General features: G+C 61.9%; 5 protein-coding genes across 10 annotated transcripts; 3 read left to right on the forward strand and 2 right to left on the reverse strand.

Annotated features, from left to right (window-relative positions):
- The first annotated feature begins 1,453 nt into the window (after window positions 1-1,453).
- TFDP1 (transcription factor Dp-1) lies at window positions 1,454-19,463 on the forward strand. 2 transcript variants are annotated; one of them, XM_018044961.1, is made up of 12 exons: window positions 1,454-1,500; window positions 2,370-2,444; window positions 9,592-9,658; window positions 10,439-10,545; window positions 12,835-12,956; window positions 13,824-13,989; window positions 14,586-14,729; window positions 15,071-15,139; window positions 15,326-15,477; window positions 15,994-16,160; window positions 16,755-16,833; window positions 18,385-19,463. In XM_018044961.1, the coding sequence occupies exons 2-12, from the start codon at window positions 2,433-2,435 to the stop codon at window positions 18,530-18,532; spliced, it is 1,233 nt and encodes a 410-aa protein (XP_017900450.1). In that variant the 5' UTR covers window positions 1,454-1,500; window positions 2,370-2,432; the 3' UTR covers window positions 18,533-19,463. The 2 variants fall into 2 exon arrangements, with proteins under 2 accessions (XP_017900450.1, XP_017900451.1); XM_018044962.1 differs by lacking the exon at window positions 1,454-1,500 and adding an exon at window positions 1,995-2,018 and having other exon boundaries at window positions 18,385-19,037.
- Window positions 19,464-22,710: 3,247 nt separating this feature from the next.
- Window positions 22,711-28,066, reverse strand: ATP4B (ATPase H+/K+ transporting beta subunit). Of its 3 annotated transcripts, none has more exons than XM_018044991.1 (7): window positions 27,910-28,066; window positions 27,003-27,131; window positions 26,009-26,122; window positions 25,657-25,856; window positions 24,914-24,970; window positions 23,662-23,760; window positions 22,711-23,257 (listed from the first exon to the last, which is right to left on the reverse strand). In XM_018044991.1, exons 1-7 carry the CDS (start codon window positions 28,019-28,021, stop codon window positions 23,096-23,098), a joined length of 873 nt encoding a protein of 290 aa, XP_017900480.1. In that variant the 5' UTR covers window positions 28,022-28,066; the 3' UTR covers window positions 22,711-23,095. The 3 variants fall into 3 exon arrangements, with proteins under 3 accessions (XP_017900480.1, XP_017900482.1, XP_017900481.1); XM_018044993.1 differs by lacking the exon at window positions 27,910-28,066 and adding an exon at window positions 27,506-27,566; XM_018044992.1 differs by lacking the exon at window positions 24,914-24,970.
- A 4,923-nt stretch (window positions 28,067-32,989) lies between these two features.
- GRK1 (G protein-coupled receptor kinase 1) lies at window positions 32,990-46,576 on the forward strand. The gene is made up of 7 exons (XM_018044994.1): window positions 32,990-33,918; window positions 37,808-37,935; window positions 39,212-39,369; window positions 40,068-40,151; window positions 42,451-42,575; window positions 43,994-44,195; window positions 45,267-46,576. The coding sequence occupies exons 1-7, from the start codon at window positions 33,229-33,231 to the stop codon at window positions 45,563-45,565; spliced, it is 1,686 nt and encodes a 561-aa protein (XP_017900483.1). The 5' UTR covers window positions 32,990-33,228; the 3' UTR covers window positions 45,566-46,576.
- Window positions 46,577-54,014: 7,438 nt separating this feature from the next.
- On the forward strand, window positions 54,015-76,535 carry TMEM255B (transmembrane protein 255B). Of its 3 annotated transcripts, XR_001917689.1 has the most exons (10): window positions 54,015-54,182; window positions 60,702-60,841; window positions 63,767-63,829; window positions 69,653-69,742; window positions 70,113-70,193; window positions 71,270-71,355; window positions 71,785-71,944; window positions 73,404-73,547; window positions 74,252-74,630; window positions 76,123-76,163. XR_001917689.1 is itself a non-coding variant. In XM_018044983.1 (9 exons), the coding sequence occupies exons 1-9, from the start codon at window positions 54,128-54,130 to the stop codon at window positions 76,267-76,269; spliced, it is 966 nt and encodes a 321-aa protein (XP_017900472.1). In that variant the 5' UTR covers window positions 54,015-54,127; the 3' UTR covers window positions 76,270-76,535. The 3 variants fall into 3 exon arrangements, 2 of the variants coding, with proteins under 2 accessions (XP_017900472.1, XP_017900473.1); XM_018044983.1 differs by lacking the exon at window positions 74,252-74,630 and having other exon boundaries at window positions 76,123-76,535; XM_018044984.1 differs by lacking the exons at window positions 54,015-54,182; window positions 60,702-60,841; window positions 74,252-74,630 and adding an exon at window positions 63,431-63,522 and having other exon boundaries at window positions 76,123-76,535.
- An 8,420-nt stretch (window positions 76,536-84,955) lies between these two features.
- On the reverse strand, window positions 84,956-116,578 carry GAS6 (growth arrest specific 6). Its single transcript, XM_018044974.1, has 15 exons — window positions 116,303-116,578; window positions 115,976-116,142; window positions 102,799-102,823; window positions 101,510-101,572; window positions 99,361-99,483; window positions 98,534-98,656; window positions 94,889-95,011; window positions 93,244-93,365; window positions 93,043-93,161; window positions 92,610-92,799; window positions 90,738-90,902; window positions 89,537-89,705; window positions 87,239-87,411; window positions 86,096-86,324; window positions 84,956-85,383 (listed from the first exon to the last, which is right to left on the reverse strand). The coding sequence occupies exons 1-15, from the start codon at window positions 116,373-116,375 to the stop codon at window positions 85,232-85,234; spliced, it is 2,016 nt and encodes a 671-aa protein (XP_017900463.1). The 5' UTR covers window positions 116,376-116,578; the 3' UTR covers window positions 84,956-85,231.
- Window positions 116,579-117,173: the final 595 nt, after the last annotated feature.

Genomic DNA, 117,173 nt, shown 5'->3' on the forward strand with positions numbered 1-117,173 from the left:
GGGGTGAAGACTCCAACACAGTGAGAAAGACGGAATTTCTGGGAAAGAGCAGCGGGGTGAGGAACACAGACTTTCTGAGAAACGGAACGGGGTGGGAGGTGCAGGCACCACAGCCCTCCCAGTGGGGAGCTATGCATGTTTCTCCACAGGGAGGCGGAGGTGTCCAGCCTGCAGGGACAGAGGACGGTCCCTCCGAAGCCTTTTACTCCCCACTCCTCCTGCCGGGTCTTCATCACCCCTGTTGCTGTAAGTGTAGAAAACATACTGATCAGCAGGAAGAATGGGAAGATTCCTGCTTTTCAAGAAACCAACGCTAATTAACGGTAAGAGTTCAAGACTGGAGTGGCTTGCTAGAGAAGCAGGTTGAAAGTGGTTAAACTGTGAAACCGTCCCAGGCAGCGTGTAAGGCGATAGCTCAAGTCCTCTGTGCCCCATGAACTCTGGACTCGGCCCCCACGCCCCGCCTGCCCTGGCCCTGCTGATGGTGAACTGCCGGGGGCAGGTCTCCAGAGCTCAGACTCCACTCAGCCCAGGCCACCTGGTGATAAGGAGCAGGCCGGCACCCTTCCGTCCAGAAGACTCAGAGCCTGGGCAGAGGCCGGGCGTGGGCATGGAGACCTCGGGCTGGGCAGGAACAGGGGAGCACCCGGCGGACAGGGCGCTGCGCGCGCACACACTGTCACCTCCAAGCATCCGCATGAGCACACACCCGACCTCCTCTTCCTGTGCACACACATGCACCCGCTCAAGCACGCCTGCGGGCACAACTCCAGCCTGCCTTTCTCCTCCGAGAGCACACACACTGTGTGCTACTCGAGCCCGCTCCCCCAAGTGCGCACATCTGCACACGCGTGCGCACACACACACACACACACTTCTGGCCTCTGTGTGCACTCCTGCATCCATCCCCTACTACTGGCTGTGCACACATGCAAGTGCACCCCCATCCCTGGCCCCCGTGTGTTTACACACTCATCTCCACACCTTCCACTGTTTCCCAAGTGCCTACGAAGTGCGTACACACCCCCACCCCGTGACGCCCAGGAGCATGCACGTCCACACACACCAGGCCTCTGTCCCCGTGTGCGCACAGGTGCACACGTCCCAGTTCCTATCCCCAGGGTGCACACACACGCACGCGCACCCCCATCCCTGTCCCCCGTGTGCGCACATGTGCACACATCCCTGACTCAGCTCCCCCGCACGCGCACCGCGGAGTCCCGGGCCAGGCCCTCCTCTCCATCCGCAGCCGGCGCGCGCGCACACGCGGGCACGCGCGCACACACGCGGGCACGCGCCGGAGCTGCTCCTCTTCGCCAAGCGCGGGCCGCCCGGCGGGAGGAGAGTGGGGGGCAGGGGGAGGAGGAGGAGGAGGAGGAGGAGGAGGAGGAGGAGGAGGAGGGAGCCGAAGGCGCGAAAAGGCGCGCAGGCGCGCTGCGGGAGCCGGGCCGCCGCCCACGTCACCGCGCCGCGCACGTCACGCCGCCCGACGCTCGCAGGGTGAGCCCCGCGCCCGGCGCCGCGGCAGGGCAGGGACCCCGGCCGAGCGCCGCCGGGCCCGCCGCCCCCCGCCCGCCGCCCGCGCGCCCGCGCCCGCCGCCCGCGCCGCGCGCCCGCCAGGTGCGGCGGGCCGGGGTCCCCAGGGGCGCGCGCCCGCGCCCGGCCCCCGCCGCCCCCGCCCCGCGCCGCGTGCGCCGCCGGGCCCCCCGCGCGCCGGGGCCGCCGCCTGGGCGCCCAGGTGACCCCCGCCGGGCGCGGGCCGGGGCCCGGGCGGGGCCTGCGCGCAGCCTCCGGGCGGAGCGGCGCGCGCGCCCGCGCCCGGCGGGGGTCGGGGCGGGGCGGGCGCGGGCGCGCGGGGCCGGGGGCCGGGGGCCGGGGCGCGGGCCCCACCTGCCCGCCGACTGCCGGCCGCGGCGCGCGGGGGGCGCTCGCGGGAGGCGGCCCGGCCTAGTGACAGGCCGGAGGCCGCGGCCCCGGACGCCCACCTGTCAGAGTTACCGGTCGGCCGGTGGTCGCGGGTGGGCCCCGGGGGCGTCCGCGGGTAGCGCGTGCGCGCGGGGCCGCTCCGGGTCGGGGGCGGGCGGCTCGGGCCGCGGTGCCAGGCTGGTCCACGCCGGGTCTTTGTGCGCCTCGGGGAGGCCGGCGGGCAGCCGGGTTGTGGACGCTTCCCTGCCTGAGATGGCTTTAAAGTCCCCGGGCGGGGGGCGTTTCTGGGCCGCGCCCCCCCCCCCCCACCCCGGGACGGAGTGAGGGCTTGGAGAGGAAGGGACTCCTGCCGCTTAGATGGGCGGTGATGCTGAGGGCACGGTGGTGGTGTCAACTTCTCATTTCAGCCTGGCTCATGACTCCCCTCTCCTTCTTTTTACCAGGAAAACCATTTTTCTTTTCTGGAGGGTGACCGTTACTAGCATCGATTTCACGGAACTGGTAACATGGCAAAAGATGTGAGTACGTGTGTCTGCTTTGTGCTGGACCGATGTTTGCCCAGCACTGCGTTCTCGGTCACTCCCCACCTTGTTTCAGAATGACCACACATAAACTGCGGGCCTGTCGGTGTTCAGACCTTTCCAGCAAAGAGACAAAGTAAAGGTGAGGAGGCGGGGACAGCCAGTGGCTGCGCGCGGCCTGAGCCATGCTGGCCTCTGCCTGGGCCACGCAGGCCTGAGCGGTGGAGGCTGCGTCTCGAGGCTGGCCGCCGCCGGCCCCTGGGTCTCTTGGAGGCTGGTTGGAGGCTGGCCACCGCCACGCTCCTGGGTCTCTTGGAGGCTGGCCGCCGCCACGCTCCTGGGTCTCTTGGAGGCTGGCTGACTTGTGAATCAGCCGGGGCTCTGTGAGAGGACCCCCTGCCTGTGGAGGCGCGGGGCTGGCGAGCCTCCCTGAGCACCTGCTTTGTGTGCCCCCTGGGAGTTAGTTCAGCTTCCACCCATGAAAACGCTCAGCACTGGACTTGGCAACTGTTTTTCTCAGAAGAAATGAAATGTGATAAACAGAATGTGAACAATTCTGCTTTGCTTACATTTGTCGTGAACCCATAGAACATCGTGAGTAAACTTTTTCGCATTTTGCAAGAAATAGGCTTTTAGGCCTCCACGCAGAGCTGACTTCATGGGCCGTGGCGCTCCATCCTAACCTTGGTAGCGTCAGTGAAGGTCCCTGAAACCCCAGCTCTGTCTGCCGGTGTTTCTCGGAACATGCTGTTCTGTGAATGTCGGGAAGAGAGGCTGTTTACTTATTTACTCATCAGTTGCATGGAGTTGGAAATAAAGCCTGAGGCACAGCGTGTCCGTGTCTGTGGGGCCGGAATGGCACACTTGGAGCCCTTTTGTGGGGGTGAGCTCGGCCTCCCGGGTGGCGTGTCTGTGGTGAAAGTCGTAGGCTGCGTGTGCCGTGGGGGTGACTTACTATCTCTGAGAGTCCACGGTCCCACTGGGTCCTCCGCTCTGTTTGCCCCAGGATGAAGGCCGGGCGGGGGCCTGGCTTGCCTGCTTTGCCGTGTGAACCCCCGAGGGTTCTGACTCCTCTGAGGCACCTGGGGGGTATTAGGGCGGATGGTTGTTGCCCCGCCCGGCTGCAGGAAAAGCGCTGCCCGGCGACCTTGTCCTCGGTCCCTCCTGGAGATGCAGCCTCCTGGAGTGCAGGTGGTCCGGTGGTGGGTGGGGTGACACGGCCTGTCCGCCGTGGGGCAGGGAGGTGCCTCTGGAGTAGGTGATACCGGCCCGAGAGTGGGGCGCAGGTGAGGTGGCCGCGCCTGTGCTGAGCTGAGCTGTCGGTGTGCTGGAGCCAGGTCTCAGCTGGGCTGGTGGTCGCAGCCGGCTCTCTCTCCTGCCGTCTGTGTCTAAGGCGCATGTGACGTTTGAGTCTGGGAAGATGACTCTGCAGCCAGTGTTGACTTAGGTCATAGGGCCTAACTGTGGTCTCAGATGTAAGTCGAAGCCCCTTGAGGTGAAGTGGGTGGGCTGGGATGCCAGGGCATGGGGGCAGAGCTCTGGGGGCTCCGTGGGGACTGTTGGGGCCTGGGGGGCTGGAGTTGATGCTGGGGGTCCCAGTGGAGGAGGTTGAGGGGCCGGGGAGGGGTGGCGTTGGGCATCCCCGTGGGGCAGGCAGGTCTCCCCAGCGAGCTGGAGATGCTCCTGCCTTGTTCCAGGCATCGGGCTCAGAACCCTGCTCCGTCTGCCCCGCTGGGGGTGTGGGGTCTGCAGGAGTGGTGGTGGGCAGGGTGGGCCCGAGTCAAGGGAGCAGCGTGCTCTTCCCCTGAACTGGGAGGGTGAGGTGGGGCCGTGCTTGAGCTCTGAGCCGCCACCTGTCCTGGAGCTGCTGTTTCTAGCGCTCAGAGAGGCGTGAGTCTGTTTACAGAGACACGCGGACGGGACACTGCCATTCCTGTGTCTAACCGTTTCCCGTGATGGGGACAGAGCCTGATGCCTCAGCGTTCGCTGCCACATTCCCTTTGAAAAGTGGGTCTCAGCGGGTCCTTCACTCCCTGGCCCGTCACTGCCCCAAGGCCCTCGGCCCTGGTTTGTGGGACTCACCTTGGAGCCTGGGGACTGTATTTCGTGCGCATGTGGGGTAGTTCCTGGAATCTTGCAGTGAGACCCCCAGGTCAGCGAGGCCTGTGGGTGGGCGACTGTGGCACTGGGCACGCCGTCCGGGGGTGCCTGTTCCCTCCCCCACGGGAACCTGTTGCCCTGGTGAGTGAACACGTGGTTACGGAAGTGGATGTCTGCGGGTTTTATTTTGTACCTTGGGTCTGGTGAGAAGATCGTGATCGGGGGGTTTTCAGTGTGCAGGACGCTCCTGGGGTGGAAATGCAGGCATGGATTTCCATCTGACAGGGGTACCCCTCACCATCAGATACATCCTGCACTGAACGCTGCAGTTGTGTGACGCACAGGGGGACGGCGTCTGATGTGCACTGAGCATGTGCGTGTGTGTGTGTGTGTGTGTGTGCACGTGTCTGCTGAGCATGTGTACAGTATGTGTACGTGCTGAGCATGTGTGTACAATGTGTGCACATGCTGGGTGTGTGCACGTGTGCTGAGCATGTGTGTAAATATGTGTACCAAGCATGTGTGTCACGTGTGTATGCTGGGTGCATGCTGTGTACACGTGTATGTTGGGTGTGTATACATGTGTGCTGAGTGTACACGTGTGTGCACTGGGTTTGTGTGCATGCGCACACGTGTGCTGAGCACGTGTGTACGTGTGCATGTGGGTGGTTACTGTGTATGCACGTGACTGGGCATATATGTGTGCCGAGCATGTGTGTTCACGTGTGTGCTGGGTGTGTGCACGGGCGTGTGTGCTGAGCGTGTGGTGCTCACGTGCCCCTGCCTGGGCTGTCCCCACCTCCAGTCTGGCCCCATGAGCGACTGGGAGTCCTTGGCCTCTGGAAGACTGTGGTTATAAAGAGCCGGCGTTGTGGCTCTGGTTGTCTGGAATTGGCCGGAGGGCCATCGGGGAGCCTGTGACAGCCCTCAGCTCCCAGGGGAGGAGGTGCAGGGCCGCCGTGCCCCCGGGAGGACCCGTCCTCGTCCTCATCCAGTGTCGCACTGGTCTGTAGTGAGCAGGGTTGGTTGCTGTGTGGAGTCACAGGCCTGCTTTTGCACAGATGCTCCAGGACTCTCCCGTGCCTCCCTCTCCCTCGGCTGTGGGAGCCGGGCTGGCCTCGTGCTGGCGGGAGAGCCTGGCTCAGTCCCGAGCTGGCCAGTGGGTCGCGGTTGTAGCTGCTCTGTGGCTGCCCATGGTGTTCCGAGTTCATGGTAACGTCCCTGGATCACGCTGTCGAGGGCAGGAAACCCAAAGAAACCGTGCCGAGCCTGAGCTCCCGAGGTCTGGTTTAGCAAGCTTGTCTAAAACACACGTCCTGCGTGTCGCTTTCCAGGGGCCGGGGCAGCGGGCACGTGCTTGGTATCCAGGCCTCGCTGGGCTGAGCCAGCCGGGTGCTGAGCGGCCCTTTCCTTCCCGCCTGAGGCCCGAGTGAGAACACCCAGCCAGCGCCGCTGAGCACCGAGGCAGCACCCCTGTGCTTGTTCTTGTGACAGGTTTTCGTGTTTGAGCTTTTTTTTCTGCTGTGTGAACAGCAGGAAGTCACGGCTTAGTGGTGAGCGCGGTCCTGGAGCGCCTGGCGTGTCGCACCTGGTGCTGCCCGTGTCCTGACTGTCAGGCGCCGCCTGGCCCCGTCCCTGGGCTGAGGGTGCTCCCAGGGCTCGGGGGGCCCAGCCTGGCGCAGTGTGACCCCGGGGCTGTTCTCCACACACAGTCACCTTGTTAAAGCTGTTCTCTCTGCTGCTGAATGAGTCTCGCTTTTCTCCAGCATAGAACGAGCAGACGGCTCTTGCTCAGACACCAGGCCTGGCTCCTCTCTCTGCGGTTTCGTGCTGTTTGTTAGATGGGGCTGGGCTGGGGCCACAGCCCTGGGGTCACTCCCTGCGTGAGGGCCAGGCCTCTGGGGCTGGTGCTGCCTCGGCCCAGGCAGAGGTGGAACATCCCTGGGCCCCTCCGTCAGACGGCCGCCTGCCGCCAGCGTCTGTCAGCACCGAGGGCCTGGCGGGAGCGGACTGCTGGGGCGCCCTGGCCGTGGCCCATCCAGGCTTTGAGCTGAGGCGCTGTGTGTGGCTCTGAGGGTCCAGTGTGAAGCTAGTCTCTCTCAGCCCCTGTTGTTGCCTCAGGACGTTGGCTGTCGGGCTCCTGTTTCCCGGGATCCAGTTATAAAGGGGATTCTGGTCTGAAACAGCAAACCCTGGCCATCTGCTGGGCTCGCAAACACAGCGCCTCTGATACCCATGTCCCGGGTCCTGCCCGCCAGGCGCGTGCTGCTGGGGACCTGGGCTGGGGCCGGGGAGCAGCGCTGGACAGACCTCGGGGGGCCTCTGCCTGCAGACCAGGGGCGACAGGAGGCAGGAGAGCCAACCCCTCGGGCCGAGCTCCTGGGCCTCCCCAACCCGGAGACAGGTGAGGGCGTGCTGGCCCCTCGGGCCGACCTCCTGGGGCTCTGCACCCCGGAGACAGGAGAGCCAGCCCCTCAGGCCGACCTCCTGGGCCTCCCTGCCCCAGAGACAGGAGAGGGCGTGCTAGCCCCTCAGGCTACCCTCTTGGGCCTCCCCGCCCCCGAGACAGGAGAGCCAACCCCTTGAGCCTGGCCTCCTGGGCCTCCCTGCCCCAGAGACAGGTGAGGGTGTGCTGGCCCCTCAGGCCAACCTCCTGGGCCTCCCCAGCCCGCTGATAGGTGCGGGTGTCCTGGCCCCTCGGGAGTGTCCTGGCGTCGCGTGCCTGCCTCAGCAGGGAGTCTCCTGTGTTGGTTGACGGTGTCACCCCGAAGCTTTCCATCTCCGACCTCGGATTTTCCATTCAGCAAAGCTTCCACGAGGAGCGAATGTGAGCTGCTTAAACAGTTTGAGAAGCGTTTCTTGCGGCTGTAAATGTGGCGTGAGTTGTACCTGAATAGAAAACGCAGGCGAATGGGAGAGCAGAGTGTTCTGCCGGCCCGTCTGAGAGCAGTTGCTGGGAGCCTGTGTCGCCCCTCTTGGGGTGGCCTCGGTCGTCCGTGGTGCAGGCATGTTCCCTGCGGGTGGCGCCCCGAGCTGTCCGCCCCTGCGCTGTTGCTGTCCCGGATTCACTCACTTTTTCCTTCTGCCTCGTGTTCAGCAGCTGCGTGTTTATTTGGTCTGTTGGGAAATCATAGGTGATCAGTTACAAAAAGCGAGCTAAGACGGGAAATAATGAAAAACGAGACCTTCTCCCTAAGCTCGTCTTGCAAAACTGGAGCATGTGTGTGGGCCCCGGGCCCCTGGCGTGGAGCACGAGCCCTTGGTGAGAGGCCCGCCCGCGTGCGGGTGCTGCATGAGCTGTGGCCCACCATGCCGGCTTTGACCTCTGTAGGGTGGAGGACATCTGGAGACCCCGAATGTGGCCTTGCAGATTGTTTGCAGTCTTCCCCACGGTTTCAGTAACGGATACAAGCGGCACTAGTGGGTGTTTAGAAGGGAAACCGCTGAGTGGTGGCCTGAGGCGCCCGTCTGGAGAGAGTCCTGGAGGGGGGTTAGCGCGCCACATCCCCCCTGCTGGTCCCTCGCGGCCAGGCCAGAGGCGAGGGGTGTCTCACGCTGGCACAAGGGCACAATGATAACCCACTCTGGGTCCTCAGTGGAGCAGCTGCCCCGGCTGCGCGTGGACACCCGCAGAGGCGTGCACAGCGTCTGAGACGTGCCCAGATGGCTTCCCCAGACGGGCGTGCCAGTCACACCTGCTTCCACCCATCTTAACGCCCCTATCTCAGCACCAAATTTGATGATAACTTAAGAACCCACGAAGCCGCGCCGCCTGACGGGCGAAGTTTCAAGCTGGTTTCGGTTTCAGTCAGTCTTCGGTTTGGAGGCTGGATGTGTCTCTTTGTGAGCTGAATGTCCCCATCGGGCAGTGGCTTCCTCTAGACTCGCACCCCAGGAATTAAGGACGTTCACGTGGCCTTCGTCACCCTTCAGCACGAGGGGCAAGTGCACCATCATTTCGGGCTAAGCTCTGGAGAGCACGCCCGAGCTCACAGCTGGCGTTCGGCCTTGGGAGCAGGCGACCTCCAGGTGTCTGCGCGCCCCCGGCCCCTCCGTCCTGATGCAGCATGGCCAAAGCCCGGGCGGGTCTGTGCTGCCCCACGCCACCTGGCCTTGTGCTTCCTGGGATTAGGCTTGAGGGCCTGGCAGGGGTCATCTCTCTCTCTTGTCTCCTTTGCTTTTCAGAAAGATCAGGGTTTGAGTGAAAATGTCTTGTGCTAAACCAACCATCTAAGTCAGCCCAGAGCTTTGGGGGTGAAGCAGGGAGCCTGCCCCGTCTCCCTCCGTGCCCCCCACCCCAGTCCTGGCTGCCGCGTAGGCGCGCCTGTGGGTGGTGGGGCGGGGCCTAGAGGGCCCGAGGCCTGCTGCGCTGGGGGGCGTGGTCCGTCCCGGGGTCCGGGGCGCCTGCGTGTCCAGCGCTCTGATCAAGCCGGGGCTCCCGGAGGGGCGGGGCCGGGAACGGCTAGGGGCGTGGTCCGTCCCGGGGTCAGGGCGCCTGCGTGTCCAGCGCTCTGATTGAGCCGGGGCTCCTCGAGGGGCGGTGGCTGGGCACGGCCTGGGGGCGTGGTCCGTCCCGGGGTCAGGGCGCCCGTGTGTCCAGCGCTCTGATCGAGCCGGGGCTCCCTGAGGGGCGGCGGCTGGGCATGGCCGGGGGGCGTGGTCCGTCCCGGGGTCAGGGCGCCTGCGTGTCCAGCGCTCTGATTGAGCCGGGGCTCCCCGAGGGGCGGCGGCTGGGCACAGCCGGGAGGCGTGATCTGTCCCGGGGACCGGGGCGCCTGCATGTCCGGCTGTGAGCTAGCTGGAGCCCTGTGCTCAGGCCAGAGCACCAGTCTGCTGCCCCAGCGGTCCCCCCGCGGTCCCCCTCGCCGACCTCAGACGTGACTGGTGAAAGGGCGTGCAGTTCGGTGGCGAGAGCACTGTCGCATTGTCCTAAGGGCGGAGCTTAAAGGCAGAAGCAGCTGTTGTTCCACAGGTGGCACAGCCAATCGCGGTGGGTGCCCGCGTGCTCGGCGGACGCCGTCTCACTGGGTTGTTGTCCCCGCAGGCCGGTCTAATTGAAGCCAACGGGGAACTCAAGGTCTTCATCGACCAGAACCTCAGTCCTGGGAAAGGTAAGGGCGCCTGGCTGGGCCCACCCCTGCCGTGTGTCTCTGGGTCCGCGATGTCCCGGGGGCCTGGGCTCAGCGGCTGCGTCTACCTGGCTTGTAGTGCTTGCTGTGTGTGGAGAGCCAGGGCAAGTGGAAGCGTGCGAGGCCGTGAGCATGGCACTGGGCACGCTTTCCCCCCGTCCCAGGGCCACCCCGTGCACCCTGCCGGGACCCCCGGCGCCCGAGAGCGGCAGGGGCCCGTGTGCACGGCTGTGTCTACAGTGAGTGCGGGAAGGCGTCTGTCCCTCGGCTGTGCGTCCAGGTGTCCAAGTGTGGGGGCCAGTGTCCTCGCGGTCGCTCCTCCTGGGCAGGAACGTGCTGCAGGAGGAGAAGCCTGTGAGCCTGCGCCTGTCTGCAGACACGCAGGGAGGTGTCCAGGCTCACTCAGTTCCAGCTGAAGTTGTCTGAGAATCAGAGCTGTGAGCGCCGGGTCCTGTGGTCCCACCAGAACATTCTGTCGGGGGGCAGGCAGCCCACGGGGTTTGGGCAGGCTGGGGGCAGCCGGGGTGCAGTGGAGCCCTGAGGCCTGCATGCGAGGGCCTGGTGTGCGCCAGGGCCTGTGATCGGGAGAGGGCGGTGTGGGCGCAGCTGCCAGGTTTGGGAGTCAGGCTCGGCCGAGGTGCCTGCAGCCGCCTGTGGGTCTGATGGGGCCCAGGGCAGGAGGGTGGCCCGAGCGGCGCTCGGCTGCTGCAGATGCCTTGAGCCGGCCTCAGGGCCACTGTGACGGCACCTCTCGCGTTGCAGGTGTGGTGTCCTTGGTTGCCGTCCACCCCTCCACAGTGAACTCTCTCGGGAAGCAGCTCCTGCCAAAGACCTTTGGACAGTCCAACGTCAACATCTCGCAGCAAGTGGTAAGGCTGGGAGGCTTGCCGTCCGAGGCCACGGTCTCAGGTGCGGGGCCAGTGCCGGGCGTCCCCGGCGTGGGGCTGCCTGCCCGCGGCTTCCCGGCCGCTCCTGCCTCTGCCCTCGTGCGGCCTGTGGGCGGTGCATGCCCTCGGGTGGGCCGGCTGCTCCTGGCCGGGGCTTGTTGCCTGCCCGGGACGTGGGGCTGGCACTGGACCAGCCTCTCGTGGGTTCAGGGCTCGCAGACGCAGGGCTGGCACCGGGCCAGCCTTTCGTGATTTGGGGCTTGCGGACGCGGGGCTGGCACCTGGCCAGCCTCTCGTGGGATCGGGGCTCTGCGGATGCGGGCCGTGGCTGCTCTGGCCTTCCTGGTTGGCGGGAGGGGTCAGACTCCCGGGGCCTCGCCCGGTGCCCCCCAGGAGCCCCACCAGCTCCTGCCTGCAGGCTCAATGGCCTCTTCCTGATGCCACCCGTGGCCATGAGGGGCGGGGCGTTCGTGTCCCACCCGCGCCTGCGGCCTGGCCCCCCGGCAGGTGTGTGATGGCCCGTCGCTCAGCCCCACTGTGACGGTGACCGCGTTGGCTCAGCAGCTTTGCTGCAACACTCCAAGTCCATAGTGCGTGGAGGCTGGGGCCTTCCTGGAACATCACAGTCAGTAAACGTCTTTCTGATGGAAGCTATAGTTCACATCGTCTTATTTTGTAGGTACTGTGTGTTGTTTCGTAGCAGAGTCACAGCTGAGAGTGGCTCGGGGAGCGTAGGGACAGCTCTCGTGCTGTTTCCAGTTTAAATAGCGGGAGCAGGAGTGACACGGAGGTTCCTGTCGGTGTCCCGACCTTCAGCCCCTTAGCGGACGCTCCCCCACGGCTTCCCAGAGCCGGCTCAGGCCGAGCTCATCAGCCGGCACGATCTTCCCCACACCCCGGTGCCTCTCCGGCTGGGCACAGAGAGCTGGGGGTTCTCACAGGAGGTCGGTGGAGAGCAGGTTGTGAGGGTGGAATGAGCACCCACAGGGCACTCTGTGAGGCTGAGGTACTGCCCACGGGCATGGGGTGCCCTGCCCGCCCCCGTGTCCCTTGTGGTCCAGGAAGGCCGCCTTGGGAATGCACAGCCAGTGGGCACCTGCTCTCCCTGCAGGGCAGCTGTGGCTGAGGGGGGTGTTCTCCGGGTGGGCGGGGAGCAGGCGCTAGCTGGGGGCCAGGGACCGAGGCAGGGGGTCGGCAGCAGCCTGGCCGCGGGCGGCGCACCGTCCCAAGCCCGTTCTCCTGAGCGCTGGAGGGACGGCTCTCGAGGAGATGAGCCGTGACCCGGGGCCTCCTCAGCACTCACTCTCAAGGCCTCGGCTCTGGGGATTCTTGCCGTCCACCCTGGTCCAGTCTGGGACACACGTGCCGTTTGATCACTTTCTAGAACACACGCTGTTTGATTTCATATCTCTTGAATGAGAGTGAAACGCTGGTGGTGCTTTGATCATTGGGAACGTGGATTAAGAAACTGGGACTCAGCTGAGCTGTTTTCCCTTCCATGGTTTGTGGATCGCTGATATTCATAGGTGACCTGGGCTTAGGGGTGATTTGCAAAGTGCCAGGTCAGCTGTATCAGTGCTGCGGCAGGTAGCCCTTATCCTGCTAAGCAGCGGACCAGGGGGAGCATCCAGCTTAAAATAGCACAGCCGTGGCCCGCCCTCCACCGCCAGCGCGGGGGGCCTGGGCCTCCCACGCCGGTCACCAGGAAGCACTGCTTCAGAGTGGTTTCTGGGCTCAGGCACGAGTCCCTGGGGAGCCGAGCTCCTGCTTGGCTGGATGAGGCGGTGTGTGCATGCCCCGTGAACGTGGGGCCACGGGGCAGGGCTTCTGGGCTGCGTGTCTGTGCCCGAGCAGTGGGCGCCTGCCTCTGCCCCGGTGGCGCTGCCCCCCGCCCCCGCCCTGCGCTGGCCAGGGTGCCCAGGGCTCCCTGCGTGGGTGAGCGGGCGCTGGGGTCGCTGCAGTGAGCCCCACTGGCCCTGGGTTCTTTTCCTCTTTGTCTCTGGGGCTCGTTGCTGCCCCAGTGAAGCAGAGTCTCATCTCTGTCTGGGTTGCGGGGGAAGGAGGTGAAAGTGGGGCATGTGGGTCTCAGAGCTGTCTCCAGCCGCCCGTGTGCAGCAGGCGGAAGGCAGCCAGGGCTCTGGGGGCTCTCGGGACCCTCCTCCAGCCTCTGGTTAACGACACTCAGCGGCGGCTGTAGGTAACAGGAACTGATGAGGCGGCAGTGTCGTGTGGGAGATTCTGACTGTTCTGAATTGTCTCTTTTGACTGTAGGTGATTGGTACACCTCAGAGGCCTGCAGCGCCAAACACTATCGTGGTAGGCAGCCCACACACCCCGAACACTCACTTCGTCTCCCAGAACCAGCCTTCAGAGCCCTCTCCTTGGTCTGCCGGGTGAGCACTTGCCTGGAACACCCCCCACCCAGCCTCTGCGCGCGCGTGGGCACCAGCGTGCCGGAGGAGTGGGCAGTGGCCCCGCGGGCCCTTGAGAGGCCAGGCCCTGGGCAGCCGCCCTGGCTCCACTGAGGGCTGGGCTCCGGCCTCTAAGTGCACTGCCCATGCTGGAAAGTACCGTCTGTGGAGCCCCAGGAAACGGGCGGGTCTCCAGCCTCTCCCCTGCTGCTAAACAAGGCTGTGGGCAGCCCCATGCCGCAGTCACACTGTTGCCTGGATCCTTTCCTCCAAAAGCAAAGTAACGTGAAACAGTTTTACTCAGAGGTCAGCTGTGCGACTGTCCTTAAAGACAAAAAGCTACTCGTTCTAAAGCAACAACCATCAGTCCCCGAAACCCCCCAGTGGGGAACCTGGGTGGCCCTTCCCCTGATGTGGCGACTTAGAAGGTCAGGTGTTGGGTCTCCCTCCCAGCTGCCATGTGGCCTCGTCTCAGCAGAGCTGCGTTCGCCCCAAATTCCGAAATTTGCAGCTAAATTTCCGTAGCTCCTCACAGCCAAGGACGTTTATTACGAAGCACCGTGTAGCATCTGGACACCAGTCCCGCGTGTCCCGGGTCCTGCCCTGCTCTTCCCTAGACTTGAAGGGACGTGTGGGGCGCAGCCCCGTGGAAGTCTGTGCTGCAGCCTTTCAAGGAGGGGGGTCCCTGGAGGGGGGTCCCTGGTCGGGGGCCGGAGCCAGGCTCCCACCCCTCCTCTGTTGGGCATGGCCCATGGGGGGCCCCCTGGCGGCGCGAGCCGGCCCCCAGACGCGGGTGTGGCCGGCCCGCGCTGCGAGCTGAGGCCGCGGCCGCTCCGTGCTGCCCCGCAGGAAGCGCAACCGGAAAGGAGAGAAGAACGGGAAGGGGCTGCGGCACTTCTCCATGAAGGTGTGCGAGAAGGTGCAGCGCAAGGGGACGACGTCCTACAACGAGGTGGCCGACGAGCTGGTGGCCGAGTTCAGCGCGGCCGACAGCCACATCCTGCCCAGCGAGTCGGTGAGTGCGCCGGGCGGGCGGCCCCCCCGCCTCACGCGGGGGGTGGGGTGGGGGGGGCCTGGAGAGGCCGCCCGGGCCCTGGAGAGGCCGCCCCGGGGCCCTGGAGAGGCCGCCCCGGGGCCCTGGAGAGGCCGCCCTGCCGCCTCCCGCGGGTGCGGAGGCCGCCCCGGGGCCCTGGAGAGGCCGCCCCGGAGCCCTGGAGAGGCCGCCCCGGAGCCCTGGAGAGGCCGCCCCGGAGCCCTGGAGAGGCCGCCCCGGAGCCCTGGAGAGGCCGCCCCGGAGCCCTGGAGAGGCCGCCCCGGAGCCCTGGAGAGGCCGCCCCGGAGCCCTGGAGAGGCCGCCCTGCCGCCTCCCGCGGGTGCGGAGGCGGCCCCGGAGCCCTTGGGAAGGATGTTTCTTGACCCGCTGGTGCCGGGAAGCTGTCGCATCCCTGTGGCATCTGCTCGCTCCTGTGGGCCGTGTGGGGGCGGCCGTGTGGGGGCCGCCCTGGGCGGGCGGGGGGCAGCGTGTGGCCTCGGGTGTGTCCGGGGTCCGGTGCTCATGTGCTGCTCTGCACGTGATCCTGGGCCGTCGGGAACCCCCCGCGTCTCTTCCAGGCCTACGATCAGAAGAACATCCGGAGGCGCGTGTACGACGCGCTGAACGTGCTCATGGCCATGAACATCATCTCCAAGGAGAAGAAGGAGATCAAGTGGATCGGCCTGCCCACCAACTCCGCCCAGGAGTGCCAGAGTCTAGAGGTGCCCGGCTGCCTCCCTGCGGTGCTGGGCGGGCCTGGGAGTGCCGGGCACATCTGTGCTGCCCCTGGCGGTGACCCGGGGCTGGAGGCTGATGGCCCGCTTGGCCTGTGGGGGTTTTAAAGAAAGTCGTATCCACGCCCAGAGGAGTGGAAGTCGGGTGGAGGCGGCACAGTCCTGAGACGGAGGAGCCGCCCGCACGCCTGGCAGCAGCTGCCTCCTCTGGACCCCTGGCCCCCATCAGGCTCAGGGCTCGTGTCTTTGGTGACCGTGTTGCCTTGGATTTTAAAATATGCTTCAGAAACGAACCGCTACGGTTCTGATGTGGTGTTTGGTCTGTGAAGGTGGAGAGACAGAGGAGGCTGGAAAGGATAAAGCAGAAGCAGTCGCAGCTTCAGGAGCTCATCCTGCAGGTTAGGGCGCCTGCGCGGGGCCGCCCTCCAGGCGCTCGGCTCTGGGCGCGCTTCCCCTGGCCTCTCGGGGGACCAGCCTTCTCGGTGTTGGCTGGGGCTGGGCAGGGCCGTGGCAGATGCCCAGGGGGAGGCTAGCTGTTCAGTGGCCGCGGGCATCAGCGCGGGCCCATTGTGCGTCTTTTTTAGCAAATCGCCTTCAAGAACCTGGTGCAGAGGAACCGCCAGGTGGAGCAGCAGGCCAGCCGGCCGCCCCCGCCCAACTCGGTCATCCACCTGCCGTTCATCATCGTGAACACCAGCAAGAAGACGGTCATTGACTGCAGTATCTCCAACGACAAGTAAGCCGTGAGGGAGGGCTCCGCCCGCGAGCGTGGGCGGGGCCTGCTCCCCCTCCCCCCGCTGTGTGGGCGGGGCCTGCTCTGCCCCTGCGTGGGAGGGGCCTGCTCTGCCCCCTGCTGTGTGGGCGGGGCCTGCTCTGTCCTCCCCCCCCCCCCGCTGTGTGGGAGGGGCCTGCTCTGCCCTCCCCCCCCCCCCCCCGCTGTGTGGGAGGGGCCTGCTCTGCCCGCGCTGGGCTGCGTGTCTGACAGGCCCGCTGTGTGTCTGACAGGCCGCGGGGCGCGGCTCCCAGGGAGTTCACTGGCGGGTTTCCTTACCCGGGCTGTGCAGCCCCTTGGAAAGGAGGGCGGCGGGGCCCATCAGGACGGCAGGCGGCACCTGGGGCCTGTCCCGGGGGCATCGCTGCCTCCGATGGGTGGGTTGTGTGCCGGGGGAAGGTTTGGGGGCTCGGGGCCCCAAGCCAGGCGTCGGATCTGTCCTGGAGATGGTGCTTTTCTGACGGTGACCGTCGCCTCCAGGTTTGAGTACCTGTTCAATTTCGACAACACGTTTGAGATTCATGATGACATCGAGGTGCTGAAGCGCATGGGCATGGCCTGCGGGCTGGAGTCCGGCAGCTGCTCCCCCGAGGACCTGAGGGTGGCCAGGAGCTTGGTGCCGAAGGCGCTGGAGCCTTATGTGACAGGTCAGTGGCATGGGGGGGTCACCCGCCCGCGGGAGGAGCAGAAGCAAGGGGGGCGGGGGCTGAGGGGGCTCGCGGTTCCGGGGGGCGGTGGTGGTGCCTGTAGGATTGTCAGCTGAGCAGGTGTCTGGAGTTTGTCCTGCTGCCCCCACCCCCACCTCGGCCAAGCTGGGGATCCTGGCAGCGGCGGGGGGCGCTCTGGTGAGAGGAGAGGCCTCCCTGTGCCCCCCTGGTTGTGGGTCCCCTCACGAGCCCCGCGTTGGGTGGCCTGGGGGCTCCCAAGCCCTGCAGGACGTCCGTGAAGCAGCTCCTGCTCTCCGACCCCCAATGCCAGCGGCTGCCCCGCTGACCCCTGCTGCCCACCTGTCCTTGGCGTGGTGGTCCGGCCGGGCGGAGGGGAGGGTTGCGTCCAGGAGGCGGGGTGGGGTCGCCGTCCCCCCTTGGCCCGTCCATGTCTGGAGGCCGTGTCCCTTCCCAGCCCTGCAGTGCCGACTTCACCCTGCTCTGGAGGGTGCCCGGCCCGGAGCCATCGGCCCTGTCTCAGAGCCCTGTGGGCTCTGCTTCGTGATGTTTGCCTCGTTTTCTTCCTCTTTGCAGAAATGGCTCAGGGTTCGTTCGGCGGTGTGTTTGTCACGTCGGCAGTGTCGACGTCTAACGGCACGCGGCTGTCTGCCAGGTAACTGCGCCCCCGGAGCCGCGCGGCCACCCTCCCCGGCGGGAAGCCCGGGTCTCATGTGAGCGGCCTCCGTCCTGCTTGGAGCCGGGCTCCCTGCGCAGCGGACACCAGGGCCCCAGGGTCGTCCGGAGCTCGTGCTCTGGGCAGAGAAGCTGTTTGTCCTGATGAGACTTTCCCCGTAAAGACCAGGAGGGGTACATGGATTTTATTTTCTATTGAAGTAATTCAGTGCCGCGGCGGCAAAACCGCCTGAACTGCGTGGCCGGCAGCCTGAGTCAGGCTGTTTCTCCGTCTGTTTTTCCCTTTTCTTTCAACGCTTGAAGTCACAGTGCACACGTGGTGCCCGTTGCTCCTCCTTATTTTTCCGTTTACTGCGTGCATTGCTCTACGTGTTGAAGGAACTTTCATCATTTCAGTCAAAGTGTGTTTGAGCCGTGACCTCACAGGCCCCCGGAGCAGGGCTGGGTCAGGCCTCGGAGTTCCTCCTGGTTTTTAAAGATAAGCATAAGGTGATTTCCGTGTGAGTATGGACAGAACAGTGGTCTTGTGTAGTCTCATGTTGGGCCTCATACATGTTTATATCAATTCTGAACATTAAAGGATGTCTTGTTTCTCATACACATGAAATCAGCAGCATGTAGGTCCAACAAAACCGGATTGGCTAGTAAACCCTGTGTGCACCTGTCTCGAAGGCTCGGCAGCCACCGTGCTGTGTGGCCTCCACGTGACCCCAGCTCGGCCTCTGTGCGCCCGAGGGAGGGGCAGGCTCCCTGTGAGGGTCCCAGCGCCCAGCCCCTCGCGGGGTGCCTGCACCTGGTTGCGTTTTGACAGAGGTTGGTTTGGTTTTAAATTCTGAATCTGCCACTGTGCGTGGCCCAGTCTGTAAAATCTGAACACTGGTTATTCCGGGAGGTGGAATTTGGGTATTTTCTAAAGTTTCATCTTTAAGAAATTCTCTCTATTAATGAACTTTCGGGCTCTCGTCAGTGTTTTTAACAAGATGAAAGCCAGTACCGTTTCGGAAGGAAAGCTGACACTGGGGCCCCGGTTCTGAGCCGCCCTCTCTGGTCGTGCGCTCGGGGGGTTCCTGGCTGCAGGCAGCCGCAGCTTCAGCCTGTCTTCCACTCTTTCAGATGTGGTCGCTAGATGGGGGTTTCCCAGATATGGGGTTACTTTGTCAGAGAGCATGATACCTCCTAGGTTTTGTTGGGCAGCATCAGTAAACACCAGTAAAAGGTATTAAGACACACGCGTGTGGTTTTCTCCTAAAAGGAAAATACGCAGAGTGTTGGAAAACCGTGTGCACATGTGTGAATGCACACACGTGCCTCACACGCCCCACTCCTTTCCTCCCCGGAGTGCGTGGCGGGCAGAGTTTGGAGGAGGGTCTGGGGTCTCGGTTGGTGTGCCGGGGCTCCTGTTCCTGGCGCGGTGAGAAACAGGAGCCCGCCCGAGCCGCTCGTGCTGGGCCAGGGTGACGGTGAGCTCAGCCTGGGAGAGGCGGGTTCCGTGCCGCCCGGTGTGTGGCCCCTGACGTCCCTGTCCTTGCAGCGACCTGGCCAACGGCGCGGACGGGGCGCTGGCCACGAGCTCCAGTGGGTCGCAGTACAGCGGGTCCCGGGTGGAGACGCCGGTGTCATGCGTCGGCGAGGACGACGAGGATGACGAGGACTTCAACGAGAACGAGGAGGAAGACTGAGCCGCCGCCCGCGGCCAGGAGCGCTCGGGGAAAGGCCTGCGTTCCGTGCCCTCCTCCCAGAAGAGCTCGCCGACCCCCGGGCTCAGGGCGCTTCTGACGAGCCGCCCACCGTGCTCCGGGGGTCCCGACGAGCCGCCTGAGTTTGACACCGACGCACGACCTCTACTCTTGCGGATTTTGTGTTTTCGTGTGCTGTCTTTAAGTTCAGAGTCCATCTCGCCCCCTCAGAGCTTGCCGAGTTTGCCGGAGAAGCTGTGCTGCCTTCCCGCCGCCCGTGGGCCCAGCGCAGCGCCTGGGGGCACCGTGGGCCCGGCCGCGCCCGGCTCTGCGTCTCGCCGTGTCACTATGGCTTCGTCCCCTTAAATTATACTGACTGCGCGGCCCCATCGGCTCACACTGTGGGTTTGCCCTGGGTTGCAGCAGATGGACTGCAAGGCCCCTGTCTGTTTTCTGTTTGTTTTGTTTGGTGAATGTTTTCTGCCACGCTGGCGCAGCTGTGGAAGCTGAGGCTTGGAGGGTTTGTTGCTTATGGTGAGATTCGCCTGATTTCTTACAGGCAGCGTTTGGAGACTTTTTATTATATAGTTGTTTACATACTTATAAGTCTATCACTTAAGACATGTACTGAAACAAATGTTGTATTTGTTTCGTAAGCATCTTCCTGTAATCTATTATAAAGTTGAAATTAAATATAGAGAATGTTTTAACAGTTTTTTAACTCAAAATTTGTCAATCATTTTTAATAGTTCTTTTTTTATAAAAAGAAAAAAGGAATTTCAGGACAGGCAGTAGTCTCTTTTAAAATGTATTCACCAAGAACCATTAACGGCACAGTTGCTGTTAGCTGCCTGTTCTAAAATAATAGTCTTTTTATTGGAACACAAATAAACTTTTCTGTAATATTTTGTGGAATAAAGAGACTTTAATTGTTTGACTTGTTTAACTTGGCACTGTTAGTTTTTATTAATAAAGTGCGCATGGGCATTTTAAACAAGCTGCGTGTCCCTGTGACTCGGGATGCTCTCTGGAGCTCGTTTACCCCCACCAGGCCCTTCTCTGCAGGGAAGAGTGGGTGCAGGCCCTGCGGTGGATACAGGACCCACCACGGCCCCAGCCTCTCCTGCACTGCCCCGGGGGGCGGGTGAGGAACGTGGTCCCTCAGACATGGCCGAAGTGGCGCCTCCTCTCTGTGGCTGGTGGTGGGGAGAGCGTCTGTTCCTTGTCTTATTTTTGGAAGAACTGTACTCATCACCTTGGGGCCTCCCAGGTGGCCCAGTGGTAAAGAATCCGCCTTCAATGCAGGAGACATGGGTTCTGTCTATGGGTCAGGAAGATCCCCTGGAGGATAAAATGGCAACCCACTCCAGTGTTTTTGCCTGGAGAATTCCATGGACAGAGGAGCCTGGTGGGCTGCAGTCCATGTGGTCGTAAAAAAGATGTGACCTAAATGTAATCAGTCCTGAACATTGACTGGAATGGCTGATGCTGAAGCTGAAGCTCCAATACTCTGGCCGCCTGATGTGAAGAACAGACTCATTTGAAAAGACCCCGATGCTGGGAGGGATTGGGGGCAGGAAGAGAAGGGGACGACAGAGGATGAGATGGCTGGATGGCATCACCGACTCAATGGACATGGGTTTGAGTAAGCTCTAGGAGTTGGTGATGGAAAGAGGCCTGGTGTGCTGCAGTCCATGGGGTCGCAGAGAGTCGGACACGACTGAGCGTCTGGACTGAACTGAACTGAGACACAACCTAGGATATATGAATATTACCACTACCTTTAACGTTTGAATCCTCATGAAACATGACCTTTGCAGACACATCCCCAAAAGGTCAAAAGCATGGGGAAGCTGGGGCGGAAGGACGGGGGTGATGCCCTCACAGGTGATGGGTATGCAGTAAGATGACCAGCCCAGCCATTCCTCACCTTCCTCCTTGATCACAGGAGCTGAGACAGAGTTTAAGGCTTTGACTTTCAGAAAGAGAGTGAGATGGTAAGATGGGCAAGGCCAGCGCTCTGTTCAGGCTGCCTGAAGTCACGAGCGAAGGTTCAGTACAAGGTGTGGACTCGAGCGGTCCTGTCCCCCAGACACGAGCGGTCCTGTCCCCCAAACACGAGCGGTCCTGTCCCCCAGACACGAGCGGGCGAGGGCGGGCACGAGCGGGCGAGGGCGGGTCACGAGCGGGCGAGGGCGGGTCACGAGTGGGTGAAGACGGGTCACGAGTGGGTGAAGATGGGCCACGAGTGGGTGGAGACGGGCCACATGTGGGTGAGGACAGGTCACATGGGTGAGGGACAGTCACGTGTGGGTGAGGCGGGTCACGTGTGGGTGAGGCGGGTCACGTGTGGGTGAGTGAAGGTCGTGTGCAGGGAAGGCGGGCTGTGTGTGGGTGAGGCGTGTCACGTGTGGGTGAGGCGGGTTGCGTGTGGGTGAGGCGGGCCGCGTGTGGGTGAGGTGGGTCGCGTGTGGGTGAGGACGGGCCATGAGTGGGTGAGGCAGGCCATGTGTGGGTGAGGACGGGCCATGAGTGGGTGAGGATGGGTCATGAGTGGATGAGGGACAGTCACGAGTGGGCAAGGACGGGCCACGAGTGGGCGAGGACAGGTCACATGGGTGAGGGACAGTCACGAGTGGACAAGGACAGGCCGCGTGTGGGTGAGGCAGGCCGCGTGCAGGGGAGGCAGGCCGCGTGTGGGTGAGTGGAGGCCGTGTGCAGGGGAGGCGGGCCGCGTGCAGGGGAGGCGGGCCGCGTGCAGGGGAGGCGGGCCGCGTGCAGGGGAGGCGGGCCGCGTGCAGGGGAGGCGGGCCGCGTGTGGCTGAGGGTGGACCCCGCGGGTGAAGACAGGCCCAGCACAGCTGCAGCTGTGGCCCGGTGTGACCCTCCTGCTCGTCCCGGCACTGCGGAGCTGACACACGGGGGCAGGGGCTGAGGGTCTGTGCCCTCAGGTGGGGAGCGTGGGCAAGGGTGAGGCGCTGGCATCCTCACCTCAGCGCTCTTCCTAGCTGGCACTCGGCCTCAGCCCGGTCATCCTGGAGTGCCACACCTCAGGGCTGCTTCCACATCGGCCTCCTGCTGCCCCGTGTCCCCGCGGTGGTGGCCTGTGACCTCTTGGGGTGGTCACAGTTATAAGCTAGTGACTCCTGAGTTCTGCAGCCAGGACGGCCTGGGGCAGCTCGGGCCAAGCCCTGACTCTGGGGTTACTGCAGCGGCGGTCCCTGGGGTGTGTCCACAAGCTCCTGCGAGGCCCCAGTGGCCACCTGAGGCCTCGATGATGTTGGTGCGAGGCCTGGCGGGAGAAGCAGCCAGACTTGAACCCAGGCCTCTGACCTCTGACCCCGGAGCCCGGCCTCCCCTACCCTAGGGGCTGGTCAGCCTGTGTATTCAGCAGCAACTTGACAGGCAGGTCCAGCCCTCCTGTCCACGGGCGCCTTGTGGCCGGCTGGAGCTAGTCCTGAGGCCGTGTACTCCCCTCCATGCCCCTGGCAGGGACATCCCCTCAGCAGCCGGACCGATCCCCCCCACTGAACTGGGTCAGCAGCCCCGCCTTCCGGGGTCTGTAGGGGGAACCTGGGCAGGCTGCCTACTGTGTGTGGACCCCACGGGCCCCATCAAGACCTTGGAGTCATTTCTGGGGTGACTATACCCCTGACTTCTGACCTCCCGTGTGTCATGGCATCCCCAAGATGGCCTGGTCCCTGACCTGACATTTCCCAGGTGGCTCAGAGTTGCCACCGTGGGGTCAGCAGGGAGGACGTCCGCAGCCCAGGGCCCCTGTCCCCTGGCTCCTTGGGGCTTCCTCTGGGGGCTCTGGGTGACAGATAATAATAGCAGATATGTCGTTGGGACAGAATGTTCTGTTTCTGGGGGCTTCTGAATGGGCTGGGGCTGGAGACCCCCGCCCTGGAGGTTGGAGGGGAGACTGTGCTGGGAGGAAGGCCACCTCTGGGGTCCAGGCTCCACCGCGTGGCCACACCCTGCATCCTGGCCGCGTCGCTGGGGCAGCCCCTCCCATGCTGAAACATAACTTACCCGACTTGCCGTTGAAAGCGTTTATAGAAAGAGGATTTTTTAGTTAATTTTAGTTAATTCTTTTTAAGTTAACTAAATAAATTTTAGTTCATTCCATTTTTTCAGTTAACTCTCCCCATCATCAGGAAAGACGTGACTCTCTTACGTAGGTTAAGAGTGAAATTTAATAAACTTGACTTTTACAATTTAGGAGTTGTATTTTTTAAAGCCGGAGTCCAGAATGCCTGAAATCCTAAGGCAGCTTCCTGGTGTTCATAGCCACGTATAGGAACAGTAAGTTACAGCGAGAGTGGTCGGGCCACGCGGCTGAGGTGCGTCCTCCCACGTCTTAGCTGTGCAGCCGCCGCCTTATGGTCCCCGTGTGGGCCTGTTTCTTGAAGTTACAAATCTGCCTGAAAGGTAAGAGGTCTGATGGGACCTTGATGGTGCAAGCCTGGCACGGGGCTGTCTGGTGCTGAGCTGCCCTGGTGCCGGCTTCCGTTGGAGGAGGCGTTGGGGTCACCCTGTTCCTGGGGGCCAGCCCGGGCCCCGCTACTTCTGGATCTTCAGCTTGAACTCCACCTTCCCCTCGTAGGGGTCATGGGGGTTGTCGAAGGTCACATGCTCCGCCAGGATCTTGCACACGACAACCACCTCCTTGTTCTTGGGGACGTTGAGGAGCTTCGCGGCCACCAGCGGGTTGCTGTAGTGGGGCTGAAGAGACGCCGGTTAGGGTCCTCGTGAGAGGGTGGCTGGGTGCCCAGCACAGAGGCGGGGCTCTCACTGAGTTACAGACGTCTCCTGCTTAGAAATGAGGAGACCCGGCCCAGAGGGACGGACCCGTGACAAATGCGACGTCGAGCTACACCTGATAAAAATTAGGCAGCACAGAGCTTTGGGGGAAATGGTTTTACGTGGATATGCAGTTGTCTAAGGAGGCCCTTGGAAGGTAAAAATGAGATTTGATGTCAATTTTGGGTGAGGACGTGGGCTTGGGAGACCCCCGGAGGTTGAGCGGTTAGGGTGGGCCGAGTACAGCCTGGCTGCCTTGCACAGGCAAACGTCTCCAGCCGCCCCTTCGTGAGCAGCGGCTGCTGTCGGGCCCGGGGCCCACGTACCTGGGCCTTCTTCCCGTAGTAGGGGAAGTAGTGGAGGCTGTAGGAGCCGCTGGGCGGGAAGTACGCCACCTGCAGAGCCGGGGCGCCCCGGGGCCGGTCCTGCGGACGAGAAGCTGCTGCGAGAACGGCCGGACTGGGCGTGTGCACGCGCGCGTCTCCGTGCATGCTCTGCGTGTGTGTCTCACGTGTGCATGGGTGTTCGTGTGTGTGCACGTGTGCAGAGCAGCTGACTGCACGAGCAGGTGGCATGAACCAGGTCTAGTCTGTGTCGCCGACCGGGAAGCCTTTCCTGGTGTAACTGGTTAGTTCATAAGACGCCGGTGACTTACCGAAGTCGCACCTTCCAGATTAAACCCGCTTAGGATAAAAGGGGTGACGGGGCCGAGTGTGTGGGGCTGGCAGCCCCCGAGGCGCACGGCCCGCCTGCTGCTGGGGCTGCCCTCGCCCACCGTCAGTGTCCGCGGACGGCCCGTCCGAGGGCAGGAAGGGGCACTTTGGTGTCTGTTAAAACGTCAAGTCAGCCTACACGTGTGCCGCCAGGGAAGCTGGGAACGGGAAGCTGGGGCAGGATGCACCCTGCGGCCGGGGGGCGGCACCAGAGAGTGTGGTCGCCCTGGTGGGGCAGCCAGGGGGTGGCACCAGAGTGTGCGGTCACCCTGGGGTGTGGCCGGGGGGCGGCACAGAGTGTGTGGTCGCCCTGGGGCACGGCCTGGGGGTGGCACCAGAGTGTGTGATCGCCCTGGGGCCCCTGCAGACAGCAAAGAGCCCGGGCCCAGGCGCGACAGAGTGAACTGCAGAAAGCACTCAGTGAAGACAAACTGAGTTTTATCCATGTGGTACTTAAAAACACATTTTGAGAAAAGCTGGACTAAATTAATGGCAATTCTTGGCAGCAGGTAAACTCACACTGTTCATCAATGGCGCTGGTGTTAATCAGCATCGTTTCGTAAATAAGCAAACAAAAGGACAAAAGAGGGTGGTGGAAGTGAGTTGGGTTTTCCAAATTGCCACAGACATCCCGAAGCGTGTTGGGGATACGCTGTCTCAGACGCTTTTTTGAAGCAAAACAAAGTGCTGTTTTTTCTTACTGGGTTTTCATCCCTGTGATAAAAACCACTTAGCGTGAAAGTTCCTGCCACCCGCGCACCTGGTTTATTAGGCGACCCCTGAGATGTTTTTAGGGGAAACCTGATCAGGGTTTCCCGAGGGGTTCCCAGCCCAAACAGGATGGCCGTGCCTGTGGGTCACTCACCAGGAAGGCACAGTCCACCCTGGGGGCCGTGCTGTTGCCGGGGAGAAACTTGACGATCTGCAAGGGAGCGGCTGTGAGTGCAGGGGGCTGGGGGGGTGGTGCCTGGGGGTCCTGCTCTGAGGACTCAGCAGGTGTGCCCCCTCCTGCTTCAAGCTTGTGGCCTTGGCTGCCGAGCAGCAGAGCTGGACGGTCAGCAGAGCCCAAGCCGTGGCATCTGCCCCCCTGCGCCTCCCCACCCCGCCTGGCTCCGCCTCTGAAAGCCCCGGCCCCTAGGCCCCTCTGGGCCCAGGGTAGCACCTGCCTCACTCACGGGGATCCCAGCCTTCCTGCTCTGCGTGCCCACCAGGGAACAGACCCTGGCTGGACTGGGCTGAGCACAGGGCACAGGTCTATGCCCTCCGCCGCCTCTCAGAGAGGAAAGTGAACAGCATCACCCCTGCCGGATCCCGTGCCCCCTGGGTCCCCGTCCATTGTGGGCAGCCTCCAGAGCTTTGCTGGGTCCTCTCGGTCCGTCCCTCGGCGCCTGGCCCCGGTGGGTTCCCAGGCGCCCTCCCCGCGCTGACCGCCTGGCTTTTCCCAGCTGCCCTGTGCACAGGACTGCCCTGGGCCCCGCGGCTCACCAGTCAAGCAGGTGGGGAGTCCGGATGGGTGCTTCCAGGTGAGGGGCTGCAGGCTCCCCAGCCAGCCTGGGGCCTGGAGGGGCGGAGGGCAGGGGCCCTTCTGCCTTCTGCCCCCACACTCACCCTGTTCATCTTGATAATGAAGCACGGCTTTCCCTCTGCGAAACCGAAGGTGGGGTCGGGCTGGCCGGAGCAGTTCTGCAGCATGTCCGCCGTGAACTTGCAGGAAAACTTGGTGTGGTTCGGGGCCAGGAAGCGCTCCTGGAAGAAGTACCTCTCGGACGTGCAGTTGATGTTGTCCTCCTGGGCTGCAGGCGAGTAGCCTGGGGGGGACGCACCTGTGGTCCTGCCCGAGCAGCAGCCCGCCCCCCACCCAGCTCCTCAGGAAAGGAGAGTGGAGACCGGGGCCCGGGGCCGCAAGGCCTGTGTGAGCCCTTACCCACCAGGAAGTGCCGCAAGGCCTGTGTGACCTTACCTGCCAGGAAGTGCCGCAAGGCCTGTGTGAGCCCTGTCCAGGTCCTGTTGTCAGACACGTTGTAGGAGATGTCCAGGCCTTTGTCCCCGTAGGTGTCCGGCCTCAAGGTCACCCCTGGAGAGAGGACACAATGCCTGGGGTCTGGCTGCACGTTCAGGCCGTGTGAGGTGCTGCTGGCCTGCCCTAGCGGGCGCAGCACCCAGTACGCTGGGGCCAGGGCTTCGAAGGCCCCCGCCCTCCCCCAGTGCACCCAGGAAGGCCCAGGACACTGCACAGTAGCCAGGGGGCTGCTCAGGTGCATGAGGCCTGGTTAGGCCCCGGGGCTCCCTCTGCAAGAGGCCTGCCCCTCACCCTGCCTGCCAGCCTGCGGGTTTGGGTGTGGTTTCAAGCGCCAGTCTACTACATCCTGTTCTGAGATCGCACTGAGATCCTCCACGTTTGATCCGTTTGTTGGCTGTAAAGCAGCCACGGGGATTTGTGGACGATGCTCAGGGTGGCGGGCCCGCCGCCTCCAGGCACAGCCCAGCACTGCTCTTGGGCGGTCTTGGATTATTCTCCTTGGAAGGCACTAGGGACGCAGGGTCGACAAACACCAAGTCGCTGGTCTGGAAAAGCTGAGCTTCCTTCCGCACCCTTCCCACCTCTCTCTGCTTTGCTACCTGCCCTCAGCCCGGGTCAGCGGGCTGCGCGCGGAGGTCTTGGTCCAGACGCCGTCCCCAGGCTTCAGAGGGGCTGCCCGCCTGTCCCCGGCCCGCGCGTCTCCCCAGCGCTTCCCCTTGTTTGGGCAGTGACACAGGTCTGTCACACGGCGAGCGGCCGCCCCCCTTAGACACCCCAGCCCTGGGTCTGCTGGCCTCCTGCCGGCGAGGAGGCGAGGGTGCCCCGGGAGAGCGGCCTCGGTGCTGGACGCCCGCCCCCTGCCTCCTGGTCCCCTGGTGCCTGTGTCTCCACAGCTTCCCCAGGGGTGGGCGGAGCCGGGCCCGCCGCAGGTTACCTGGCGACTTGAGCTGGTCCTGGTAGTCGGGCGTGTAGGGGTCGACGGTGCACATGAGCACATAGATGCAGAGGGCGAAGACGCCCGTCATGACCACGTAGAAGGCCACGTAGTACAGGCTGATCCACACTGCAGGCAGAGGCGGGTCAGGAGCTCGGGCACCGGGCGCACGCCCACCACCTCTCGGGCGGGCACTCACCTGCTCCCGGAACATGCTCACCCCAATAACCCCGCCCCTTCACTTAAAATTCTTCTTAAAGATTGCAGTCTTGGGAACCTAGCTTTAAACCCGCCGCTCTGAAACCCAGGGCTGAGCCTCTGGGGCCCGTCCTCAGCTGCCCTCTACTCTCTGGTACCCGGGGTCAGGGGTGTCAGGGCCTGGGCAGACCTTTGGGGTCTGCCAGTGGGGACAGGAGGCTGGGGGGGCTTGGTCTGGACCCTGGACCCACCAGCCCCTGGCAGCCGCGGGGCGGCTCCTGCCCTCTCCTGGGCCCTGCACACACCCCAGCGGGACGGCGTGCGGCCCAGCATCTGCCCTCTCCCGGGCCCTGCCCCTGCCCTCTCCCGGGCCCTGCCCCTGCCCTCTCCCGGGCCCTGCCCCTGCCCTCTCCCGGGCCCCGCGCGCACCCCAGCGGGACGGCGTGCGGCCCAGCATCTGCCCTCGCCCGGGCCCTGCCCCTGCCCTCTCCCGGGCCCTGCCCCTGCCCTCTCCCGGGCCCCACGCGCACCCCAGCGGGACGGCGTGCGGCCCAGCCCCTGCCCTCTCCCGGGTCCTGCCCCTGCCCTCTCCCGGGTCCTGCCCCTGCCCTCTCCCGGGCCCTGCCCCTGCCCTCTCCCGGGCCCCGCCCGCACCCCAGCGGGACGGCGTGCGGCCCAGCATCTGCCCTCTCCCGGGCCCCGCGCGCACCCCAGCGGGACAGCGTGCGGCCCAGCATCTGCCCGGTGTCCGGGTTCCAGCAGTACCGCTGGAACTCCTCCATCCGCTGCCCACATGACTTTTTCTCCTGCAGCGCCGCCATCGCTGACCGCGGCTGCTGGGGCTGCAGGGAGGCTGCACACCCGGCTTTTAAGGTCTCCTCCTCGGAGCCCAAGGGCACCGCGGTGCCCAGCTGAGGGAGGCCCCGGCAGGTGTTATCGGCCCTGCCATTAAGGTGCCCTCCACCGCCTCCCTGGGCATGTCGGGGCAGCGCCCTCACCACCAGCCCCTCCTCACGCGTGCCCTTGGCGGGAACTTTATCTGCTCTGATAACAAGCAAGCAAGGAGACCAGCAGGCGCTCGGGAGGGGCTGGCAGGAAAGCAGGTCGGTGAGGCCGGGCCTGTACCCGGCGCCCAGCCGTGGCCGAGAGGCTCGAGCTGAAGGGGCAGGAGCCTGAGGTTGACGGCGGGGGTCCCGGAGGGGCGGGAGCTGGGGGCTCCTGTCCCTGTCACTGCTGCTGCTGCTGGAGAGCCAAGCTCACCTGCACCCCGGGAGGTGGCCTGGGGGCTCGGGGGTCCCGACACTCGAGCGCAGCTTGGGTGAAAGCTCACGTGCTGCCCTGATAGCCACACAGGGGCCCACCGGCCTACAGCGAGACGAGCTCTTCACTCAGCGACGCCGGGCCCCGGGCATGCTGTTCAAAGGCAGGTTCTGACCTGGATGGGCCCAGTGGGCCGGGGGCTCCCGGGGGCCTCGACTGCGGCTGCAGGACCACAGCCATATCTGGGCAGTGGACATGCCGCCCGGAGCCACATCCGAGTGGCCTGGGGAGCCTTGGCGGCCTCTGACACTGGTCCCAGCCCTGAGTTTCTGAGCGGGCTGACCTGCAGGTGGCCTGAGTGTCTGGACCAACCCCCAGACCCCTGTTTAAGTTTTCAATCCCTTCAGTCCAGTTCAGTTCAGCTCAGTTGCTCAGTCGTGTCTGACTCTTTGCAACCCCATGAATCGCAGCACGCCAGGCCTCCCTGTCCATTACCATCTCCCGGAGTTCACTCAGACTCACGTCCATCGAGTCCGTGATGCCATCCAGCCATCTCATCCTCGGTCGTCCTCTTCTCCTCCTGCCCCCAATCCCTCCCAGCATCAGCGTCTTTTCCAATGAGTCAACTCTTTGCATGAGGTGGCCAAAGTACTGGAGTTTCAGCTTCAGCATCAGTCCTTCCAGAGAAATGCCAGGGCTCATCAGGTGTTAGTTAATCTAGCAGAACGTGTACAGGGCTTTTGTACTGAAGACCACAAAGTGACTGCGAGACAGAAATCTCCATAGATGCAGACACACAGTGTGCTCACAGGTTGCAAGACTCTACACAGATGTCCGTACTCCCCAAACTGATATACTGTCTTACACAGTTTCTATCAACATCCAGGCAAGACCTTTTTTTTGTATCTAGGGTAGGGCTACTCTAAAATTTATTTAGAAAGGCCAAGGAACTAGAAAAGTTAAATATTTTATTCTTTATTTGAAATACTTACTTTTTTAGAAAATATTTTAGAAATGAAAAATAAGGTAGGAAGACTTGGTCTGCACAACTTCAAGGCTGCAAGGACAGATAGAAACACATCGTCAAGACAGTGAGGGGCAGAGATCGATAAACACAATAGAAAACTCAGAAGCAGATTCACGCCCACGCGCCCATGGACTTTGACAGCAGTGCCAAAGATGTTCACTGAAGCAAAGATGACCTTTTTAACACATGGAGCTTGAGCAACTGAACGTCCAATAACCCCGACCTAGCTCACAGCTTGCAAAAAAATTAACTCAAAATGGTCATGGATTTACACGTGAAAGCATAAAACTTTTAGAGAAAAAAATGTGAGAAAATCTTTAAGAACCAGGGTTAAGACAGAGAGTTTTAAGACTTGACACCAAAATGAGAAAAAAACTGAAAAATTGGACTTCAAATACAACATCAGAAAAGCAAGCAGTCCAGTTAGAATGTGGTCAAAAGACGTGAAGAGATATTTCACCAAAGAGGATTCGCAGATGGGAAATAAACACTTGCATAAATGTCCAACGTAACTGGCCAGTGAGGAAATGCAAATTAAAACCACAGTGGGGTACCACCTATCACAAGAGCTGAAATAAAAAATAGCGACAGCTTCAAATGCTGGAGAGGATGCTGAGAAACTGGGTTGCTCATATGTTGCTGGCGGGAATGGAAAACAGTAGTTGGGGTTCAGTCGCTAAGTCGTATCCGACTCTCTGTGACCCTCTGGACTTCAGCACACCAGGCTTCCCTGTCCTTCACTGTCTCTCAGAGTTTACTCAAACTTATGTCCATTGTGTTGGTGATGTTATCCAACCATCTCATCCTGCACCATCTGGGGAAAAGTTTGCCAGTTTCTTAAAAAATCAAACATGCAAGTATCGCAAGTGCCGCATGACCCAGCAATGCTCTCGGGCATTAATCCCAGAGACACTAAATTTTATGTCTGTATGGATATCTGTATGTTTATGGCAGCTTTATTTACGATAGCCCAAACTGGAATCAGCCTAGATGTCCTTCAACAAGTGAATGATTAAACCAGCCATGGTCCCCCCGCACCGTGGAATACTACTCAGGTGTGGGTAGGCAAGCCACCTGCTTGCCTCCAGGGAGTCACGCTGAGTGAAGAGCCAGTCCCCGAAGTTATATAATGTGCGACTCCCCAATGGGCGTGAGTCTGAGTGAACTCCGGGAGTTGGTGATGGACAGGGAGGCCTGGCGTGCTGCGATTCATGGGGTCGCAAAGAGTCGGACACGACTGAGCGACTGAACTGAACTGAACTGAACTTATGTGGAGTTGCTTTTCAGCTGCTGAGTTGTGTCTGACCCTTTGTGACCCCATGGACTGCAACATATAACATTCTTGAAATGACAGCTTTATGGAAATGGAGAACAGCCGAGTGGCTATCAAGGCTCAGGACAGTGTCAGGGTGGGAAGGGGTGGCTGTCTATCAGAGGGGACCACGTGGTGCCGGGGGTCCTGAGTGCTGGCTGTGTCCACGTCGGTGTGCGCGCTTCGATCCTGGGCTGAGTGGGGGAGATGCTGTCACTGGGGGACGGGGCCAGGGCGCGGGGGTCTCTGCATTACTTCTTATTATTGCACGTGAGTCTACAGTTACTCTCAGTAAAACTTCAATTTTGGAAAAGGACCTGATGAGTTTAGGGAGCTCTGTGTACTTGACTCCTCTCCCCGGGCTTGCTCTTCAGCCTGTAAGCCCCGTGATAAACACGTCTAAGGTTGCTTACCCTGTGCTTCCCCCGGAGGGAGCTCAGAGTTCATCCAGCGGGCTTCGCTGTCCTCAGACCCTGCCTCTCGGGCTGCGTCCTGACCTCAGTCCCAGCCCCGTGCCAGGCCCACCGAAGCAGACCTTTATTTCTCCAGGTGACTCGACTGCCTGGTGCCACTGGGAGGCACTGGCTCAGGACACAGAGTCAGGAGCACTAAGGAGGGGACTCCAGCCCAGGCCTGTGCTGGGGCTGCTGTCCCATCTGATCCCTGGCGGGTAAAGAAAAGGCAGGAAGGGGTTGCAGCGACCCGCCCAATGTCACCTGCTAGGAAGTGCCGCTGGACGCGCCAACCCGCCCTCTCAGTGGCGAGCCCTCTCCTCTGCCTCCCCAGCTGCTGCAGAGTCCGCCGTCCTCCCACCCCGGCAGAGCCTCCCTGCCCTCTGGAGCCCTCCCCTCCCGCCGTGGAGGCCGGCTCCCTGGCCCCTTCTGGCCGGGGCGTTCTGCATTTCCGTGGCCCTTCACCCCTCCCTTCTTCAACTGTCACCAACCCCCACCACTTCCTCATCATTTTTTCCCTTACGGTAGGTACCGAGCACCTGCTGCCCACTAGAGCAAGACCAGCAAGGCTGTGCTGAGGTGAGCCCAGGTGCCCCGTGAGTGCGCCCCAGCTGTGTCCAAGTGTGTCCCAGGCGTGTTCTAGGCGTGTCCCAGTGTGTCCCAGGTGTGTCTCAGGGGAGCCTGGAGTGCGTCTCAGGTGAGCCCCGGGCGTGTCTCGGGGACCCCCAGGCCTGTCTCGGGAGAGCCCCGGGCCTGTCTCGGGGGAGCCCCGGGCGTGTTTCTGGAGAGTCCCGGGCGAGCCCCGGGGGTGTCTCCGGGGAGCCCCGGGCCTGTCTCGAGGGAGCCGTGGGCCTGTCTCCGGAGAGCCCTGGGGGAGCCCCGGGCCTGTCTCGGGGGAGCCCCGGGCCTGTCTCCGGGAGCCGCGGGCCTGTCTCGGGGGAGCCCCGGGCCTGTCTCCGGAGAGCCCTGGGGGAGCCCCGGGCCTGTCTCCGGGAGCCCCGGGCCTGTCTCGGGGGAGCCCCGGGCCTGTCTCCGGGAGCCCCGGGCCTGTCTCGGGGGAGCCGCGGGCCTGTCTCGGGGGAGCCCCGGGCCTGTCTCCGGGAGCCCCGGGCCTGTCTCCGGGAGCCGCGGGCCTGTCTCGGGAGCCCTGGGCATGTCCCTGGCCTCTCCATCCTCTCTCCAGCCTCTCTCCGTGGGGCCTCAGCCCCAGGTGCCGTCGGTGCGTCCCGCATGCCGTTCTGTTTCCACCTGGACGCTTCTCTTGGCATCCTGCTCCACCAGCCACACCGGTGAGGGCAGGGGCTGACGGGGAGCTGACTCCTCAGCAGGAGCCAGGGCCCCAGGCGAGGACGCCACCAGCCTGACACGCTGTTCTCAGGGCCAGGTCGGCATGAGTGTCCGGGCTCACATGCTGACCGGTGCCCTGGCAGGGTGTCCCCTGGGCAGGGTCTCGCCTGTGGACACGCGGGAAGTCTACTCATAAACCAGCATCCGCTGGTCTCCTCGCTGCTTGCTTTTCTAAAGACGAAGATGGCACACGGTGAGGAAAACCAGCCATGTTCGTGAACCGAGGCTCCTCCTGGGCCCCGTGTCCCCACCAGGGAGCAGATGAGGCTCCGGCCCGTCTGCTCGGGCCTGCGGGCTGGACGGGGCAGCTCCCGTGAGGCAGGGGCTCCGGGCCTGCGAGGTGGGCCTGGGCCCCGCGTGCCCTTCCTCGCAGGAAGCAGTGGGCAGTGCGGCCCGGCTAATCCGTCTGCGAGCAGCTTAGGGATTGTCTTTTTCTGGCACCTGCTTGCTGCCCTGCACGTCCTCCACTCTGGCAGGGATTTAGCCCGAGCTGCGTCAGCGGGCTTCCTGGGGCTCCCGCCACCCGGCCAGCCTCCCATCCCGAGGGTGGGCACGGGCCACAGGCCAAGGGCAGCAGGTCAGGCCGGCTGGGGACGCGGGAGCCAGACGTGGACAGGGCCCGGCGCTGGGATGGATTTCGGGTCCCTGGAGACGGTGGTGGCCAATTCGGCCTTCATCGCGGCCCGGGGCAGCTTCGACGCGAGCAGCGGCCCGGCCGCCCGGGACAGGAAGTACCTGGCCAGGCTCAAGCTGCCCCCACTGTCCAAGTGCGAGGCGCTCCGGGAGAGCCTCGACCTGGGCTTCGAGGGCGTGTGCCTGGAGCAGCCCATCGGCAAGCGGCTCTTCCAGCAGTTTCTGCGGGCCCACGAGCAGCACGGGCCGGCCCTGCAGGTCTGGAGGGACATCGAGGACTATGACACGGCTGACGATGCCCTCCGGCCGCAGAAGGCCCAGGCCATCCGGGCCGCATACCTGGACCCCCAGGCCCAGCTCTTCTGCAGCTTCCTGGGTGCGGAGACAGCGGCGCGGGCCCGGGAGGGGGCGGGGGACGGGCTCTTCCAGCCCCTGCTGCGGGCCGTCCTGGCACACCTAGGCCAGGCCCCTTTCCAGGAGTTCCTGGACAGTCTCTACTTCCTGCGCTTCTTGCAGTGGAAGTGGCTGGAGGCCCAGCCCATGGGCGAGGACTGGTTCCTAGACTTCAGGGTGCTGGGGCGGGGCGGCTTCGGGGAGGTGTTCGCCTGCCAGATGAAGGCCACCGGCAAGCTGTACGCATGCAAGAAGCTGAACAAGAAGCGGCTGAAGAAGCGGAAGGGATACCAGGTGGGCTGTGCTGCTCCGGGGGGCGGCCCTGGGTGGGGGTCGGTCCCCTGCACCCCCTGGTCATACCCGCCTGTCTGCACAGCGGCCGAACGCCTGGCCAGGGCCACGGGCGTGGGTGAGGCTCCACACTGGGCCTGCGGCTTGGCTCGTCCGGCTGCTCTAAGCCTCTAGCCCTGCGCCTGGGATGGGCCAGGTGGCCTTCCTCCTCGAAGCGCGGCCTGGGCGTAGCTGGCGAGGGTGGTGTGCCAGCTTCCTCATCCTCTCGGTCTGCTGGCGCCCCCACGAGACACAGCAGCCAGTGCCAGGGAGGCTGGATCAGTTCCCCAGACCCCTCCCTCTGGCTTCCCGGGACACCCTGGTTGCGCAGTGAGGAGGCTGCCCAGGGCATCCCCAGGGCCAGTGTGGGGAGGCCGGGGCGCCCAGCTCAGCGCTGCCCGGGTCCTGGGGGGAGGCAGGGGTACACAGGGGGCAGAGGCTCCCCGGCTCTGCCTCTGGCATCAGGCTCCGTTCGGGCAGGATCAAAGTGGCTTAGTGTCTCGGATACTCGTCTCCGGCCGTGCTCCGTCTAGCGCCAGCGTTCCCGTGCTGGGGTGAATGGCAGCCCCCCCGCAGCACCCCACCCAGGGCCGCTGAGGGCGCTCTGCCCAATGGACTCCGGGGCAGTGGTCACCCTCGGGCCATCTACCTGCAATCTTAACCCAGCTGTTAGGGAACTAAGCTGCTTCTCTCCTGAGTTCAGGAAACTTACTGAACTTTTATAGTAAAATCTGCCTAAGATCTTCCAATGCAGTGGAGAGAAAGGGCTTCCCAAATCAAGAAGGGCTCTTCTCCTTACCCAGCACAACGTTTAGAAGCACTTTAAACGGACTTCATAGGGTTTTAAGATGAGTATAGAAAGAGGCTAGCGGTGCAGGGTGGCTTGGGAGGGTGCTGGCCAGTGGGCCCAGCTGACCTCCACTGTCCAGAGGCCTGGACAGGAGGAGAGGCGGGTCTGCAGAGGCGGAGCTGGAGGGAAGGCCGGTGCTCACAGGTGCCCAGGGGCCCGCGTGGCGTCAGGGGCATTTGCAAGGCTGGTGGCTCGAGGCCCCAGGAGCCCTGAAGTCCCTGCAGGTGACGGTCCCCAGGCTGTGTCCTGTCCCCGCGAGGTGGGGCCTGTGGGGCGCGTCACTCAGTCCTTGTGACTGCGCTGCTGTTGCTGGTCAGCCGCTCAGTAGTGTCGGACTCTGGGACCCCGCTGACCGCAGCACACCAGGCCTCCCTGTCCTTCACCAGCTCCCGGAGCTTGCTCACACTCATGTCCATCGAGCTGGTGATGCCATCCAGCCATCTCACCCTCTGCCGTCCCCTTCTCCTCCTGCCTTCAATCTTTTCCAGCATCAGGGTCTTTTCCAGTGAGTCAGCTCTTCTCATCAGGTGGCCAAAGTGTTGGAGCTTCAGCATCAGTCCTTCCAACGAATATTCAGGACTGATCTCCTTTAGGATAGACTGGTTGGATCTCCTTGTACTCCAAGGGACTCTCAAGAGTCCTCTCCAACACCACAGTTCAAAAGCATCAATCCTTCGGCACTCAGCCTTATTTTCCAAATCTCACATCCATGCACGGCTACTGGAGAATGTCACAGCCTTGACTGGATGGGCCTTTGTCAGGAAAGTGATGTCTCTGCTCTTCAATACGCTGTCTAGGTCGGTCATAGCTTTTCTTCCAAGGAGCAAGTGTCCTTTAATTTCATGGCTGCAGTCACCGTTGCAGTGATTTTGGAGCCCAAGAAAGTCCACCATCGCTTCCACTTTCCTCCTTTTATTTGTCATGAAGCGGTGAGACCAGATGCTATGGTCATAGGTTTCTGAATGGCGAGTGTTAAGCCAGCTTTTTCACTGTGTCTTTCACCTTCTTCAGGAGGCTCTTTAGTTCCTCTTCACTTTCCACCGTTAGAGTGGTGTCATCTGCATGTCTGAGGTTGTGGATATTTCTCCCGGCGATCCTGATTCCAGCTTGTGCTTCATCCAGCCTGGCATTTCATGTGATGTATTTTCTGCATGTAATTTATATAAACTGGGTGATAACATACAGCCTCGTGGTACTTCTTTTCCAGTTTTGAACCAATCGCTTTGTTCAGTTCAGTTCAGTTGCTCAGTCATGTCCAACTCTTTGTGACCCCATGAATCGCAGCACGCCAGGTCCCTCTGTCCATCACCAGCTCCCAGAGCCCACCGAGACCACGTTCATTCTGTTAATGATGCCATCCAACCATCTCATCCTCTGTCGTCCCCTTCTGCTCCTGCCCTCAATCTTTCCCAGCATCAGGGTCTTTTCCGATGAGTCAACTCTTTGCACAAGGTGGCCAAAGTATTGGAGTTTCAGCTTTAGCCTCAGTCCTTCCAATGAACACCCAGGACTGATCTCCTTTAGGATGGACTGGACGGATCTCCTTGCAGTTCAAGGGACTCTCAAGAGTCTTCTCCAACACCACAGTTCAAAAGCATCAATTCTTCGGTGCTCAGCTTTCTTTATAGTCCAACTCTCACATCCATACATGACCCCTGGAAAAACCATAGCCTTGACTAGACGGACCTTTGTTGGCAAAGTAATGTCTCTGCTTTTTACAACCTCTAGAGATCGAATTGCCAACATCTGCTGGATCATGGAAAAAGCAAGAGAGTTCCAGAAAAACATCTATTTCTGCTTTATGGACTATGCCAAAGCCTTTGACTGTGTGGATCACAATAAACTGTGGAAAATTCTGAAAGAGATGGGAATACCAGACCACCTGGCCTGCCTCTTGAGAAACCTATATGCAAGTCAGGAAACAACAGTTAGAACTGGACATGGAACAACAGACTGGTTCCAAATAGGAAAAGGAGTACGTCAAGGCTGTATATTGTCACCCTGCTTATTTAACTTCTATGCAGAGTACATCATGAGAAACACTGGACTGGAAGAAACACAAGCTGGAATCAAGATTGCCAGGAGAAATATCAATAACCTCAGATATGCAGATGACACCACCCTTATGGCAGAAAGTGAAGAGGAACTAAAAAGCCTCTTGATAAAAGTGAAAGAGGAGAGTGAAAAAGTTGGCTTAAAGCTCAACATTCAGAAAACGAAGATCATGGCATCTGGTCCCATCATTTCATGGGAAATAGATGAGGAAACAGTGGAAACAGTGTCAGACTTTATTTTTTGAGGCTCCAAAATCACTGTAGATGGTGATTGCAGCCATAAAATTAAGACATTTACTCCTTGGAAGGAAAGTTACGACTAACCTATGTAGCATATTGAAAAGCAGAGACATTACTTTGCCAACAAAGGTCCGTCTAGTCAAGGCTATGGTTTTTCCTGTGGTCATGAATGGATGTGGGAGTTGGTCTGTGAAGAAAGCTGAGCACCGAAGAATTGATGCTTTTGAACTGTGGTGTTGGAGAAGACTCTTGAGAGTCCCTTGGACTGCAAGGAGATCCAACCAGTCCATCCTAAAGGAGATCAGTCTTGGGTGTTCATTGGAAGGACTGAGGCTAAAGCTGAAACTCCAATACTTTGGCCACCTCATGGGAAGAGTTGACTCATTGGAAAAGACTCTGATGCTGGGAGGGATTGGGGGCAGGAGCAGAAGGGGACGACAGAGGATGAGATGGCTGGATGGCATCACCGACTCGATGGACATGAGTTTGAGTGAACTCCAGGAGTTGGTGATGGACAGAGAGGCCTGGTGTGCTGCGATTCATGGGGTCACAAAGAGTCAGACACGACTGAGGGACTGAACTGAACTGAACTGAAAAAATATACCTGCAACTCCGTGTTTTATTGGGACATTTTCCGGTTGGTGGAACCTGGCTGCTTGGGGTGGGTTTTCTTTCCTGCCTGAACCCGGGGGCTTGCCCCGCTCTGCAGGGTGCGATGGTGGAGAAGAAGGTCCTGGCCAAAGTGCACAGCAGGTTCATCGTGTCTCTGGCCTACGCCTTCGAGACCAAGACGGACCTCTGCCTAGTGATGACCATCATGAACGGAGGTGACATTCGGTAAGGCTCCCCTCAGCCTCATGGGAGCAGGGCTCAAAGAGCTTGGCTGACTGTGCAGGGTCTCTGGGGCCAGAGGGGCTGCTTCCCACGTGCTGAGAATGAGTGTCGAGGAGAAGTCCTGTCCTCATCCAGCCTTCTCTGTCTTCCGGTTGCTGGCCCTTGAGGCGTCCGTGGTCTCAGTGAGATGTGGGGGCCCTGGGGGCGATGGCAGAGCTGGAAGCATGGTGTGGGGACGTTGGAACCACAGCTTGGCCATTGGCCAGCAGGGAGGACCAGGGGTCTGGATTCGTGGGGGACCCAGGGGCCTGACCCTGGGCTCTCGGGGGGAAAGGACTTGCCGGTCAGCTAGGCAGCTCAGCCACGCTTGGCCAGCGCTGGTCTGTGCGACGGGGATGAGGATAAGCACTGGTGCCCCGTGGCTGCTGCGGAGAGTCAGCTCGGGCCTCTGAGACCCTCAGGGACTCACACGTCCCTCCCGAGCGTGCAGGGCTGTCCCTGGGCCCCGGCCCCCGTCTGGGCGCTCCTGCACTGCAACTCGGCCGGGCGAGTTGTTGGCCGCCCTTCCAGGTGAGGGGCTGAGACTCTGGCTGAGTCACCTGTGTGTGTTCATGGAGGAGGAGCAAGGGGTCTGGAGCGTGCAAACGAGGATGACCTTGGCGCTCGCCTGCCGCCACCTGCGGCCCGCGCCCTGCAGGGTGCCGGGAACGCGGTGCGGCGCCGCGTGTGCACCGCCCTGCACTGCGCTGCACGCTGCGCCTAGCCGCACCAGGCGAGGCTGCTGGCGCCACCCTGCCCCACTGCAGCCTCTGCTGCGCCACACGCCCCTGCACGGCGCGGTGTTGCTATACTGTGGAATGGTATATTATTCCGCACCACACTCCATTACACCCGCCTGCAGCCCGCGCTGGAGCAGGCTCCTAGGCTCCGTCACCCACCCGTGTCGAGCGGGCCTCGGGCTAGTCACGGCCCGCCTGCACCTCCCTTTGCCTGGCTTCTCTGATGGTGGCTTTGGGGCCGTTTCCCAGCCCTGTGGGCCGGGGCTGGGTGGCGGGGCGGGTTGGCTGGGAGAACCGCCTGCTTCTGCCGGTAGTGGCTCTGGAGAGGCTCGAAGAGGACGAGGGCACCAGGGCCGGGGGCCCGGCTCTGCCGCGGGCTCCTCAGGCCTGGTGGCCTCAGCCCTCACCGTTTCCCCAAGATTTTACTTCCCATCAAAATTGCGGGCCCATGGCTTGTGGCTGTGCCAGAGACACAAGGGCTCCACACGGTCCGTCCCCAGGTACCACATCTACAACGTGGACGAGGAGAACCCTGGCTTCCAGGAGCCTCGTGCCATCTTCTACACGGCCCAGATCATCAGCGGCCTGGAGCACCTGCACCAGCGGAACATCGTCTACCGAGACCTCAAGCCCGAGAACGTGCTGCTGGACGACGACGGTGCGGCGGGCTCCCTGCTCTCCTGCCTCCCGGCCCGGCCTCCCTGCCCTCCCCGCCCGCCCGGCCTCCCTGCCCTCTCCAGCCTGACAGGTCATCAGTAGGGGAGGGACCAGCTTTGATAAACGCTGGTTATAGTCCCGCAGCACAAAGACCCAGCTGACGTCTGTTTATTGTTCGCTCAGTGATTATCCCCAAGGGAAATCTGGAGCACGACTGTGCGTCCAGGGCTGCAGGGAGTCGGTCCAGGCATCGGGAGTGTGTGGAGCTGTTAGTAAACAGGGCTGCGGCCAAGTCCCCGCTCATCACTTTCCTTGCTGCCTCTGTGAGGAGTCAAATTGGGCTTCTTATCAGAAAGCTACTCCAGAGGCTGAGGCCCCCTGTAAGTGACTTTAGGGCCCCCTCCCCGTCAGAGGCGAGACGGACACCCGACGTCCCCATGGGCCGAGGCTGCAGAGCTCGCGAAGGAGGCTGACTGAGGGCCGGTGACCTGGACCCCGGCTGCAGGCGCGGCTGGACGCCCCCGTTTGTCCACAGCAAGGAGTGGGGTCTCCTATGTGTCTGTGCTGCGCTTGCGCACGCGTGCGCGCCTGGTATGCACGTGTGTGCCTGCAGAGGCTGGCCGGGGCTCCTGCGGCTCCAGGAAGACCAGGGCCTCTGTTCATGGGCTGCAGGTGACCTGAGCTGTGTTTGTTCCCCAGGCAATGTCCGCATTTCTGACCTTGGGCTGGCCGTGGAGCTGAAGGAAGGACAGACCAAGACCAAGGGCTATGCAGGGACCCCAGGTGAGGGCTCTCTGAGGGTGCAGCCTCTCTGGGGGCAGGGGCAGGGGCGTGGTGAACACTGGGGTGTCGGAAAACTGCTCTGCCATCTGCAGAGGGGGCAAGGGGCATGGCCCGTCCTGGAGTCCCAGGTCCTTGGGTCCCGGGGCCCGGGGTGGGGGCATGGTGAACACTGGGGTGTCAGAAAACTGCTCCCTCATCCGCAGAGGGGGCAGGGAAACAGCCGGGGGCCTGCACAGCTGTGTGGAAGTGGCACCCGTGCCCACCCTTGGGGACGGAAGCTCCCCAGCGCCTCGCTGGACAGAGTCTGGGGTCCGCGCTGAGGGCAGCAGGGCAGAGGGAGGGGCCACTGGGTGGGGGCCGGGCAGGAGCTCAGCTGTGGGCATCCCAGGGGGCAGACGGGGAGATGGCCTCGGGGGGCCCCCGGTCCACCCTTCCCCACGCCGCATGGCCACGGGGAGGCTGTGCAGTGGGGGCTGCTCTTGTCCAGAGCGTGTGTGTGTGTTCACGTGAACGTGCCCGGGGGGTCCTGCCCCCATCCCCTCTCACCCCCAGCGGGTGGGAACAGAGGCTTCACAGTGGGGGACGGGGTGGGGGTCTCACCACCGAGGCCCCTGGGGGCCGCCGGGCACCCAGGCTCACATTCAGACTGCCGTGCCCTCCACGCTCCCGACGGCCCTGGGTTTCTGCAGGCTTTCCCAGCAACTCTGCTCCTCCCGTTTGTTCAGCTCTGGGGAGAAAGAAGGGGCCTGGGACTGAGGCCTCTGGGTTTCATTCTGTCCCATCCTGGGCTCTCAGCTCCTTTGGGGGCTGCCTGTCCCCACGGTAGGGCTTTCTCATCTAGGGCTTTATTTAGGAAAAGTTCTCTTTTGAATATTCTGGACCTTGGGCCAGATCTCTGAGGTTCCTCCCTGGGCGTGAGCGTGTGAGGCAGACGCCTCTCACCTCTTCCTGGGAACCGCGTCCTTAGGAGAACGCCGCAGGGGCCGCTCCCTGGGGCCAGGACGCCGGCCGCTGGACCGCCGGTGTGGCCCGCCCCGCTTGCAGGGGGCCTGCTGGCCGCCAGGGGGCGCAGGCCTCGCGGGTCGGGCGCCGTCCTCGGGCTGCGCGGAGCCGAGCCTTTGAGGTCAGGCGCCGGGTGTGGCCGCGAGCAGCCCCGCAGGGCCTGGGGTCGGGGTGTCCAGTGAGGCCTCACGGAGCCCTCCGTACCTTCTTCCCCGGCCCCGCTCCCTCCAGCCCGGGTCAGCCGCAGCGCACCCAAGCGGGGACTTGCGTGGCCGCGCCGTGGGGAGGGGGAGACGGGAGGCTCCCCCCCGGAGGAGCTGACACCCTCCCTGTTCACTCCTCGTCCCCGCTCGATCCTTCCTTCACGCGGCGACTCTCACCGTCGCCACTGAAGACCGCGTCTGTGGTTCTGAGCGGGCGGCGTGGAGGGCAGGGGCCCGCGGGCTGTCTGCCGCCGGGACGCGGTGTCTCCTCGGGGCCTCCTCCTGGACGTTTCCATGGAGAACGGTGGTTGGTGAATGTGTCTTTCTTGAGTCTGCGGCACCTGGACGGCAGTGTAATTTCCTAATGGGAGGCTGTGTTCCGGGCCAGTGATTCTTCTGAACTTGACCTGCAGCCCCTGGGAGAATGTCCTGTGGTCATGCCCCCCTTCGGAACTCGCCACAAATACGGGCAGACCCTGCAGGGCTCAGAGAGGCTGGAAACAGACACACGTTCAGCTTTGGTTTGAGGGGACATCCAGTCATCGGAGCACGGAAGCCCCTGACTTCCCGAGTACCCCTCTGCCCCAGGAGTGCCCCATGGGCCCCAGATGCTGCCTGTCCACCTCTCCACATGCCAGGCTGGCCTCCGCACCAGGCACCCAGGGCTGGAGGCTGGGGCAGGCTCCAGGGTGTCCCCTTCAGCCGGTGGGTCCCAGCTCCCCAGAGGTGGAGTGCACAGGCCACCAGCGTCCAGCCCGCTCTTTGGACACTGGAGCTCTGGTCTCTCCTCTTGTGCCCTTTTGGGCGGCAACCAAGCTCCTGCCTCTGACCACAGCCTCGCAACCCTGCAGGCCCCTCATGAGCCTCAGACGCCCAATCCATTTGCCGTGGGCAGCAAAGTGGGGCCAGACCCACCCTGGGTGGGGGGTGGTCACTGCTAGGAGCAGCCGTGCCTAGGGGACACTCAGGACAGGGGTGCACCTCCCGGGGGCGGGGGTCTGCACATGTGTCACGGTACAAGGATGCTGCTGGCTCCAGGGAGACGGGGTGTCTGCCCCTCCCGGTGGCCGCTGAGTCCCGCTTCTCCTGCCCAGGGTTCATGGCCCCCGAGCTCCTGCAGGGGGAGGAGTACGGCTTTTCCGTGGATTACTTCGCGCTGGGCGTCACGCTGTATGAGATGATTGCAGCCCGAGGGCCCTTCCGAGCCCGCGGAGAGAAGGTAGGAGTGCCGGCGGGCCTGTGTGTGGGGGGTCACGGGGCAGCGACCCCCGCTGACCTGGCGGTGGCCCTCTGTGGCAAAGCACTGGGTTCTCGGGGGCAGGTCCGCCCTGGGCAGGAGGGGGACACGGTGACGTCATCCCTGGTCTCCAGATGCCAGCCCTGCCCCAGGAGCAGCTCGGCCTGGGGGCTCTCCTCCCTGGTACTGACCGCAGGCCCTGCTCCAGGCACAGCAGCGTCCCTGGGTGTCCTGGGGCAGTGGGCACTGAGGGGCTCTGGGCCAGGGAGGCCCACTCCTGCCTGGGGCACTCTGCCCTACCCAGCAGGGCTGTGAGCAGAGGCCTTCTGGAGGCCCCATCCGTGATCAGAACAAGAAGAGCAAAGCAGCCTGTCTCAGGGCGCCACGTCGCCCAGCTCGGAGCCGGGATGAGGGGGCCCAGTGTGGACGGCACTTCAGACGAGGCTCGTCTGCTGTGCCCGTGGCCCCTCGGCCTGCCTGTAGGTCTCAGCTGTCCGCCTCTTCTGCTAGACTACCCAGGGGCACCCCTATCCAGTCCCCGCGCCTCTCCCGAGACAGTTGAGAGAACAAACCGGGTCCCCCAAGAGCAAGGACCTCCCCTCGACAAGCGTGCAGGGCTGTTCTGGGTCTGAGCCTCTGCCTTGAACCAGCGAGTCTCCCCGACTGCGGCTCAGAAGAGCGGCAGGATGGAGTCCACGCTGGCCTTGGGACTGAAGCCCCCCAGGGCCTGTGCTGACCCCACGGCCTGCCAGGGTCCCTGTGTTCTGGTGAAAACCCACATAAGGAGCTTTTATGAGACTGAGCTATCATGGCCTACCCACTCTCCGGTCCATCGAGGTCCCTCCGAACGCTCTGTGGCCCACCCTTGGTCTCTTCAGTGGTGAGGGCCCCTGGACACACCCTCGACACGGATGGGTCTCAAACCTGCCACGGTGAATGTGAGAATGTGGACCCGGAGGAGTGACTCTAGATGGTTCCACCCCTGTGAAGTTTCAGGAGTTTCAGGAAGGGCAGATCTGACCGACAGGGAGAGGCCCAGTCAGCGTCTGTCTGAGGTGGGGTAGAGAATTCTGGGGCGATTGTCAGGGAGGTTCCTGCTGATGGAGCCACTGGAAGTGGCCACTATGCTCTGGGGAGCTGGCTTGAACTGTGGCTCCATGGACCCTGTGGACGCCTGCCCCTTAGCAGCTAGAGGGGAAGGTGGTAAGGGTGCAAGTCTCTGCCTTCAGGGTTTCGTGCCCTGACGGCGAGGCTGAGCCGGTCCGTGGGAGGCTGGTGTGCGCCCTCCTGAGGCCGGGCTGCCTGGGCCGAGGCACAGCTGTGTCTGCAGCTGCAGGGGGCCAGGCGGCGGGAGGGGCCCGCAGAGTGACTGGGCGGGCGGTGCTGTACCCGCCGTGCAGGTGGAGAACAAGGAGCTGAAGCAGAGGGTCCTAGAGCAGGCGGTCACCTACCCCGACAAGTTCAGCCCGGCCAGTAAGGACTTCTGCGAGGCGCTGCTGCAGAAGGACCCCGAGAAGCGCCTGGGGTTCCGGGGCGGCTCCTGCGACGGGCTCCGCACGCACCCCCTCTTCAGAGATGTCAGCTGGCGGCAGCTGGAGACCGGTACTGCCCATGGGGGGGCTGGGGCTGTGTGAACCCTGTGACCGCCCCGTTCTGAGGGCATCCAGAAGCTCAGTGTGAAGCTGGTGGGTCGGGCAGCCGGGGCAAAACCCCCGCAGCATCCTCCGCCCGACGGTGCCACAGGCCCCGTCCCTGCTCGTCACAACAAGCCCTGGACCGGACCTTCTTGGGTCGGGCCTCTCGGGCACCTTCGGAGGTGGCAAGGGTTGGACAAGTCTTGTTGAAGGCACCCTGACCCGCCCTTGTGCTAAGCACCCGAACCCGTGGCTGGGCGATCCCTTTCAGGAGCCCACGGGCCGAGTCGAGCAGGACTTCTCCCGTCAGCATCCAGCCCGAGCTTGCTGCCGGGTCTTTTGTGAGCAGGTGCAGGAGAGCGTGGGCGTGTGCACGTGTGTCTTCGGGGGAGACACGCGGGACCCACCACACCCCCCGAGCCACCTCCCAGGACCTGGAGCCTGCGACCTCATGGCCCAACACTCTTGTAGGAGTCGCCCTTTGAGGGAAGGGTTGGGTGGAGGCAGCCCCGGCTAAACTGGAGGTGCCGGCGCCCGGGGAGCCACCCAGACCAGCCCTGGGTGGGGTTGGTGGTGTGCCGGGGACCGGCAACCTGAGCAGTCAGCACCCGGGAAGCTAGAGCTGGACTTTCATCCTGAGGCCACACCCAGCTGGGCTGACTCGGCCTGGGGCCCACGAGGACGAGGGTGGGGCGAGAGCGCAGGCGATTATCCTGAGTGTCCGGGTCCACCTGCAGGCCAGAGCCCAGTGTGGGGCCAGGGGCACAGCAGGCTGGGGGTGGTGGGGCTGGGACAGTGCCCACCTTCGTGACGGGCTTCCTGGGAGGGCGGAGGGGGTGGCAGTTGTGGGCTGGGTTCTGATGACAGGAGTCCTAATTGGACTGAGTGTCCGGCCTTGCTTGGCACCCTGGGGGGGGGGGGTCTCATGGCTCGTCTCCGCCAGGGCAGCGTGTGGGAGGGCAGACACACGGGGCTCTCAGCAAGCAGCCCCCTGGCCCTGGCTGTCGGCTCAGGCTCGGGATCTCCTGTCCCCCTGCAGGGATGCTGACCCCGCCCTTCATCCCGGACTCCAGGACCGTCTATGCAAAGAACATCCAAGATGTGGGTGCCTTCTCCACGGTCAAGGGCGTGGCCTTTGACAAAGCGGACACGGAATTCTTTCAGGAGTTCGCCTCGGGCACCTGCCCCATCCCCTGGCAGGAGGAGATGATCGAGACGGGCATCTTCGGGGACCTGAACGTGTGGCGGCCCGACGGGCAGATGCCGGACGACATGAAGGGCAGCTCCGGGCAGGAGGCAGCCCCCTCATCCAAGTCAGGCATGTGTCTGCTTTCCTAGGCCGGCCGCGGCCCCTGGTGGGTCGGCGAGCCCTCCCACCAGCCACTCAGCACGGGAGGAGGAGGCCGGTCCAGCTAGACCTCCCGCCCCGGGTAGGAGCGCCAGCGGGAAACGGCCCACTTTTTGGCACCATTTTGCTCAGAAAGTGTCCAGCGTTGGTTTCCAGATGGAGTCCACCCTGACGCACGGCTCTCCAGGGCACTAGCGCAGACGAACAAGCTGGCAGTGGTTTGGGCAGCGGGAGAGGGGCTGGGCTGGGGTTCCTGGCACCTTCACGGCAGCTGGCCAGGCCCTGGCTTCTCAGGGCTGGTGCAGAGATGGCAAACCCTGGCCTCGGGGCTCGTGGGCCCCCCTGGAGAGGCCAGACTGGGGGCCTGGCCCGTCTCCCTCAGTGCCCAGCTGCTGGACCCACCACAGCCACCAGTCACGGTGGGGCCAGGCTGGCCCCTCCTGCACATCGGGGGCGCTGAGTCCCAGGCATCCAAGAGGAGGGAAGGGCACAGGACCCGGGGTGAGACAGGCCGCCAGCCGCCCTCCGGCTTCCCTTCCTTCTGAGACCGTCTCCAGCCAACCTCACCTGTGTGCGGACCCGCTCAGCCGGGCAGCTGGGGGCAGAGCTGTCTCCCTGCAGGCCTGTTCCCGCCCCCTCACTGCCTCTGGGCCTGCAGAGCCTGGCCAGCGCCGGGCCAGTCTAGCTTTGTGCGGTTGGCTGCCTGATGGCCAGGGCAGGCCCCTCCTCGTCTTGAGCACCCCCCCCCCCAGACCATGTCAGTGCAGCCAGCGCGCCCGCCACCTGCGGCCCCACGGCCTCGGGACAGCGTGATCCTGAGAAGCAGGAACTTTGAGGCCGCGGCTCAGCCGCTGGGAACCCTTGGCCCTGCCGGTCTGGAGCCGCTTCCCCGGCGCGTGTGGGCAGATGGCTGTCCATGCTTCAAGTGTGTCTTTGGCCCCTCATGCACCGAGGACATTAAAGCCCTTTCGTGATGAATAAACCTGCAGGATGGGTCTCTCTCCTGTGTGCTGGTCACAGAACGTCCTGGAAGGGCCCGGCACAGCCGTCCAGGTCTGCGCTCCTGGTCTGTGACCTGGAGCTGTACCCAGACACTGACGCCGGCTTTGTGTCCTAGGACAGGACACTGTCATCGGGTGGCTGTAGACCCCAGTCGCCTGCAGCGGGGGCAGGAAATGCCGCTTCTTGCCTTTCTCAACCCATTTCATCTGCTCCAGGCCCCCGTGGCCTGAACAGAGTGGTTTAACCCTCAGGGTCCGGGAGCGGTCTCGCGGGGAGTCAGCACCCGCAGTGGGCCTCCCCGCCCGCCTTCCTCTTGCGCTTGGACGGCCAGATAACTGGGGTTCAGCTGAACTTCACATAAACAGCAAACAACTTTTTTACGTGTGTCCCCAATATTGCATGGGACACACATTAAAACCTTATTCAATACTTGTGGCATTTTAAACCTGGCCCAGCTGTAGCGGAGGATACACTGGACCTATGGATCAGCAGTTATTCCAGGAGCTAGGGGGTCTGTGTGGACACAGTCACAGAAGCCTCACACGGGACCTGAGCTGTCTCTCTCTCGTGGCCTGCTCGGGGCCCCCCACCCCGATAAAGTGACAGCCAGCCCCATGTAGGCACAGGCAGCAAAAGTCCTCTAGTCACCCCACTCTTATTTTAAAAGGCTTTAAAACTTTAACCATCACACAGAAAAAAGTGAATCACTAAGGCCCACACTGACAGCAGGCTCCTCCGCGGGGGCAAGGAGCCGTGCCCACCGGCGCCCCGCCCCGCCACCCCTCCCCCCCGCCACCCCTCCCCGCCCCGAGGGCCCCCTCCCCACCTTGAAGCTCCCACCTGCCCCCGCCTAACCCGCCCCCTGCTCCGCCCCCCTCCCCGCCCCCCACCCCCCTCCAACCCTGCCGCCACTCTGTAGACACTATAAGCAGCGCCCAAGGCACGAACTTAAATGCCCCATCATGAGGCTGGGACTCTGATCCCTTGGCACTGTCTTTTCCAGCCGAGCTGCAGGGACGGCCTCCCGCGCCTGGCCAGCCGAAACCTCCAGGCCGGGCTGAGGCCGCTGGGGGAGGTGCACACGGCGGCTCCTGGTCGGCGCTCATGGTGATGCTTGGTGTGTCTTCGGGACCCTGCGGGGGCCTGTCTTGGTGCAGACCCCCTGACCAGGCACGCCTGGAGGGGCCTTGCTGTCACTCCAGCTGTCCCCCGCAGTGCTGGGCAGGGGACAGGCTATCCAGCCCAGCCCCTAGACGCAGCAGCAGCAGCTCACCCATCTGCCCCGGGCGGGTGACCGCTCCCCCAGGAGAAGCCCTCGTCCCTGGCTCCCTTGGCCCTCTGCGCTCACCTCAGGACCCCTGCAGGGAGCAGGGTGGGCACTGGGGCCCTGTGGGCATCCCCACGCCAGGCGCCCGAGGAGACGCCACTCTTCCACCCTGCGGTGCGCTCTGACGAGACCTGTGTCAGAAGGCGCCCCACTGCCCCCAGCCCCACTGGGCATATTTCCTTATCGACCTGGAGAAGCTGAAAATGACTTCATTGAAACTTTTCTTTGTATTAATCAAAGACAGAAAATGCAATTTCTGTCCAAGTAGAAATGCGTAAAAATAGTTTAAAAATAGAGATGCACTCTCTAGATCGTGCTATGGTCCTGGTGCACACTCTCCTTCAGAACCACACAGCTGCACGTGCAGATGTGCACAGACACACACACACACGCACAGACATACATGTGAACACGTACAGACATGTGCACAAACATGCACACACACGCGTATACACAAGTGTACAACAAATACGCATACACACACAGAGACATACATGTGAACACGTGTACAGACACGTGCACAAACATGCACACCCACACACGTGCATACATATGTGTACAATAAACACGCACACACATTTATGACACACATGTGCACACTCATGCACTCACATGCACACCTGTGCACATGTATACCCTCGTGCACACACACACCGTGCACTCATATACACACATGCACTCGTGCACACACTCACACACGTGCACTCACACGTGTGCACACGTGCACCTGCATACACCCATGCACACTCACGAACACGCGTGCACACATGTACACACACACGCTCACACATGCACACACACGCACACTTTGTCTCCATCGCTCTCGAGACTCAGAGTTGCTGGCGCAGCCCCACAGCCTCCACGCCTGCACACTCTGCTCTGCTCCCCGTCTGGGCAGGTTCCGGTGGCCCATCAGGCCCTACTGCGTGTACACGTAAGTCCCCTTTTTTTCTGAAGCTGCGTCCCACACTTGTCTGAGTGGAGCTGAGGCCCAGGAGAGGCAGAGACACCTTGAAGGAGGGCCCCCCCACCAGGGCATCTCCATGGAGATTCTGGGGCTATTCAGGTGATACGAGCTGATTCTGATAAACACAATAACTAACTAAGCAGAACTGCTAAGAATCATGCAACCTGAGGTCAGCGAAGGCTGAGGTCACCTCCTCTTACTCCACGATAGGACCAGCCCCTCCGCAAGTGTCCGGACGCACAGGTTGGGCCTGACTGAAAACCTAGCGGCTACCTTACAGGCCTTCTGCCAGCCAAGAGAATAATAATTTGAAAGGAAAACCTCAATTTGAAAGCATAGGATTAAAATAAATATTAGCTAGGCTCTCAGGCTTCATGTAGACAATTTCAAATGAAGATTAAATAGGCTTGATTTGATTTTGGAGAAACCAAACCTCACTCCCTCAGTGAGAGAGAACAAGGATTTTGTCCAAGATGCAGGGCTGCGGGGAGAAAGCTTATTAAGGTCCAGGGCCTGAGATGATGGGGGCGGTCGCCCTGGGGGCTCCCTGTCCCAGCTCCTCGCCAGGCCCTGCGGGTCCAGATCACCGGGGGTGGCCGCATTTCCCTGGCTCAGCAGAGTTTGATAAGGGCCGCGGGTGGGAGGCCAGGCCTGCGAGGGGCACAGCTCTGCTCACACAGGCATTGTCCTGCATGTCCAAGGGGACAGCGGATCCAAGGCCAGCAAGTCACCCTCCCTCTGGGAAGTCGGGGGTGGGCTTCCCGTGGCGACTGAGCGCCTGAAAGGTGAGCCCCCTGCTCAGGCTCGTTAGGGGCTGGGAGATCACCGTTACAGGCTTTCTTGCAAAGCCCAGGGTGTTCGTAACTTAATCTATCCGTGTCCCCGAGAGCATCTCCCGTCTGGCTCATCCCTCACTGCGTCAACGGGCGCGGGCAGGTGGGGCCTGTGTCTCCTAGCCTCCCGCCTGCATTATTCATCCCCAGCTCCTGCAGGGTGATCGGTTACAGGCGTGCTCTGCAGACTGCCCCACGCCAGCTCCTGGGCTCTGGACCAGGCTCCCACACACACTCCCTCAGTGATGAGGGTCCCGCCGGCACGGGGCTGAGGACCCAGCATCTGGACCGCACCAGGCCTGCGGCTGCCAAAGGGGCTTCCCGGCTGATTCATGGGGGTCTTCTAATCCCTCTCTTTTCAGGGCTGGCCCTGGTTTCAGAGCCTGCTGACCCCTCTCTGCTCAGGCAGATGGAGGTGACGGATCCTCTTGGAACAGGGCCGGGAGGACCCCACGGAGAGGGGTGCGTCCAGCAGGGGCATCCGCCTGGGTGGGAGCCGGTGTCGAGAGGGTGGGGCTGCTCTTACTCACTCTCTGCGCACATGGTGTTACCGGGCGCCTGTCGTGAGCCGGTTGCGGTTCTAAGCAAGGCCTCAGTGAACCCGGTTTCCTAACAGGACTGAGTGGACGCCGGGCTCACCTGCCCACCACCCCCACCGGCAGTGTCGACGGCTCATCCTCCCTTCTCGGGTGGCCGGTCATGCACTTTTAAGTCTCCTTGATTGTAATTTAAGAAGCGAAGTTCTAGAATCTTCTTCCTCTGCCCTGTTCCAGCTGGAGCCCGTGAAATCTACCCTCCGAGGAGGGAAGCCTGGGGCAGGGTGGACGGGCGGGAGCCCCTGGACTCTTCCTGTTTTGGTTTCTCCAAAGCCGAAGCCCAGGTAACTGAGGGGCAATGGCCGCAAGGCGAGCGGGGGTCGGCCAGCGCCTGGGCAGCCTCGGCCAGGCAGCTCTGGGTGGCCCCTCCTGTGGCCTGGACGTCCACCCTCTCTCCAGGAGGGGAAGCAGCAGCAACACCAGCCACCTGAGCTCGGTGGGGGGGGTGGGCGGTGCGGGCTGAGCACCGCTGTGACGGAGCAGCGCCTAGACGGGGAGCAGGGGCCAGCCAGACGGGTGTGGACCTCTGCTGTGGGGGCCATGAGGACAGGCCGGGCCCTGGGACGATCAGCTCCGCATCCTGCTGTCTGGGGCTGAGCCGGCCCCCCACCAGCTCATCATGCTTCTTTCCATCTCCAGGGGCTGGGAAGAGTCCCCTCCACCTAGGCATGAGGCAGATGCAGGAAGACCTCACCGTTTGGGACCCTTGGACTTGACGGTGATTTCTCATCCTCCCAACAGCCCTGCTCACAGGGCCCCTGGACAGTGGCCCCCAACAGGTTGGACGCGACATGGCCCCCCGAACCCTGCACCCCCTGCCCTGTCAGCATCCTCTTGGCCGGAAAGCCTGGTTCCCAGTCCGGCTGCTCACGGACCCCCTGGGGCCCTCAGACTTCTCCCTCCGGGCGCTGGGATTATAATGGTCCCCAGGGGTTTCCGGTGCGAGAGGAGGGCGCCATGCTGGTCATCAGGAAGCCTCGGTCTCCCCTGGGGCTGGGCCACACCCCTGGGGACTCCCATCTCTCCTCTCAGGACGGTTCTCACGAGTGCTATCGTCGTCATCTGCTCCCTAACACAACAGCACGTTTTTTTTCTCCTTCTGCTCACCTTCAAAGCTCTTAAAGGGCAGGTCTGTAGGGCTCATTTTCACGGTTCTCTTAGTATCTTGAACATAGAGGAAATTTAGTCAACATTTGTTGATTGCATGAACAAAAGATTAAATGTCTGTAGTCAGGTAAATACGCGCTTTCATATTTGCAGGACGTAACCACACCTTGAAATGGGACTGGCCTGGTTCATATCTTGTTTCTGCCACCAACCAGCTTCTTGACTTCAGAAAAGTTATTCAAACTCTTAGTGCCTCGGTTTCCTCATCTGTGAAATGGGTAGAATATTGTACAAATCAATGAAGGCAGATTCGAGCAGGGTGAAGCGTCTGAGACGTGTCCACCTAACATCACCCTCGTCCCATCCCACCTGAGAGGTGAGTCCAGGTCGGCTCAGGGCCTCTGGGTGAGACCCTCTGAGGGAGTGGGGACCTGAGTTCAGGTGAGGGCAGTGGAGGTAGGGAACCTTAGCGTTTTCAAACATTTCGCACAGCAGGAAGGAGTCTGGTGCTGGGGATCATGGCTGCTCTACTCAATTATCTTCTTGATGTCAGTAATAATTGGTCCAGACCCTGACTGTCCTCAGACCAGTAGAAGACAGATTTCCTCATCTTCTCATAATTGCCTTTGTGAGAGCTAAATTAGATTATGTTTCAAAAATACCCTGATCCCAGACTACGGCTCCCTGCAGAGCTGGGCTGGACACGGGCGTCCTGAGGCCGCGGTGGGGGCACCAGGGTCGGCCAGCGTCGTCAGCCTCAGAGCCGGTGCCCCTGCAGTTGTGTAGTCTGGGCTCTCGTGGGCGAGTCTGGGGGTGGATTCTAACGACGTCCGCCCCAGGTGCGCGTGCAGAGTCTGCCCTGGTCACATCCATCTTCCTCCTGGACCTCGGTTTCCTCACTTGGGTGGGGGTGCGGTGGGGGACCCCCGATGGGGTGCCTTGTGGGGACCTGGACCCTGCTGTGCTCCTCAGGATCCCCTGCTCAGGGGGCCCAGAGACAGTTTCCAAAGACCTGCCCAGCTGCAGTGGCATCGAAAACCTCCGGCAGGAAATGTGTCTATTGGAGAAAGTATCATTTCTGGCAACACGAGCACATTCTTTAAGAACGGTTTCAGCAGATCTTTGGAACAACAGGCACAGAATGAGGCCCACACGGCTGTCTCACCACCTGCACCCCGTCCTGGTCTGCACCACGGCCACCTTCCCTGGACCTGAGCATCCTCGCAGGCCTCCCGGGCCCACCTGCCACCCTGCAAGTGCCCTCTCAGTGACTCTTCTGAAGCGGGCTCGCCTGGACACTCCCGTAGGCCTCCTCCTGTGTGCCTGGCCACCCTCCTGGTCTGCCCAGGGCGTCTTTCCCAGACGGCTGCCTGGCCCCATGTCACGCCCTCGGGGTGGGTGGGACGCTGCTCTGGTGGGGAGCCTCATGCTGTCCCCCCTCTGGTAGCCAGCGTGGCCGCTCAGGCCCCCCTCGCCCTTGGGTACCGTATTCCCTCTCCGTTGCCCCTTCTCCGCCGAGGGCCCGTTGCTGTACGAGGGCCCGTTGCTGTACGAGGACCTCTGTCCCCTCGTCCATCGGTCTTTCCTGAGTGAAGGGGACGGCGTCGAGGCTGCAGAGCGCCTGCCCATGCAGGGCACGCAGGGCACCTGTGGGTGAACAGCGCTGCTTCTCACACTTACAGTCTGTGCACAGGTGTGTCCCACTCGCTTCAACACCACGCACTCACACGTTCGCTGTAAGCTGCGTTCGAGTTTTTCTTGCTGGTGTGTGCAGCCCCACCATGCAGGGACCCTGGACCTGGTCGCTGTTACACACAGAGCCGTCTTGTGTGCAGACCCCAGGTGCCAGGGCTTTCTCTCACAATGGAGCCCCTTCAGAACTACTGGGCTTCCTCACAGCGACTTCATTGACAGATATTCTGAGTCGATGGGTCTGGGTTGAGCTCAGGGCAGCAGTAAATCTTTTTAAAAAGAGCTTTAGATGATTCTCTGGGCTTAGAACCACAGGTCTTGGTCACGTCCATAAGCAGGAATTGCTGGCTTCTAAAGAATCTGCCTGCCCAAGCAAAGAACTCAGGAAGGAGTCGCAGGTTCAATCCCCGGGTCAGGAAGACCCCTGGAGGAGGAAATGGCAGCCCCCTCCAGTTTTGTTGCCTGGAGACTCCCATGGACAGAGGAGCCTGGCAGGCGCAGTCCATGGGGTCTCAGAAGGGTTGGGCGTGACTCAGCGACTGAGCGCAGCGCAGCAGAGCGGACAGGGACCCACCTTCCTTTCCAAACAGCGGTGTCACTGTGGCCACGCCAGGGAGCTCCCTTCCCGCAGATTCTCAGCGTTACCTACCGTCCCACCTCTAAGGGTCTGCCCATGACCAGGCCGGGGGTTGGGGGGGTGGGGTGGAGGCGGGGCGCGGGCGGGGCGGGGCGCAGGTGAGGGGCGGGGCGAGGGCAGGGGCGGGAGAGGGGCGGGGCGAGGGCAGGGGTGGGAGAGGGGCGGGGCGAGGGCAGGGGTGGGAGGGGGCGGGGCGAGGGCAGGGGTGGGAGAGGGGCGGGGCGAGGGCAGGGGTGGGGAGGGGCGGGGCGGGGCGAAGGTGAGGGGCGGGGCGCGGCGCGGGCGGGGCGCGGCGGCCGCTCGGAGCGGACCTAAAGGCCGGCGCTCGCGGCTGGTACTCGCGGCCCCGCGTCCCACGGTCGCTGTCGCGGCAGCGGGAGAGCAGCCCGGGATGCACCCGCTCCCGCCGCCGGTGCCCGGGCCCCTGGCCCTGCTGGACACGACAGGTGAGCGCGCAGGTGAGCCGGGCTCCGGTTCTCCGGTGCCCGAGCTCCCACGGGCCCCTCCCAGCTCTTTCCTGAGGGTCCCGACTGCGCGGGCCTCTGCCGTCTCTGCTCCACCGTCTGCTACTGCAGACAGTCAACCACGACCCGCACAAGCCGGACTCTGCGTTCATTCTTCCACCCAGCTTCAGTCTCCAGCGTTTTCTAGGAAAAGGTCATTCCTGGGGCCGGGTAGCTTCTTTCTCCTTGGGCTTCCCTGGGGCGGCTGGGCTCCCCGCGCCCTCTCCAGACGACTCCATAATTTCAAGGATTTCCCTCCCAGCTTGATGCAGCCAAGCCGGGCTGGGACACAGGAGGCCGGCGCCTGTATTCTCTGCCGGAGGCCGCCAGGAGGGGGCTGTTTTCTCGACGGGGAGGCGGGGAGACTTCCAAAGAGAAGACGCTCTGGGACGGGCGCAGAGATGCCTGGGTCCTGAAGGGCTTCACGGACCATCCAGTAGGAAATGCAGGTTTAAACTCCCAGCCCTGGAAAGTCTTTTTAAAAACCATATTAGTGATGTCACTTGATTTTTAAATGATTACCGAGGAATCAGGAGTCTTTCTAAAAGAAACAGTTCTGTGACCAACACTCTCTAAAACCAAATGCAAACAGTTACTGATTATAACAGATAGTTGTTATTATAGTCATTAACTATTTATGGTTATTGCCATTATTATATTAGAATGACTTGATTTAAAAATAGCATTTTAGATTTTTCTTCTGAGGAGGAACTTTAAAAAATGCTAAGAGTTCGTTTTTTACTTAAAAATACTAAATATTAGCGTGGCTGGGATGGGATTATGGGTGTTTTCTGCCGTACGTTTCTGCGTTCACACCCTTGGGGGTGTGTTTTGTGTAAAAGTGGAATAAAAGGGAAATTGTTGGCTGAGGGCATGTCGCTGTGTCCTGGTCCATTTCCCTGGAACAGTTGCTTTGTCCCCACGGCCGCTGTTAAGAGTAGATGATTAAACAAGCTCCTTCTTTCTGGGCGGCCTGGGCCCTGCCCGCCGGGAGGGGTTGGCTAGGTGTCTGCGCGCCCCCCACCGTTGTGAGGCACCCTCCCAGCTCCACTCAGGGAAGAAGGTGCAGAGGGCGGGACAGTGACTGGCTCCACTCTGTCCTTGCGCCTGGTCGCTGAGCCACTGAGGCTGGGAGGGGAGGCTGGGAGGGGAGACTGGGTGGGGTGGCTGGAAGGAGGCTCCGAGGGGAGGCTGGAAGGAGAGGCTGGGAGGGGAGGCTGGGAGGAGGCTGGGAGGAGAGGCTGGGAGGAGGCTGGGAGGGGAGGCTGGGAGGAGGCTGGGAGGGGAGGCTGGGAGGAGAGGCTGGGAGGAGAGGCTGGGATGGGAGGCTGGGAGGAGAGGCTGGGAGGAGGCTGGGAGGGGAGGCTGGGAGGAGAGGCTGGGAGGGGAGGCTGGGAGGAGAGGCTGGGAGGAGGCTGGGAGGGGTGGCTGGGAGGAGAGGCTGGGAGGAGAGGCTGGGAGGAGAGGCTGGGAGGGGAGGCTGGGAGGAGAGGCTGGGAGGAGGCTGGGAGGAGGCTGGGAGGGGTGGCTGGGAGGAGAGGCTGGGAGGAGGCTGGGAGGGGTGGCTGGGAGGAGGCTGGGAGGAGGTTGGGAGGGGAGGCTGGAAGGAGGCTGGGAGGGGAGACTGGGAGGGGTGGCTGGAAGGAGGCTCCAAGGGGAGGCTGGAAGGAGAGGCTGGGAGGGGAGGCTGGGAGGAGGCTGGGAGGAGGCTGGGAGGGGAGGCTGGAAGAAGAGGCTAGGAGGAGAGGCTTGGGGGGGAGGCTGGGAGGGGAGGCTGGGAGGGGTGGCTGGGAGGAGGCTGGAAGGAGGCTGGGAGGAGGCTGGGAGGGGTGGCTGAGAGGAGAGGCTGGGAGGAGGCTGGGAGGAGGCTGGGAGGAGGTTGGGGGGGGCTGGGAGGAGGCTGGGAGGGGTGGCTGGGAGGAGGCTGGGAGGAGGTTGGGAGGGGAGGCTGGGGGGAGGCTGGGAGGGGAGGCTGGGGGGAGGCTGGGAGGGGAGACTGGGAAGAGAGACTAGGAGGAGAGGCTTGGAGGGGAGGCTGGGGGGAGGCTGGGGGGAGGTTGGGAGGGGAGACTGGGAAGAGAGGCTAGGAGGAGAGGCTGGGAGGGGTGGCTGGGAGAGGTGGCTGGGAGGAGAGGCTGGGAGGAGGCTGGGGGGAGGCTGGGAGGAGAGGCTGGGAGGATGCCAGGAGGGGAGGCTGGGGGAGGCTGGGAGGGGAGACTGGGAGGGGAGGCTGGGGGGAGGCTGGGAGGACACCGGGAGGGGAGGCTGGGAGGGGAGGCTGGGGGGAGGCTGGGAGGGGAGAAGCACTGGGCTGAGCCGTCTTACTGTTAGCACCAACCGTGACCCTCTAGCTATCACGCGCATCAAATCACGTCTAGAATGCTCATTTGCACGCTCTCACCGCTCCCTGTAGCGGTGAAGGGCAGGCGAGCAGGGCGCTGCGGCTAACTCCACTTGCAGATCATTCACCCTTTCAGCATGAGGGGTACAGGTGTGGGAACCCCGTGTCAGGCAAGAGCCCCATGGCTCCTGCTCTCAGCGTCTTCCTTCTGCAGGGTCAGAGGGGTGGGGGCACGTGCAATCACTCAGCGTGTCTGGCAGCCCCGCAACAGTTCATGGAAATTGCCAGCACAGCTCTAAGCCTAATAGTTGAGATTTTAGCTGACAGTCAGGGCACAGCCTTACGGTGCTTCAGTTATAACAGTGCACATGGGAGACTCCTGCTGACGGGACAGCAAGGTTGAAGGAACAAGTCAGGGAGTCTGGTGTTTTCCTCCAGCACAGACCCCCCTCCTCTCCAAAGCCTGCCCTAAAAGTGCGCGTGTATGACGGTGGTCAGGAGCATGGCCCCCTTTCCTTCCTTGAGCTCGTTTCCTGTTGTCTGACGTTCATGTGAAGCCCCACGTGTGTGGCGCCGCGTGCAGGCTGGGACCCTGCCGTGGTGCCTCTCTTGTGCCCGTGTCACTGAAACAAGGCCGCTCAGCACCATCCCCTCCCCGTCTGCTGTCTTCCCAGACCTCACGTTCCCTCAGAAGCTACGACACAATCCCAGCAAAAGGGCTGCTCCGCCCTGTGCTGTTTAGCATGTGGTGGTTTCACAGGGAGAGTCAGACTTGGGAAAATGTGGTGAAACGGTGCAGTTAGGTTGAAGATGTTTCCAGGAAGCTTCACATGGTCCCGAAGGAGACGCCTTTGACGAAGCCTGTCAGGACATCACTAACGGACTTGACGAGGCCCCAGAGAAACCATTCACCTGGTGGCTGCCCTCCAGTCCCCACTCATGCAGCTTCCTAAAGGGGCCAATCAAAGCGGAGCTGAGAGCCTTTGGAACCAGAGTGTCGTCGCAGGGAGGCGAGGGGGTCAGCCAGACGGGCTCACGAGCTAAGAGACCAGGTCCGACAGTCAGACTGGCGGTGTGAAGCAGGCACTGAGGTGTCAGGTAGTTATTTTGAGCATAATGAACATATAATGCATTAAAACAGTAAAAATAGCAAAGCCCTCTGAGAAGGAGGGCTTTTGATAATTTCGTCAAACACTTAGTCCCATAAAATTTCATTTCTGGCATCTTCCTGCTCCCAAAACACGCTTTACAACTGAGATTGGTCTGGGCCCTCGGGGAGAGGGGTTGAGGACGAGCATTGCCCAGGACACAGCGTGGCCGTGGGCTCCCCCGTGGGGCTTGGGGCTGGGCAGAGTGGCCGGTGTGTAGGAGAGGGGAGCCCCGGGCCAGGTGGGCAGGGCGGAGGCTAGAGGGCGCCTCCGGCTGCTGGGCGGCCCGTGTTGCTAGTGTGATAGCTGCGTCAGTGTCCAAGGTAACAGCTTCGTTAACTTTCCAAACCGTAGATGTGTCTCCAGCTTTTGCGTCCTTTCTTTCAGCGTACCTGCCATGCCAAAGTCGATCGCCCAGGACAGGATGGCGCCTGCGGGGCTGCGGCTTTCTTTCCCTCGCTCACGCGTTGTTGGAGTGGTCTTGCCTTTCCATGGTCTCTTCCCCTCACAAGACACCCCGGATCAGTCGCAACCGCTGACCTTTCGGTTTCCGGGGGAACCCAGCTTGTACCTGAATCCTTGGTTTCTGGCTTTAAATGTGCAAGGAAAACTAAGTGATTGCTTCCGCATGCTTGTGACTCTACCAGGAAAATTCAGGAATAGCAGCGAGTGAGGGAAAAGCCCTCCGCGGGGACCCCCGGGCCCGCTGGGTCCCAAAGGTGTGAATTGTCCGCTCACACCTGGGCTGTGCAGCCTGTGGGCTCTCCTCTCACTGGTTCCCCCTCAACAGGTCTTACATATTTGCAATAAAGACTATCAGAAAATAGCAGTGAAGGGTGGAGGGCCTCTGGGATGAGGTGACCTTCCAGAGAGCTTCGCCCCAGCCAGGCCAGTGGGTAGAGCAGTGTTCCCAGGCTGACCAAGCGATTCTGAGTCAGCACGTTGACTCAGGTTTTGGGTAATTTATATCTGAGTACGTGACAATCTGATTTTGGGTGGCATGGCCTTGGCCTGCTGTTCGGCTTTGCTGATGGGACTGCAGACAGCATGTAAATCTTCAGGTGCACAGTCCAGAGCAGCAGAGGCGGGTGAGTGCTGCTGGCGGGGACCGGGGTCATCTGAGGTGGTATATATGTATGCCGCTCATGTCCACCTCTGTGTGACCCCAGGGACTGTAGCCCGCTAGGCCCTTCTGTCCGTGGGGTGGTCCAGATCTGAGATGGTGGTTGTGGTCGAGTGCACAGCTGCCTCCCCAGTGAACACACGTACAAACCCACATCAATTTTGAAAAGGTTGGTGTGGGAAGAAGCACCATGCTTTTCTTTCATCCCATTTTGTTCTGGAGTCACAGGGATCAAGACAGCTAACTCTGCAACAGACTGGGTTCCGTGTGGGTCTCTCACTGGCCCTGTGCCTGGCTGTCTTTTCCTCTGTTGTGTGGTTGTTGATGACCACGTAGGGACAGGAGCAACTGAGATTTGATTACGGTAATAATGACTAGTATTACAATTATGGTTATTGGAAACAAGACTTCTTGCCTTCCCCGAGACGCGTGTGGGGAAGGTGGTTCCACACGACACCCGGAAGTCCAGGCTTGGGGGAGGGAGGTGCCAGTGATGGCAGGGCTCCTTGCTTGCTCTCTAGAGCTCTGTGACTGCAGATGCCAGGGCATCCACAGCAGGGCCTTGCAGCCTGGAGGTGTGATTCTGTCGCCTAAGCAGAGTTCAGAGGTGGCTGAGCCAGGCCTGTCTGTCTGCCCTGCCTCTCTCTGGGTGCAACGTCCCTTGCCGAGGTTTCCTCACAGAGCAAAGTGGCTGCAGGGGCTCCGTCTCTGTGCTCACACTCCACGCTGTGGGAAGGATGGAGGGGGAAAGGCCGAGGCAATGGTTCCTTTAAGAGATTTCCCGTAGGTTCCAGCTGACACGCTTGTTGAGAGGGAGGCTGTTTGCTGAGGATGTAATCACCCAGCAGCAGGGGCTGGGAAATGCCACCTCTCAGCTGGCCCGTTTCCACGCCCAGCAATGGGCCCCGCTGACAAGGGGAGAGGGAGGCGGGTGTGCAGGTGGGCGGTGGCGAGCTCCGCACACTTTTATACTTTCTGCGCCTCCCATTCGATGTCTTGCGAGTTTGGCGCTGAGCTGAGACCTAGAGGTGGGCCAGCGAGAGAGACTGGCTCGGGGTGGAGCCCGGGACCAGGGTGCCCTCACAGAGCAGCGTGGATTCATGGGCGGCCCAGAGGGGCGGGCACCCTCGCTGTGCCCAGCCTGCATGGCCTGGTCCAGGCGGGGTGCACAGGTCTTCCCACCAGCCTTGGAGCTGGACTGGGGTCCAGGCCTGGGGAGCACCAGGCCCCTGCTCGAGTGGCTGCCTGGCTGTTGCCGTGGGCTGGGGCCGGGGTGGAGGGCTGGGGGACTTGAGACCTGGGGAGGGCTCGGCCAGCCTGATGTTTACTGAGAACTCGCTGTGTGCAGGCGCCGTCCTAGGCAAGAGGGGGGGTGTCGGAGCAAGGCAGAGCCCCCCGCCCTCGGGGGCCCATTGTCTGGGGGACAGCATCAGGGAAGTGGACACAGAACGTGTGGATGGTGGCCGTGTCTTGAGACACTCTGGGTGCAGCGGGGGCCCGGGGGAGGGTGGCCGGGCTCCCCTTCTCACTGCAGGTGGTCTGACGGAGGCCCAGGGGAGGGTGGCTGTGCAGGAGGACCAGTGGGGTCTGTGCCGTCACCAGGTGACAGCGAGGAAGCGGGCGAGACCTCAGGCTGGGCACAGGAGGGGCCGGCGAGCCGTCCCGCTCTCAGAACTGGGGCGGGGAGGGTGGAGGCAGACACCCGCGGTCCCCGGGGAGCGCGCCCCAGGCCCTGCCCGTGAGCAGAGGGCTGCTGGCAGGAGCCGTGGCTGCTGGGACGCCTGCGCGGTGCCGGGACCCTCCCCGAGCCCAGCACCTTACCCCCCGGCTCCTGTGTCCTCCCCCGGCAGGCTTTGTGAGAAGAAAGAAGACGGCCCTGTGGTTTGTGGGGGCTCTGCTGGTGGTGTCCGCCTCCATCCTGACCGTCGGCCTGGCCGCGACCACGAGGACTGAGAACGTGACCGTGGGCGGCTACTATCCCGGCATCATCGTGAGTGTCGGGTCCCTGGGGGGCGGGTCTGGGGGCCCAGATGGAGTTCCGTGTGGTGCTGACATGCGCCACCCCAGCCCCGCAGCGGTGGAAGTTTAGGGGGTTGCCTGCATCGTCAGATGGCCCCGTGGGGTGTAGGGTCCTGAGAAGTGGGGAGGGAAAGAAGCCGGAGGCAAGGAGTGTGACAGGCCCTCCCCAGGGTCCCCAGAGGGAGCCAGCCCTCTCGGACATGGGACTTGGACTTTAAAAGAGGCCACGAAGCCTGGATGGAGGTACGCTAGCACGGCCGCATGGGAGCAGCAGGAAAATGAGCTGATGCAGTCCGCATCTCTACCTCTGGGTAGTGACCCCCCGCGGCAAAGTCACAGCCTAGCCAGACCTGGCAACAGCAGCCCCCAAATCCGAGATCTTCAAGGCTCTGAACTGTGAGGTCGTGTCCGCTGTTGGCAGTAAAGTTTGCTCCCGGCGCTGGCGCTCAGGGAGCGTCGTGACCTTGCCCTTTATCAGACACGACACCCGGGGTGGAGTCTCACAGTGATGAACAGAGATCGTAAAAATGGAGCTTCTTTAATTCCTCACTCAGAGTGTTATCCAGACGCGTAATGAGGCCGATGACATTTTAGCCAGGATGAGAATGTTTTGCAGCGCCCTCGTTTCATCTTTGCCGTCTTCGTTTCTGTGCTTTCTGCGGTATAAATCTGCGTTCCCTGTGTGCCCTTTATGAGTGACCCCCCACGAGCAGTGTCTGTGCCTGTGCGGAGGATGGTGTTCTCGGTGAAACCCCTCGAGAATCTGGCTTCCTGGCATGTGTCCTGGACGGGGCGGGGTGTGGCTGGGGCTGGCGGCTGTGAGGATGTGCCCTCCAGGTGACCTGCAGAGCGTCAGATCGGCCTTTTCCAAGCTTCGGTGGCTCGGGATCTCACCTTGAGGTCACCTTCAGAACGTCCCGGGTGTGTTCAGAGCCTCGCTGTGCAGAGAACCTGCCTCCTGGGCAACGACCGGGGCAGAACTAGCTTCAGCTGGATGTTTTGAAAGCAAACGTGGACACGACAGATGAGCTTTGCTCAAGGCAAATGAGGATGAAAGTCACTTCTGGGGACACACAGCTCCAACCCTGTAGTGAAGGGTGTGTCTCAAGCAGAAATTGGGCGAGAGGGTGCAAACACCTCAACGTTTTGGAAAGAGGACTTTTTTTTTCAAATCCGAAAACATGGAACTTAAGGCAACAACAGACATATTTCAATTCATTTATCTTGGAGGGGATTTTGCTCTCTCGGATGGTGGAGCGGGACTGCAATATTTGGAAGAAAATGCTTGTCTTTCCTTACTCCTTGAGAACTTTTAAATTACTGCCGAAAACTGCATCTGTGCGTTCACGTCTGTCTCATGGATGTCCTCACAGAGAAGACATTCACGGACACAGGCAGGTCTGACGTTCATGCATTAAATTTGGTGCCATGGCCTTAGAGACGCCCCAGCCCTGCTGGCCACCCCTGCCGGCTCCTCACGGTCACTCGGAAGCCAGCGGGTGGGCAGAGCCACGGGCACCGTCCGGCGGGCTCCAGAGCCGGGGCTCAGGCCGGCCTGTGTGTCTGTGAGGGGCTTGTCTCCCCCTGCGCTGAGCAGCACCCCTGGCGTTGCTGGAACTCCACTCCTCAGAAACTGAGACATTCCCTCTGGGGTGGGCATGGTGGGATGAGGCTGTCTGCACCCCTGGGCGCCAAGACGTGCACAGCCCAGGGGTTTCCCCGCTGCACCCGCGTCCTGTCCCGGGCGAAGAGCCAAGGCCGGGGGCCAAGTGGACGGTCCCCGGAGTTACCTGTCCGCCTGCTCAGCTGAGTGACGGGTGTCAGCCTGTCTGTCTGGAGCAGCCTTGGTTCCGGCTTCCTGATCCTCCCCAGCGGGTCAGCCGTCCTCCTCCAATGGCCCAGGAGAAACCCTGGGACCGGCCTCTCTCTGACCCCCTGGCGCAGAGGGCGGGTCCCCGTGAAGATGTTCTCCATGTTGGGATGGGGGCCCGTGACGCTCTTTTCCCAGAATCAGTTCAGCTGATGTGTTGTTCACATCATTCAGTGTTCAGCTCAGTGATACGTTCAGCTCAGGCGTGTCCGCCTCTTTACGACCCCGTGGACTGCAGCACGTCAGGCATCCCTGTCTTTCACTGTCTCTCAGAGTTTGCTCAAACTGATGTCCACTGAGTCAGTGATGCCCTCCAACCATCTCTTTCTCTGTCGTCCCCTTCTCCTCCTGCCCCCAATCGCTCCCAGCATCAGGGTCTTTTCCAATGAGTCAACTCTTCGCATGAGGTGGCCAAAGTTTCAGCTTCAGCATCAGTCCTTCCAGTGAACACCCAGGACTGATCTCCTTTAGGATGGACTGGTTGGATCTCCTTGCAGTCCAAGGGACTCTCAAGAGTCTTCTCCAACACCACAGTTCAGAGCATCAATTCTTCGGTGCTCAGCTTTCTTTATGGTCCAGCTCTCACATCCATACATGACCACAGGAAAAACCATAGATGGACCTTTGTCGGCAAAGTGATGTCTCTGCTTTTTAATTCGCTGTCTAGGTGGCTGATAGCTTTTCTTCCAAAGAGGAAGTGTGTTTTAATTTCATGCCTGCCATCACTGTCTGCAGTGATTTTGGAGCCCAAGAAAATGAAGTTTGTCACGGAAGGAGTTCAGGTATTGAACATAAGATGAGAACATGGTTGAGAAGAGAGATAAGAGCCCAGCAGCTTCCCTGTGATCCCCGGCTCTGACGGAGAGGCCCACCCCCGTCCCCGCCACTCGTGGTTGCAGCCGGGGCTGGGGTGGCCAGCCTGCTCGCTGACGGTGTCCTGAGGTGGGCGGCCACTGCTCCCTGTCCACTTTAGGCTGTCAGGCCTGTAACCTGAGCGCTCTCTCCCTTGTTTTCCTTTGCCGTCAGCTGGGCTTTGGATCTTTCTTAGGAATTATTGGCATCAACCTGGTGGAGAACAGAAAACAAATGGTGAGAATGTGTGTTGTTTCAAATATGGGCAGTGAGGCGCGGGGGGGCATGTTGGGGGTGTGGGGGTGGGGAATGTGGGGGGCGTGTGGGCAGTGGGTAGGGGGGAGTGTTGGGGGGAGGTTTGGGGGAGTGTTTGGGGGAGTGTTGGGGGTGTGGGGGTGGGGAGTGTGGGAGGTGTGTGGGCAGTGGGTGGGGGGGAGTGTTGGGGGGAGGTTTGGGGGAGTGTTTGGGGGAGTGTTGGGGGGGTGTGGGGATGGGGAGTGTGGGGCGGCATGTGGGCAGTGGGTGGGGGGAGTGTTGGGGGGAGTGTAAGGGGGGCGTGTGGAGGGTGTGGGGGTGTGAGGGTGGGGAGTGTGGGGGGATTGGGGGCAGTGGAGGGTGTTGGGGAGTGTTGGAGGGAGTGTGTGGGGCTACAGGGGTGGGGAGTGTGGGGGCTGGGCTGGGTGGGGTGTGGGTGGGATGTGTGGGGGCTGGGCTGGGTGGGATGTGGGCGGGCATGTCCCCCTCACAGCTCTGGCTGTAAGTGTCCCTAGGAAAGCCTCGCTCCAACCCAGCACCCCAGAATCAGCCCCTAGCTTTGCACTGTAAACAGAGACTCAGGCCTGAGTGGCTGCTGTTCACATCCTCGTCTAAGGGAGCCCCACCCCCGGGATTGCGAATTATGTTCCACAGCGTCATGTGGTGTCTTAGCAGCTAAGGTTGGGCACAGGAAGAAAAGCGTAGGGTTGGTCATTAGTTTAAGTCACTATGTTTAAAATTGAGGCAAAACCACACACGTATGAGCGCTTGTCCTTGAGTCAGGAGCGCTTGAGTGTTCTCCTGCCTCTGGGGTATGACAGCGCGTAGGCTCTCCCAGACTGGGGAGAGAGGGTCAGTGCAGAGCCAGGAGGACTGTGGTTCAGAGGGCTTTGCAGAGGACACGTCCACAGCTGTCTGTCTGTGGGCTGTGCACACCAGCCTTGATCGGTGCTAGACACCTGATTTCTATTGACTTCCCATTTGGAATCTGTGTTGCTGATGTGCCCCTTTGGGAAGCGGCTGTGAGAGTGCTAGTTAATCTTGCCGGTTCAGTGTGGCAGGGCTCTGTGAGGTTCAGGAGGGCTGTGCCGTTTCTGCCTCGTCGCACATCAGACAGTGCTGGTCTTTCCGCCTCTGCACGCGCTTCCGTCTTCCTGCAGCGTCACCAGTGCCGCAGGGGCTGCCCTGGGCGTCTGCAGTGTGTGAGGATGCGGGGAAGGTGACACCTCTCTGGGAAGCAGCCTGGCAGCTCCTCAGAGGGTCAGGGCGGAGCAGGGCGTGTGCTGTGGTCTCTATGCCGGCCGCTCTGGCGGGTGTGCCGGGGGCCCGTTGTGGACTTGCCTTTCCTTGATGAGTGATGTTGAGCTGCTTTTCATGCTCTGATTGGTTTTTGTACATCATTTTTTGGGAAATGTTTATTCAAGTCCTTTCCAGACACAAGTCCCTTATCTGGTAGATGACCTTCGGGGGCTCCACCCATCCTGTGGGGTGTCTTCTCACCTTCTTGACGGTGTCCTTTGAGGCATAAAAGTTTTCAGTATTCCAGTTCCAGTTCAGTCGCTCAGTTGTGTCCGACTCTTTGCAACCACATGAATCGCAGCATGCCAGGCCCCCCTGTCCATCACCAACTCCCAGAGTTCACTCAAACTCAAGTCCATCAAGTCGGTGATGCCATCCAGCCATCTCATCCTCTGTCATCCCCTTCTCCTCCTGCCCCCAATCCCTCCCAACATCAAGGTCTTTTCCAATGAGTCAATTCTTTGCATGAGGTGGCCAAAGTATTGGAGTTTCAGCTTTAGCATCAGTCCTTCCAATGAACATCCAGGACTGATCTCCTTTAGAATGGACTGGTTGGATCTCCTTGCAGTCCAAGGGACTCTCAAGAGTCTTCTCCAACACCATAGTTCAAAAGCATCAATTCTTTGGCACTCAGCTTTCTTCACAGTCCAACTCTCACATCCATCCATGACCACAGGAAAAACCATAGCCTTGACTACACGGACCATTGCTGGCAAAGTAATGTCTCTGCTTTTGAATATGCTGTCTAGGTTGGTCATAACTTTCCTTCCAAGGAGTAAGCGTCTTTTAATTTCATGGCTGCAGTCACCATCTGCAGTAATTTGGAGCCCCCCAAAATAAAGTCTGACACTGTTTCCACTGTTTCCCCATCTATTTCCCATGAAGTGATGGGACCGGATGCCATGATCTTCGTTTTCTGAATGTTGAGCTTTAAGCCAACTTTTTCACTCTCCTCTTTCACTTTCATCAAGAGGCTTTTTAGCTCCTCTTCACTTTCTGCCATAAGGGTGGTGTCATCTGCATATCTGAGGTTATTGATATTTCTCCTGGCAATCTTGATTCCAGCTTGTGTTTCTTCCAGTCCAGCGTTTCTCATGATGTACTCTGCATAGAAGTTAAATAAGCAGGGTGACAATATACAGCCTTGACGTACTCCTTTTCCTATTTGGAACCAGTCTGTTGTTCCATGTCCAGTTCTAACTGTTGTTTCCTGACTTGCATATAGGTTTCTCAAGACGCAGGCCAGGTGGTCTGGTATTCCCATCTCTTTCAGAATTTTCCACAGTTTATTGTGATCCACACAGTCAAAGGCTTTGGCATAGTCAATAAAGCAGAAATAGATGTTTTTCTGGAACTCTCTTGCTTTTTCGATGATCCCGTGGATGTTGGCAATTTGATCTCTGGTTCCTCTGCCTTTTCTAAATCCAGCTTGAACATCTAGAATTTCACGGTTCATGTATTGCTGAAGCCTGGCTTGGAGAATTTTGAGCATGACTTTACTAGCGTGTGAGATGAGTGCAATTGTGCAGTAGTTTGAGCATTCTTTGGCATTGCCTTTCTTTGGGATTGGAATGAAAAATGACCTTTTCCAGTCCTGTTTCAGTATTAATGAAGTCCATTTAACCTTCTTTTTCTTTTGTTGCTTATGTTTTGGTGGCATTTCTAAGAATCTCGTGCCAATTCCAAGGTCGTTAAGATTACCCAAGGTCTAGGAGTTTTATCACTTACGTTTAAGTCTGGTCTGAGCATGTCTGTGTAGTCGCTTCAGGCATGTCTGACTCTGTGTGACCCCATGGACTGTAGTCCACAAGGCTCCTCTGTCTGTGGCATTCTCCAGGTAAGAATACTGGAGTGGGTTGCCATACCCTCCTCCAGGGGGTCTTCCCCATCCAGGGGTCAAACCTGCCTCACTTACGTCTCCTGCCTTGCAGGCAGACTCTCTACCCCTGAGAGCGGATTTTGTGTACAGCATGGGACGGGCCCACGCTCCAGCTTCTGCCTGAGGCCTGTGGTCATTCTCCTTTCCAGTGCGTGCATTCACAGCCCTCGCTCTCCCGGGTCCTGGCTGGGCTGCGTCCCCTCTCACCTGGACCCTGTTGTTGGGGCGAAGCACCCCGTCTCCACCCAGCTCTGGGCAGCCCTCTTCATATCACAACCTTATCTGCTTGGTATTTGCATTTTAAAATCACCTGCCCTTGTTGAAATGTAGACGGTGGGCCCGGCAGAGATTCGAAGATAACCTTCTAGCTACTGAGTAACAGCTGTCCCTCTCCTAGGAGAAGAGACCCCCCCCCCCCGCCCCCGGACAGGGAGGTGCGTTCACAACATAACCCAGAGCGTCCTGTGGTTGCCAGGGCAACAGACACATCCTCTCTGCAACATCTGGGGGGGCTGGCCGCCCTCACACAGGAGAGGCACCTGCTGGGGGGTGAGCGGTCCTTTTGCTAATGTTAAACCACTAGCAGCTGGGGGGGGCCACGAGGCCTGGGAAGGACGAGGCGCTGGGATGGAGCCCAGGACACGCAGGTCTCGGCTAAGAGGACGCTCTCCTAACGCTTGTCCTGACAGGTTTCCTATTTCTAGCCAAGGGCTTGGAGGAGAGGACTTCCAGTGTCTTTCCCAGCACCGGCGCCTGGACCCTGGGTTCTCGGGCAATTCCACGCGTGCAGTTGTCCCCGAGCCGTTTATCAGACTTGTGATCCTGCTAGCACTGACTTCTAACGTTTCCTGAAGGTTGATGAGGACGTTCAGGTCGTGGGGACTTGTGCAAACTGAGTCAGACCATGTTTACACATCTGGGGCAGGCAGGCAGCCCTGCGTGCCAGGGTACTTTGGAACTCGTGTGCTTCCTGTGAAGCCTGGAGGCAGTTGGGTGGAGGTGTGGTGTGAAGGTCTTTCGGCCGAGACTGCAGGTCGGAGCTAGCTGTCAGTCAGGATGAGGAGCGTGGGTCTCTGAGGTCGTCAGGTGGTACCCGAAGGCCTCACCGGGGCAGCGGGCCTGATGATGGCTCTGCTCACCCATCCACTCTTGGCGAGACCGGCAGGGCCCCTGGCCTGGGGCTGGCACTCAGCTCGGGCACACAGGCTGAGCAGACACCCACTCCCAAGAGGGCCCAGGGATGGCTGCACGCAGACCCGCTGGCCCAGCAGAGCCACCTCCAGGGACAGCTCCGCTGCTTGGGGACGCCGCAGGGCCCTGGGGGGAGGCAAGGGGTGGCAGCGCCCCCCAGGAGGCTGTGTGCCTGTCCGCTGGAGCAGGCTTGCTGGCCAGGTGTTGGGCAGACCCAGTACCTGCACAGCGAGGAAGGGCCATGAGGAAGGCACCCGGCCCCCTGCCCCCTGGGACAGCCCCGTGGGCCCCTGCCCCCTGGGACAGCCCCGTGGGCCCCCTGCCCCCTGGGACAGCCCCAGGGCTGAGCGGGCCGCCTCTGGCCACGTTCTCGAAGCTGAAGATGAGCTGCCCTGTGAATGAGTGTTGTACTCTACTTGGCAGCTTGTTTTACAGAAGTCTGGGTGAAAGTTCCGGTCACTTTGCACACTTCCCAGGATGGAGAACTTGCCCTCGTGTTGCGGATTGCTTGGCTCTGGGAGGGGTCCTGGTGCAGGGCTGACACCAGCAACTCTAACAGGAGGGCACACAGGAGCTCTCCACTGCTGCTATTTGTTTTCATAAACCTGAAATCGTTTCACAAGAAATCTCGAAAAAAATGTTAAAGAGGTGGCCGATCTGAGACATGAAGACAGGTTCTCAGCCTCGCGAATGACAGAAACGTGGGGAGCGACAGTGAGGCTTGTCCGCTGTCAGGTCGGAGGAGGCACGTGGCGGAAGTGGGCAGCGTCCTTGGGGACATCAGGGGCGCGCGTCAGGCTGTGAGGGGGAGGGCCCACTCGTTCCCTGGGTTCTGGCATGCAGAGATGCCGCTGTGTCCCTTGGCACCTGTGGCCCCCGTCCTGCAGAAACGCTTGCGTCTGAGCCCAGGCTTTTCTGTGGAGCGCGATTAGGGTCTTGGGAGCAGAGTTTGCTATAGTCAGGAACGGCCGGGCTCTGGGGGGCCCTGACTCATCCACGAGGCTGTGCGGTGGGGCGACAGCTCCTGTGTACCTGCACCCCTGTGCCCCGTGAAACAAGCAAGTGGCCGGGTAGGCCTTGCTGAGGTGGGGCACCCCAGCCAGCGTGGTGGGTCTCCAGCAGCCATGGTGGGAGGTGAGGACCCCGCAGAGCTGCCGCAGGGTTCTGGGCGAGAGCCCTGTGGGGCTCCGGGCAAGGACCCAGGGGAGGTGCCGTGGGGTTCCAGGCAAGGACCCAGGGGAGGTGCCGTGGGGTTCCGGGTGAGGACCCAGGGGAGGTGCCGTGGGGTTCCGGGTGAGGACCCAGGGGAGGTGCCATGGGGTTCCAGGCGAGGACCCCGGGGAGGTGCCACGGGGCTCTGGAGGGACTCAGGACCTGAGCGGGGTGGGCGCTGGAAGGTTCTGCCACGCCCGAGCCGCTCCCATCTCTGCTTCCAGCTGGTGGCGGCCATCGTGTTCATCAGCTTTGGCGTGGTGGCGGCCTTCTGCTGCGCCGTCGTGGACGGCGTGTTCGCCGCTCGGCACATTGTGAGTCCTCCCCCCAGTCCTGGTTCAGGTCTCAGGTGCTGTGTGCGTTTAAGAGGTCATCAGAAGCCCAGTTTCCTCCTGGGGACCCAGCTCGGCGACCCTCGCTGTCTGCACGCCCTGGCGTTGTCCAGTTGCTGGGCTGCACCCTTCCTTTCCCCTTGTTGCCCCACCGTAGCCAGTCACCGTTAGACCCGAGTTCCCCGCCTTCTCCACAGCTCTGGGGTGAGCTGCGATGTTCCTGCCCGTCCCCCAGGGGCTCTCGCTGGCCACGGCCTCGCCCCTTTGGGCTCAGAGCCTGTGGTGACAGGTCTGAACTCACCGCGGGTGGCTGCTGATCTGCGCTGAGGCCACCCTTTCTGCTTCCCTGCAGGAGCCCAGGCCCCTCATGGCGGGCAGGTGCCAGTTCCACTCCAGCGGAGCTGGCTACCTACACGACGTCCACCAGGTGGAGGTGAGGGCCGGAGCTCATTCTCTCTCTGACCCACGGCCTGTGTCCTGGGGCCACGGCCCTGTCCTGGCCCCAGTGTCTCTGCTGAGTCTTACCACGTATCCAGCGAGGAGCGGGGCGTCCGCTGTCACCTTCACCCTGGACTCACAGTAGCCCCACATCCACTTGTCCAGTCTGTGTGGCTTTTGAGATGAGCCTTTTATTGACTAATTCGTGCTCACGTGGGCCCCAGCTAGCCGGCCGTCCCAGGCTGAGGACACAGAGCTTTCACGTCTGTTCTGGGAGCGACGGGGGTGTGGTGGCCATGTGGCCCCCACTGTCCTGCCATCTCTCATCTCACTGTCTAGTCTATGGAGACTGGTCAGTTTGGTTAAACACAGCCTCTGACGCTGTGTGCAGAGGTCAGGAAGGAGGGGCGCAGGGTGGGTGGTGGGGAGAAGGTGGGAGCAGGGGCGTGGCTGAGGCCTCGTGGCTTCTGGGGACACTTCCCGCTGCTGCCCGCCCACGTGGGACACCCCTTCTCTGAGGGCCTGGCCTGCACTCCTGGAGGGAGCTTTGGGGCCTCGTTCTGGTCAGTGGCGGCCATTGCCCGAGTCCCTGTCCTCACTCATGCACGTTCTTCCCCTCACGTCCTCCCTAGGGTCCCCAGCCTCCCTCCACAGCTGGGTGGTCTCTGTCCCACTTACTGCCCACATGGGGGTGGCTGGCTCGTGACATTGGTCGCAAAGCGCCGAGGAAGGAGGGGAGGCCTCTACGATGTGGGGACTGGCTTGGTCACACCGAGCTGCTGGGAGGTCCGGAAGGGTCTCCCACCAGGAGAGGTCCCTCCCTGGAGGCACGGGGCTGAGGCCTCTCCCTGACCTCGTCCAGCAGCAGGCGCTGGTCAACTTGGTCCGTTACCTCCCCCTGCAGGGAGGCTGCGTCGCCCACCAGCCTCTGCACCTGACCTGGCAGAAGACCAGGCGGGTCAGGAAGCATGCACTCGGGAGGTGCAGCTGCCTGGCTGGGGGCACAGTGCTGGGTGAGGGTGAGGGCGGGGCTGGGCAGGTGTGGGCACCTCGCTGCCTCTCTGCTTGCAGGTGACCTGTCACTCCCCGAGCGGTGGGTGTCTGCTGAAGGTGAAGAGTAACACTTGCTACTGCTGCGACCTCTATGACTGCCAGGGGTGAGAGGCTGCAGGGCAGGGCAGGGGGCACGGGCCCGAGGCCTGGGCAGGCGTGTTGGTGCGGTTCTCTGGGGAGGGGCTGGCGGCAGGCGCAGGACTCTGGGGTGTTTCAAAGCCGCGTGCCCTACCCCCCGCCCGAGGCTGGAGGGGTTGTTCCAGGGATTGGTCCAGCCCCTAGAGGCAAATCTCAGCTCTGTGGAGATCGCCCCCCGAAGCCTAGGACCCTGGAGTTTTGGGCCCATGCGGGACCAGTGGGGCAGTATGTCCTGCTCTGCTCAGAGGCCTGGGGCATTCCCGGGTGAAAACGGCCTCGGGGTCCGCTGCCTGCTGCGTCTCCCTGCCGAGGGCCCCGGGCCCCCGCCCCGCCCCGCCTGCCCGGCTGGGCAGCGCCTCTGCGGCTCCAGGTGATGTGTGCCCCTCGCCATGCAGTGCCCGGAGCCCCACCGTTTATCACGAGTTTGTGGGCGTTGGCGCCTGCCGGGACGCGCTCCATCTCTACTGGCTGCTCTGGGCCTCGGCTGTGCTCAACGTCCTGGGGCTGCTGCTGGGGGTCGTCACTGCTGCCATCCTGGGGGCCTTCAAGGATGCGGTGAGTGCACCTGCCCCTGCCGGGCTGGCTGCAGCCTCGGCCCTTCAGCCTGTCCTCCCTGAGGTGGGAGTGTCCTTGAGGCGTGAGCGGCCTGAGCCCGCTCAGGGACAGAGCGGGACGCGGAGCCTGGTCCCCGATGGCCTTGCCATGTGTCCCTGGCCTGAGGCCCGCGGAATTCCAGCGCCTCCGCCCCATGGGTCCGGGGCTTGGGCCTACACTTCCCCAGGCACAGGTGACTCCGTGTGCGTCCCCAAGAGCCTGCCTGAGTGTCTGGGCGGCTCTCCCCATGGCTGGCATCCTCCCCTGAGGACTGGCTTTTCCAGGCCATGTTTTCAAGCGGAGCCCACAGGGCACCTCCCACAACCGCCCCCATCCCCGGAGGTGCCGCACGTGAGGCCCCCAGTACCCGGGAGTGCCCACGACCGCCTGCAGCAGCAGCCACGCTCCCATCACCCAGCTTTAGAGAAAAGGCAGTGTGGACGCACCTCCACATGGCCCCCCGTGGCACAGACCGCAGCGCCTCCCCAGCTCAAACAGCCGGTGGGCGGCTTGTTACCACTGACCCAGAGACTGGCCATTGCCCGCATCTCTCAGCTTAGCCTGGAGCCTCTCAAGAGCTGTGACATGTTTCTGGAAGGTTTCCTGACCCCAGGCGAGTCCTGGGAGACCATGGGAGACCCCGGTGCCCCCGTAACCTCCCTTCTCCCTGGCTCCCACGCTGGGCCCTGCAGACCCCAGGCCCGGCTTCTGCTTGGTCACAAGGCTTGGCAACTAGCCGGTCCTCTTGCCCCTGGGATGGCCAGGGTCTGTGGAGCCTTCTAAGGGGGCTTCTCCTGCAGGTCAGAGTGTTCCCCTGGCAAAATCTCCCAGGACAGGGAGGTTAGCCTCGATAGGTGCTCAGTGTCTGGTTCCAGGCCCTGCGAGCCTGGTGGAGGCAGCTGGTCTGTCCCTAGGGACGGTGGTCAGCCCGATGGGCTTCCCAGAAGGGGTCCTGTGCTCACTGAGTTTGTGACAGAACCTCTGCAGCTTCCCTGGGGAATATGGCCCCCCCCCGCCCCGCCCGCAGAAAGGCCGCCGGTCACACAGGAGGCGCCTGTGTGTGAGCTGTGTGCTGGACGGCTTCCTCTCACAGACCTAGAGCTCCGGGGTGTTGGGAGAAGCAGGCAAAGTGGCTCCTTAGAATTTACACCTATGAGTGGGTGCTCTTGTAAGTGTGGTGCACCTTATGATTGAAGAATCACGTTAAATGGAGACACTTCACTTGCCACCTGAAGGTCTCCGCTGCCAGGGCCCTGGAGGCAGGTCCCAGGTGAGCTTTGATTCCATCAGAGGGAGGCCCACGGGAGGCCATGGACTGTCACCTGGGGACTCCACAGGATGATGGCTGTCTCCTGCATGACCGCTGGACGGTGCTCTCCAGAGCCAGGCTCGGCCGACACGTCTCCATCCTCTGCGGCAGGTCCCGCTGGCCCAGCTGGCCTACGGCCCGTCCACAGCGCCTCGGGTCCTCTATGACCCTGCCCAGCAGATCCTAGCCTGCTCAGGCGTCCGCCCCGGGCCCCCAGCCGTCCCAACCTGCTCGTCCTACCCGCTGCCTCTCCAGGTAGGCCGAGTGCCCCGGCTGGGGCGGGTCTCACCTCACGGGCAGCCGCCTGGGACGTGCTGCCCAGGTGGGACCCGGGGGTGGGGGGCTTGGGCTGAAGGAGTGCAGGGGTCTGTGGCTCCGCCTCCTGATCAGGTGGGGGAGGTGCAGCTGGTGTGGACCAGCAAGGGGGCGGGATGACATGGGGGGCGTCCCCAGGCCCCTCGCAGGACGTTCGACGGCCCCGGGGATGCGTTTTGGGTGTCCTTTGCTCCTTGTGGCCCTGGAGACCCAGCCAGCTGACCCTTCAGGGCCTCAGCTTTCCTAATCCCCATCTGGGTCCCCTGGAAGTTGGCTGCAGTTTCCTGGCCAGACTGACCAGGTGGGCCAGCTGCCCCCCCGTGACGTGCCAGAGTCCCCAGGTGGCGCCTGCGGGTTTCCAGCCTCCAGCCTTTCCTCACCCTCAACAGCGGCTACCACGCAGGCTTCACTCTCACACACCTCTGGAGGCCTTGGGGTGCTGTGGGAGGAGGCGTGTGGGGTGAAGCCTTGCTCATAGAGCAGCATCGCCGGACCACCCACCAGCCACCAGCGCACCCCCAGCGTGACGGCCCAAGTGCCCGCGACTGTTGTCCTGTGGCCTTGAGGGGCAGAGGGCCTCTGTTTTGAGGGGGTGGTCTTGGCACATCCTCTGGTCTGTATCGATGATGACAAGGGCCTGATAGCTTTTACCAGCAGCACGTGTAAGGGCACAGTTCCATGCACAGCAGTAATCAGACTCCAAGGAGATGCCGTGTGTGCCTCGTCAGGAGGAGGAGGACAGATGGCTGCTCCCAGCTCTGCTCCCAGCGCAGGAGGAAAGGCACTCTGCAAGTGTCCGTGCAGTCACTGGCAGTGGAAAACACTCCTGCGTCACAGAGGGAGCGAGCCGCTGTTGGGAACTGTTTTGAGCAGTTAGTCAAAAGAAAACTCACAAAAGGGAACTCACCTTCCTGACTCCCTGGGCTGCCTGATCAGGAAATGCAGGAATAAGGACCCACTGACAATCAACTCACATCCTGTAATGAAGGGCCTTGCACGCTGTCACTAAGGGCCTTACATCCAGTAAGTAAGGGTCTCGCACCCTTTACTAAAGGACTCTTTGTCTGCCCTCCTGATGGCGTCACCTGTGTGAGCAGAGCCTGGTTTGCCTCTGCGCTGTGGCCGGCTTCCTCCCTGGTTCCTGGTAGTTTCTTGTTTCCTGGCGGTTTCCTCTGCGGTTCCTGGCGGTTTCCTCTGTGGTTCCCACTGGTTTCCTCTGCGGTTGGTGTGGTTTACTCCCTGCTTCTCTCAGCGGCTCATTTCCAATGAAGAACAGAGCACGCACATGCGCAGTGGGAGCTGGGGTCCCCACAGACCTGAGAGGATGTTCTCTAGAGATTTCCTCTGTCATCCGAGGTCAGAAAGAAGTGTGAATTTGAGAGAGAGAAAGCAACAGAGGTGGGCAGGGGCCCAGGGCCCTTGGATCCTAGAGCCCCCTTAGAGGGTCTCCAGGAGGAGGGGCAGGCAGGCGGGTGCCCCCTGGCCCTGGGCTCCTGATGGGTGGAGTGCAAGGACCCACGCAGCCCCACTGCAGGCCAGAGCCTGCCTGCGCTCACTTTGTCCCGTCACAGAAGGGGTTGCTTGCTTCATTTACTTAATGTTGGTTTTAATCAGGCATTTCTAACCCTTAGAAGTTAAGAAAAAAGAGAGAAATTTAAGAGGTTTGTTGGCTGGTGGAAAAAAACTGGAAGTTTTATTTGTTTAAAAGCTGTGCCGTGCCCCAACGTTCTCTTTGTAGGATCGCTTGGCATCTAGGTGTGTTAGTGTGGGTGGTCCTGAGACGCAGAGCCAGTGGCGTGTCTGCACAGAGGAGACACACAGAAAGATGTATTTATAGATGGAAGCAGCACACGGACAGACTCACAGGGAGAGAAACGAGAGCTAGAGGAAGAGAGTCCGAAATCTGTAGGGCAGGCCGCAGGCTGGAGCCCCGGGAAGAATGGGTTTTGCAGTTTGCGTCTGAAGGCATCTGGAGGCGGGATTCCCTCTGCTCGGGGACCTCAGGCATTCCTCTTCGACTGATCGGATGAGGCCCAGCTGCAACAGACAGTGTGATCTGCTGGTCCACATGCCCATCACAGCTACAGAACACCCTGACGATGACATCTAGATGGCAGTGTGGCGCCTGGGCACTGCCCGCAGTCTAGCCAAGTTGGTGCATAAAATTAGCCATCACACACTATGGAGAACGTTGATGTTCCTGGTTTCCCTTAACATATGGAGCTTGAGTGAGCCCGGGGCCCCAGAAGAGCTGGGCAACCTTTCCCTGGGGCAGGGTTCACGTGTCCGTGCGTCCAGTGGCAGGTGGTCGACGGCCACCCTTCTGGGTGTTGAGACCAGTGTCCCGCAGGCGCAGTGGGGGCCCCCCGGGGCTGAATCAGGGCCTTCTGTGGCCCCTGGGAACTCAGCCTCATCAGGAAGCAGTCACCGCCTACGGGCCTGGGCCTGGGGGCTGAGCCCAGGTGGGCTCTGAGGGGCTCCCGCGGGCTGAGGACGCTTTTCTGTTTGATTGCAGCTGCCCGGTGGCTTCGTGGCCTCACCCGGCTCCGACCTCCCTCTGCCCGAGGACTCGCAGCCTCAGTCCAGCTCCAGCTGCTGGCACCCCATCAGCGTCCCCACCCACCTCCTCCCTGGGGAGAAGCCCCCTCCCTACACACCGTGATGCAGAGGGCGTAGATGGGAAGCAGTAGTTTGGTCTGTTCAAAGCAGCCCCCTCCCCACGGTGGCCGCCTCCTGGAGACCCTCCTGCAGGCCCTCCTGCAGACCCTCCTGCAGACCCTCCTGCAGACCCCCCCGGCTCATCTGTGCAGGAGAGGCCAGGACCGTGCGGAGGACCCCAGTGGTGAGGCCACTTCGCCCGCCCCCCCCGTGAGACCACACCCCCAGCTGAGCTAAAATTCCCGCTGGAGCAGCCGGCCTCGCCGCTTACAGAGCAGTTCTGTTTCTTTTCCGTGCTCCTCACCCGTCGTCATGCACCGTACCGAAGGGAGTGTGGCTGTGCGCGGTGAGGGCCGCTTCCCAGCAGACGTGCTGTTCTCAGGGAGGGCAGGGCGGCCACCCTCAGCGCGGCCCTCCTGGTGCGCGTCTGCCCAAGGGGAGTCCTCCCGGCTCGAGTATAAGCTCCGTCCACGGCCTGCGTAGGCCGGGGGTCCGCGTGGGCTCTGCTCCAGTGGTGTCCTGGGGTTGGGGGGCGGCGAGCTCCTGGGGCTGCGTCTGTCCGACTGTCAGCCCCCGGGGTGTCCAGCAGGGCCGGGTCTGCCTCTCGGCGGGGAGACCCCACATGGGCCCCCAGCTGCAGCGGAGGCGCCCCTGAGATGCCGGCTCTCTGCTGAGAAACCCCTGCAGGGGCCGCCTGGGAGCAGCTGTGCCCGCGGCCAGACACGCCTGGGGAAGCAGGTGAGCGCAGGCCTCGAGCTGCTGCAGACCTGAGTCCCCACTTACAGCCCGAGGAAAGGGGGCGGGGAGGAGCGGGGGCGGGGCGGGGGGGAGGGGAGGTGGCCGGGTCAGCAAGACGCGGTCTCCGGCGCCCCCTACCGGCGGGGACGCAGTTCCGTCCAGCATACCCGGTCCAGCCCCACGTTCAGGACGGTCCTTCACACGCGTCTCCCTCTTCCGAGCCTGTGGATGCGTCCCTACAGCAGGAGGGACCCGTGCAGTGTCTGGCCCCGGGGTGAGCGGGCAGGGCGGGTGGGCACGGACTCCCTGGCCCCGTCCCCCCCCCCCCCCCCCGCCCCGTCCGCCGTCAGCAGTGTTGTCTATCGGAAAGAGGTACATCGCTTCATTGAAAACATTTTCTTGCTGAAAAATACCTAAACAACCACAATAGTAACATCAAAGCCCACTGATCAGCAGTCACTACACAACTATGATAATAAAGAGTTTGAGACATCACAGGAATTACTGAAATGGGACACGGAGACACGAAGTCAGCAAACGCTGCTGGGAAAGGGTGCCAGCAGGCTCCCCCAGCTCAGGGTGGCCGCAAACCTTCAGTCTGTAGCAGCAACAAAAAGGGCAGTGTGTGCGAACCGCGGTCAAGCGAACACGCCGGTGTTGTGTCAGATGTGGGCTCGCGAGCCCCGTGTTGCGGGTGGGCCCAGCCCGGCGCTGGCCTTGTGGCCTCTGCGGGCAGGACGCGGCCCCACCCCAGACTGTCCTGGAATTTCAACTCCAAAGGTTGCAAACCCAGCAAGGCCACTCCTCATCAATTTGGAATTTTAGCTCAAAGTCATCGTGACCAATCCTGTTAATTCTTTGACTCGCTTCGGGCATATTGTTAAAAAACAAACCCAGCGAAGTTTAGGCAGAGTAATTCCATCGGCTGCGATGGACCCTGTGGCCGCTGAGAAGCAGTGTGGAGGCTTTGAAATGTCCTTCACTTGGCTGGCTGGCTGGCTGAGGACTTAGCCTCTCTGCAAAGTTGTCCCTTCTGGGGGCGTCATGTCACGATGGCAGGCGTTTGGGGCCTGGAGAGGCTGAGTGTACGCCCCAAGCCCCAGGGCGGGTGCCCCCGTGCCCAAGGCGGGCTCTTGCAGGATGAGTCTGGCCCAGCCCTGAGACTTGGGCAGGTCATTTTCCACCAAAGAAACCTGGTTTGAACATCACGTGACACAATGGCGTTTGAGAGGAGACTTCACAGGGCTGTGTTTCCCTGCCTAGACTGCAGAGAACACGGAGACTGCTCTGTTTCTGAGGCTCACAGGGACCAAACGGGCCTTGTTTAGGGTGAGGAAGGTCGTCTTACTACGCACAACACTCAACAGCCCCTTCGGGTCCCCAGCTCTGCTCCAGCCCAGCAGGTGCCCCTGCGGTCTGGGCGCTGGGCAGGGAAGGAAGAGGGCGTCCGGACCACAGCTGGGGACGAACTGCCGTCCTCTCCCTAACGTGAGCCATCCTCATCACAAAGGCAAGGAGGCAAACTCCTGACTTTGCAAAAGTTACACAAATTTAGGGGCTTTTCATAAAGAGTTTCATAGTCACTGAGACGTTCATTTATGTTGAGGAGTATGTCAGGGTGTTGGTCTCAAGTCAGGAGTCATCGAGTGACCCCAGTGGGCTGAGGACCAGGGCCCAGCTCCTCCCTCCCCACTGCAGGCATGCCTGGCTTCCTGCCGTCCAGGGGAAGCGGCCAGGAGCCCCCTCCCCAGCCCCGTCAGGTGTGTCTGCTCACTTCGCTTCATGTCAGGCGAGGTCCTGTCATCCCACCTTCCCTCGTGGCATCTGTCCCCGCTTACTGGGGACACCTGGTGGACCTTGCAGGCACTTAGGGCTCTGCGTGTGTGGTGCCCAGGGGCCTGCTTGGGATCAGGGCATGCCCATCCAGTTGCCCTCCCCGCTCGCCGCCCTGAATGCATCAAAGAATGAGACAGACCACACCTCACAGTCCTGGATGGACAAGCGCTCCTTGGAGCCAGAGAGACTCCAGGAGGAGTCCTTCCTGTCCGGGGGATCCTTAATTTCACGTACTTGGTGTTTTGGGTGCAAAGTGCAGAAACAAGTGATGCGTAAACGCCTGCAGCCGTGTTGCTTGAACGTGAATTCTGGGCACAGGGCTGTGGGTCAGCACGAGGGCTTCCTGGCCTGCCTACAGCCGTCTTGGGCCCCGTGCTGCGGTGTGAAAGCACCTTTACGTGTCCATCGTCATTGCTCCTGGAAGTGTCGGTCACGGTGGGGATGCTGCCCGATCCCAGCAGCTTCTGCGGCCACGAGGCTGGAGCCGCTGGGGGGAGGGCCTGCCTCCCTGGAGCCCTGGCGCTGGCGCCAGCGCAGCTGCTCCCCTGCGGGGCACCGGCATCCTGCCCTTTGGGGGCATCTGACCTGGTGCCCACCCTGCCAGGCAAGAGCAGGAGAGGAGAGGAGACAGGACTTCAGGGCCGAGCCCCAGAGCTGCTCTTGTGAGGGGTCGGCCCAGCGCTTCCAGAGGGAGGGGCGCCACACCTGAGCAGAAACCCCATGTCCACGGGCTGGGCGGTGCTCGAGACCAGGAAGTTCTCTTTCCTCTCCGCCTTTGGTGCCCTGTCCCGCCCCCTCAGTTTCTGCACTCGGATATGAGCCCCGAGCCAGGGGCGTCCTGGAGCCAGAAATCCCACAGCTGACTCCCAGGCCTCTGGCTTCCTCAGCGGGTAACGGCAGAGCTCAGCGCGGGCCTCCGCTGGGGTCTGACCAGGGCTCACCCCTCGCGCTGCCCGAGGTCAGGATGTCCACCGGCCCCGCTGACCCATCCGGGGCCCCACAGCAAGAGCCTCATCCACCCGGAGTTTAAGAACCGGAGTGTTCAGCGCAGCCAGGGGCCTGCGGTCCACGCAGGCGTTCCTGGGCGCACACGTGGCTGGACAGGGAAGACCTTGGTCTGGGGCTGCAGGGGGCGAAGGCGCAGCCGCTGGAGCAAGCAGCAGGGCAGTTGCAGCCCTGCAGCAAACCTGCGCCCCAGGTCGTGGGCTGACCTTTGACCTCGGACACGACCCCAGGTGGGGTCAGCGGGCTCAGCATTTCCCCAAGCTGTCCACGCCTGCGTCTCCTGCCCGTGCTGTCTGCCCTGCCAGATATTTCCATCTCGCCTGGAGCTGATAAAAAGTATCAAACGCCAAAGCCAGCAATTTTGCTCTTGCCACAAAAACGTCTCTATCCCGCAGCCTAGCCATGAAGAATGTGAACAATTCAGCCCCAGCCTGCTGGGGCCCTCTCCCCGGCCCCCGGGACTCCCTCCCCTGCACACCCCGTGTGCCCCCTCCTGCCCTCCAGGCTGCGGGGCAGCTCCCCTGCCTGGCACACAGCACCTGCCCCGGCCTGGCCTCAGCGTGCTCCAGGCGCCCCTCCCGGGGACCATTTCCGCCAAGGCCTCCCCAGCCCAGAAGGCTCTCCCTGGGCCTGATGCCCGTGGGGTGTGACTGCTGTGCCTCCGGGCACCACCACGGGGCGGGTCCCGGTGGGGCCTCCCTCTGCTGAGTGACCTGCCTCATCCTCGGTCACAGATGAGGAGGCAGGCTGGAGGCTGGGCGTGGGATGGCCAGGGAGGCTGTTGATGGGAACAGGGTTCCCTGCTGCCACGATGGAATGTTCTAGAACTGGACCCAAGTGCTGGCTGCACAGCCCTGTGAAGGTGTGAAAACTGCTGGGTTGCACACTGCTGGTGAGTGGCCATTCCGGTGTGCGAGCTGGATCACAGAGGACACGCTCTTTGCCCATGGTCAGGGGACAGAGCGTGCTCAGTTAGCAAGACACCCCTTAGCAGCAGCGCTGGGAGCCTGCAGTCACCAGCGCCCCCCAGCCCTGCCCTCCTGTTCTGACAGTGCTTCGCCCCCTCTGGGCGTGGGGAGGGCACGCTGAGCTGGTGGGAGCAAGCATGCCCTTCCGGTGCTCCGAGAGGAGCGGGCAGGGCCTCACTCCTCAGCAGCTCGTGGGTGGCACCTGCCTCGTTCCCTTTCCTCTTTGCTCAAACTCTTCAATCACAAAACTGAACGGCTGCTATAAACTGAACAGAAGGCGCGCTGAGAACCCCGGTGTGAGCGGCAGCTACGCGGAGCAGGGCCGCCACCGAGGCCGGGGCTGCCCCCCCATCCTGGGCCCACCCGCCTGCGGTTCTGCTGTGCGTGACTTGTCCTCTGCTGAGCTGCACACCTGCGACAGACTGTGGAGCTCCACCCCAAGACGGGGACCCGTGACTGCCCCTTTGGCTGTGGGTGGCCTTGACTGGTCTTGGGGTTCCTGTGTGAATGCGGCGCTCCCGGTGTGGATTTAGGATGCATGGGCGACTTGGACTTTGCTGGAAAACACCCAGCCCCGGCCCTCGGGGTCAGCCCAGACCAGTCTCAGCTCCAGGCTGCCAAGACCGGGTCCTACTCGGCGCGAGAACCCTTCACAGCTGTGGGCGCAGGTGTTCCTTCCTGTGCTGCCCACGCCCGCATTTCCCCCTTATCGATGAAGCTGGCCCCGTGGACAGACACCTTGGCCACTGGCACTTCCTGTCCTGTCCAGCGCCGTCCGGCCTTCTGTTGGGTCATCACTGTCGCTGATTTGCAGGAGGAGCTCTACCCTTTCTTGGCTAACACGGTTACCCCACGTTAATCGGTCACCGTGGCTCCCGATGTTTCCACTTCTCAGCTGGTCTTGTTCCGCTCCTTATGGTGCCCTGACGAACAGATGTTCCTGATGGTTGGCTGGTTTGTTTGAAGCGGACTTTATTATCTAGAGCAGTTTTGGGATCGCAACAGAATCGCCAGGAAGGTGCAGAGGCCTCCATGGTGCAGCCTGCACTCCTCTGTCGAAGACCAGGCCACTCTTTCTGCGGGTCCGTTTCCGGGCTGTCTGTCTGTCCAGTGATCCATCACTCACTTTTTTGGCAACACCAGGCCGTATGACTGCCGCAGCTTCATAGTCTTGAAGCTGGCTAGCTTCCTGCAACTTTCCTTTCTTCAAGTTCTTGATTTTAACACAGCCCAATTTTTAAATATTTTTCTTTATCATGAGAGTATTTTGTTTTATTATATATTTTAAAGAAATACGTTTAAAAAATCCTAGTTCATGAAAACTCTCTTCTATCAAAGGGGTCAGCACAGTTCCTCTGTAAAGGGACAGGTCTGGAGGGCCCGTAGCTGAGACTCCACCGCTGAGTCCGGGCTAGAGCAGCAGAGAAGCTGTAGAGAATTGGAAGTTAGTGGGCAGAAATGTGTGCCAATAAAGCTTTATTGACGAGAGCAGAGGCGCATCACAGTGGGCCCGCTGCCTAGAGTGTTGCCTCACCTTCTAAACGCTTTATAGATCGCCTTCAGGTTCAGACATGTGCTCTGTCGGAGCTGATAGCATGTGCTGTGTGAGCTGGAGTCGGATTCCCCACCTCTGTAGTGCAGAGATGGCACGGGGTGACTGCCCCAGGGCGTGTGCTCCAGTGTAAGAGACGCTTCTGCCGTCTCAGTGTGTGGGTCTGTGTCAGGGGGACAGCAGGCAGCAAGGGCAGAGGTTCCAATACCACCACATGCCCTAAGAACAGCGCTTCACACAACAACCATTATCAATTAATCCGTACTATCCGAAAAACAAGAAACACAAACAAATATTACAGATCTTCTATTTCAAAAACAAAAACACTGAGCTCCACTCCAACCACATATGACAGCAACACAATGTACCGAGCAGCCAGGCCCACCCCGCTCCTCCCCATGGAGCACAGCCAGGCCCACCCCGCTCCTCCCCATGGAGCACAGCCAGGCCCACCCCGCTCCTCCCCATGGAGCACAGACAGGTGCACCCCAGCTCCTCCCCATGGAGCACAGCCAGGCCCACCCCGCTCCTCCCCATGGAGCACAGCCAGGCCCACCCCGCTCCTCCCCATGGAGCACAGTCTGGCCCACCCCAGCTCCTTCATGGAGCACAGTCTGGCCCACCCCAGCTCCTCCATGGAGCACAGTCAGGCCCACCCTGCTCCTCCCCATGGAGCACGGTCAGGCCCACCCCAGCTCTTCTTCATGGAGCACAGTCAGGTCCACCCCAGCTCCTCCTCATGGAGCACAGCTAGGCCAACCCCGGCTCCTCCTCATGGAGCACAGCCAGGCCCACCCTGCTCCTCCCCATGGAGCACAGTCAGGCCCACCCCAGCTCCTCCCCATGGAGCACAGTCAGGCCCACCCCGCTCCTCCCCATGGAGCACAGTCAGGCCCACCCCAGCTCCTCCATGGAGCATAGTCAGACCCACCCAGCTCCTCCTCCATGGAGCACAGTCAGACCCACCCAGCTCCTCCTCCATGGAGCACAGTCAGGCCCAATCTTCCTCCCCCATGGAGCACAGTCAGGCCCACCCCGCTCCTCCCCATGGAGCACGGTCAGGCCCAATCTTCCTCCTCCATGGAGCACAGTCAGGCCCACCCCGCTCCTCCCCATGGAGCACGGTCAGGCCCAATCTTCCTCCTCCATGGAGCACAGTCAGACCCACCCCAGCTCCTCCATGGAGCACAGTCAGACCCACCCCGGCTCCTCCATGGAGCACAGTCAGGCCCACCCCAGCTCTTCCATGGAGCATAGTCAGACCCACCCCGGCTCCTCCTCCAAGAAGAATAGTCAGACCCACCCAGCTCCCCCCCACGGAGCACAGTCAGAACCACAGTCAGCCTTACGCGGCCTCCCTGTCCTAGAGCACAGTGAGGAGTCACGCAGCTCCGTGTCTGTCCCAGGCTCGTGTGCAGTCTGGCCCTGGAGCTGGTAGCAGCAAGGCCCCCAGCCTGGCCAGCACAGCTGGGAGGCGTCTTGCAGCCTGTGGCTCTGAGCTGGCCGTAAGCTTTTTCTTGGCCGTAGTTAGAACAGCCCTTGGCGCCCAGTGCAAGTCTGTGTAAACCACATTAGGAAACAGACTGGGCCTCGCTCTCCCTGGAGGGAAGATGAACCCGCGGTGGTCAGATGGCTCCGAGAGCTGGCCCCCACCTGTGTCTGTGGCGTCTCGTCCCGGAGCTCAGCATGTGTCCTGTCTGCTCTCTGGCCGTCCTGGCCTCTGTGAGAGAGCAGGCGGCCAGGTGCAGGCTCCTAGCTGACTGGGGGAACATTCCAGAAGAACATTCCAGAGCCGTCTCCAGAGTAGATGAAAACCAGAGCGCTCGGCGGGAATGCTGTGGTGCCAGGGCTGAGAGGTGGCTCAGCCCCAGTGGCTTTGGGCTCCCGAGGCGGCCCGTGGTCAGATGGTGAGCAACAGGGGGTCCCCTGTGGAGCATGGGCAGGACTGTGCTTGCCCCCTATTTCTCAGAGCCGTGCTGGCCAGCTCCAGGAGGCCGTGGGTGGCGGGCAAGACCTGAGCAGATGGCACCCCGACACTTGGCTGCCTGCCTACCAGCTTCAGGACACACTTTGGGGTTTGGTGTCTGAAAAAATAAACAACCTTACTTTTGAGAAAAAAGTCTGTCTATTATAAAAACAGAATCCACTTTGGGGATGGAATCAAGCCAGCAGGTGCTGGAGACGCCCCCTGCAGCCCATGCTGTGATGGTGCCCACGGTCCTGGGCGTGTCCTGCTGCGGCTGCAAGCCGCCCGCTCGGTCCCCCGTGGGTCCCACGCGTTCCCCATGGCCGCGCCCCCCCCACCCTGCCCCCTACTCCTGGAGCCAGAGCGCGAGGCCCCACCCACTTTACCTCCTGCAGACCCGGCTCACTGCCCGGCCCCTCAAAATGAGGAAACGGGCCCGGTTTAACCCGGGAGCTGAGGCTGGGGGGGCGTGTCCGGGAGCCGGCGGTGTTGACCTGCCGTACTTCCAGCTAGCGCGGCCTCTTCCAGTGAAGCGGCTCGTCCCCACCAGGGGGACCTCGGGCAGCAGCAGCGGGGTGACGGCCCGCTGCGAAGCAGCAAGGAGCGGACACCGCCAACACAGAGCTAGAAAGGTTCTGTAAATATTTTATTTTTCCATAGTTTTAAGTCAGAAAGAAGCAGCTGGTGATAAAAATAACAGAATTCTTTTCCCGGGTCCGCTCAGGCGGCGCTGAGGTTAGTCCTCTATGTACACGTATGTTACAGGCGGGGAGGGAGGCCCCGAGGGGCTCGGCGGGCGAGGGCTCAGCGTCTCCGGCGCGGGCGCGGGCGCGGCCGCCGTCCTTCCTGGTCTAGCGGAGGCTGCGGCGGGCGTGGGGTGGGGCGTCTGCGGCCCGGAAGCCTAGGCGGCGGGCTCGACGGGAGGGCAGGAGTGGGACGTGATGTCGCTGTGCTTGTAGGCGGCTTCGTCTAGGTCCAGCGTCTTCCGGTTGGCCTCCAGCGTCATGCAGCCGCGGTAGAAGGCCGTGACCGGAGCCGAGGTCACGGGCACATCTGGGCCGCGGGGAAAGAGCAAGCGCGTCTTAGCGGGCGCCCCGCCGCATCTCCGGCAGAGCGTCACCACGCAGCTCAGCCTGCAGCCCCCGCAGGCAGCAGGCGCCTGCCACCAGGCTTGGCACGGCCCCACGGCACCCCGGCCCCACAGGAGGGCACACAGATAGTCACATCCATTAAATATTATCTCCTCGTCCCGAATGAGTCATGCCTAGGGCTTCCAGGCTCTCTTATCCTCTTCAAAGCTGTTTACTAAGACTAAATGCTGGTTGGAGTCTGGCGGCCGAGACACGTGGAGGCCCGCCGGAGCAGAGGGAGGCCCAGCCTCTCCCACCTCCCCTGCGCTGCTGGGATGCCACCTCCAGATGCAGCGGGGGCAGGCTCACCCGGCCTGCTGCCCGGGCAGCTGGACACCAGGCCTTGGGGGCAGGCGCTGGAGCACCTGGCTCCCCCTGTGGCCATGGGCTGGCCCTCCCCGCCGGCCTTGGCCAGACCCACCATCTGATTCCCATGGGGGGTGTTCCTGGAAGGTGTGGGGTGGGGGACAGCTTCAGGCCAATGTTTGTCCCCCTGACTGTGCTGGCAGCCTGACCCCAGAGCAGCTGGGCCGGGGCCGACGTGCTCAGGCGACGCTGCCACAGGCTGGCTCCGCCCGCCTCCCTTCCCTACACAGCGCCCGGCCCTGCCTGGGGGAGCGAGTCGGGGCCCCTACCTGGCAGCCCCCCGATGAAGGTGCGCACGGAGCCCTCCAGGTGTCTCCCGAGGACGGCCAGCCGCTCCTGCAGCCCGGCTGGGCTCACTTCACTCTGGCCCTGGGTACCATCCACCTCCAGTGTGGCTCTGTCCTTATTCACAGAGATGGTCACCACGTGCTCCTGGCCGTCGCAGACCTTGATCTCCATCAGGACCAAGGTGACGCCCTCCACGGCCAGGACGACCAGCTGTGGGGAAAGGCACAGCTGGCTGGGGCGGACGGGCTGGTGGCCACGTGCCCGTGGGCCCTCCTGTCCTGACGAGGCCCATGGGTCTCCTGTGGGTAGGGTCACTTATGGCCAGAGCGTGACAAGAACACGGTTTCTACACGTGTGAATGACGGGGAGCTGGACCCCCTCCAACGTGATTGAGGACCAACATACAGAGCTGCGTGTCCCCGGGTGGGACGTGGAGGAAACACGCTCCGGCCACAGGGCCACACATGCATCGGCCTGGGCAGAGGTGACCGGGGCTCCCACCGTGTCTGCGGCTGGGACTCCGGGCAGAGCTGCCCCTTGCACATGGCACTGCCACAGAAGCAGCAGAGAGGGGCCAAGCCTGGGTCCGTGCCCATCAGCTCACAGCCACAGTAAGAGGGGAGCTGATGGCTCCTGCAGGTGGGCTGACGTGGGGAACACACCCCTCTTGGGACAGAGGCGGGGGAATAAACCCATTTCCACTGCTCTTGCCTGGGCTCTGAGAAGGTAGCCAGCGCAGTGACGAGTGACAGTCGGGGGTGGGGTGGGGACTGTATGGAGGTGACGGCAGCCTGGCCAGGGGCGGATACTCAGAGCACTACCTGCCTCCAGGGGCTGCTGGTGAGGGTGTGGGTCTGTTTGCACACTCACACACGTCATTTATGAGCAAAATCATTCGGCTTAAATATAAGCGATTAATTCAAATTACACCGCTAGGGGGGCAGGACGGTCTCCCCACTGCACAGCCAGCCTGCGGGACTCCAGCACTGTCCCTGAGCCACCAGAGGCCGTTGAGACGCTGCTGAGAGGTGGGCGCTGGAGGAGGGCGAGAGGTGGTGCTGAGCTTCGCAGCGGCTCCGCCTCAGAGCGAGGGGGGTGAGGGGGGGCGGGCAGCAGCCAGGTACCTGCTTCTTGAGCTTCTTGGTGGAGTGGTAGTCGACCAGCGCCACGGAGAGGGCCACGGCCTGGCGGTCGCCCACCAGCGCGAACAGCACCCCGGTGTCCGCGGCGGGGCGGACCCGAGCCACGGCCTCCACTGCCCAGCTGGTCTTCATCCCGCCGGCCGGGGACGTCCGCGCTGCAAGGAAGGCCGCGCATCACCAGGCGGTCCAGACGGCGCGGCAGAGAGGCGGCGGGAAGCCGGTAGGTCGGGGCTCAGTGGCCCGGCCGTCAGGAACTGACAGGGGGCCCGGCGCCGGACTCCTGAGGCCCCAGCCCGCCGAGAATGGCCACCTGGCCACTCCCCAAGAACCCGTTTGAGCGGCCACTGGCCGCCCCACCCAGTCCGGCCGGGCCCACCCCCTGGGCGCCTGACTCCCCGCCCCCAGGACAGCAATGGGGCGGGGCTCAGCCCGGCCACCCGCCACACAGGCTCAGCCCCACAAACGGAAGGCCCGGGCAGGGCTGGGAAGGCAGTGAAGACGGCTGGACACCGCGTCCAGTCTTCCTCCCGAGCCACGCCTTTCCGCTCTAATCGACTCTCCGCGGGGCCGGCGCTACCTCCACGACACGCGTTATAGGACACGGTAGGCATGTGTGCGCGCGACAAGCCGCCTGCGCGGGTCATGTATGTCATCCGGAGCAGCCTTGGTAGCCGTGCTGGGTCTGGGGCTCAGAGGCGAACACCACGTCGCGATCTCTGCGGGGTCCCCGGACGGAGGTGGGGAGAGGGGCCTGGCTGCCAGAAGCGTGTTTGAGGGGCCAGTGCCTCAGCTCCCCTGGGAGGTTTCCTTGGGTGCCAGGGGGTTACCCGCGTGCCCCTTGCCCAGTGGCTTCTGGGGCTTTAAGACCCGCTGAGCCCAGATCTTCGGCCTGCCGCCGAGAACGGTGCCTGTAACTCCTGACACGTCCCTTGTGTGTCGTCAGGAGGACAGGACGGCCCAGCCCGACTGCCGTGTGGCTCTCATAACCTGCAGATCTGAGCCCCACAGCCAAGCGGGCACACAGGCGGCGGGGCTGTGCCGCAAGTGTGTGGCGCCTGACACTGACTGCCACAAGGACGCCCCCGGTCTGCGCGCACAGAAGCGAGGGCTGAAGGGGCGGTGTGCGCTCCGAACGAGCTGCTGTCAGGAGTGAAGGGTTCTCCTTGGGCAACCTGGTGGCGCTCGTGACCGGTAAAGCCAAGAAGAGATGGGGAGGGGGGAGCAGGTCCCATCTCTGCCCTGGACAGACCGTCCCTACACTTGGGCCACGCAGGGCGGTGAGGGTCGCGTGTGCACCTTCAACCATGACAGGCTCGGAGTCTGGAAGCAGAGGCGCTGGGGCATGCCGGGCGGGGGGTGAGGCACACCTTGCCGCCTCGAGGAAAGAGGCTCACGGGTCCGTGTGCCGTGTCTCCCAGGCCGTGACACACAGCCGCCCAACATCCTCACGTCAAAGGCCACCAAGGCCACGAGCCCGGGCACAGCGGTGCCCTCCTGGGGGCAGAGGTTAGCTCTGGCCCTGCTGGAGGAAATCTGGGGAAATCCTGAGGCCAGACTCAAACAGAACTGCTGTGCCCCCCACCCCCACGGTCCACACCGTGCAGGCCAACCCCTCAGGGCAGACGCGGCCACAGTTCCAAACTGGAACATTCGCTCATTTCACGTAAAGCTGACGTCTAGGTGCCCACTCGTCAGCGTGCGAGGACGACTGATTTAAACTGTTGCTTAATACTAAAGGGGAAGAGGTCGTAGGAATTAAAGGCCCTGCTTTACAGAAGCGGGAGGGACTCTGGGCAAACCGCCATCCCCTGCAGCCACCCTGACCCCTGGCTGCCCGCCCTGCCTGCCCCCCTCTTACTGGGGTCACAGAAAAGCTCCTCTATAGCTTGTGCAGGTGCTGGAAAAGCCTCAGTTCTCTGAGGCACAGCTGCAGCTGGGGCCTCGGGCCCTTCCGTCAGGGGCCTCTCCCCATCTCTTCCTGCTGAGGCTGGAGCACTGGTCTCCTGGTGGTTCAGCCCCTCCCCATGGCCCACAGCGCTGTGACCGCAGATGCGCTCAAGCGTGTTCCGTCTCAGAACCTTCCTGGAAGCTCCCACTTCAAGCCCAGCGTCCCCCGTCTCAGCCACAGGCCCTCCGCCGTCGCATTCTCCCCGCAACCCAGCGCCTGGGCCGGCCATCCCTCAGGTGCTTGCCTGGGGGGCACTGGGCGCTGCTGCTGTCTCGGGGAATTTGGGCCAGAAGGCTGAGCACAGTCATCCCCTGGCAGGAGCGGAGACTCACCGTAATCCAGGTGGAAGAAGGCAAACCCGCTCCCGGGGAAGAAGGACCCCCTCTCGGCCACAGAGAAACACTGCATCTTGGCGTTCGCCTTGACCGTGTCCTGGACGGCAGTGTCCTCACCGTCCAGCCAGTGCCAGCTCCTCAGGCAGCCGTCCAGACGTGGGTTCATCTGGTGAGACAGAGACCCCAGCAGCGCCCTGGTGCCGCCCGTCCTACGGCGCCCTGCTGGTCACGCACGTGGCGATCCGCCGCCCACGGGAATGGACTCTGCTGAGGGCAGTCGTTCTGCCCTGGACCCATTCAGGGCCGTCCCCACCCCCGCCTGCGCCCGGTCCCCCTCGGCTGGCAGGCGCGGGCTCGGCTGGCAGGCGCGGGGCGCCCGGTCCCCCTCGGCTGGCAGGCGCGGGCTCGGCTGGCAGGCGCGGGGCGCCCGGTCCCCCTCGGCTGGCAGGCGCAGGGTGCCGCCTACCACCTGGAAGGACGGGCGAGGGGACGTGCTCACGCCTGTGCTCACGCCAGGCCCCCGGAGCACGGCTCCATCTCAGCCGCACCTGCCACAGCTCTGAGCAGGTCGGGCCAGCCCAGCCTCGTCTGGAAAACCAGGAGGGCCTCCAGGGTGTGGACAGCCCTCAGCCCTCAGGGTGGGGGGACACGCTGCGACATTTCCCCCACTCGGAGCCTCAGCGTGTGGACTCTTGTCTCCTGCCCGCTGTGGAAACCCAACTCGGAGCCAGGGGCTTGCTGGGGGTGAAAAGGGACAAGACTCTGAGAAACGACCAACACCGACCTCTCATCAGGTCTTACTTCCCCTACGGGAACCCCAACAGCATCAACAACCCAAAATGTTCTTGGGGACTGCCCACAAAAAGTGTTAAAAAAATAAGTTCATTGTTCTTTTTGTGAGAGAATAATATTGTGATTTATCTCCTCTCCAAAATAGACATTTTCATTATTGATTCAGACAAAACCGCAAATGAGTCTCGTAGAAAGAGACAGCAAGGTAGGTGAGATAGCTGCGCCTGCGGCTCGTTATATTCTAGAGATGTCCGCCTTTCCCCAGATCCTTTGCCAGACCTGGTCAGCGTGTTAACTGTCTGTCCTCCTCCCCCACCCAGGGCTCGGACCCTGGGGACTGAGGATGTGGTCTCTGTCCTCCGCAGCCCCCTGGGTTCAGACCCCAGGGATGAAGGGGAATGCTTACAGGATGCACGAGGTCTTTCTCCTGGAAGGGGATGCCCCCCACGGTCAGGTTCAGATGGTACAGTCCTCTGTCCAGCTGGAACAGGTCCCCAGCCACGGCGATCTTCATCACATCGTCCTTGTTCACCTTGATTACCAGGTTCCGCTCGAGCTCCTCAACAGAGATCTGAGGAGCACAGGCGCCATGAGGCGGGCGTGCAGCTCCTGAAGTGGGGCCCAAGCTGGCGTACCAACTCCCATCACCACATGGGCCAGGAGACCCCCAGCCTCGGGGGTCCAGGTTCACCACCTACACCACCTCCCTGGCATCCACGGTGTGGTTCAGGCCCCGCTAACTCCCCCAGGGGGCCGCTCCACCTCCTCGTGCCCCTTCCTGCGAGGGAGCCTCCCCTCCCCATCTCCGGCCCTTAGCCATCTCAAGCCTTAGCCAGGGAGCTGCTTCAGGAGCCTGGGGTCACTGCCCCTGCGCATCAGCCCGGGGTTCTCTGCTCCACCCTGGCCCTTCACCTGTCTGCCCTCAGCTGAGCATGTTTAGGCGGGAGCACAGCTTCTAACCGGGCATTTCCTGCAGTGGGGCAGTGCCTGGCGCAGACCGGATGCTGAGTGAGCACCTGAATTCTCTGTAAAACTGCCCCCTCTCCCCTGCTCTCCTTGTAGGAGAGTTTAAAGCCGATCACTCTGTGTTCAGTGCGTCTTCCTCAGCCCCAGTAGCCCCTGGCTTCCTTTTTGGCTCCAGTGGAGAAACATCCAGGTGCGGGGTCTGAGTTTGCTGAGGAGGCAAAGTGGGGAGCGGGGGGTCTGGCAGGTGCCAGAGAGCAGGCAGATTGTCTTGGAGCCGGGTGTGTCTTGGGGTGGGTGGGGTGCTGGGGCCACGCACCCACTGGCCGTGCCTCCCCCAGCCCCACTCCCCGGCAGAGTCCCGGCGGCGCTCAGCCTCCTTGTGCGCCTCGAGCTCGGAGCAGCGGGCCCCCACGTGTGAAGTGTCCTCAACCCCGGGGACAGCTTCCCGGCAGAGCGACTGTCTTATCTGCCCCTTTGCGGAAGGCTGCTTCCTGCTGTCGTGACGGTGCCTGGGGTTTAAGAGTCTAGGAGTGGAGGAGCTGGACCCACTAATGGGATGGAAACACTAGCAAACGTCTACAGTGCTTTTATTCGTGGAGGCCAGGGCAACTTTTTCCATTTTATCTTTGCTTAGAAAGGAAAAAAGAATGCTTTTCTCATTTCTCTTTCAAGTACTTACTTCTAAAAGCCCAGTGCTAATAGTTTGGGAGGAAGCCCGCGTGTCACAGGCCACTTTGCTCCAGGCATCATGGTACCGACAGAGCCGACGGCCGAAGGCCAGGCCCTGGGCGATCAGGGCGCCTCCATCGAGGGGCAGCCAAGTGTGAGCCCTGGAGGTCAGCAGGATGGGAGCGGGCCCGGAGGCAGAGCCCGGGATGGTGTTGTGAGTCACGGCCGACCCTGACCCCCACTGACAGCATGAGGCGGCGGGGCAGGCACCCAGACCTCGGCCCGTTCTCAGCCTTGGGGCAGCTGATGGTCTGAACTGGAGGGTCCTTGGGAACGGGAGCCCTGTGTGCTGCAGGGGCCCAGTGGCCCTCCTGGCCTCAATCCAGCGGCCCGGAGCCCCCACCCATAGTTGTGACAAACAGAAGCGTCTCCAGACAGAGCCAGGTGGCCCCAGTGGAGCTGGTCCACTGAGGACTGCGGTCCCGGCAGTGAGAGCCCAGCTCAGCTTCTGTGATGAGATAACGCCTGTCAGGGTGCAGGCTTCCTGCCGGAGCTGCCCTGCTGGGGCCGTGCCTGCTAACCATTGAGGGAGTGTACGTGAGCATCGCGGGGTCCTGGGCAGGGCTGCGGGGGCCCCACTCACCGTCTGCCATGAGCCATGGTTGATGACGGGCCCGCTGCTGGTGACGCGGCCCACGCCCTGGTAGCGGAGCTGCAGCTCCAGCCGGCCAGCCCGCAGGCCCAGCACAATCCAGGTGCTGTCCTGGTGGCCTCCAGCGAAGAACAGGATGCCCTCGGGGTCGAAGGTCCTGAAGTCGAACTCAGCCACCAGTCTGCAGGCCGGCGGGAGCAAAAGGGTCACCGTAAGCTGTGGCCTGTGTCCCTGCCTGGCCTCAGGAAGCGCCAGGTGGGCAGGCTGGGAGCCGTCGGCACGCTGATGCTGGCAGTGAGTCGCTGGGCAGGGAAGGCCGACACCAGCCTTGAGACCCACGCGGCTGCGCTGGGCGGCAGGTGCCCCGACCGGGCAGCCTCGTGCCCATGCCCCCTCGGGGCCGGATGCCCTCCCACCCTCTCACCTCGTGGGCTGTAGCCGTTTGAAGAGCAGTTTGATCACGGGCATTGCACTGAACATGCGGCCCAGGTACAGGGAGTTCACGCTCTTGGCCACGCTGAAGGGGACGCAGGGCAGGATGTCCTGGCGGGGCGAGGGTCGCGGCCATCAGGCGGGGGCACGCTAACCCCGGGGCCCTGCCGCCCCGCCCGCCACGCAGGCCTACCTCGCACGTGCTCATGTCCCGGGACAGCTTCAGGCCGCCGCGCCCGTCGCAGTGGCAGGTGTAGCTCCCGGGGGAGTTGGCACAGGCCTGCTCACAGCGCTGCTCTGCACACTCGTCCATGTCTGCGGCCGCAAGGGGGCCCCTGAGCCCGCGGGGCCGCCGGAGCCTGCCCCCGTGGCACCTCGGCGGAGGCGAGGCCCAGCGTGGAGCCCCGCGTGGCCCACGGCTCCCTCCCGGCTCCTTCCGGGGGACACAGCTGTGTGCTTGGATGGTAGCCCTCAGCACGGCCAGGTTGGCACGCACAGGCCACCAGGCTCACGGCTCAGGCGTGGGTTTGTGCCCAGGACAGTGGCCAGGGTGGGGGAGCCGGGATGGCCTGGGGGGGTTGGGGAGGCAGGCTGGGACCACCCATCTCCTTCCTCATAGAGGGGCAGCCACAGGCCCCAGGCAGGGAGGTGGTGGGAGGCAGCGTGGCTGTCTGGGCCCCTGGACGTGGCTGGGCCAGGCGCACTGGGGGCAGGAGAGAAGGCAGCTGCCCAAGAGCTGGGGCCCCGCCTGCCGCCTCCCTGTGTCTCTGGGGAGGGGCCAGTCGTACAAGAGGCAGGCGTCACGTCACACGTGTGCAGGTGCAGCAGGGGCCACAGCGCATGTATGGTGAGGCAGGGGCCACGTCATGTGCAGGTGAGGCAGGGGCCACGTCATGTGCAGGTGAGGCAGGGGCCACGTCATGTGCAGGTGAGGCAGGGGCCACGTCGCGTGCGTGCAGGTGAGGCAGGGGCCACGTCGTGTGCAGGTGAGGCAGGGGCCACGTCGCGTGCGTGCAGGTGAGTCAGGGGCCACGTCGCGTGCGTGCAGGTGAGGCAGGGGCCACGTCGTGTGTGTGGTGAGGCAGGGGCCACGTCGCGTGCGTGCAGGTGAGGCAGGGAGCACGTCATGTGCAGGTGAGGCAGGGGCCACGTCGCGTGCGTGCAGGTGAGTCAGGGGCCACGTCGCGTGCGTGCAGGTGAGGCAGGGGCCACGTCGTGTGTGTGGTGAGGCAGGGGCCACGTCGCGTGCGTGCAGCTGAGGCAGGGAGCACGTCATGTGCAGGTGAGGCAGGGGCCACGTCGCGTGCGTGCAGGTGAGGCAGGGGCCACGTCGCGTGCGTGCAGGTGAGGCAGGGGCCACGTCGCGTGCGTGCAGGTGAGGCAGGGAGCACGTCGCGTGCGTGCAGGTGAGGCAGGGGCCACGTCGCGTGCGTGCAGGTGAGTCAGGGAGCACGTCGCGTGCGTGCAGGTGAGGCAGGGAGCACGTCGCGTGCGTGCAGGTGAGGCAGGGGCCACGTCGTGTGTGTGGTGAGCCAGGGGCCACGTCGCGTGCGTGCAGGTGAGGCAGGGAGCACGTCGCGTGCGTGCAGGAGAGGCAGGGAGCACGTCGCGTGCGTGCAGGTGAGGCAGGGAGCACGTCGTGTGCGTGCAGGTGAGGCAGGGGCCACGTCGTGTGTGTGGTGAGCCAGGGGCCACGTCGCGTGCGTGCAGGTGAGGCAGGGGCCACGTCGCGTGCGTGCAGGTACTCAGACCCTCTGGGGAGCACGCAGCACATAGTGCTCCCTGGAGCGTGGCGCCCTGTGCGCCCGTGTGTGTCCCGTGTGGCCTCAGGTGGGTACCTCGGCAGCCCTTCTCCTGCGAGCTGAACACGTAGCCCTCGTCGCAGATGCAAGAGTAGGAGCCCGGCAGATTCTGGCACCGTGCCGCCCCGCAGGCGCCCGCGTCCACACATTCGTCTATGTCTGCAGGAAAAACCAGCTGCGTCAGGTCCACCAGGCGTACTGGCGGCCGGCCTGGAAGGAGCTGCTGCCTGCTGGCCAGGAACTGCGGAGGGGCGGCCAGCTCTGCGGGAGGAGCCCAGCCTTGCCTGGCGGAGTCAGTGCCGCGTCCTCCTCCCCCTCCTCTCCTCCCCCTCCCACCGTCCATCCTCTCCCCTCCCCCTCCCCCCCCCTCCTCTGCTGTCTCTTCCCTTCCTTCTAACCATTGGGTTTTCAGCCCCAGCCCAGAAGCAGGGCTGGGGGCAGGTGGGGAGTTTCTGATCGGGGCCTGGCTGAGAAGGCTGATTCCTGTCGCTGTAGAGCGCTGGCTGGGCCGGTGCACAGAGTTGTTGCCGAATCCAAATGACAGCAGGCCAGGAAGGTAAAAAGGTGCCTCCGGGGCCTTTTAAGCTGAAGCCCCAGCCCGCATCCCCAGAGCCCCCCCGACCACCAGGCTGACTGCACGGGCCTCACACTGAGGTCTGCCCGAGGAAAACCAGCACCACAGCCACAGTCAGTGACTGTCCGGGGTCGTCCTGAGGCTCCTTCCCCTCTGCCACATGGACAAACCAGTATCAACAGGAGAAGCCTGCAGCCAAGAGCTGGTTCCTAAGGAGACAGAGGGAATTTCTAGAAAGTGCAGCTGGTACTTCAAATAAGAGCTGCCCGCAAAGACTCAGAGCGGCTCCCGACTCTGTCACAAGCGCAGCTCGGCAAACATGGGCTTTCAGACGTGGAAACTAAGGTTCCTCCCAGAGACAGTGGGAGTGATCCACATGCTCCCCGCAGGGAGCCTGTGAACCTGCGGGGCCCCCACTGTCAGGGCTGATCTGCACTGAGCTGCCCAGCCCACAGGCACTGCAGGAGCCAGGCTGGGCCGAGCCCACGTGGGCAGGGCTGGCAGTGGGTCCAGGTCCAGACCAGCCCCAGCTATTCGGGGGGGGAGGTGCCAAGCGGAGTCCCCAGGCGGGTAGGCACCACGCTCACACTGGGGGCCATGGGCAGGTACCCCACACCGTGCCGTCAGCTGCCAAACTTCACCACAGTCGTAGGGAAAGCTTGCAGCCCACCCAGCGGTCTTGCTCAACCTAACTGGCTCCATGGAAGCTCATGATGAGCGATGATGGCCTCTGGGTGGTCCCATCGGCAGCCGAGAAAGTGCCCAGAGACTCGTCTGCAAGGGCTGGGCAGCACTTCAGAGCAGACCCCAGGAGCCCAGCCCGCAGGCGCAGGGTCCCCACCCCCTCGCGCTCAGCATCTCAGGGCTGACCACAGAGGACATGATGAGAAGGTGCCTCACTGCAGGGACCCTAAGGAATCGGTGACGCCAAGGCGCAGGGCAGCAGGGATGCGGGATGCTGGGGTTCACTCAGAGCCGGAGGTTGCCTCACCCCTGGGTGGTCTGCGAGGCCGACCAGAGGTTCAAAGCCACCCCTCGGGGTTTCCCGAAGAGGGCACCTTCTCAGGGCGGCGCCAGTGCCTGAGGCACCACACGCACAGCACAGGGCTCCTCTAGAGTCTGAGCCCTGCAGTCTGGGCCGGCCCGCGGGACTGCCCTGGAAGCTGCGGGCACAGGAGAGGCTGAGCCTGAGTAGAGAAGGGCTCCGGGAGAAGCGGGGGAGAAGCCCTTGGGTTCCTGAGCACTGCCCTGCATGCCCCACAGCGACCGCCCTGCGACATGGCCTGCCTGGAAGCGTGTTCTCAGGGGGAGGTAGACGGCTGTGAAGGGCAGGGATGGGAACCGCCACCGGGACACCGCGTCTCGTCAGGCCCGGGAGGCACCGATGTGCATGGACTGGAAGCGGTTTCTCCAGATAAGAGAGCCAACCCGTGTCTGTGACCCCTCGTGATGCCGCGACAGATGGGAACTCATAGAGAGAGGGAGGCAGGCAGGCGAGGTGCCTCTGGAGAGTGGGATGAGAGGGGTGCCTCTGGGGAGCGGGCAGCTTGCAGCGGTTTCTTGGGGTGCCCCGGGTGCTGGCTGTGGGAAGCCCCAGACTGACTGAAGAAGTTGCGGGGGGGGGGGCAGGGTAGCTGCCTTCTGCTTCACTCCAGAGCAGACCTTTCTCAGAGGAAGGCTGGTGACTGGGGCCTTGGGAAGCCAGTGGGGCGGGGGTGGTAAGGTAGGACCCTGGAGGCGTCGAGCAGAACCCTGCAGGCACCCCCTGCCCCCAGGTACGAAACTGAGCAGTTCTGTTCAGGACCACAGTCACACTCAGAGTCGGATGAGCATTTCTGAGGAGGTTTACAGAGGCTGTGACTGCCGCCAGAGGCGAGGGGCAGACTGCGCGAAGCGCAGGCTGCAGGTGCCGGAAGTGGCTCGTCTTGAGCAGAACCAAGCCTGTGGCCTTGAGAGGATGGGATTCACACCATTGCTCCCGACAGCCTGTGTCTCTCTGGGCATCGGAATCGTTTGTTCTGCCCGTATGTGTAAGGAGGCAACTGAAACCGTCAGCAAAGAGATGCTCCAGGCCTACACAGACCTTGTTCCCTCTGAGAGCATGGCGCCCGTGTCAGCAGGAAGGTTACAGAAGACAGACCTTCAGCTCAACCCCTCAGAGATGCAGTGTCGTTCTGGCAAGTGCGGACTTGTGAGCAGCCCTTTGCAGGACTCTGCCCGCAGCAGGAGGCCCCCTTTCTCACCACTGTAGCAAAGCTGTGTTGTGACCAGCTTTTAACCAGGCCCCGCCCTGCTCGCCCATCTCTGGCCCAAGTACACCTTCACACAGCACCTTGCTTAACTTCATGGTTCTTTCTGTGGACCGAAGAACCAGAAACAAACAGCAGATGACCAGATCTCTCCCCTGGCTTCCCCTTCAGCAACCTCAAGAGCAAACTGCGTGACCGAGCAGTGAGACCGCGCCCTGAGGGGCCGTGAGGAGAGCTGAGGGGCCTGCACGCTGTGCGGGGAGCAGGGCGCTGACACCCCATCTCAGTGGCTAATGAGACTCCTTTCTGCATCCCTTTAAAAGTGCTCAAGGCCAAGCTGAGGCTTCGGAGGTGGTTTTGGGGGCTGCTGAGCCCACCATCTCCCCAGATTGCCAGCACTCTGATTAAAGGCACCTTCCCTTTCTACTGTTTGTGAGCTCTGATCCTGTAGCAGTGAGCAGTGGGGCCCCAGGCGTCCTGCCTGCACCTCCCCACAAGGCATCCGGGGCCCTGACATCACAGGAACATCTGCAGCTCTGTGGCCGGGAAGGAGGCCTGGCGACCACCCCCCCACCCTGCTCCCCGAGCAGGCAGGCCTCCCCAGCTGGGCTGGCTCCGTCCACAGGTCTGCGTGAATCAGCCTGTGTCCCGGCTCTGGGGCCCGTGGCCACGGACAAGCCTGGGCATGTGCTGTGTCTGCGGGACGTCCTCCTGCCCTCCCTCCAGAGCCAAGGAGCCAGCCATAGCCTCAGCCTCGTGCAGAGGAGCCAAGCGACTGAGGCTTCAGCCTGCCGGCTTCTGGCAACTGCAAAAGCGAACGGGTGAGCACAGAGGCTGGGGGTCCCGGTTCAGGCTCACCGTGGCAGGTCCGACGGTCTGGGGAGAGCGTGTAGCCCCCGTGGCAGGCACACTGGAAGCTGCCCGGCTGGTTGTGGCATATTTGGCTGCAACCCCCGTTCTCCTGGCTGCACTCATTGACATCTGGGAACAGCACACGGAGCCAGAGGTGACCCACACCCGCCTGGAACGCTCGGCAGCGTCTGCAGCCCCAGCCCCGTGGAATCCACCCTCAGGTCCTGGGTGGGGGGCACAGGGATCCAGTTCCGTGGCTGGATGGCAGGCTCTGAGGGGCTCAGGGCTCCTTCTGCAGCGAAGGAGTGCCCGAGGGTTCTAACCAGGTCCCAGGGGTCTCCTGCAGCTTCTCTGCTGACCCAGCACACTGTGAACTCAAGGAGGGCAGAGGTGAACCTGCTCTCGACTCCCTTCCAATAGGTGGGGGCCCAGACAGTGGGGTAGCCTGCCTCAGGGAGGGCCTGCCCCCTCCCCCACCCCCCCCCCACCCCCCGCCGGCGCCCTGGAAGAGCTGGCCTGGCTCAGGCACTGCTGGGGGCTCAGCACGGTGGCTTTTCAAGCTGGACGGAGCCCTGCCCGGGGCAGCGGCAGGACGCCCGCTGCCCAGATGTCCAGGCCCCCGGGAGGCTTGAGAGGCTGCGGGTCCCGCCCACCCATCTGCCCCTTGAGAGCCGACCAGCGAGGGTCCTGTGCCCCCACACAGCTGGCAGCCCCCCAAAGTCTCCTCACTCCTGTTGCAGCCGGACAGGCTGGTGTGGCTGTGTCCCCCACCAGCCCAGGCCCTGGGGCGGCCCCGAGGGGTGGCCCCATCTCCCCAGGCGATGCAGCCTCACCTCTGCTGCAAAGCCGCCCTGCCCAGCCGTCTCTGCACTGGCAATAGAAGTTGCCCATGAGGTCCTGGCAGACTTGGGTCCCTTTCTTATCACAGGGGTCTGGAGAGCACTGGTCAGGCAGCTCTGAGTGGAAAGCAAAGAGAAGGGGCCCTGAGCTGGGAGAGCGCGGAGGCAGGTCCGGGGCACTGAGGTCGCCCTGCTGGCCCTGGCTGGCCATACCGATTCCCACCTTCCCCAGAGGGGCTCACAGACCAGGCCGGCTAGGCCCCAACTGATCCCAGGAAAATCAGGTCATCTTGGAGGGAGCGGCCACCCACCCAACAAGCTAGAGGCTGGGGCTGCACCCTGGGGAAGCAGGGGAGAGGCCAGGCCAGGCAGGGTCCCAGAGCCAGACCTCCCAGGGAGTGGGTCACAGGGCCCCGGTAGGCACAGGAGGCAGGTACAGGTCCCCACCCCACTGTCCAGCTTTCCCCAAGACTCGAGCAGTGGCCCCTGCTCCCCAAGCGCTCAGCAGCCCCGCGTCTAGCTCGCTCGGAGCATGCCCAGGACCTCTGGGCAGCTGGGGACGTGCGCAGGGCCAGGCAGCTCCCGACCCGGACGGTCCCACCATCCCTCCACAGCACCCAGCATGTCAGGGGCCCCATGGGAGGCAGCTGGACAAGGGTGCGTCCCCACCCGACACACTCGGTTAGGCTTAAGTTATTGCAGAAAGACAAGCCCGAGTTCATTACCTTCGCCTGGAATTTGCCTAGAATGCCCAACACTCCCCTTTACAAATCTCAGGGTCCCCAGGCCGAGAGGGCAACCCCGCCTTCTCCTGGGGGCGGACAACTCCCAGCAGGAAGAATTCCACCCGCTTTCCTTTGCTGCCTCGTTGGGAAGCTCATCTCTGGGGCAGGGTGAGGAGTGTGCTTGCGGGTGTCCCAAGCTTCTGAGGAATTTGGTGGATGCAGGCAGCCCGCGGACAGGCTCTGGGCTGAGTCCTGATCCAGGCCCCACAGGAGGGAGGTGAGTGGTTATCTGCCCGCTGACAGCGGTGGGAGGGTGCAGGGGGAGGGTGCAGGGGGATGCCGCCCTGTGCGCTGGAATGCTAGGCATCTGCCACGGTCAGTGGAGGCCAGTCTCGAGGCTTCCGCTCCTCCTTCCAGAAATGTGAGGGCAACGGCCAGTTATGACCTGGGCAGGGCGTGCTCAGAAGGGCAAGCACCGAGACGCTGCCCTTGTGGGGACAGTCGGGTCACAGACGGCTGCACCAGAGGCTGAGGGGGCAGAGAGAATGTGTCTGCTCCATGGGACTCAGGCCAGAGCCAGGCCTGGAGTCAGGCTCAGCTGAGACGTGTGTATGTGTGGATTGAAAGCCACGTGACCAGACACCAGAAATGTCAGTGTTATCGTCTGATGATTTAAAGTGATAGTATTAATGAAGACGCGTGGTGAGCTGGGGGGGGCGGGGAATCCTGCACCTTTACTACGAACGGCTAACTTGCAAAATCCATCGTCAACTCCTACAAACTGAGAAAGGTAGGCAAAGAAATGAACAAGCCATTTGCAGAGAAAGAAATACACGAAGCTTGGCTTCACTCATGAGTAAGAAAAACTAAGCTGAACGGATTGAGGGTCATTTCCTCACTTTTCTACTGGAAGAGATATAAAGTAAAAAGAAGTACATTTGGTTGGTGCAAGTATTGGGGGGCACTCCCGCCCTCTGCAGGGATAATGGGCCAGGTCTGCGTCAAAACCGGGAAAGGACACAGCTTTCCCTTCGCACTTCCACTCCTGGGAGCTCAGAGGTGCTCAGGGAGGCAAGGAGGCCACTCTGGCTTGTTTGTCACAATAAAAAACTGGACAGAGCCCGAGTCTGCCAATGTGCCTTGCTTACCCAGCATGCTGCCCACCAAGTGGGCTGGGAACATTCTCAGAGCCGGGGGCCGTGGTGAACAGGACCTGACTGACCAGGAGGCAGGCCCAGACAGGCCCTCCCTCCACCTTGCAGAGGTACGCACGTCATGCCGCACACACTTTGGCTCAGGACGGAGGGGGCTGACCTCAGGCTGTGGCTCCGAAGGTCACAGGGACACTCGGGGCCCCTGGGAATGACTGCGAGACCCCAAGACCCCAGGCTTGGGCTGTGAGGCAGAAGCGCACTTACTTTGCACACAGGTGACGAAAGCTGGGTTCTTTCTGTACGGAGATCCATGTTCATTGATGCATTCTGCAAGACACGGAGAGGGCGTCACCCCGGACAGACGTGCTCATGCTGACGCGCGCAGGCGCCTCCATCGGGCAGAGCTCTGTCCATGGGGCGCCAGCCCCTGTAACCTTGAGGAGGAGGCTCCTGCGATTGCACAGAAGGCTCTCTGGTGGCCCTCGGGAGGCTCTCTGACCGTGGCAGAGACCTGAGCTCCATCTCAACCTGACCCTGTTTGGAACAGTGCCCTGGGTTTGCTGGAGACCAAGCTCCTCCTCCCTCCTACACAGTCGACTGGGCCTCCACACGGGGCCGGCGCTGGGGAGCGACGACGTGCATCTGGGCACAGTGGGTGCTGAGCCACTTCACTGGCCTTTCGGGAGGTTGCTGCTGCTCAAGCAGATGTGAAGGACATGGGCATGAGGCGGCCCAGGGGACCACAGTCACCCCTCCTGAGGAAACAGACCCGCACACCCAGGAGCAAGGCCACACGGGGCGCGGGCTGGGCTGCTCAGGGCCGGCCATGGTCCACCCTGCTTGCCACCAGACGTGTGCCCCAGAGAAGCAGCTCTACGAGGCTGCAAGGCCAGCGGAAAAGTGACCCAAATGCCCTTGACCCATTGGAAGGGAGAGCCCCGAATGCCTCTCTCGCTGTAAGTACAGACATCCCAGCAGCCCTCCGGACAGCACTGACCGAGGAGCAGCTCCGTGGGGACTTCCAGATCGCCCTGGAGAGACGGGCCGCCTTCCTCTCGCTCCCCTCAGAGTCCAGGGGGCTTTCCAGCCCCCCTCCCCCCAACACTCACAGAGACGTCGCTGCTTGACAGCTAAGGCGGCTGCTTGCACAATCTTGTCGTCCAAGTTAAGCAAAATCATCTCTAATGTTCTCAGCTTTAGTCTTATGGTGTCAATAGCTACAGCCCACACAGACAAGAGCTCCACAGGGTCTTTAGTAACGTCACAGGGGGGAGTCCTGAGACTAAGTCAACCATATTCCCCGCTAACCAGCTAGGCTGGGGGTCAGAGTGGAGCGGAGGTTTGCCAATAGCGACGCTGGCTGCCGGCAACACTAGCGGTCACCACGGTGGGAGGGACGCAGACCAGGCTTTGCTCCGGGAGCCTGGGAGGCCCCACCTCGCCGTCACAGAGCTCTATCCCTGCAGGAAAGACTCGGTGGTGAGGTCTGAGCAACCTCTCCTCCAACACGTAACGTGTCTCCCCGACTAAAGGAGGCCGTGATTTCAACTTACCCAAGTACCTTGGATAAAAGTACTCCTGTGGAAAGAGAAAAAGAAAGGCAGCGGTTAACTGACAGTGCCTGGCGTCTGAGCACCCCCACGGCCGCTGGGCTAGGAACCCCCCCTCCCCCGGGAGGCAGGTGCTTGCAGAGCGCGAGGGCAAGGATGGTCCAGAAAGCTGCTTTCTGCCTCTAAGATGTCAGGGAGGGGGAGGGGAGGGGAGGGGAGAGGCAGGGGGAGGGCAGGGGGAGGGGAGGGGAGGGGGAGGGCAGGCCCAAGAGGCCCAGGGCTTCTGCAGGGTGCTTGTGTGCTGAGACAGACCGGTGTAACCAGCAGCCCAGTGCCACCGACAGCAGCTATCCCATGTGGGTAAAGTGTCCTTCAGGAGGATGAGAAACATGCCGGAAAGAGCCCAGCCTCAGACTCCGGTGGGAGGACTCCCAGCAGCTACTGTGTTTGTAAACCAGGCCAGAAGAGGACAGAGGGAGTGAAGGGCACGTCCTTTCAGTGAATTGCAAGGTTGGAGCTGGTCTCCAACTGCCAGGGGGCGGGGTCACAGCAGCCTACCCCTGCCTCTGCCACCCCTCAGGGCTGAGGGCAGAACCGTTTGGTCCTAAATCCCCTCCCCAAGGAAACCAAGCGACCTCCACAGCTTGCTGGTGTCTAACCCTCCTGACCACCCTCCCAGGAAGGTCGCTCTCATGAGCCCATTATCACAGATGAGTAAGCTGAGACTCCAGGCCAGCCGCAGCCCTGCTTCCCCATGACTCCATCACTGGGCTGGGCCCCTGGGCCTGGGGGCTGGGTGGGGGCGCCCTGGGCAGATGCGGTCAGCTCATGCTTTTAGAAATAACCTTCTGGTAGGGGTGCTTCTTATAAAAATGTTTTCTTAAAAGCGAGTCCAAGTCCAGGGCTTCTGAAGCACTGGAGAAGGTGGGATCCGTGCAGGGTTGCGGGGAGGGGCCTGACCCCCTTGGCTCCCAGACCTGCTCCCTACAAACCAGGCTGCGTTTTCTCCTCCCAGTTTCAGTCCTGCACCAGTGGGCTCTGGGAGCAGACAGACAGGCGGGTTTGGGGCCCTGTGGTGAGCACTCTCGGGGGCCCCCGGGATCTGTGGGTCGTGGCATCTGTCTGGGGTTCGCAGGAGAGCAGAGGGCACCGGGCTTTGTTATGCAGAGAGGGGTTTGGTTCCGAGAGAGAAGTCAGGGCGAGGGTGGGCAGGGCCTGCTCAGGGCAAGAAGTCAGGGGTCGGACCAGGGCCGGGCAGGACGGAGGCTGCAGGGCGGGTGCCCGCCTTTCACAGGCAGCCGCGAGGCTGCAGCTTTGCAGAAGGGTGCACTCCACTTCCCCAAATCAGGACGAGGTGATGGTAACGCGACACGTTTTAATACCGACCCTGCGGCTGTGAAAAAGCCCTCTCCTGGAGGAGTAAACGCGGGAGCGTGTGGCCAAAGCCCCTCCAAGGAGCTGACCCAAGGCCGCGGGGCCCGCCCAGGTCTGCAGCGGGGCTGCCGTGGGCTCTGGCCGTGTCAAGTGCCACGGCACAGCACACTCGAGCCCCTCCTCTCCTTCTGCTCCTATGAGCCATCGCCCGAAGGGGAGAGGAGAGCCGTTCACGCCCCGCGGGGCCCAGGTGAGGCTGGGGCTCCGCCCCCACGCGGCCACGCATGCTCCCCGCCCTGAGCGCAGAGCTCTGCGGACGCTGCCCTCCAGACACAGCGTGTCAGTGGTGCCTGAGTGCTTTTGTCCGGAGTGTCTGGGACCTTTACCTGGGTCACACAACGTGGCAGGGCGCTCACACCACACTGCAACAGATGCGGCTGTTTCTCAAACAGTGAGCTGAGAGCTTATTGCTTCCTTTAACCTGCAGCTGTCCACAATTTTAGTTCCAAAGATCTCTACTCTTTGTGAAAGCAGGCTGGGTGTCACAACAGTTTGCTTAGCGACAGGGCGGACACAGGTGTTCTCCCCGGGAGCCGGGGGGGAGGGCCCGCCAGGGCCCGGCCAGGCCAGCACCCTAGTCTCATCTGGAGGCTGCTGTTGCCCGGGCGCTGGGCCCTGAGAGCATGAAGCTCAGCACAGCCCCTCCTGCAGGCAGGCGCCCAGACTCCCTCGGTGCCCACTGACCCCGCAGGGCTCCACGCATCTTCCTGGCAGGGTTCGGACAAAAGCATTCTTCCCTTCCTTCCCCTAATTCCTCTCCTGAGATTCTCCCAACTAGGTGCGGAGGACTCTATGAGACCGAAGGAAACACGGACGCTACTTCTCAGGCCACGGGCCTCCCGGATGCCCTAGGCCCTGCTCTCCTGGAGGACCCCAGGTGGGCCCCCAGGCACCCAGTGGGGGCACTGCGTCCCCTCCGTCCTCAGACACTGACGCGCAGGCTGCAGGGAGGTCCTGGAACTAAGCCCTGACGTCACCAGCCAGAGGCACAGGTGGCCTGGGGCCCGCGGCAGCTCCGCACACGCGTGTGCGTGTGTGTGTGTGTGAGACAGCCGGGGCTGCAACACCCCTCCACCCCCACAGCCATCCCCTCCCACCCAGCCTGCCCCCACGCGGCAGGGGCCGGGAAGGGTTCTCTGGGTCCCAGTCACACCAGTGTCAGGACGAGCTGCCCTGGATGCTATGCTCAGGGCCTGGGGCAGGTGGCAGTGACTGCTGGGGCATGGAGGTCCCAGCGCCCGTCGCTACTGAGAGCTCTCCCGCAGTCCCCTTCTGCCCCCGGCACATCCCTTCGCACCACCCCTTACAAGTCCCCACTGCCCCGGGGACCTGCGGCATCCCAGCTGCTGGCAGGCCCGGCGTCCGCGGGGCCCTGAGGCAGCTGCAGGCTCCAGCGGATGGGAGACCCGAGGCCCAGGGTGGGGCACGAGCCAGGGACTGGAGGGGGCTGGTCCCTCCCAGCACAGGTTGTGAGAGTGCAGCTGGAAGGCCCGCGTGCGAGGCGTGTTGTGCAAAGCCTCCTGGCGTGGCTCAGTACCGTGTCTCCTGCCAGGCACGAAAATACTCTTGGAAATGGACCTCATAAAACAGGTTTGTTTCCAAATACTGCTCCCCCACAGCAGAGATTTGTAGCTGCTGTCCAGCATCCAATTCTCCCTTCATCCCCAGTAACAGAACTCTGGATTCAGTTAGAGCAAGAGTGCAGCCAGCCACAGGACTACACGTCCCAGCCGCCCTTGCAACTGGGCGTGGCCGTGTGGCTAAGTCCCGGCCAATGGGACACACAGGGCGCGGGACAGGGTGAAGGCAGAGTGCGGTACCTTGGCTCTCTGGCCTCCTTGCTGGGATGCAGATGTGATGGCTGGTTCTCCAGCACCTTGCCCACCGTGCGAGGAGGCCTGGGGGACAAAGGCCACGCACTCGTGCCGCGGGGCACAGACAGATGGTGTGAGTCCCGGGGCCCCCACCGCTGAGCAGCCCTGGGAAGCCTGCCCGCCACCTTTCACATGAGAGAGAAACACACTGTCTTGTTTAAGCCACTCTGATGAGGACAACCAGTGCATCCTAAAGGAGATCAGTCCTGGGTGTTCACTGGAAGGACTGATGCTGAAGCTGAAGCTCCAGTACTTTGGCCACCTGATGTGAAGAGTTGACTCATTGGAAAAGACCCTGATGCTGGGAGGGACTGGGGGCAGGAGGAGAAGGGGACGACCGAGGATGAGACGGCTGGATGGCATCACGGACTCGATGGACATGAGTCTGAGTGAACTCCGGGAGATGGTGATGGACAGGGAGGCCTGGCGTGCTGCGATTCATGGGGTCGCAAAGCGTCGGACACGACTGAGCGACTGAACTGAACTGAACTGGATGAGGCCAAAGTACCAGGCTAACTGAACTTGAAAAATGAGTGCAAAAAGGTGTACATGGCCTGCAAAGCGAAGATTTCATGAGTCAGAGAGACTGTTCTGGGAACTGGGCAGCACGAAGGGCTTTCTTCCCTTCCCTGTGCTCTCCTGGCAGAGGCCTCCCAGGGCTGTGGGCGCATCCCCTGCACGGCACTGCTGATCATCCACAGCTTTGCTCGGAGAGGCCTTTGTTCTCAAGGCCAAATGCAGCTACAGTGCTCACCTGCGCAGCTGGGGTGCCCACCAGCAGGACAGGAAGCCACTGGGCTGCACTGGGTCCTAAGCTTCTGCAGGTCCTGAGCCTGCCCGGGGGCCAGCCTGAGCCTCCCTGGGGGCTGGGCCTCGCCACACCCTCTGGTGGCATGGGAGTGACCCCACTGTTGGCCAGGTGCTCTTCCTGGAAGCTGTGGATATGCTGGCAGGAGCGGGAAAAAGCAGGCGTGGAACCTCCTGGGCCCCAGAAGGGCAGCTCCAGCTGACACTTTACAGAGCGACAGGGAACTCTGAGCGCCGCTTCTGCCCCCCGAGCTATCCCTGCCCACACATGCTGGCGGGCCTTGGGGCTCTTGGACAGCATGGGACGGGGGCAGGGAGAATGCTGCCCAGCTGCTGCCAACAGAGACATGCCCACCAGTACCTGGTGAGCAGGGGGCCTCCACCGGGAGCCCAGAGAGCAGAAGGGCAGGGCAGGAGCCAGCAGAGACGGCTGCGCAGGGGCGAGGCCTCGCGGTCTCAGGAGCTGGGCGAGGGCACAGTGTGTGAGGGCGTGGGGGTCATCCCACACCCAACCCCTCCTTAAAAATTACTTTAAAACGTAATGACCTGCACTCTCCCAGGGTCACAGTTCCAGGTGTACACACGTGGACGGCAGTGAGATCGCTGGACTGAAGTCACCACCACAAGGCCAGGAACCCCAATATCTATACTAACCCTCAAACCGCAGCGAAGTCTGCAGCCCACAAACAGCTCCGACCTCTGAGCCAGCGGACACAGCACAAGCACATCCCGCGCGCACCGGCAGAGCTGGAGTAAGGCAACAGCCTCGCTGGGTTTACAACGTCCCAGCCCAGCCGCTCGGAATCTCAGAAACCGGGCTGTGAGCATCAGCTTCTTAAAGGGCATTTCTTTCTAAGTCCCATAGGCAGACCTGCAGTGTCCTTCAGAATGTCTTTAGGTTTTCCACAGACGCTGAGCCCACGGGCGGGACGACGCATCATTTAGGGGCCTGCCCTGTCATTAGGCAGCAGGGCCCAGCTCCACACTGGGCGGACCCCCCGGGAGTAGCGTGTACGAGGGCTCAGGGGCAGCAAACAGGGGCCAGACAGAGCTGTCCCTCCCCCAAGGCCACCGGGGGAGAGGCTGGCCCGCGTGTGGGCCCGTGTGCCACCCGTCTAACCAGCAGTCTGCAGGCCTCTGGGTCGTGCGGAGTCGGCTCCAGAGAAAACACAATGGGGCAGGCAACTCAGAGAGGCCGCCCAGCTGGCTTCAGTGGAGGAAGCCTGGGAGGGACTGGGCCCTGGGGGACGCCTGGCCGCAGTTTGCAGGGGGCTTCCTGGACAGACAGGAGCTGGGGCTGAGTCTGCACCAGTGGGGCCTGGTCCCATCCTTGATGGACCCTCAGGGGGCAGAGGGGAGTGTGTCTCAGCATCTGAGTGAGTGAATGTTAGGGAGCTGCTGTCACGGTGGGGTGGGGCGTGGGGGCAGGTGGGCCTTGGGTGTCCTGGAGGTCACTGGGGGTGACAAGGTCCCCCATCCCTCCTGCTGGGACCCCATTTCTGTGCCCCTGAGACCCCTTAGGCCACTGCAACAAGGCAAGACTTGAGGGAGGGGTCTTCCCCTCCTCCGGGGTGTCCCCCCCAAGCTGTCCCTAAGATGCTGGGATCGTAGGAGACAGGTGTCCTTGGACAGTCAACACAGCTCAAGAGAAGACCAGCAGCTCGCAGGGCTCTGAAACCCACTGCACCCAGAAAACCCTCCTGGTGGGGAACTTCCCCACCACAGAGCCCCTACATCTGAGGGGGAGTCAGGGGTGGAGGCGGGTGGAGAGAGACAGAGACAGACACCGCCAGATGGAGACAGAGAGACATGGAGACAGAGAGACGGAGAGACAGAGAGACGGAGGGGCGTGAGGTCAGCAGTCAGGCTCCGGCCGCGCCAGGTGCTGGCAGACTCTGGGGGTGACCCTGGGCGAGCTGCGGACGCGTGAGCACCGAGTCTGCAGACGCTCAAGCATCACTGTCTGTGGACGGGTGAGCGCTGGGTCTGTGGACTTGTCAAAATGACTGTCTGCAGACATGTGAGGACCGAGTCTGTGGACCGGTGAGCACCGAGTCTGCAGACGTGTGAGCACCGCATCTGTGGACATGTGAGCACCGCGTCTATGGACGTGTCAAAATCACTGTCTGCAGACGTGTGAGGACTGAGTCTGTGGGCCTGTGAGCGCCTAGTCTGTGGATGTGTGAGCTCTGAGTCTGCAGACATGTGAGCGCCGCCTCTGTGGACGTGTCAGCATCACTGTCTGCGGACATGTGAGGACCGAGCCTGTGGGCGTGTGAGCGCTGAGTCTGCGGACGTGTGAGCATTGCTGTCTGTGGATGTGTGAGCATCGCTGCCTGCGGACATGTGAGGACCAAGTCTGTGGGCGTGTGAGGGCCGAGTCTGTGGACGTGTGAGCATCGCTGTCTTCATCTCAACAGACAAGGGGATGGAGGACCAAGGCCTGGAGCCCCCTCTGACCTGCAGGCCTCAGGTGGCCCCTGTACTGGGAGGAGGTGAACCGGGCCTGGGCTACGGGTCAGGCTGGGTGAGTCTTTCATCCAGAATCCTTTCCTGAAGCCAAGGGCAATGGTACGGGCTCTGGTGCCCTCTTGCCTTGAAGGACCTACATAGGAAGGTGACTGCGCTGGGCTGGAAACATTCGGGAGAACTCGAGGAGGCCAGCAGGGCGCCCGGCACCCAGAGTTCTCTGAACAAGACCCCAGGAGGAGGACAGTGCTGGGAAGAGAGAGTAACAAGAAAAGAAAACAAGATAAGAAGGGAGTCTAATAACAGAGCTGCAGGGGAGGGCGGGGTGGACACTCCTGAGGCTGAAAGAACGTGGAGGAGACTATTCCTCCCTGGAGGGAAGCCTGGGAAGTACTGGATGCATCAGGAAGGCCCCAGGCTCCTTCCTCTCCAGGGCGCCAGTGCAGTGCAGGCCAGCTCAGTGCAGTCGCTCAGTCGTGTCCGACTCTCTGCGACCCCATGAATTGCACCACGCCAGGCCTCCCTGTCCATCACCAACTCCCGGAGTTCACTCAGACTCATGTCCATCGAGTCCGTGATGCCATCCAGCCATCTCATCCTCGGTCGTCCCCCTCTCCTCCTGCTCCCAGTCCCTCCCAGCATCAGGGTCTTTTCCAATGAGTCAACTCTCCACATGAGGTGGCCAAAGTACTGGAGTTTCAGCTTTAGCATCATTCCCTCCAAAAAATTCCTAGGGCTGACCTCCTTCAGAATGGACTGGTTGGATCTCCCCGCAGTCCAAGGGGCTCTCAAGAGTCTTCTCCAACACCACAGCTCAAAAGCATCAATTCTTCAGCACTCAGCTTTCTTCACAGTCCAACTCTCACATCCATACATGACCACAGGAAAAACCATAGCCTTGACTACACGGACCTTAGTCAGCAAAGTAATGTCTCTGCTTTTGAATATGCTATCTAGGTTGGTCATAACTTTTCTTTCAAGGAGTAAGCGTCTTTTAATTTCATGGCTGCAGTCACCATCTGCAGTGATTTTGGAGCCCCCCAAAATAAAGTCTGACACTCTTTCCACTGTTTCCCCATCTATTTCCCATGAAGTGATGGGACCGGATGCCATGATCTTCGTTTTCTGAATGTTGAGCTTTAAGCCAACTTTTTCGCTCTCCTCTTTCACTTTCATCAAGAGGCTTTTTAGTTCCTCTTCACTTTCTGCCATAAGGGTGGTGTCATCTGCATATCTGAGGTTATTGATATTTCTCCCGGCAATCTTGATTCCAGCTTGTGTTTCTTCCAGTCCAGCGTTTCTCATGATGTACTCTGCATAGAAGTTAAATAAGCAGGGTGACAATATACGGCCTTGACGTATTCCTTTTCCTATTTGGAACCAGTCTGTTGTTCCATGTCCAGTTCTAACTGTTGATTCCTTACCTGCACACAGATTTCTCAAGAGGCTGGTCAGGTGGTCTGGTATTCCCATCTCTTTCAGAATTTTCCACAGTTTATCGTGATCCACACAGTCAAAGGCTTTGGCATAGTCAATAAAGCAGAAATAGATATTTTTCTGGAACTCTCTTGCTTTTCCCATGATCCAGCGGATGCTGGCAATTTGATCTCTGGTTCCTCTGTCTTTTCTAAAACCAGCTTGAACATCTGGAAGTTCACGGTTCACGTATTGCTGAAGCCTGGCTTGGAGAATTTTGAGCATTACTTTACTAGCATGTGAGATGAGTACAACTGTGCGGTAGTTTGAGCATTCTTTGGCATTGCCTTTCTTTGGGATTGGAATGAAAACTGACCTTTTCCAGTCCTGTGGCCACTGCTGAGTTTTCCAAATTTGCTGGCATATTGAGTGCAGCACTTTCACAGCATCACCTTTCAGAATTTGAAATAGCTCCACTGGAATTCCATCACCTCCACTAGCTTTGTTCGTAGTGAAGCTTTCTAAGGCCCACTTGACTTCACATTCCAAGATGTCTGGCTCTAGATTAGTGATCACATCATCATGATTATCTGGGTCGTGAAGATCTTTTTTGTACAGTTCTTCTGTGTATTCTTGCCACCTCTTCCTAATATCTTCTGCTTCTGTTAGGTCCATACCATTTCTGTCCTTTATCGAGCCCATCTTTGCATGAAATGTTCCCTTGGTATCTCTAATTTTCTTGAAGAGATCTCTACTCTTTCCCATTCTGTTCTTGTCCTCTATTTCTTTGTGCTGATCGCTGAAGAAGGCTCTCTTATCTCTTCTTGCTATTCTTTGGAACTCTGCATTCACATGGGAATATCTTTCCTTTTCTCCTTTGTTTTTCGCTTCTCTTCTTTTCACAGCTATTTGTAAGGCCTCCCCAGACAGCCATTTTGCTTTTTTGCATTTCTTTTCCATGGGGATGGTCTTGATCCCTGTCTCCTGTACAATGTCACGAACCTCATTCCATAGTTCATCAGGCACTTTATCAGATCTAGGCCCTTAAATCTATTTCTCACTTCCACTGTATAATCATCAGGGATTTGATTTAGGTCATACCTGAATGGTCCAGCGGTTTTCCCTACTTTCTTCAATTTGAGTCTGAATTTGGCAATAAGGAGTTCATGATCTGAGCCACAGTCAGCTCCTGGTCTTGTTTTTGTTGACTGTATAGAGCTTCTCCATCTTTGGCTGTGCGGGCCCAGGAGGGCCTAGAGGAGCCATCCCACGTTGAAGGTCAGGAAGGGCGGCAGTGGGGAGATACCCCTCGTCCAAGGTAAGGAGCAGTGGCTGCGCTTTGCTGGAGCAGCTGTGAAGAGATACCCCACGCCCAAGGTAAGAGAAACCCAAGTAAGATGGTAGGTGTTGCAAGAGGGCATCAGAGGGCAGACACACTGAAACCATACTCACAGAAAACTAGTCAATCTAATCACACTAGGACCACAGCCTTGTCTAACTCAATGAAATCAAGCCATGCCTGCGGGGCAACCCAAGATGGGCGGGTCATGGTGGAGAGGCCTGACAAAATGTGGTCCAATGGAGAAGGGAATGGCAAACTACTTCAGTATTCTTGCCTTGAGAACCCCATGGACAGTATGAAAAGGCAAAATGATAGGATACTGAAAGAGGAACTCCCCAGATCATTAGGTGCCCAACATGCTACTGGAGATCAGTGGAGAAATAACTCCAGAAAGAAGGAAGGGATGGAGCCAAAGCAAAAACAATACCCAGCCGTGGATGTGACTGGTGATAGAAGCAAAATCCGATGCTGTAAAGAGCAATATTGCATAGGAACCTGGAATGTCAGGTCCATGAATCAAGGCAAATTGGAAGTGGTCATACAAGAGATGGCAAGAGTGAACGTCGACATTCTGGGAATCAGTGAACTAAAATGGACTGGAATGGGTGAATTTAACTCAGATGACCATTATATCTACTACTGCGGGCAGGAATCCCTCAGAAGAAATGGGGTAGCCATCATGGTCAACAGAAGAGTCTGAAATGCAGTACTTGGATGCAATCTCAAAAATGACAGAATGATCTCTGTTCGTTTCCAAGGGAAACCATTCAATATCACGGTAATCCAAGTCTATGCCCCAACCAGTAACGCTGAAGAAGCTGAAGTTGAATGGTTCTATGAAGACCTACAAGATCTTCTAGAACTAACACCCAAAAAAGATGTCCTTTTCATTATAGGGGACTGGAATGCAAAAGTAGGAAGTCAAGAAACACCTGGAGTAACGGGCAAATTTGGCCTTGGAATGTGGAATGAAGCAGGGCAAAGATTAATAGAGTTTTGCCAAGAAAATGCACTGGTCATAGCAAACACCCTCTCCAGGGCCCCACAGCCCCTGGAATCAGGAAGGTACCCACAGCTACCTGCTCAGAGGTGGGGGCCGGTCCACAGAGAGGAAGGCTGCCCAGGGTGGAACAATATGCCTGGGCAGGAAGCACCCAGAACACGCCCAGCACAGAGGGCACCGCCTCCACGGATTCCAGGGCAGGCACGTGGCACAGAGAGCCCACTCCAGGTGCCGGAGCCCCCACCCAGCCCGGGCACAGGTTGCCCGCCCCCACCTCTGCCCCGCCCGCAGCTCTGGAGACTCGGGATGGAAGAGGACATCCTGCTGCAGCTGGCGGGTGACGACGGGCTGTCCTGGCAGCGGCCCCTTGAGCTGGCAGCACTCTCAGCCCAGAGGCCGCGGCCTCCCTGTCACACGTCAGGATGCACGGGGCTCCCGTGACTTCCTGAACTAAGGCCAGGGCCTCGTTGGGGTCACACCCACACACGATCACAAAGAGCCTGGAGTCTGAGGGCCAGGAAGCGATGCTCCTCAGGAGAGACCAGACTCTCAGGAGCCGGGGCCCATGGGCGAGGCCACAGAGCTGCCTCACTCGACGCCCTGCTTTTCCAAAGGCTTATTAGCAGTGAGTTGTGTTTGCAGGGTCTCCCCCTGTCCTGGGATCCAGAACTTCTTCAACATGAGAGAAAAGATGGCGTGGACGCCTGGAGGGGCATCTGGTTGACCAGAGCAGAACCGGACATGAGGAAGTCCCCTAAGCACCAGCCCCAACCCCCAACCCGAACTGGCTCCTCTGGAAGCCACCGCCCCTCAGTGAACGCAGAAGGAGACGGTCCACCCGGGAAGCTGGTAATAAGGGGAAAGCTGTGACTGTGATTCGGGGACGGGTCAGGAAGCAGGACAGGGTTCTGAAAAATCACAGGCAGCTCTGATGTACAAGGAGCCCACACGTTCCTGACGGGGTAGATGGGGCGGGTGTGGGAGGCAGCTCCCCCGGGAAGGGAGGGCAGGACGCCGGGGGAGCGCGAGGCCCTGTGTGAAAGTCGCTGCCCTGAGCACCGCTGTCCTTGCCCTCGTTTCACCCACTGCAGACGAGGTTCCTGAGGAGAGCGTGGCCACCCACTCCCGTGTTCTTGCCTGGAGATCCCCCATGGGCAGAGGAGCCTGGGGGGCTGCAGTCCACGGGACTGCAGTCAGACAAGACTGAGCGACGAAGCACAGACACGGTTGTAACAAGCCTGAGAACAGCTCCAGCGGGGCGGGGCAGGCTCTGGGGAGGGTGCGGTGGCCAGCGTGCAGTGTGTCCAGCCCAAGGCCTCTCTGTCCTGCAGGAGCAGCGCTGGTGGGGGAGGCGGCCTCACCGCCTGGTCACCTGCAAGCCCGGTCACCTGCAAGCCCGGTCACCTGCAAGCCTGGTCACCTGCAAGCCCCATCCTGTGCTCTGTAGGAGCCAGCGCTCCAGGCTGGGCCTGTGACTGGCAGGAACACACTTATCACACACCCCGCAGCCAGGCAGCGACCCAGGCAGCCAGCACACAGCCCGCATGGGACCTTCAGAAACGCTCCGCGGAGCAAGCTCCCCGGAGCCAGCAGGACAGGCAGAAGAGACGGGGCGGGGCACAACTGCTGCTCACAGCGGGCCGACGCACACCACTGCTGACCGAGAGCCACCGGCCACAGCTCAGCCCTGCAGCTGCGGGCTGTGCCAAGGCCAAGAAGGGCACAGCTCGGCCATCGCCATCAAGCTTGTTTCCCAGAGGGGACCACGGGGTGGGTCAAGCCAGCCAGTCAGGAGCGTGAAAGCCTGCAGCCTTCACACTGATTTGTCTGCTGCACGGGATGCTTATCCCACCCCAGAAGAATTCTTTAGAAGAAATATTCCAGTAGAACCAAAGAGCTGTGAAATCATCCTGACCTCAGGGTGCGAAGCGCGGCAGGGTGAGCCCACCCCTCTAGCAGCCCTACTTCCCTGCGGGGGGCTCCCGGGCACACACCCCAGCCTCTGCCCCACCTAAGATGGCACAGGGCACCCAGGGCCACTCCCCGAGGCCGGCTGCCTGTCGCCCCACGTTCTTCACGACATTATTAATAGAAGCTTGTCCTGAGCCAGCACCTTGGGCTCCTGCAGTCTCCGCGGTTCCCAGGGCGCACCTTGCGCCCGCCTGGCCCGCCCTCCCGCGTGTGCCAGCCCTGCTCCGCCCTCCTCGTCCTCCCTGCCCGGGACCTGCTGCCTTCCGGCACTCCAGCCCTCCGTCTTTGAAGCTAAGGCTCCCGCCTCTAGCTAGATAGGGAACTGTGGACAGCCCCACCCCCTCCTCTAATCTGGCCAAGGGGGCAGGGAGGCAGGAAACTGTTCCGGCTCTCCAACCATTTATTTCGTTTACGTTAAGCCGGACCCTACTGCTTTCTGGCTGAGCTGTCAGAGTTGCAGTTTCCCTCAAGGCGGCTGCCTTCCGAGGCCTGCCGCGGTAAGCGGCTGCGGGCGTCCACAGGAACCCCCCCGCGGGCATCGGCCGCCCCTCCTCCACGGAGGGGCACCTGGCATCACCGGGAGAACAGGGGCTCGAAAGGAGGAGGCCTGAGGGTGGCCGGGGCGGCACACAGCGCCCTGCCCCTCCGCCGCCGCTGCCCTCCTCCCTGCATAAGCGTCGGTGTGCCCGCAGGAGGGTTTGCCGCAGACCCGCGGCTCCCGCCCGTGCGCGCGCAGACGGGGGTCCCCTGAAGGGTGGTGCCGCGGGAGCGCGGCTCGAGGGGACCCGCCTGCCCCGGCGGCCCCGCTCGCGGCCCCAAGGCCCGGGGCGCGCTCCTCGCCGCCCCGCGCGGCCCCGCGCTCACCGTCTCGGGGTCGTTCTCGAACACCTCGCGGGCCTCCTCCCGGCTGCACAGCTCCTCCACGCACTCCCTCTCCAGGTGGCCCTGCTTGGCCTCCTCGAAGACCTGGTAGGCGCGGCGCTGCCTGGGCCGCAGGAACTGCGCCGCCTCGCGCGCCCGCAGCATCACGGCTTCCCGGGCGGGCGGGAGGAGCGGGGAGAGAGCGGAGACGCGCCGTCAGCGCGGCGGCGCCGGGGCCCGGGGCGCGCGGGGTGCGGGCGCCGAGGCTCCCCTCGCCCTCCGGGGGGGGTCTCCCGGCCCCGGCGCGCCCCTGCCCCGCGCGGTACTCACTGTGCGCCGACTCGGAGGCCAGCAGGAGCAGCAGCAGCGCGGTGCCCAGGGCGGCGGCGGGTCCGGGCGGCATGGCGCGGCGGGGCGGGGCGCGCCGGGGCCGGGGCCGAGGGCCAGCACTGAGACCGGGGCCGGGGGGGCCGGGCGCGCGCGGTCAGAGCGCCCGGGGGGCCGTGGCGAGGCTCGGGCGCCGAGGGGCCGTGGCTCCGGGCATCCTGAGCGGGCGGCTCTGAAGGTCACATCCCGGCGGCGGCACCGCGGCGCTCGCGCGGGGCTGGGCGAGGGCGGCGGCGGGGGCGGGGCGCGCGGCAGGACCGGCCTCGGGGCCGCGCGGGGCGGGCGGGGCGCGCCGGCCTCTCCGGCGGGCCGAGCCGGTTTCCTCGGGAAGATCAAAGCCCCGAGGGGCAGCGGGTCTTCCGGACGAAGGCGGGGAGTCCCGTCCCCCCTTCCCCCGCGCCCGCGCCCCGGAGCTTCGCCCCAGCCGCGGGTTAAGTTTATGTAACCGGGCGGTGCGGACGCGGAGACGAGGTCGCGCGAGTGCAGCCTGTCAGGTACAGACGGACATTCACCAGCTTCCAACCTCTCTCCGCCCCGTTCCCCGACCGCGCCCCAGATCTCCGCGTCCTTTCCGAAGACTTCATTCCGGGGCACGTACTCTCGACTATGCACCCACCAAAGGAGAGAGAAACTGAAGTCAAAGCGAGCCCCACTGGGGTCCAGGGAGCGAGATTAGATGATGTCCTTCCGTACTTTCTGTTTTCACGGCGATGACGCTGGAAGACCTCGGGGGCTCCCAGTAGCTGTTTAAACCGAAAGCAGCGTTCTCTCGTTCTGGGAGACCAACGCTTTCTGTCTCTCGTCCTGGAATATT

The sequence above is a fragment of the Capra hircus genome, unplaced genomic scaffold (genome assembly GCF_001704415.2).
Source record: "Capra hircus breed San Clemente unplaced genomic scaffold, ASM170441v1, whole genome shotgun sequence".
In the NCBI taxonomy this organism is placed as follows: domain Eukaryota; kingdom Metazoa; phylum Chordata; class Mammalia; order Artiodactyla; family Bovidae; genus Capra; species Capra hircus.

Bases quoted from the DNA above. Each gene is read 5' to 3' on its own strand.
- TFDP1 (XM_018044961.1), top strand. The intron at 15,140-15,325 runs GTTAGGGCGCCT...CGTCTTTTTTAG, and splicing joins TTCAGGAGCTCATCCTGCAG to CAAATCGCCTTCAAGAACCT. The intron at 16,834-18,384 runs GTAACTGCGCCC...CTGTCCTTGCAG, and splicing joins GGCACGCGGCTGTCTGCCAG to CGACCTGGCCAACGGCGCGG.
- ATP4B (XM_018044991.1), bottom strand. From the start codon at position 28,021: ATGGCGGCGCTGCAGGAGAAAAAGTCATGTGGGCAGCGGATGGAGGAG. The intron at 27,132-27,909 runs GTGCGCGCGGGG...CTCTGCCTGCAG, and splicing joins CCGCACGCTGTCCCGCTGGG to TGTGGATCAGCCTGTACTAC. The intron at 23,761-24,913 runs GTGAGTGACCCA...TCTCGTCCGCAG, and splicing joins GGGTGGACTGTGCCTTCCTG to GACCGGCCCCGGGGCGCCCC.
- GRK1 (XM_018044994.1), top strand. From the start codon at position 33,229: ATGGATTTCGGGTCCCTGGAGACGGTGGTGGCCAATTCGGCCTTCATC. The intron at 39,370-40,067 runs GTGCGGCGGGCT...TTTGTTCCCCAG, and splicing joins CGTGCTGCTGGACGACGACG to GCAATGTCCGCATTTCTGAC. The intron at 42,576-43,993 runs GTAGGAGTGCCG...CCCGCCGTGCAG, and splicing joins TCCGAGCCCGCGGAGAGAAG to GTGGAGAACAAGGAGCTGAA.
- TMEM255B (XM_018044983.1), top strand. From the start codon at position 54,128: ATGCACCCGCTCCCGCCGCCGGTGCCCGGGCCCCTGGCCCTGCTGGAC. The intron at 63,830-69,652 runs GTGAGAATGTGT...CTCTGCTTCCAG, and splicing joins TGGAGAACAGAAAACAAATG to CTGGTGGCGGCCATCGTGTT. The intron at 73,548-76,122 runs GTAGGCCGAGTG...GTTTGATTGCAG, and splicing joins CCTACCCGCTGCCTCTCCAG to CTGCCCGGTGGCTTCGTGGC.
- GAS6 (XM_018044974.1), bottom strand. From the start codon at position 116,375: ATGCCGCCCGGACCCGCCGCCGCCCTGGGCACCGCGCTGCTGCTGCTC. The intron at 101,573-102,798 runs GTAAGTTGAAAT...CGTGTCTTGCAG, and splicing joins CTTTTATCCAAGGTACTTGG to AATGCATCAATGAACATGGA. The intron at 93,162-93,243 runs GTAGGCCTGCGT...TCGCCCCGCCAG, and splicing joins GGGACATGAGCACGTGCGAG to GACATCCTGCCCTGCGTCCC.